At 39.1% G+C, this 144,179-nt stretch overlaps 4 protein-coding genes across 7 annotated transcripts; 3 read left to right on the forward strand and 1 right to left on the reverse strand.

Moving 5' to 3' along the window:
• The first annotated feature begins 521 nt into the window (after nt 1-521).
• On the forward strand, nt 522-23,953 carry STT3A (STT3 oligosaccharyltransferase complex catalytic subunit A). 2 transcript variants are annotated; one of them, XM_060160724.1, is made up of 18 exons: nt 522-598; nt 2,677-2,803; nt 3,576-3,636; nt 5,907-6,028; nt 6,408-6,553; nt 7,742-7,832; nt 9,135-9,241; nt 10,167-10,331; nt 11,589-11,769; nt 12,615-12,770; nt 13,720-13,811; nt 14,495-14,650; nt 14,910-15,098; nt 16,014-16,130; nt 16,248-16,350; nt 20,264-20,452; nt 21,470-21,585; nt 22,143-23,953. In XM_060160724.1, exons 2-18 carry the CDS (start codon nt 2,716-2,718, stop codon nt 22,179-22,181), a joined length of 2,118 nt encoding a protein of 705 aa, XP_060016707.1. In that variant the 5' UTR covers nt 522-598; nt 2,677-2,715; the 3' UTR covers nt 22,182-23,953. The 2 variants fall into 2 exon arrangements, with proteins under 2 accessions (XP_060016707.1, XP_060016706.1); XM_060160723.1 differs by lacking the exon at nt 522-598 and adding an exon at nt 1,274-1,292.
• Nucleotides 23,954-27,190: 3,237 nt separating this feature from the next.
• CHEK1 (checkpoint kinase 1) lies at nt 27,191-52,503 on the forward strand. Of its 3 annotated transcripts, none has more exons than XM_060158001.1 (13): nt 27,191-27,257; nt 28,021-28,105; nt 29,668-29,891; nt 31,083-31,147; nt 31,240-31,309; nt 35,116-35,304; nt 35,966-36,070; nt 38,689-38,784; nt 42,956-43,064; nt 43,250-43,427; nt 43,792-43,923; nt 50,327-50,428; nt 51,657-52,503. In XM_060158001.1, exons 2-13 carry the CDS (start codon nt 28,041-28,043, stop codon nt 51,750-51,752), a joined length of 1,431 nt encoding a protein of 476 aa, XP_060013984.1. In that variant the 5' UTR covers nt 27,191-27,257; nt 28,021-28,040; the 3' UTR covers nt 51,753-52,503. The 3 variants fall into 3 exon arrangements, with proteins under 3 accessions (XP_060013984.1, XP_060013986.1, XP_060013985.1); XM_060158002.1 differs by lacking the exon at nt 27,191-27,257 and adding an exon at nt 27,352-27,485; XM_060158003.1 differs by lacking the exon at nt 28,021-28,105 and having other exon boundaries at nt 27,214-27,257.
• A 41,587-nt stretch (nt 52,504-94,090) lies between these two features.
• ACRV1 (acrosomal vesicle protein 1) lies at nt 94,091-99,525 on the reverse strand. Its single transcript, XM_060158005.1, has 4 exons — nt 99,474-99,525; nt 96,976-97,311; nt 94,976-95,095; nt 94,091-94,215 (listed from the first exon to the last, which is right to left on the reverse strand). The coding sequence occupies exons 1-4, from the start codon at nt 99,523-99,525 to the stop codon at nt 94,091-94,093; spliced, it is 633 nt and encodes a 210-aa protein (XP_060013988.1).
• Nucleotides 99,526-108,243: 8,718 nt separating this feature from the next.
• LOC132526561 (protein PIP-1-like) lies at nt 108,244-110,203 on the forward strand. The gene is made up of 3 exons (XM_060160900.1): nt 108,244-108,553; nt 109,262-109,375; nt 110,079-110,203. The coding sequence occupies exons 1-3, from the start codon at nt 108,244-108,246 to the stop codon at nt 110,201-110,203; spliced, it is 549 nt and encodes a 182-aa protein (XP_060016883.1).
• The last annotated feature ends 33,976 nt before the right edge of the window (nt 110,204-144,179 follow it).

Below are 144,179 nucleotides of genomic sequence, written 5' to 3' on the forward strand. Positions count from 1 at the left end.
GGAAACGATTGAGGTTTCATTGAGAATAGGTAGAAAATTCTTCCCACCTCTCCTTTAACCTTATATTAGGCAACATCAATTTCTACCTATAAAGAAACGAAACTCTCAGAAACGGAGGCGAACGACCTCAGCCCGGCTTTTCGGGATTTGTAGTTTCTGCCCATTCCTTCGCGTAGTTTCCGCTTCTTGTCACGTGACTGTGCTAAACGCGCCACACCTTCCGCTCGCGACTCCTTCGCGGCCCGCAGACCGACACGTCACTGCTCGGCCCTCAACCAAACTGCTCCGAGTGTGTTCTTTCCGCGCTCTCGCTCTCATGAGCCGGCCTATCATGGCTCGGCGGTTGCACGAAGTCCCGCCTTCCGGCTACTAAATGATACCTGTATTGTCCAGTTAAAAAGTGGGAGCGTGGCTTCGTCCACGCCTCCGAGTCTGACAGACAGTTCCGTCATCCTATCGCTCTCTTCAAGTGTCGTATTGGCCCTGAGTCAACCAATGGGGAGAGGCCCGGGAGGCGGACCCGACGCTGCGAGGGTTGGGTGCGCCGCTGAACGGATGGCAGGGGGAGGCGAGCGGATTCCTTAGGAACTCGGGTCAGGTGAGAAAACCCTAGGATATAACTTGAGGGTTAGGGGCAAGTGCAGTCCTAGGCGCTGGTGGGGCTTTAACGGCGTCAGGCGTGGGCGTGGGCGCGGGCGCGGGCAGAGTCTGAGGCCTTGCAGAGAAGGGGGCGTGGGGCGTGTGGGGGACGACCTGGAATGGAAGGATGGCGGGGGTCTAGGATTGGGCGGGCGCTTAGGCTAGGAGGGCGTGGAAAAGATCTGACCCTGGGACTAGTCCTGGAGGGGTTGGCGCTCAGGATGCTGAGGCGGTGGGGTGCTGAGGCGGTGGGATGGCGCTGGGTGGTGTCCGGGGTGTTGCATTTCGTGAAGGTGGGAGACGGAGGGAGGAGGGACGCGCAGGAGTGAGCAGAAGTGGGGGAGGGTGGGGCTAGTGTGAGCCAGCAGGTGGGCAAGTTGCCGTCTTCGGAACTAGTGCCAGGGTGGGACAGGGGGCCACAGCTTGCCGGCACAGGCGAGGTGGAGGACAGATGCCAGGTACTTTAAGGAAAGTGACTTTGCCTTTATTTGCTTTAGCGGTGTGCGAACACGACCAGAGAGCACAGTATGGAAACTCCCTTAAGGTCCTGGCCTAAATTACCAGCTTCTTTACTCAGTTTTCAGGTAGAGGTTCTAGTACTCATTTCGTCCGCTTAGTCTTCTAGGCGTGTGGCTCATATCAGCTCAGCGGTGGTAAGTTTTCCTGTTTCAGGCTTGGGAGAAAACAAGTACAAACCTGAGGGATGTGGCTGGATTAGGGACTTCCTGGAGTTAGGTGTTTAGTTTTGATTTCAAGATAAGGTTTTCCTTTGGGATTAGGATTAAATGTAAAACCACTCCTCTGGGACAGTTATGGAAAAGATGCTTGATTTCCCACAGTTGGAGCTAGAAATATATGATTCTTCATGCCTTCCACCCTGTACAGTGTTATTTTTTCCGCTCCTTTCCTCTCGTAATAGTGGGAGAAAGATCAGGAAGGATCCAGGTTCCTTTTTTTCCCCTGCAGTCTTGTACAGTGTTGCATATTCTTTATTATCATATTCTTTGTCACTTAGTCCTTGACCAGTTTATGGTTTAAGAAGGCAGTGCTGTCTTAAACAGAAATAGCTAACCTCCTAATTAGAGCTGATAAATCTTGTCCGCCAAGTGATCACTCTTCTGAATGGTCTACAGCCTGCTTCCCTCAACATTTTATTTTAATATAGTACGCCCCCCCCACCCCAGCCCAACTTTTCTTTGCTTTAGTAGGAAAATTTTATTCTCTTTTCCTTCCATATTGTCATCTGGTTCCATGAGCTGTCTCTGGGATTAGTGGCTTAAATCAGCAGTGTCAATTCCAGGATGCTTTGAGACAGCTGATGGGAAGTGGGTGTAGATCTGAGCAGTAGTTATAGTGTGATGTAAGCGATTGAAAGTGCAGTGATCTATGTGTATCTTCCTCTCTTTCTGAGTGCATGACTGTACCTGCATTAGTGAGTGAGCAGTCATGCTCTCTAGTTGACCCTGCAACCCCACTGGGATTGGGAACAGAAAGTTTGCAGCCAGTCAGTTGAAGCTGAAATTTAGGACTGTAAACTGTGCTGATTCAGTCATGACTTCTATTTCTCAGCCTTCTGCTTTCACTTCTGTGCTCATTCCCTGCTTTCTTTCATACATTCCTGCCTTTTCTTGAATGCTCTGTTTCTCCATTTAATTATTCTTTTCTGTATTTCCAGTCTTTCCTGTTTTCTTTGCATGTCTTCCTCCAACCCCCTTTTTTCTGTGTTTCTTCTTTACTCCTGTTGTACCACACTGTTGCCAATTGTGCTTATGTGCTTGTTAGCTGCGAGGACTGGGAAGCAGAATTGTGGTGATAGAGTCTCATTCCTTTTCGTCCTTGACTCACAGACCTGACGTGCCTACTTACTTGCCAGTTGGTCATAATTCAGGCTTGACTTGGGTATTAGTATTAGCCCTGACCCTCTCTGGTGTGCGCATTACTCCTGTTTCTGTGTTTCTCTACCACCATAAAATATGAAACTGAATTAGGTAAATTGAAGGTGTTTAATATCTTATGGTCTTGACTTTTCCATTTTAGCTATTTGAGTGTCATCTGTTGCCACCCATTGATGTCAAGATGACCAAGCTGGGATTTTTACGGTTGTCCTATGAGAAGCAGGACACACTTCTGAAGCTTCTAATTCTGTCAATGGCTGCTGTGTTATGTGAGTGTGCACGTGGACCTCTCTTTCTTCAGATATGGAAAGGAGAAAATCTTGAAAAATCAACAATGGCTCTCTTAAATGCCTTGTTTTTTTCCAGCAGATTGCAATGTGTTCTTTTTACTGTTCTCAATCAGTAGAATTTTGCGAAAGCAAAATAAAAGAAACACAAGGATTATAAAAGTTGGGACTATTGATCGTCTGGGAAAGAATGAGAAGCACGCTGTACTAATTCTGTTTTCTCTTAGGACTGAAAGAGATACCGGGGGCTCTGAGATACTGAATTTTGTAAAAGATACTTGTCTTCTGTGGTTGCCTGCCTTAGTATTTCTGAAAATCTCTCCAGAACTTACTCTGTTTTCTTAGGTTTTTCTAGCTCTTCATGAGTCATAAGTAGTCTTGATTTCCTTACCTCTTAGTTTGCTTCAAACTAAGGTTTGGGGAGGTAAGGTTGTGGGGAGGGGAGGTCAACATATATACAAGACGACCATGTAAATTGGGTGCAATATTAGTAGGTGAATGTGTTGTCATAGGCCTTGACAATAAGTGGTTAAATGTGTCCTACTTAAGTGGAAATGTAGGTGTCATTGTCAGGGGAAGGCGAACTTCTCTGTTTCTTCTGTGTGGGAGGAATGGATAAATACTTTATTCAGCATCATTTTGTATTTCCTGTGACTTGCGTGCTGGATAATACTATTATCTCTATAATATTACTACCTACTATTGTTTTTCATGGTACATTACCATTAAAATAATAGTTCTCTGGTTTTTGCAGCATTCTCCACTCGTCTCTTTGCTGTCCTGAGATTTGAAAGTGTCATCCATGAATTTGATCCGTGAGTACCTTTGCTTGGTCTGGTATTTCCTTTGGGAAGCATTTAGGTTCATGGTTATCAGATTCACGTTCCAGTGAGCTCTCCGTAATGGAGATGGACTTTCTATACATTTTGGGGGGAAAACTCTCAAGTTTTCCAAAGGAGATAATTGTCTCCTTTTGAAACATTTCTGTTGGAATTTGAGCGAGTCTCTCAAACTCTTAAAAAATGAGACAGGCGTTGCTGGTGTGTCTATCCCTTAAGATCTGGCTAAGCTAAGAGAAGCCTGGCTTCTCAGCTTGGTAGACAGTTAATGGTGCAGACTGAGGGAAAGGGGCCTGGGCCTGGTGTGTGTTTGAGGTTCAAAAGAAAAATTATAGGTCATGAACTTGAGATCTGTGACTTTTTTCTGTTTAACAGTGAATATGTTAGAAATTGGGCCTATCAGTTAAGTTGTAAGACACTGAGGAAAATTTAAAGCCGTGAGTTGGATTGGAGATTTTATTAGATAAAAAGAGGCATAAGTGAAAAACATTTACTGAGCTTCATTTTGTTCCAAGAACTGTTTTACAGATTATCTATAAATCCTTACAATGACCCTACGAGAAGGAGGTAGTGGTGTCTCCTTTCCACAAATGTGGCTGAGGCTGGCAGAGACCATTCAAGGTTACACGCAGAGTAAATGGAGGAGCCAGGATGTGAATCTACGTTTGTCTGTTTCTAGACACTGGAGTAACTATGTTATATTACCTAACGTTAAGGCTTAATTAAAAATTTGGAGAACCAGAATCATAGGTTCTTGAAACATCATTGATATCTTAAAAATAGCATATTCAGTTTATGGAGCATGGATTCAAGTTTAATACCTGCATGTATTTACAGATTTGTCGTATTGTTTTGTGTAGATATTTGAAAGCACTTGGGAGGCATACAGATCTTTTCTTTGGGGCCTCCCAAATCAGTTTTTTCTGTTTTTTGTTTTCTCTCTCATGAATGAGGAAACTTATATCCTTTTGTTTCTTGATCACCAGTCTGTTAGGGCTTTTTCTCAGACCCTCTAGATGGGCAAACACTGAGATGAGATGGTCAGGGAAAGCAAGAGCATCTGCTCTGTAGTTGTAGAGATGAAAGGGACTGTACAGATCATGTGATTTGACACTTCTTTTTGCAGAGCAGGAAACTGAGGCCCAGGGTGTGAACCCAGGCCAGACCTTTTCCCACTAACTTGCACTTCCTCTGTGTGACTCTGCCTCTCCTACTGTTAGGTAAAGGACATGATTCTGACACACGTTGACTGCCTTCTACCCCCATCCCTTCTGTCTCCCTGACAGTTACCAAAATAACATTCATCAGCAACAACCAGAAGGATAGAGATTTCTGCCATCTGCTACTTTACTTACTTCAGCTGCTAAAACTTGACTGACCAACGAGGAAATGGGGTTAGAGGGGTGGGCAGGAAAGATGGTTAGTAATGATTATCTTTAGTGATTAAACAGCTCCCTTTATTTTATTTATTTGTTTATATTTTTATTATTTCCATATATATTTTTGTCTTTTTATTTCTTTTTAAATGAGAAACTTAAGAGAAGGGGTTACATAGCTTGGACCTAAAGAACTGTGTCCGTATATAACCGTAAGCATTTTATGTCAAGTATTTTTTATGTAGTCTGTATTTTTATGCTACCATGGAGGTGGCATTCAGAACTATTTTAGATAACAACATGAGTAGATCTAATTACAAGTTTAAACACTTATTAAGAAGTTTGTGTTATGGAGTGGACTAAAAAATGTTCATCCTGCGTATGGTGTTACACCCACATCTTTAGAGATGCTCATCACCTAAAGTTATCCTTGTCTCCTTGCCTGTGGTATGGAAATATTCTTATGTGTGTTCCTGTCACTTGAAAAGAGTCAAGTTTATTGGTGTCCACATCTCAGCTGTCCTGTCTTTGGAGTGCTTGAATTTTCTGACTGGGGCTAATGCCTACTACATGCCAGCCTGGTGAAGCATCCTTTTTGAGTGTTTTCTTATAAGGTTAGACAACGGTTGCATTTCCTTATGAGAGAAGCAGTGCTTTAACTGAGACAAGCATGGAGCTATAAATGAGGAGGCTTATGGTGATGTAAAATGATTTTCATGCTTGAAATACTTTTTGGTACCAAACTGACTGTTATTGGAGTAATGATAAGTTCCTCAGTGGTGTAACCTGAGGAGCAAAAGTCACTGCAAACTGAGGCAAGTGTTTGGGTATGGAGAGGAGGAGACACAATTCATTTCTTTCTCGTTATAGGTACTTTAATTATCGGACTACCCGGTTCCTGGCTGAGGAGGGATTTTATAAATTCCATAACTGGTTTGATGACCGGGCCTGGTACCCTTTGGGCCGAATCATTGGAGGAACAATTTACCCAGGTGAGGGGAACAGGATTTTTTTCCTTTGCAGCAGTAAGATATTTTTATATTATGGAACAGTGTCTTTTATTTCTAATATCTTCGTTTTGTGACACTTGTAATTTCATTCTGCTTGCAGATTCCTAAAAGTAGATCTTATATAGAAGGGAGAACATGTATGGGAGAGCGGGAATGGGTAGTTTTCCGTAAATTCTGGACTTCTGCTTGAATCCATAGGAGAGAAATTTATAGGCCTCCTGCAGTTGCTGTATTAGTGTTTCTGGTGGTTTGTCAAAACCGGTGTTACCACTTTATTGATACTTGGATTTTCCCTTTCTCTTTCCCTTAAGGTCTTTGTCTTACTAGGATAACCTATTGGCCCTTCTTCTTCTTGTTACAGGCTTAATGATCACCTCTGCTGCAATCTACCATGTCCTCCATTTTTTCCACATCACCATCGACATTCGGAATGTCTGTGTGTTCCTGGCCCCTCTCTTCTCTTCCTTCACCACCATCGTCACGTACCACCTTACCAAAGAGCTCAAGGTGAAGGATTTGGGGTGACAGGAGGCTTGGGAATGAATGTTGTTGAACCTCTCAAGTTGATGCTAAAGGGTGGGGGACTGAGAGCCTTAGAAGGGCAGGGAGCCAGAGGCTAAAGCCAGCTTTTGCTGAGCCGAATTCCTGAGTTCACCCCAGCCCCTCCCGAGAATATGTGGTTTCTTGTCATTAGCAACTGTTTATCCTTAGAAGAGAACATATGAAGGTCAAATATAAATTGCTACATATGGGAAAAAAATATTTAAAATGAGGTTTAGATTTTGAATTCCTCACAATCTAAGGGAGAGGAAAAATAACTACAAGAAACGTTCCGAAGTGGTTAGTTCTTCCTACTGGAAATGGACAGTTAGCAATTATTTGCTGATTTTTTTTTTCAAATGTTTATTTAAAAATTCTTAAACCACTTGGCTTTTGTAGTAGACTCCATAATACTGACTCTCTTCTTCTAGGTTTCTGCATTGCTGACCCTGGCTCCTTGCATGCTATTCTTAGTTTGTGGCTATGGTGTCAGGGAGATACCTGAGAGGTGATAAACTAGTAGGAGGGCTTGAGTTTAATTTGGAAACGTTTTCATCCTTCTCCTTGCTGCCCTTGTTCCAAATTTGACTCTTACGAACAGACAAGTCCTTCCTTTTTTGGAGTGTGGGTTATACTTTGTTGTTCTTCTCTCCTGAGTTCACAGATTACCTAGGAATATTCCAGCTTTATTATCTAAGATCCTGGCATCTTTAGTCCAGAGAGATTGTCACCTGTCTTCGCTGGCTTTTTAGCTCAAATACGTATGGTCTTCCTTTGGTTGTCCTTGGATAGCTTGTAGAGGGGTGACTGGTGTTCCTGTGGTGTGCAGATATTGTTAGGGGTAGGGACTCATAAGTCTGGGGATACTCCAGCCAAACAGCCCATTCTGGGGCAGCATCTGACAGCTTACATGATTTGTCTGTTCTTAGCATGTGTGTACTCAGTTTTAGACTTGCCATCATCGCGGGGAATTGGTTGTGAAGTATGTAGCTTTCTTGTGCTGCAAACATTTCTAGCATTTCTAGCATCACATCTACCGTGGAAAGTGTCAGACTGTTCCCTGGGCCCATTGTAAGCAGAATGGACTAGTGGATCCTCTCTTCTCTTTCATGGATGTATTGGTGTTAACTTCCTGTTACCCCTCTTGTCTTACAGGATGCAGGAGCTGGACTTCTTGCTGCAGCCATGATTGCTGTAGTTCCTGGCTATATCTCCCGATCTGTAGCTGGCTCCTATGATAATGAAGGTAAGACTTAAAGGGCTGAAGAGGATCTGTTCACCTCATTATCTAGTAGAGCTTCATGAAGTGCAGTAGAATCTGAGTTCAAATCTGTTGTTTAGTGATAGCAAAAATGGTGTCTGGGTGAGAAATGGGCAGGAAGGGACTTCCCTGGTGGTCCAGTGGTTGGGGCTTTGCCTTCCAGTGCAGGGGGTGTGGGTTTGATCCATGGTCGGGGAGCTAGGATCCCACATGCCTCTCGGCCAGGGGACCAAAACATAAAACAGAAGCAATACTGTAACAGATTCAATAGAGACTTTAAAAACAGTCCACATCCAAAAAAAAAAAAAAAAAAAAAAAAGGGCAGGAAGGGACCTCAGACAAGTTTATATTCTCTCTCTGTCATTTCCTCTAGAAAGGTAGCTGGTAATTTTCCTTATATAAGGCCTTTGGCTCATCTCTGTACTCCTAAAAGTAGAGTTAAGTTTTAGTGTTGGTTGGTACTGTTGTTTTAACATTGTAATCATTTGCTTTATTTTCCTAGATGAGAGGAATGGATATTCTTAAAACTATAGTGACTTTTATTGACTTATTTCCAATTCAGCCTGTATTTATTGAATGTTATTGGTAAAACAGTGTTAGGTATTATAAAGATAGTTAATGAATAGGAGTATTGGCTTATAATTTAGGAATTATAGGGATAGATAATGAATAAAATTATGTTAGCCCATAATCTATTAACACAGATTAATGCAGACTATAAAAATTAATAATAATGGGCAGATAGTATTACGTGCCATGAGAGAAGGGTGAGCAGAGTACTTTGGGAACGTGGTGAGAAGAGAGATTAATTCAGATTTGGGGATCACGGAAGGCTTTTTGGAAGTAGTTGTATTTGAACTGGGCCCTGAAGTTGGAACTTCGTTAGGCAGATATTAAGGAGAGAGGCAGTCAGGGCATATGGACCAGCTTGTGGTAAGATGTAGAGGCAGGCTGGTGCTTGATAGTACGGGATATCTTTAGGACTGAAACAGCAGGGAATTTAGTGCCTGGAAAGAATAGTAGTAATAATGACTAATAGTGCTTGCTGCATGCTAGGTACTGTTCTAAGTGCTTTACATGCAATAGTTAAATTTGTCTTCACAATAGCTTTATGAAGTAGATACTATTATGGACTCTTTTACAGGAAATTGAGACAAAGGGGGGTAGAGTAATTACACTGTTAATGGGTAGTAGGTCTGAGGTATGAATCCAGGTAGTTTGTTCCAGAACAGTATGAAATACTCTTCCAGCATGGCCTTTTACTGGATTTTTGTGTTCTTTCTGCAGGGATTGCCATCTTCTGCATGCTACTCACCTACTACATGTGGATCAAAGCAGTAAAGACTGGTTCCATCTATTGGGCAGCCAAGTGTGCCCTTGCTTATTTCTACATGGTAACTCTTCACTCCCTACTTTCAGGAGTCTCTCTATGTCTGAATACCTATTGGGATCAACTGATATAAATTGGAAGTAGCTCTTGGGCTTTGAGACCATGAACTAGAGGCTAAAAGTCTTTATATAGTCTGTTGTGTCCATACAAAGCCTAATCCAAGGCAGGCAGGCATATCCATTGTATAATAGCAAGATAGAGATAATTTTTTTAATTTTTAAAGGTTTCCAGATGCTGTATTTCCTATGGGTACATATTGGTTGGCCAACTCTCTTTTCTGGTGTGTTCCCCTTAAATTTTTCCTTTCCTGACGTATATTTTTTTCTGTTCAATCTTGTAAACACCGAGACTTCTTTCCTTAACTGCTTCCACTTGATCACGTTTCCCTTGAATCCCTAAATCCTCTGTGTGACCTTACCGTAGGGTGTATCCAGATTAATGCTGAGAGTTGGGGGCCTCTTGTTTTGTGATCGTGATGGCAGGAGCCATAGCAAACAGAGGATTGAGTTACAGTAATGGGTGTTAATGTGATTTTCCTACTTAAAGAAGTCAATTATTTAAACTCTTTAAACCACTTGGTGTAAATAAAGTTTTTGGTTACTGTAAAGAGATGTTCTTTAAAAAGGTCACAGGTAGGGCTTCCCTGGTGGCTCAGTGGTTGAGAGTCCGCCTGCCGATGCGGGGGACGCGGGTTCGTGCCCCGGTCCGGGAAGATCGCACGTGCCATGGAGTGGCTGGGCCCGTGACCCATGGCCGCTGAGCCTGCGCGTCCAGAGCCTGTGCTCCGCAACGGGAGAGGCCACAGCAGTGAGAGGCCCGCGTACTGCAAAAAAAGAAAAAAAAAAAGGTCACAGGTAACATCCTAAGGTACATGGTGGTGATCCAAGGAGGAGTGCTCAGACGAACTTTTCTTTTTTATCCTGTCCTAGGTCTCTTCATGGGGAGGTTATGTGTTCTTGATCAACTTGATCCCGCTTCATGTACTGGTGCTGATGCTCACAGGACGTTTCTCCCACCGGATCTATGTGGCCTACTGTACTGTTTACTGCCTGGGCACCATCCTTTCCATGCAGATCTCCTTTGTGGGTTTCCAGGTGAGCCCTAGACTGAGTGAGGTTTTTAGCTTCTTCCACTTTTTCTAAGCAGCTCCAACTAAATTGATTTATCTTGGATTCTGGTGAGGATAGTAAAACTTATTCACAGGTCTGACCTTGCTAACACTGCTTCTGTTAACTGAAGCAACAGAGTTATTGGTCATTAAAGTCTGCCTCCTGGAGTGTGTTAATATTTGTTCATGAAGTTTGAATTTAATGACTCCTAACTTGGCTTAGGTTTATGGGAGGAGGAGGGATATTTTGGTTGAGCTGAGTTAAGGTGAGTGATCACAGGTATCTTTTTCAGTCCTTTTTAATGCGAATGACTCCATTTAATAGTAATGACCCCTGAATTTCTTAATCGGGCCCAAGTGAAAGTTCTTTAGCAAGCAAAGCCTGAACCTTTTAACCACATTACCCCACAGGGTTAAGAGACAGCTATTGAGTCAGAGAATAATGTGGTATGTGTGATTTGTCATGTAAAATTCTTAGGAAAGTGGAACCCTTATTCAGGTCAGCAAGTTTTTCGTTACTGATCACCTGCTGTATGCAATTTGCTAATACCTGGGAAATGTTAAAAGTAAAAATGTGGTTCTGGTCCTTAAGGAAGTCACAGTCTTGTTGGGAAAGAAGCACATGCTTCTAGAACCACTAGTCTGTGGTCTAGTCGTTCTAGAAATGTAGTTCCTGGACCAGCAGTGTCAGCAGCATCTGGGAACTCATTAGAAATGCAAATTCTGGGGACCTGCCACAGATCTACTGAATCAGAAACTCTGGCGGTAGGGCTTAGCAGTCTGTCTAAACCCCCCCTCTTCCTGTCCCCTGCCATGATTATGCCTGGTGGAGTTTGAGACCATTGGTCTAAGTTATGGAAGAGATCTAAAGTGTGTGGAATATAGAGGAGAGTGATAGATTTCAGTTTGGTAGGTTAGGAGGAAATGGTATTTGCATTGGGCCTTGAATGATCAGAATTTCTGTGAATGCACATTTTGGGAAAGTGAGAATTGCAATCGAGGCTCAAGAAATAGCCTGAGCAAAGGCCAGAGATGTGATAATGATAGAGTGTGGTACACTTTGGAGGACTCTAAGTATTCTTTGAAAAATGAGGTAGGTGAATTAGACCCTCCTCTGGATTGGTCCTAATTCCTTGGTGGCCTTAGAACTCATTGGACCCTTTGGTCTGAACTTAGTCAGGATAATTCTTTTGTTCTTGCTGTTCTTTTCCTAACAATCTCATACATATGCTTTCACCTACAGCCCGTCCTTTCATCAGAGCACATGGCAGCCTTTGGGGTCTTTGGTCTCTGCCAGATCCATGCCTTTGTGGATTATCTACGCAGCAAGTTGAATCCACAGCAATTTGAAGTTCTTTTCCGAAGTGTCATCTCCCTGGTAGGCTTTGTCCTTCTCACCGTGGGAGCTCTCCTCATGCTGACAGGTAGGGAAGGCTTTTAGTATTAAGTGTAAATGGGTATGAACATAGAATAAACTCCAAAAATATGGGTTATTTCCTGGCCACAGAAAGATTCATTCTTTCCTCCTATTTCTCTTGATTTCAAGCATATAAAGTCCAACTTCTGCACATTCAATCCTATTGTCAGCCAGTGTCTGGATTCAGCATAGAAAGAAAATCATATTAGATCAGCTCTTAATCTCAGAAGACCTACACTTGGTGACAGGACTGTATTTTACCATGCTAATCTTTCTCCTCTCTCTGTGTGTGTGTGTGTGTGTGTGTGTGTGTGTGTGTGTCCGTCCTTTTCTTTCCTATTGGTAGGTGGGAGAAATCCTAACATTGCTTGCCCTATAGTGTGGCCTCATCTAATCCCATATGACAAAACCGTGACTGTTTAGTTTGGGTAGCATGCCACGTTTTCCTCCTCTCTTCATCTTCCTCACGTACACTTCTCAGAGTCTGATTTGATTTTGCCCAAGACTCTGTGTATTCAGAGCACCACTGGAGGGCTGAGTGACTTAGTTTATAGCATTGGCCTTCGTTTGACCAGATTGGTCCTAAAACCCTTCTAGGAAGTATCTCTGCCTCCCTTCTCTCTGAGTTTATATACAACCTGACTTTATTCTACTGACTGTGCTGACAGAAATACTCTCAAGTTTGAAAGAAAGGAAGGAGTGAAATTCTCAAAGTATTGGTGGCATTTAAACAAAAACCTAGTCCTCTGTCTCAGAGAAGCTTATTAAAATGGAAAGTTGTGATTAGTTAGGATCACATGTTATTTTGTTTCAGAAGTAATTGTGAAATATTTGTTGCCTCTTTGCTGCCAGGAAAAATATCTCCCTGGACAGGCCGTTTCTACTCACTGCTGGATCCTTCTTATGCCAAGAACAACATCCCCATCATCGCCTCTGTGTCTGAGCATCAGCCTACGACCTGGTCTTCATACTATTTCGACCTGCAGCTTCTCGTCTTCATGTTTCCAGGTCTGTTTGCCTTGTTCTGAAGTGGTCTTCTTTCTAAGAATCATCATTTGATTCAAAATAAGTAAAATACCCTCATCCTTGTGCTTTTGTTGTTGTTTTTGGTTTTTGCCTGTTTATCTATGCAGTACAGAGGATGGCTAAGCACATTTTTCTAATATTTGAAGCAGAGCAGAAGTTGAACAATTGCAGATACTGGCAAGTTCAGAGTCTCACAGTTTTCTGTTCATTTGTATCATAAGTTACAGTGCAGCCCTAGTTCAGGGTTTTTGAGTGCTTCTAGTATACCCCACCCCTCATCCCTGACTCCTCCCCATTTATCTTCTTGGCAGTATTGAATTTTGAGAATAGGCATAGCTGACTGTAAAACTTCTTCATCTAACTTATCTTCTGGCCAATTCAGATATATCTTAGAATTTACCAGTGGTAGGGACTTTGTTTTTTATTAAAGTAACTTTTTTTTTCTTATTATGAAAGTAAGTTGTCATTTGTAAAAATACAGACAAATATTTTAAAAAGTAAAATTTCAGGAGTTCTCACCACACACCTGTTGCTACTGTTAACACTTTGTTGTATATTCATCCATTTATTTATTGATTAGAAGTCAGATGATAGAGTTTTTCCTCTGACTTTTAAAATTTCATAATCACAATAATTTGTTATTTAGTATTACTTTAGAGAAATAATATATAAGATATATCATTTGTTAGTTTTTTAAGTACAGAGGTGTGTAAAGAGGAAGGCATATGGTCCATAAACTTCCACAGCAGTACTTTAATTGATGTATTTTATTCTATTTTATAAATATTCTGTAATTAACTACATCCTTAATGTTGGACATTTATGTGGTTTCAGATTTTTTGCTGTTTTAAAGAGTGCTGTAGTAACATCTTTGCATGTATCTATGATTGTTTTTTCAGCTTTTCACTTCTTTTTACTTTTACTTTTGTAGTTGGTCTTTATTACTGCTTTAGCAACCTGTCTGATGCCCGGATTTTCATCATCATGTATGGTGTGACCAGCATGTACTTTTCAGCTGTGATGGTGAGGAATGAATGCCTGCAGTCTTAGCGAACCTTTCCATCCCTAGCTCTGAGGGTTTTCTTCGTACCCCTGCATGGCAGGTTCAGTATTGATGCTGTGCAGGGGCTTCCCTCTGAGCGCTTGAGGGGCTGCGTGGTAAAGCTGCTCACTGTTGTTGATCCTTCCCAGGAATGTATGGGGCACTCATACATTCTGATTGTGGGGCCCACCTTCCTTGGATTCATAACCCTTGTGTTAGGGAGAGGCACTTTGTCACTTGTTGGAGAAATTGACCCTGGGCGGGTTCCTTCCCCTCTCTTTCTGGTGTCTTAAAATGGGAGATGATGTTTTTTTCTTAAAGGCCTGGGTTCTGAGTGCTAGGTTGTTAAAAGAGAGAAGAGAGTTTATATATTGCAGTTAAGTCAGTGCTTCTCACACTTTTTTGATCCCAAACCACAGTTAAGAAATACATTTTATATCATATCATTGCTCAGGGTATACATATATACATGTAGACCTGAAAAACAAACTTTAAAAATATATATATTCTACTATAGATGTATCAAGTATTTTCTATTTTGTTCCATTTCACTGACAAATCATGTTTGTTGAAAACCCCTAAATTGATGTCATCATCTACTAATAGGTTGAAATCTGTAATTTGTAAAACACTGATTGTGATCTTGCTTCCGTTTTTTTTTTAGGTGCGTCTGATGCTAGTGTTGGCGCCTGTTATGTGCATTCTTTCTGGCATTGGAGTCTCTCAGGTGCTGTCCACTTATATGAAGAATTTGGACATAAGTAGACCAGACAAGAAGAACAAGAAACAACAGGATTCTACCTACCCTATTAAGAATGAAGTGAGAATTAAGCAACGCAAAGAACTGGCTTGGGGAACTGTGTGTGTCTTTGTGTGTGTGTTTGCATTTGTATTTTGTTTGTTTGTTTGTTTGAGTGAGGGGGAGTAAAGTAGAGCACTGTCACAAGAGCTCGGAATGAACTCATAGCCTCTAATTTATTCTGAGTCATCTCATCTATATTACTGACTGTGTGTAAGAAGCTGTTCTGTGTTACATAAATTTAATTTGGTTTACAGCACAGTTGTTCTTCCTTGTCTAGGTGGCAAGTGGCATGATACTCGTCATGGCTTTCTTTCTCATCACCTATACCTTTCATTCAACCTGGGTGACCAGCGAGGCCTACTCTTCTCCGTCCATTGTGCTGTCTGCTCGTGGTGGGGATGGTAGTAGGATCATTTTTGATGACTTCCGAGAAGCGTACTATTGGCTTCGTCACAATACTCCAGAGGTGAAGATTTGGGAGGCGTGGGATTGTGCGGTAGGAGGAAGGGAGAGACATTTGATGTTAGAGTGAATCAGATAGCTTTTAGATGGGTGGAAAGCTTGGAGAAATTGGAGCTATCGAACCTGGTGTTGAATGAGCCTTAAAGGTCAACCTCCATTCAATTCAGGATTTTTTCTGTAAGCGACCTTTACTGGTAATTATCTGCACTCTGCTTGGACACTTGTATTGACAGCATGGTGATTTTATCATGAGGCGGGCCATTCCAATTATAAAAGAAGAAAAATAGTTAATAAATAATGCATGTTTATTGTAGAAAAATCCGAAAATAGAAGCAAAGAAAAGAAAAAGGAGACATAAATTTTCCATAAAGGATCACCTAATGATAACCACGTTTAACATTATGGTTTATACCATTTGAGAATCTGAAGTGATTTTCTTTCCAATAGCTGCTGGGAATGGCACTTCTGAGTTAGATTCTTATAAGAATTTCTTAATCCTTTTTTGTCCTATCCTGTGATTTGTTTCCCCTCCCCCACCCCCTTCTTTTTAGTAACTGATTATTGTGACTTTGTTTTTGGTCATTTATTTAATACGGTTATCTGATGACACCAGGCTGTTTATTTGGAAATACTGCACAGCCCATTACACCTCCTGCACCATTATGCTTGTCTGTATAAGATGATCTGGGATGAAAGTATTGGCAATGTTGGGTTGTATAATTTGCGTTGAGATTTCATGATTGTATGTAAATGTAGGACCAGGTACCAAGATGTATTTTCTTGTTGGGCATATGTTATTCTGTGAAGAAACATTAATTAGCAATATCTCACTTCCTGTCAGATGCCCTTCCACCCCTCTTGTATTTGATTTTGGAGGCAGTGAGAAGCTTGTTATTTCCATCTCCCATTCTTCTTTCAGGATGCGAAGGTCATGTCATGGTGGGATTATGGCTACCAGATTACAGCTATGGCGAATCGGACTATTTTAGTGGATAACAACACATGGAATAATACCCATATTTCTCGAGTAGGGCAGGTAAGGTGAAGGGGTCATTTGAGTGTTTGATGCACAGGGTTTAGTGGGAAATACTTCTCCACGAGGGGTCATATGGCCTGGAATTTTGCGCTGAGAAACGTGCGTGTGTTTTTCTAGGCAATGGCATCCACAGAAGAAAAAGCCTATGAGATCATGAGGGAGCTTGATGTTAGCTACGTGCTGGTCATTTTTGGAGGCCTTACTGGGTATTCCTCTGATGGTAATGTACTTGATTCTACTTCTAGCTACAAGGCATAGATTCTAAGAAAACTAGATGAATCTCTTTATTTTTCTATCCTTCTACCAATATCTTATCAACATATTTTCTTAGTTGGGGAAGTTTTTAAGTATTTGCAACTTGAGATTTGGTTATTTTTATTTATTTATTTATTTATTTTGCAACAGGTAGGAAGTAGATATAAAGAATTCTTCTCATGTAGATATGGCATGCTATAATTGTCTAAAGACTTAGGAGTAGTTCCACAACCAGTGAACAACAGAGAATATAAGGCTTCTGAAAATGAGCTTAAGAATTAACATTTTTAAGTGGGTTTAAGCCATAGAATCATCTGTCAACTTAAAATGTTTTATATATATATATTTATATGGCATATGTTAACCATGTTCCCTATGATTATTAGCAAAATCGTATGTTTAGAAGAATCATCCAAATATAGTTCTCTGCCTTAAAAAAATTAAAGCAATACCTGTTTATATTTTTAAATGTTAAATGCTTCTGAAGGTTTATAATAAAAATGGTAGGGCTTCCCTGGTGGCGCAGTGGTTGAGAGTCCGCTTGCCGATGCAGGGGGCATGGGTTCGTGCCCCGGTCCAGGAAGATCCCACATTCCGCGGAGCGGCTGGGCCCATGAGCCATGGCCGCTGAGCCTGCGCGTCCAGAGCCTGTGCTCTGCAACGGGAGAGGCCACAACAGTGAGAGGCCCACATACCGCAAAAAAAAAAAAAAAAAAAAGTCCTCTGCCCCTAAACTACTTTATAACGTCAGTTCCCAGGAAAATTATTCCTTCAGTTATTTCTTCTAGTACTTATGTACATATTTCTAAATAATATGTATATCCTGCTATTCATTGATCGATCATTTTAGATACGCTGTGTCAACTTCTTATTAAGGTAGATAAGGAGTTTAGTTCTTTGTATGATCCCCTCCCCCTTTCTGTCTTGCATCTTCTCAGTAGAGTTAATGATCAGTTTTTGGTTAAATCCAGATAAAGTGTTTTCATCATGACTAAGTAAATATTATTTACTGCTGAGTCAACCTGTACACCATGGTTACATTCTTACCTAGGATAACTTGTTCTCTGCAGTTAATAATTACCTCATATTTCTGTCTCAATTTTCTTTGAATATGTGGTTGCTTCTTAGAGATGTTCAGATTTTAGATTATGTCTGGCTTCTGATATAGACAGACTTAACAAATCCACCTGGATAGTATATGTAAAGTGTCAGTATAAAGTAATAAGACTAGTTTCTATGTGTGGTGTGTCTTGTACAAGCAGAGGAAGAATGATGATAGCAGGGATGTGGTCTCATGGATTTGAACTTTCACAAGCAATTGTTTCAGCACCATTTGGTTGTGTGTGATTATAGGTTTTTTTCTTGCTAATAATAATTTATCCAAATAGTACAGAAAAGTATTTGTGTATGTATGTATGTTTGTGTGCATATGTATTTTTATATATGCGAATGTACACACGTATGTGGTAGAAATGGATAGTTCCCTGAAATCTTTAGTATTCCATGATACATATATATATATATATACACACATATATATATATATATATATATCACATTTTCTTTATTTGTTCATCTGTCGATAGACTAAGGTTGTTTCCATGTCTTGGCTATTGTGAATAATGCTGCAGTGACTGCTGATATCTCTCTGGGATATTGATTTCATTTCTTTTGGATATATCCCCAGAAGTGGGATTGCAGGATCACATGGTAGTTCTATTTTGAATTTTTTGAGGAACCTCCCCACTGATCCTGTAGTGTCTGTACCAATTTACATTCCCACCAGCAGTGCACAAGTATTCCCTTTTCTTAGCATCCTTACCAGCATGTCTTTTGTCTTTTTGACGAGAGCCATTCTAGCAGGTATGAGGTGATGCCTCATTGTAGTTTTGTGTTTCCTTAATGATTAGTGATGTTGAGCACCTTTTCATTTATGTATCTGTTGGCCATTTGAATCTCTTCTTTGGAAAAATGTCTTTTCAGGTCTTTTGCCCATTTTTAATTGGATTATTTGGGGGTTTTTTGCTATTGAGTTGTATGAGTTCCTTATATATTTTGGATATTAACCCCTTATTTGATATATGGTTTACAGATATTTCATCCCATTCCATAGGTTGCCTTTTCATTTTGTTGATCATTTCTTTTGCTGTGCAGTCTTCCATTCTCAAAGCTTGTCAGCTTTTTGCTTCAAACATACCTGCCAGGGAGCTATAAAATCAGTACTCTAAGATAGTTGAGTTGATGCTCTGGGGTTTTATTTTTGGTCCTATTTCTGTCTGTGTGGTCTAGGCAAGTCGCTGTGCTTCAGGTTTTCCATTTGAAAGATGGAGGTACAATTGCAGACATTCCATGAGGATAATAATATTATTTCTTGAATACTTACTATGTGACAAACAATATGTAAGGTAACATGCTTTTACTTATAATGTTGTAGCAGCCCTATCGTTGCAGATACTCTTGTTTTTCTAATTCGACATATGAGGAAACTGAAGCACAGAGAGGTTCAGTAACTTGTTCAGGGTCACCCACCTAGAATTGGCAGTGTGGGAATTCAAACCCAGGCAGTTTATCCAGAGTCCAGATCCAGAGTCTGTGTTCTTCACCACTGTGATATTCCCTGGAACCCTTTTTAGTAGGGCAGTAGGAATCTTTTCTTACGGATCAATGATTCATCTTATACTAATCGTCTATTTCCCTAAAGCCTTTGGGGGAGATACAGGGAGTGACATATTCTAAGAGATAACCTGAGTTGATGGTGCTGTCAGTATTTATGGAGCCTGGTAGTGTGTTTGACATAGAAATGTTGACTTCTCATACATGTGCTTTAGAAGTTTGTAACTTTGCAACTGTAGGTCAAGAGGGAGCACATTCTCTCTTCTCTACCTTTTTGGTAAAGCTGCTACTCCCTAGGTCATTGCTGTCCAATGACATGTGGGATCCACGTATGTATTCTTAAAATTTTCTATTAGCGGGGCTTCTGTGGTGGCACAGTGGTTAAGAATCCGCCTGCCAATGCAGGGGACAGGGGTTCGAGCTGTAGTCCGGGAAGATCCCACATCCTGTGGAGTAACTAAGCCCGTGCACCACAACTACTGAGCCTGTGCTCTAGAGCCTGCGAGCCACAACTTCTGAGCCCATGTGCCACAACTACTGAAGCCCACATGCCTAGAGCCCGTGCTCCGCAACAAGAGAAGCCACCGCAACGAGAAGCCCATGCATCGCAAGGAAGAGTAGCCCCTGGTCTTCGCAACTAGAGAAAAGCCCACACGCAGCAACGAAGACCCAACACAGCCAAAGATAAATAAATAAAATAAATAAATTTATTAAAAAAATTTTTTTTCTATTAGCCATATCAAAATAAGTAAAGAGAAACAGGGAAAATGAATTAAATAATTTTATTAAACTGAATATATCTAAAACATTAATGTGTAACCAAAATATTTTACCCACTTTTTTTTGTTTTATTTTGGAGTAAGTCTTAGAAATCCATCATGTATTTTATACTTAACAGCACATCTTAATTTGGACTAGCCACATATCAAGTGTCAGCAGCTACATGTGGCTAATAGCTAATATATTGGACAGCTTAGCCCTAGCTAATACTTGGGACTAACTTCAGTTATGACCTAAGTCTGGGCCAATAGCATAGGATTTTAGGAGTCTACAGGAAAATCTATAGGAAAAGCTGTATATTTTGAGGAAAAAAGTTTCGACCAGACATTAGCTTTGTTATTTTTATAACTTAGAGTTAAATGGTACTATACCCCGTTAGAAAAGTATTTGGGGGAATTTCCTTAGACATAGTGACCTTTCATTAGGTGATTTAGCTCCAGCAACCTTTGTGATAACAGCAGTTTTTCTTTTTCTTTTTTTACTAGACATCAACAAATTTCTGTGGATGGTCCGGATTGGAGGGAGCACAGATACAGGCAAACATATCAAGGAACATGATTATTATACTCCAACTGGGGAATTCCGTGTGGACCGTGAGGGTTCTCCAGTGCTGCTCAATTGCCTCATGTACAAGATGTGTTACTACCGCTTTGGACAAGTCTACACAGAAGCCAGTGAGTGATTCCTGATAATAACAACAGTAACAACAGTAATAACTAACACATACAGTGTTTTTTTTTTGTTTTTTTTTTTGCGGTACGCAGGCCTCTCACTGCTGTGGCCTCTCCCGTTGCGGAGCACAGGCTCCGGACGCACAGGCTTAGCGGCCATGGGTCACGGGCCCAGCCGCTCCGCGGTATGTGGGATCTTCCCGGACCGGGGCACGAACCCATGTCCCCTGCATCGGCAGGCGGACTCTCAACCACTGTGCCACCAGGGAAGCCCCATACAGTGTTTTTTATATGCCAGGCAGTGCTTTAAGTGCTCCATATCTACTAATTCATTTAATCCTTATAACAATCCAAAAGGTTGATACTAATATTATTCCCATTTTATATATGAGGAAATTGAGGTACAAGTAGGTTCCTTAACTGCCCAAAGTCACATAACTAGTGCAGGGTCAGGTTAAACTCAGGCAGTCTGGCTCTAGCTTTTGTGCTTTTGCCCATTACTTTTTATTGCCTCTCAGTAAACGGTATTGTAGTGGAGAAAGGAATGTGAAAGGGGATAGAGCGAGATAAAGGACTTTACATTTCTTCAGATAAATTGAAAGTAATTTGATTAAGTCTTTCTTTCTGACTTCTTTCCTTTCTTAGTTCTGCAGTTGGGACTACTTTTGAATTAGATGCAGGCCTGTGACATCTGATAGGTTCAGAAGGGTTGCTAGTGTATCACAGAGGCCATGGGTGGTAATCCTCAGGAACAAAGGTGCTTGGAAGTCAGCCCTCTGTCTCTTAGAAGAGATAACCTCCATGCACTCTGCCAAGCATCACCTCGGAGAGGACGTGAGTTAGGGTAACACTTGATTTGCCCTTACTAACTGATGTCCTTTTCTGCAAGCCCTACTCTCTAAACAAACTGCATGCTAGGGAATAACATTCCAGTGGGATGATTAATCAAGTTGACTTAGTATTTCTGTAGGAAATAAGCACTGTAGAAAGATGTGTGTCTCCATTTTTGTCACTCTCTAGAGCGTCCACTAGGCTATGACCGTGTTCGGAATGCTGAGATTGGGAATAAAGACTTTGAGCTTGATGTCCTGGAGGAAGCATATACCACAGAACATTGGCTGGTTAGGATATACAAGGTGAGCAGATGTAACACTGAGAAAGCAGCTCTAGTGCTTAAAAACGGGGCCACATGTTTATAAAATAGGGATATTTCTAATGTCTAAAAAGTAGCTTGCGACTCACTTAAAATATTTTTATTTTAGATTGTTCTTAGAAAGTAGACACTCCAGTCTTCTGTCATCCTGGAAGTGGTTACAGTGATATTTTTCCAGTTGGAGCCAGACTTGATCTGTTTTAGTGATTGTCAGTCTTGGAGCGGTGGGGGGAGAGAGAAAGAGAGGGACAGAGGGAGAGAAGGAGAGTGTGTGTGTGTTTTCGAACTACATTTTCTTCTCTCCCACTGAAGAACTTACGGCATAGAGAGTCACATAGAAGTGTGTTATATCTCTTACGTAAGAAAAGGTTGAGAACTCTTGCTGTATTTGGAAGAGTAGCTAGTCCCACACCAGAGCCAAACCAGGCAGCATAATCCAACATAATCTGTCCCCATCTGGGTGAACCCAGCTCAGTAGGGAAGCTCTCCCATGGTGACCTGATGATTGTAAATATTAAACTGATACCTTTCTGTTGGCAGGTGAAGGACCTGGATAATCGTGGCTTGTCAAGGACATAAATGTTACGTCCGTTCGGCTCTGATCTGCTTCGCACTGAGTGTGTCACATTTAGGGCGCTGAAGATGGTTTAAAAATATGCAGTTTATAAGAACAGAGCGCGACGAGATTAGAATTGTCTGGAGGTTTTGTCCTGGGCAGTATGGGCTGAGCCAAATGGAATGATCTTTATAATTCTGAGCAGGTTACCAAATGAAATGTCATGGCTTTACTTTGGTCAATTAAAGGGGGGAATTTTTTTAAAAATGTGCCTTATTTGTTTTGACTTATGACTGATTTGAGGAAGCCTAAAGTTTATGCTGGGCTGATAGAAGGACAGAAAACAGACCTCATCTGTGCTCTGGGCTCCCTAAATGAGCCACATAGGGGCATTCTGTCTTTCTCTCTCAAATCAGGAGAACTATCAAGGACTAGCTCAGATCCTACATATACAAACAGTTTTGTCATTTCAAAAACTGCAGTACCTAGCACAATGCCTTGCACATAGTGGGTGCTCAGTAAGCTTTTACTGAATGAATAAAAGTTTGTGGGACCAGAGGAGTGCCGTTTCTGGGCAGGAAAGGTAGCTGCATTGCTATCATGTCTCTGTTCTCAACATCTCTTGTCCTTAGAGGCTCTTTGACTACAAGGGACAGAAGGTGGCTAGCCAGACCTGATCTCACCAGTTTCTTTGGGACTAGCTAGGTGTTTTTGTTTTTATGCAGGAGTAAATCCAGTGATACTAAATCAGTAGTTTTGAAGACTTAAGGCAAACAGTGAAATTATTCTCGATGGAGAGGACGAAACTCCTCCAACATCGTGTATAGAACTTGATGGTCAGTAGGTGTTTTTGAATTAGCTGATTTGTAACCATATGTATCTATCTGAAATCTAGCTTTTCAGTACTCTCACTTATCCTTTAGCGATTTCCTTTAGCTCATGCACTAAAACTGTTGTGAATATTTAAAGGTGAGCTGCTCTCTCCCTTAGTCTCAGCCTCTGTTATTATATATCACTAACAAGCTCCATGATCTGGTTCTGAAGCCCTTGCCAAATTAGCTACAAAAAGCACAGGAGTTCCATCTATATTTAATGTCAGGACAAACAGCCTTATGTTCAGTTACAATAGGGTATTTTATGTATTTTAAGACATATATCGGTGATGTGTATAAACCCTTAGTTATTAAAAAAAAAAATACAAGGTAACTCCTTACTGTTACCTGTTTAAGAAACAGGAGCAATGACGTGACTTTCAGATAAGTCAAAATGGTGCTCCTAAAGGTATGCTCAGGTCTACCTGTGTACCCAGGAAGCAGCCTTCCAAACCAGTTTTATGTACCACGTGCTTCAACTGTGGGTGAGATTTAGATCTGATGTAAGATTTGATTTACCTTATGTAAATACATGACTTGATTTATATACAGAATTCCTCCCTAGTGGAAGAGGTTATTCAGATGTGGGTTTTTTGTTTGTTTGTTTGTTTTTTTAACCAATATGAGTAATACCAGTTAGAGATCATTAGTGATTTACCTCTGTAGGAATGGGATAACCCTTTATCACTGTACTTGTTACTCTTATGATTTTAATTTTGTTACTTTCTAGGCTACATGAAGCTATATTTTTTAAAAATTTACTTCTAATTTCCATCGTTACAGTGCACTTAGTGTAAAAGAAAATCAAATAATTCTAAAAAGCAACAACACTGTTTTCCACACACCCCCCCCCCGAGGTACCCACTTTCAACTCAGCTGATTCTCATATTACTTACCTCCATATCATTAAATGGCTTGCTTTATTTTGCTATGTGTTGGTTTTTCAATTTTAGGTATCATCTGTTGACTTTCTGGTGTGGAAATTGAGGATTTGGTTCTTTTTCACCATCCTGCTCTTCCCATGGACACACATATTCTTACCATCTCAAGGCTCTATTATAGTTATGGTTTAGGTTAACTCAGTAGTTTTTACCTTAAGGCTTTTCACAACTAGGCCATGTGGTATATATAATGTTAGTACTTTTTTTTCCTGCGTAACATTTTTGAAGGGAGTTTTTTCACTTGTGTTTTGTACTCGTCGCTGATTTCTCCCCAGACTCACCTTCATTTGTGCCAGCTTCCTTTTAGCATGTTCAGCTCCTTAGGTATTCATCCTTAGAGATGTCGTCTGTTTTGGTATATTCCAGTTTGGATTGGTTTACTCTCTAGGTTTGCTACACACCTCTTCGGTTGGTGTATCCTTTCACTGTTATATTGTGTGTTATTCCCCTGACTTCTTTCTTGATTTATCATCACTACCTTCCTAAGAAAGTGTGTGGGAGATAAATTTCTTGAGGTCTTGAGTGTCTGTCATCACACGATTCACAGGTTGCCTAGGTATAGAGTTCCAGGTTGGGATTAACTTTTCCTTAGAATTATTTTTGAAGGCATTGGCCCATTGTTTTCTGTCTTCTAAATGCTGAGAAATGCAATGATATTCTGATTCTTATTTTTTTTTGTATGTGTCCATTCCCTCTCACTCCCTCCCCAGACCTCTTAGTATCTTCTCTTTGTACTATTTTGAAATTTTCCCAATGATGTGTTCAGAAGCTGGGTACTTTAACCTTGGAAAAGTAAAGTATGGAAAGTATGGGAAAAGTATGGAAGGTAAAGTTCTTTTGTCTGGGAAATTTTCTTGAGTCATTTGTGGATTCCCCCGACTCCCTTTCTTGTTGTGAAAAATAAGTTACTTGGATTTTGGACTTCCTAGATTAGTCTCCCAATATTCTTATATTTAATCCTCTGTTTCCCATCTTTATTCTTCCTTCTGGGGATTTCCTAAACTTTTTGTTCCTAACCTATCTATTTTGTTTACTTTTTTCTACTATCATGTATTTTTTTTAATATCCAAGAGCTTTTTGTTTGAATATTCCTTTGTTTGGACATCTTTCATATTAAAGGCCTTTTCAAAGTCTTGCTTGTTTGCTCTTATTAAAGAGTGGGACCCTAAAAAGATGACTGTAAGGTCTGTTTGGTTTGGGGTGGGGCTTATTGAATGTGGGCTTCATTCTCCTGTGATCTGGCTGCATTGTTAACATTATGAAATCCCTGATATTGGTATCTTTAGATCTTTTCTTCTATATAGGTAAGATTCCCTTGAGAAGGCTTTTATGTCCTCTGAAGGATACAAGCCAGGCTGCCAGATTTCTGGGAGTAAAGTGAGGAAAGAAGGCTCACAGGTTCAACTTTCAGTGCATAAACTTAATCCTTTTGGTTTCAGTTAGGTACCTAACCCTTAACTGCCTGATGCTATCCAGTTCAGATAACCATGTATTTACCCTCTCAAGTCTAGTACCAGCTTCGGGGAGGGGCAGTTCCTTGTATACACAGAGGAGGGAGAGGACCCAAAGGTCTATTCGCTTCATACATAGTCTTTCACCCTCTTTTAGCCCCACCTTCACCTCATTCAGTACCTGTTGTCACTAATTCAACTTGAGCCTTTAGGGAGTTCTATGATGTAAACCAAATTGCTTTTCTGCTTTCCCATTGCTGGCTTTAGGATTCATCTTTCTTTCATCTAAATTACCATTCATCTAAAGACTTTCCACTTTGCAAAAATTTTGTTTTTCATGTTCTGTGTTTGTGGGTTATTGCCTTTTAAACATTTACTATTTTAAAATAGTAAATTTAATATTTCATTATTAAGTTAATTTATTTTAATATTTACTCTTAAAATTTACTATTTTAGTAAGGTTTCAGAAGGGAACAGGTTTTTGTGAGCATCTGTTCTTTAACTGATACTCTGCCTGAGATGTGTATGCCTTATTTTTTTCAGGCTAAGATACCTTTATTCTATCTAGACACAAAGGAACCGTGCCGGTCTGGTCCTCCTCTTCCTTTCTTCATATTCTTTGTTTGCAGCATGCAGTGCAGAAACTAGAGAAAATGGAGTAAACGATCTGGAAAACTTACTTTATTACACGAAACCTAAACGGTGATGTCACGGTTAAAAACTTCTCACATAAGCATTTCGAAGTGTTCTGGTCTTGTTTTTTGCCTTTTAAACGTATGCATTTTTGTGTAACATTTTACACTTATTTTACCAGTATCACAATCAAGAGCTAGTTATGCTTATTGTATGTGGCCCAGTTTTAAGAATTGGAGAATAGATGATCTTGCCTGCGCCTTGAGTTCCCAGTCTAGTTTACTGTTGAGAGGGAGTATCTATTTCAGTTTTTCCACATTGTTTTCTCTAGCCAGTCCCTTTTTCAGAATTTACTTTCGCACCTAAACTGGTTATTCTGCTTTTAAAATTTGCATTGTAAAATGCAGCGTTTTTGCTTCTACCTGCCCGTTTCTTACACATTAAAGAGAGAGCAGGTAGAACTAAGCTACGCAGTTGCACTTCCTTCAGAAAGGTTGAGTGGAGGTATTGTTTTGGTGCCTGTTCGGACGAGACATGGTAAAACTGGTTATCCTGACATTACCTCCAGCTACAGAAGAGTAGCTTTCTTCATCCCGATGCCTTCCCACCCCCCATTACAGTGCAGCCAGTATTTGATGCTTCTCGCTCCTATCACAAAGTTCCTTTCATTCTAAACAGGATCAATGCTCAACAGCTGTCCCTGGCTTCTCGGCTCCAGTTTTATCTGGGCCGCGCTTTAAAGTTACAGAGACAGCACTTACGGAGTGTGATCCTCGCTACCCTGCCAGGCAGCGGGGCGAGATGCTCGGGGGTCCGGGGCGGCGGTAGCTAGCCCCGCAGTGCTGCTCTCCCCGGGAGCGCGAGGACGGGCGGCCAGCCGGCCGGCCGAGGTCACACGCCGGGTCCCACTTCGCGTTTGGGCCCGGAGGTCATTCACACCGATGCACTCGGCAGTTCTTAAACCTCTTCAGCCAGGATCTCCTCCTGGTTTGAAAGTAACCCGGCCCCGGCCAGCGTGAGCCTGCGGGGAATGCAGGCGCCAGGCCCTGGCCGGCCCAATCTGCAGAGCAGCCGGCCCAGGAACGCGCGCCTCCTTGCTTTCCGGCAAGGGAGCGCGCGTTTGCGACAATGTGACGCCAGCAAGTTTTGGCGGGAAAAGCCCCGCATTTGGATTCCTGTGGTGGCGGGCAAAGGACGGCCTGGTGAGGAAGAGCAGCCGGTAGAGGGGGAAAAGTTCCTGGAGCCGGAGTTCGGGGGCTACATGATTTAGCAGGGGCACAGCGAGAGAAAGTTCTCAGCGCCGAGCCTAGAGGATCGGAGAGACTCCTGCGGAGGGGCGGTTTCGGAGGGTGGAGGAGTGGGGTGCCAGGCGGACCCCGTTGTACGGGGACTGGAGAGAAGACTTCCTCTGCAGGCCGAGAGCACCCGAGGTTTGGGCCCCAGCCGTCCGCGTATCACCCAGCCCTTCCTTCCGCTTCTTGGGGCAGTTTGGCTCCGCCCCGAGCTCCTCCTGGCCTTGGGGACGGGGCGTGGGTGGGAACTGGGAGTGAGCGGGTCGGGAGGAGCGGCTGTGGTCCTCGTAGCGATTATTTCCTCCTCTGCTAGCCCACATCCCCTTACTCTAGCCCGACGCTTCACCTCTCACCCCCTTCCCCAGTCCCCCACCGTAAAGCACTGGTCCCCCAACTCCTCCGCGCCACGTACGTTTCCTCGGCCGCCTGGAAGGCGGCGTTTCAGCCTTCGCTTTGCGTGGGAACGGGGCTTGTGAGTTACCAACGGAATGCCAGAGTTTAGAATACTTGCTTGTGCTTTAAAGACTTGGGTAAAATATGGATGAGGTGTAAGGGGGAAACCAGGAGCTGTGATTCACCTTGAAGAATCACGGCAAGAGGCGGAGCTCAGCGGCTTTACAGATGATTGAAGCGTGTCCTCAGCCACCGTTTTTCTGGGTTCCTGCTTTTACAGCCGCGGGACTTAGTGGAGTCATGGCAGTGCCCTTTGTGGAAGACTGGGACTTGGTGCAAACCCTGGGAGAAGGTGCCTATGGAGAGTGAGTTTGAGTCCTTTTACCCCGACTTCAACTTGCTTTAGTTTTCTGTTGTCTCCTTTGAGTACAAGTTGGTTATTTTGGAGAACAGATCTTTGCATTTGAAATCTAAAACTTTGGGGAACTGAAGCTACACAATCTTTTGTAAGGTTTATTTTATTTTCTTCCTTTTAAAAACAAAACAAAAACATTTCTCTTCCTAAAGAGCTAGAGGAGACTTCTGAAGTCAGTTTCTCCTCCCACATACTCCTTCCTGGGGTTCAAGCATAGTGGTTAAATGAGCAAATGAACAGACTCTGGAGTCACGTTGCTGGTCATTGTTTTGTGTTCTTAGGCAGGCTTCTTAATGTCCTTGTGTGCCTCTGTAAAATGGCATATCCCACAAGTACTTAAACAGTTACTGTAGACACATATAGTATCGGATTAATAAATGCTAGGTAATGTTATTACAATTAAATGAACAGAGCAAGAATGAAATCTTGCCGTTTGGGACATCATGGATGGACCTAGAGGGTATTATGCTAAGTTTAAATAAGTCAGACAGAGAAAGACAAACACTGCATGATTTCACTTAATAGGGTGAATCTAAAAAACTAAACAAATGAACAAACGACAAAGAGAAACAGAGTTAGATACAGAGAACAAACAGGTAGTTGCCAGAGGGGAGGATGGTGCTGGGGAGGAGAGAAATACCTGTGGTACAAACTTCCAGTTGCAAAATAAATGAGTCTCCAGTATGAAATGTACAGTGTGGGGAGTATAGTCAAGAACTATGTAATACCTTTGTAAGGCGACATATCCTAACTAAACTTATCGTGGTCATTTTGAAATGTATAGAAATATCGAGTCACTATGTTGTAACAGGAACTAACATAGTGTTGTAGGTCAATTATGCTTCAAAAACAAACAAAGTCATAGAAAAAGAGATCAGATTTGTGGTTACCAGAAGCAGGGTGTAGGGGAGGGGGGGTTGGATGAAGGTGGTCCAAAGGTACAAACTTCCAGTTAAAAGATAAATAAGTACTAAGGATGTAATGTACAACATGATAAATATAATTATCACTGCTGTATGTTATATATGAAAGTTAAAAGAGTCAATACTAAGTTCTCATCACAAGGGAAAATATGTATTTTTTTGATTTTTAAAATTTTGTATCTATATGAAATGATGGTTGTTCACTAAACTTGTGATAATCGTTTCAGTGCTTTATGTCAACTATAGCTCAGTAAAAGTGGAAGAAAAACAAGTTAAATGAATAGAGCATGTGAATATGTGATGTGGCCTAGAATTGCTATTATCCCATTTTAGTTTATTAAGAATTTATTAAATGACTTGGATGTACAGCATAATGACTTCTTTGGAACACTAGCTATCATACTTCACATTTCAGAAAGGAGTAGTATCTGTTGAGAACATGGCATAAACCATTCCCATGGTTTCTCCCAGGTGGAGAAACTAATAAAGGTAAAATAGTTTTGGATGAGTTATGTTTAGCCTTTTGAAGTTTTAAAAGAAATATAATTCAAATGTCTGGAATATTATAACTCTTCCTTTTTCTTTTTAGAGTTCAACTTGCTGTGAATAGAAGAACTGAAGAAGCAGTTGCAGTGAAGATTGTGGACATGAAGCGTGCCATAGACTGTCCAGAAAATATTAAGAAAGAGATTTGTATCAATAAAATGTTAAATCATGAGAATGTAGTGAAATTCTATGGTCACAGGAGAGAAGGCAATATCCAGTATCTATTTCTGGAGTACTGTAGTGGGGGAGAACTTTTTGATAGAATAGGTATGGAAAAGATTGAAGATAATTCTTATGCTAAATAAGTTTTTAAATTTGTTTTTTAATCTTGGGACTGCTGCTTCTTCATTGTCCATTCAGACTTGCTTATGCAATAGTGAAATTGGAGTAAATTTTCTTGTTTTTGCAACTTATGTAAACACTGGATACATATGTAGAGTCATCAAAGAAACTTTTTTCCCAAGTTGTATAAGTGATTTGGGGTGGGATTGCTATTATGTAGAGTTTAAGAATGGTAAACTGTGGTCTCATGGTGAAGAATCATAAGTGTGATGTATGCATATGCAGAAAAAGTTTTTTTTCTTTGTAGACATTCTAGTCTCATGAAATCATTGCATACATTTACAAATCCAAAATAATAGCAAGTTGTTACATAAGTGAAATTGAGAATTTTCTACGATTGCTTTATATAAAGTAAAATCTGTGCTTGCTGCTTAAATTTTCTGTGTAGATTCAAAGTCTTGATATTAAAGAACAGTAAGAAGTACATAAAATATATTCTGTGGATCTAAATTTATTATTTAGAGCTATTGTATTAGCAGTTAAAAAGTGATTATTAGAATCTTCAGTATCTATCTCAGAAAAGTTGAGAATAAAAGAAATCAAAAGTTAATGAGGGAGATAAAAATATAAAAAGATAACTGACAATAGAACCTTTCTTAATAAAACTGTATTTCCTGAAGTAACTTCACAGGAATTCATGGTTTTGTAGTAGTGCGAGAAATTATATGAAGTTTAAATTTGTTGTTAAGTATTTAGTGAAATCAACTTAGATTTGTGTAGGCTTCCACTTCGGCAATTACATTTCAGGAGTGGAAAAAATATTGGCATAGCATTTAGAAGAAATTAGGGGAGAATTTGAAAGATACCAAATAAATCATGGTTAGTGTAAGTAGGGGCTTTCAAGGTATGGCTTGCATTCTTGATTTGGGTGATAGTTTGTTATTTCTCTGTACTTTTCCTGTGATGTTAATTTATTTTTGCCACTTAACACATGGGGAAATGTGAGTTATTAAGTACTATATGTACTAGTGGACTCCAGAATCTTTTCATTGTTAGCATTAGATTCTCTTTGCTAAAGTACAATCACAAATGTTTAACTTTCGAATTAGGAGACTGTGTGGTTGATGACTGATTATATTTACCTGGTGAACTAACTTTCGTAACTAATTCTTATAGAGCCAGACATAGGCATGCCTGAACAAGATGCTCAGAGGTTCTTCCATCAACTCATGGCAGGGGTGGTAGGTACAGTTGTCTCTAACTTTTACTTAAAATTAGTCTTAGTGAAGTAAGTTACCCTATTCTGGTATGCTTTCCTCTGCTTCTCTTTTAGGTTTATCTGCATGGTATTGGAATAACTCACAGGGATATTAAGCCAGAAAATCTCCTATTGGATGAAAGGGGTAAGTTTAACATTTTGTTGCTGCTACCTAATCATTTTAGTACAGCCATACAAAGGCAGGATCAAGGCTTTCCATTACCGAAATTTCAGGGCAAAAAATATGAAATTGAAATACCCTGGACCTTAGCCTTGACGTATTTGTTCTTTTTAATTTATGACTTGGATAAAGATGCAGGGCTTTTAGTTATATTTTATGGATGTCATAAAAACTGAGAGGGATGGATAGTGTTAGTGTTAGCTTATAGAATCAGGATCGAAAAAGGTGACGAATATCCACTGCATATGAGGCAGTGATTTTTGTCTGTTTTGTTTAATGTGTTAGAATAGTGCCTGGCAAATAGTAGGTTTTCAACAATGTTTATTAGATGAATGAATTTAGCAGACCAGAGAGGTGGGTCAGATTTAACACATACTGGATCGTTACTCAATTCAGTATTTGGATTGAAAAACACTAACGAAATAAGTACAGTTTAATGGCATGTCTTTGGCAGCAAAGAACGTTTAAAAAGACTTACTAGGCAGCAGACTTCATATTAGTCACCCATGTAATTTGATCATTGGAAAATTAAGGTGATAAGGTGAGAATGAGGAAGGCAGCAGTCCAGCACTTCTCTGGAAGGCCATGGCGGGAATAATAGGTGTTTGGGACAGTACTGTGAAAGGCATGTAGACTACCGAAGTACTTTTATAGGTGAGTGACCAGAATGCTGAAAGGGCTAGAAACTTTGTAAAATAAGGCATAATTGAGGAACTCAAGGGAAATTTGCTAATTGTTAAATACAGTTCTTCACAGTATGTGGGTGAAAACTATTTGGAGGCAATTTGGATTAGTACAAAGATGACCCTCATTAATGGATCTGCCCCAGAACTTAATAGGTTGCTTTGTTGTAGGTTTTTTTTTTTTTAATTTAATTAATTTATTTTTGGCTACGTTGGGTCTCCATTGCTGAGCATGGGCTTTCTCTGGTTGTGGCGAGCAGGGGCTACTCTTCGTTGTGGTGCACGGGCTTCTCATTGCGGTGGCTTCTCTTGTTGCAGAGCATGGGCTCTAGGCACGTGGGCTTCAGTAGTTGTGGCACGTGGGCTTCAGTAGTTGTGGCACATGGGCTCAGCAGTTGTGGCTCATAGGCTCTAGAGCTCAGGTTCAGTAATTGTGGCACACGGGCTTAGTTGCTCTGCAGCATGTGGGATCTTCCTGGACCAGGGATCAAACCCATGTCCTCTGCATTGGCGGGTGGATTCTTGATCACTGCGCCACCAGGGAAGTCCCTGTAGTAGGTTTTTAACAGGAGATTCAAACACTGGATTATTAATTATCAGGGATATTGTAAAGGGAATTTAAACATTGCTTGGCTGGTTGGACCAAAGTAATTTTCACATCTTGTCCAACCCTGAGGTTTAGTGTTTCTGGCATTATCGTGCCCCATCATAAGTACCAGTGTATGTTCTTATCAGCCTTCTTCTACCTCTTTCTGAACTCTATAATTGACCTTCATACCAGGGGATAAATTAAGCCAGCTTATATAAGTAATGGAGATGTGAGTATGTAATATCTGGAATGTGAAAACTTTGTTCCCAAACTAAAAATACTGTTTTTTTTCTCTTTATAAAGATAAAAGTAATTATGAAATAAGATCAAAAGTATAAAAAAGAAAGTAAAAAATCACCAGAAATTCACCAGTCAGTTATAACCAGTGTTAATATTTTGGTTAATATCTTTTAGGTATCTTTTTATTAACCCATCTACTAACCTAGCTACTTAAGACCCTTCTTTGGTTGTTTAGCCTTCTGCAAGTTGTTCCATAAAGTATGTAGCAAAATTTTAGATATTCAAAAAATTTGGTGTGTTGGGAAAAGGAACTGTAGAATGGTCTGTTGATGAATCCCAAGAAATGAGAGCACAAGCTGGGAGACTTCCCTCTGCTTCTATTTTTCATTCTATGTCCATTACTTTTTGAATACTAATAGCTTTGATGGTATTATAATCAATTCTTCCCATTCCTCATATACAAATTAAGTCCTTTTTTTATTAAATAGGTTTCAAGCTACATAAAATCTTCTAGAAAGGAAGGATTGCAGTTAGGAAAGGGAAGGATTTATAGGAGGTTTCAAAGAATATATAGCGTGTACTTAAACTAGGTGTTAGGTGAGTGGATGTTGATTATAATGATTTTTCATATCTTGCGTATTATATAATCTTTTGTTTCTATTCAATAATAATATTTTTTAAAAAAGAAATACATTATCAATATAGTTGAAGTCCTCCTCTGTATTCCTTCCAAATGTGTGCCCCTTTCTTTTTCTCAGAAGTAACCACACTCCTCAATTTAAAATTTATTATATACAGTTCTCTAAGTATTATGTCACAGACATAGTGAAACTACAGAATCTAAGGAATACTGTGGTCATCCATTAGTATTTTCAGTGATTATTGCTTATAGGTAACTTGGAACTCTTAATCGCAGTCATTTGTCAAGATTGTGTCATATATAGCTGTTAGAAGGATAATTACAGTAGCCACCTCCCAAGTCATAGAAGTAAACATCAGTGGCTTACATATTACATTGGGTGGATGTAATTGATTTTTAAAGAATCAGTCCCCTGCTTTGGAACATTTAAGTTATTTCTAGCTTTAAAAAAATATAAGGCAGTGATGACTATTCTATAAATTAATGCACAGGCCAATATAAAAATTAGGTCATGTCATAATGAAGATTTATTATGGCACTTGCCATTTTTTCCATTTATACCTGATTCCATGTCCGCACATATAGATATACTTTGTGCTTTTTGTTTGTTTTTTGTTACCTACATAATCTCATTGTACATGTGTACTATAAGATTTAATCATTTCTTTATTGATGGACATTTAGGTTATTTACAAACAGTATTGTTATGGTATGGATATCCTTATGTTTGTGAATTTGTGGAAGTATTTTTGTGGGTATGGTCCTAGAAGTGGGAATTCCTAGTTCAAAGAGCAGGAGTATTTCAAATTTTGGCATCTTTTGCCAGATTGCTTTCTAAAATAGTTTTACCAGTTGATACCTAAGAATAGGGGAGTCTCCCCTATCTCTGAAGACTAGGTTAGATTCCCTTTCTGTAAGATCTTGTAATGTTCTATATTTTCATAACCTCGACAGCAGTTGTTATTGTTAGTCTTCAGTAATTTATCTACCTACATGGCTAGCACAGTGTCACTCAGTTACAGTAGATATTCACTAAGTGTAGTTAAGGTGAAAGTTCTGCCGATAGCTTGTGTGTGCTGAAGATGGGAAGTTAGAGTGGAAATTTGCTCTTCTGGTTTGTTTTCTGTACAGAGTTCGTCCTCCTTTTCTAAACTTAGCCACCTTGACAAGAAGTTCTGGTGGTTTGTGGGTCTTTAGTTTCGGTCCAGCCAGCTGGGTTTGTCCACTGCTGGAAAAGTTGTGCCTAGTATGTTATTGATGTCTCCCTCCTTCCCTCTGCACAACCCGATGAGGGCATGGCTCTCTTTTCAGTGTTTAAGTCTGGAGTGCTCTTTTCTAGAAGGCCCTTTTGACTCCAGGATCTTTCTTTAATCTGGTCCATACTGTTTGTGTATTGACAATATTTGTCTTAAGTTAATAGAAGCCATGAGGCCTTTTTCTAGTTTTAACTATATGATAATGTCTTTAATTTCTTCTTTTTTAAAATTTCTTTTTGGTCATAACACCAGTGGTTTTCCAATACAACTCAACTCCTTTAAGTATATCTTTTTTTTTTTTTTAAGTATATCTATTTACAAAACATTTTTATCCAGCGCCATCCTCTTTTCCTTTGGTTTAGATAACCTCAAAATCTCTGACTTTGGTTTGGCAACAGTGTTTCGGCATAATAATCGAGAGCGTTTATTGAACAAGATGTGTGGTACTTTACCGTATGTTGCTCCAGAACTTCTAAAGAGAAAAGAATTTCATGCAGAACCAGTTGATGTTTGGTCCTGTGGAATAGTACTTACTGCAATGTTGGCTGGAGGTAAGAGCTTTTTATTTATTTATTTTTCTGCGTAATTTTTTTTTCATGTTTATTGGAGTATTATAATTGCTTTGCAATGTTGTGTATGTTTCTGCTGTACAACAAAGTGAATCAGCTATATGTAGCCATATATCCCCATATCCTCTCCCTCTTGAGCCTTTCTCCCACCCTCCCTATCCCACCGCTCTAGGTCGTCACAAAGCTGATCTCCCTGTGCTATGCAGCAGCTTTGAGTTTTTTAATCATGATAAAATTCCTGTCCTTAGGAAAGCCAGGTTTCTTATACCAAAATAAATGAAATGAATCAAGGGGATCCATATTTATGTGATAGTATTTTAATATTAACTTATTTATAACTAATTTGGAACTTTTAATCCCAAAGGTTTTTAAAAATGAAGTATGTATAGCTATTAAATGAAATATCACAGTAGCTCTCTCTTTTAAAATTCATGTGAATACTTTTGGAAGAGAGTAAGGCAGGAAGTGGACTATCTATCTTAGAAGTGCCTCTAAAATTTCTTAGAGTTGGCATTCTTAGTTTGGAAACCATATTGAATTAATTTGGAGGAAACTTTTACTGGATTTGTGTCATTGATTATTTTCCCTTAAAATTGTATAATTATTTGAACACTCAGAAAACTGGGACTTGTTTCTTTTTCAGAATTGCCGTGGGACCAGCCTAGTGATAGTTGTCAGGAATATTGTGATTGGAAAGAAAAAAAAACATACCTCAACCCTTGGAAAAAAATCGATTCTGCTCCTCTAGGTAACTGGGTTATTTTGATGTAAAGTACTGATTTCTTGGATAATGAAGCCTAGTGCTATTTGAATTTTTTTCTTACATTTTTTTTCATTTTAACTTTTAAATCATTATGTAAATAATCCATGATCTTTATAGATGAAGTAGAAGAATAATAAATTAAAAAATTGTAAAATCCAACCCTATAATCCCAGCACTCAGGAAGAGCTTCTTTATTATTTTTTTAACATCTTTATTGGAGTATAATTGCTTTACAATGGTGTGTTAGTTTCTGCTTTATAACAAAGTGAATCAGTCATACATATACATATGTTCCCATATCTCTTCCCTCTTGCATCTCCCTCCCTCCCACGGAATAGCTTCTTTTAATGTTTTGATATGTGCTTCTATATTTTGTAGTAAAAACTATGTGTTTGTTATATATATATATTATTTATAAGTATGTGTGTTTTCACAAAAAATGACATCCCACTATACATGTTATTTTGTAACCAGTATTTTTTTTTGTGTTAATGCTTTGTGAACATTTTTTCATGACTATAATTGTAGGTCTACATCACTGTTTTTAAAGACTGTGATGGTATTCTGCTATATGGACATGGCTTACTATACTTATCCAGTTCACCTTTTTAGAGATTCAGGATTTTTTCTAATTTTTCACTGCTGTGAAAGAGATATGATGATCATCCAAATAACTTAATCTTTGCACATACCTTTAAATTATTTAATTAAAGTAAAACCCCAGAAGTGGAATTGCAGGGTCAAAGATGTATACAGTTTTTAATTATTATTATTTACTTTGCCAAATTGTTTTCCGGAAAGTTTGTACCATTTCATCACAGTCTAACTAGTTTACATTTAAACTTTTTTTTTTTGGCCATGCTGTGCGGGATGAAGGATCTTAGTTCCCTGACCAGGGATGGAACCCATGCCCCCTGCAGTGGAAGAGTGCGGAGTCTTAACCACTGGACTGCCAAGGAAGTCCCTTAAACTTTTTTTTTTTGACTAATCTAATAGGCCTACATATAAGAACTGTATTCTGTTTTTTTTTTTTTTTTGCGGTACATGGGCCTCTCACTGTTGTGGCCTCTCCCGTTGTGGAGCACAGGCTCTGGACGCGCAGGCTCAGCAGCCATGGCTCACGGGCCCAGCCGCTCCGCGGCATGTGGGATCTTCCCAGACCGGGGCACGAACCTGTGTCCCCTGCATCGGCAGGCGGACTCTCAACCACTGCGCCACCAGGGAAGGCCCTCTGTTTTTTATTTTTATTTTAAATTTAGTACCAATGAAGTTGTATATTCATTGTATATTTATTAGCTTTTAGTCTGTTTTTGTGAACGTGTCTAGTTTGCTCATTTTTGGTAGGAGGTTTTCTTTTTACTTTATATGAGGTTTTTGAAAAACATATTAATGTCATTAGATCTTTGCATTCGTTACAAATATTTTTGACAATTTGTCATGTATTTTTATTTTGTTTATGCTATTTTGACATGCAGAAGTTTTATATATATTTTTTAAACTTAACTTTTTTTTTAAAAGTAGTTATTTATTTATTTACTTATTTAGGCTGCACTGGGTCTTAGTTGCGGCATGTGGGCTTCTTAGTTGCAGCATGTGAACTCTTAGTTGTGGCATGCATGCGGATCTCGTTCCCTGACCGGGGATCAAACCTGGGTTCCTTGTGTTGGAGCATGGAGTCTTACCCACGGGACCACGAGGGAAGTCCCCAGAAGTTTTATATTTTTATTTATTTGAATCTAGTACCTGTCCTTTGTGGTTTCTGACTATATCATCATGTTTCTACCCTCAGCATTAGAAAAAAGTTACCTATGTTTTCATTTATGTTTTTAAGGCTTTATTTTTTTCATTTAAATCTTCAGTCCATTAGAAAATTATTTTGGTGTTGGGAGATGAATGAATTCTTTATCAATACAATTAAGGTACCTTAGGATGATGGTTGCTTTTATTACTGTCTCTTAAAAAGTTATTGGAGGGACTTCCCTGGTGGTCCAGTGGCTAAGACTCTGTGCTTACAATGCAGGGGGCCTGGGTTCGATCGCTGGTCAGGGAACTAGATCCCACATGCATGCTGCAACTAAGAGTTCACATGCCGCAACTAAAGATCCCGCATGCAGCAGTGAAGATCCCGTGTGCAGCAGCAAAGATCCCATGTGTCGCAACTAAGACCCAGCACAGCCAAATAAATAAATATTTTTTAAAAAGTTATTGGAAAGTAAATTTCCCTTGTAAAATTGTGTGAACGAGGACTTAATATGACATATTGGAACAGTGAAGTTTGGTATTGAAAATGGATAAAAGGGGTTTTTTTTTTGCTATCGTTGTATAAATATCAAGTGAAGAGAAACATTTCCACCTAGCTCTTGTTCTATTTATTTGCAAACAACTGAGAGTCAGCTCTGGGAAGAATATTCAGAGATATAGACAGTAGCAAAGAATGCATGAAATTAAAGCAAAAATTCAGTAGCTTTATTCTTTCTCTTCCCCAGAAATAATATTTGGACATAAGGAAAGCAATAGAGGATGTGTGTTCTACACCACAAGCTGTAGGCTTTTCTAATCTATTTGAGTCTTTTATAAATGTTGTCTTAATGTTTTGTTTTCAGCTCTGCTGCATAAAATCCTAGTTGAGAATCCATCAGTAAGGATTACCATCCCAGACATCAAAAAAGATAGATGGTACAACAAACCACTCAAGAAAGGTAATATATCCTTAAAATACAAGTATTTTTTTTTCTGTGAAAAAAAGGTACTTGTAAAGTCAGTATAAGTCAACAACACAAAAGAGCTGTGGTCTCTGTCCTCATGAAGATTATAATGTCTAGTACAAAAACCAGAAATAGAAAAAATAATTTTAAGCTCATTAATAATTATAAAGTGGAAAGTCAGGGTACTACAGCTAAGAATTTGACCAAGTCTTAAGTGACAAAGAACACTTATCTTGCTGAGGAAATCACGTTAAATCTAAGATTTGAAGATTAAAGGGGAGCTAGACAGAAGAGTAGTAGCAAGATGAGTGGCAGATTCTGAACATGGAAGCAGCATCTGGGATGTCTTGGAGGTTAGAAAGTGGTGCATTTGAGGAACTGGAGAGAAGGCCAGTATGGCATGGACCATGTCTGGCTTGTTCATCATTGCATCACCTGTGCTTAGCATAGTGTGTGGTCCATCACAGGCATTCAGTAAATGTTTGCTGAGAAAGTAAGTGAATGGAGAAGGGGAGAGAGAGAGAGAGAGGTTTGAAATGAGGTTGGAAAAGTAGATAGCAACCAAACCGTGGAAGACCTTGTAAGCCACGTTAAAGATCTTGGGCTTTAACCGAAGGCTGTTGGGAAAACCTTTTGAGAGACTTTAAGCAAGGAAATGACATGCTTATGTGTTTGGTTTTGAAAGATCTTTCTAGCTACTTTTTTTCACTGTTTTTGATCCTAGATGTGAGAAGATGGTAGGCTGGACTAGGTTAGTGATAGTGAGATTGGAAAGAAGAAGTTGATTCCAGAGAAATTTAAGAACTAGAGTTGATAATACTGGTGATTGTTTATATGTGGAAAATGAAGGAGAGTGAGGAGTCAAAGTATGTCTCCTTTCTGGTTTGAACAGCTGTGTAAATGGTGAAACCATTTACTTGGATGTAACTCAAAAGGAAAAACAGATTTGCAGGGAAATTTTATTCGATTTTGGACATTTTATTTGAATTTGAGAAGTTAAGTAAAACTGTCTCATAGGAGTGTGTGTGTGTGTGCGTGTGCTTGTGTGCATGCATGTGTGTAACTCAGGAAACAGGGCTAAGCTGGAGATGTCGATTTAGGTGCTTTCTGTAAATAGATGGTGATTTAAACTGTGGTAGTAAATTAAATTGAGTATATGAAATTTTAAGGAATGCCAGTGTTTAAGTGATGGGCAGAGGCCAGAGAAAAGTAGCCAGAGAGATAGGACATCAGAAGAATGTGGAGTAAATCTGTCCTGCGGATTCCATGATACAGCAGTTATTCATGATCTTGGCAGGAACAGTTTTGGTGGAGAGTTAAGAATAAACTCTAGGGCTTCTCTGGTGGCGCAGTGGTTGAGAGTCCGCCTGCCAATGCAGGGGACACGGGTTCGTGCCCCGGTCTGGGAAGATGCCACGCGCGTCCAGAGCCTGTGCTCCGCAATGGGAGAGGCCACAACAGCGAGAGGCCCGCATACTGCAAAAAAAAAAAAAAAAAAAGAATAAACTCTATTGTACAGGGATTCTAGTGTAAAAGAGAGTTAAGCAGAGTGTAGACAGCTCAGTAAAGAAGTTTGGCTGAGAGAGAACAATAGCTAGAGATGAATGAGGAATTTTTAACTCTTCCCTGAATGTTTCTTTAACCTTTCACCTTATTCTAATTGAAATCCAGCTCTCCCCTGAGGACATTGCTTCTTCTCAGGTGGTAGGTGTTTTCTTTCCTGCACCCTCATACCCTTGATCTGGGAGTGGAGCAGGCATCCTCCTTGTTCTTTCTTCATATTCCTCTGCCCGTCATTTTGAATCCTATTATCAGACTCCACCACCCACTATTCCCTCGTAATAATCACCTTCTGAACCTCAAATTAAAATTCCTGCCACATTGTCACTCTCTCCAACACAGCTCTTAACGTAATTTTTGTCATGGTTCTTGGTAATTTAAATATTCATTTAGATGGTCCTTCCACTGTCATCACCTCACATTTCCTTGACTTTCTCTCCTCTAGCGATCTTGTCTTCAAGCATCCTGCTTGGACCACCAGTATATTTTTTTCTGGTTTCCCCTCTCTAGTACCCTGACTCCAGCAACACTTTGATCCCACCTGGACTTGCAGTCCATCAATTCTACTACCTTTTCACTATCTTTTATCTGCCCTCTTCTCGGTCCCAAGTTCCATCCTCACTATTTTAAATCCCAAGGTTAGTCACTGTAATGACTTCTTTACATTTATCTTCAACTTCCTTGCCCATTCTCACTTTAAAAAAAAAATTATTTATTATATTGACTTATTTTTGGCTGTGTTGGGTCTTTGTTTGCTGCGCACGGGCTTTCTCTAGTTGCAGCGAGTGGAGGCTACTCTTCATTGAGGTGTGCAGGCTTCTCATTGCGGTGGCTTCTCTTGTTGCGGAGCATGGGCTCTAGGCACATGGGCTTCAGGAGTTGTGGTACGTGGGCTCAGCAGTTGTGGCTCGCGGGCTCTAGAGCACAGGTTCAATAGTTGTGGCGCACGGGCTTAGTTGCTTTGCGGCATGTGGGATCTTCCCAAACCAGGGCTTGAACCCGTGTCCCCTGCATTGGCAGATGGATTCTTAACCACTGTGCCACCAGGGAAGTCCATTGCCCATTCTCTCTTCATCATACTTACTGAGAAAGTCTACTCATACTTACTGAGCAAGTCTACTTAACCTAAGTTTAATCCTGTTTTGTACCTACTCTACACTTATACCTCCACAGCTGATTGCAGCTGGAGAAAAATATGCAGCACTGTCTGCTTTAAATTCAAGATCACTGATCTCAAGTGGGCCCTTAATCCTTCCAGGCAATCATAATGCATTTCCCCACTTCTTTCACAACGCTACTCTCCTAAATCACATTTTTGTACCTTTCATTTTCTCTTCAACTTCTCCATCCTCACTCTCAGTTGGTGACAATGCTTCCTATTTCGCTGGGAAACAGAAGCAATAACAAAGGAATTCCCACAAACTCCTACCACCATCTCTACCCACCTGATTAACTGCCTCTGTGCTCGTATACTCTGCTTTCTCCCTTTGCTCTGGCTAAATTGCTCCAGATATAAACCAGCCCTTTCCCTTGAGCACTAGATGCAGTTCTCTTTTGCTTATTCAGTCTGCTTCATTATTAACTCTTCCCTCTTTACTGGATCTTTCTTATCAGCATAACAACATGCCATTTCTCCCATCTTACTGCCTGATAACATAGTAGGCTTAATAAAATATTTGAATGAATGGATTAATAAATAAAAAGGTTGGTTAAACTTAAGCGTGTTTAAATGGTTTGGGGGTAGATCCAGTTGAGAGGAAGAGGCTCAAAGTCTAAGAGAGAGGGAATAAAAGAGCATCAAGGTCCCTGAGGAGAAAGGAGGGTATGGGCTCAACTACAAGTAGAGGGATGGACATTTGATGGGAGGATGGAAGGGGAGAGGATGGGTAGGAATGCAAGTAAGTTAGCAGATTTGGTAGTGGCAAGTTGAGGGAGTTTCCAGTGACTATTTTCTTTGTGAAATGGGAGATGGTATCGTATGCTAAGTAATGAGGTCCTGGAGGGTGGTCTTGGTTAATCTGACAGGAGTATAGAAGTTTTGAAAGAATCATTGTGGAAAAGGAGAGGAAACTGACTAGAGAAACGTAGGACTAACTGTCCAGGTTGAGGATCCAGCTGAGGGTAGTAGCCATGAATTTATAGTAGCATCATATTCTATATAATGATTATTTTAGGTAAAGCTTTTCTAGAGGAGCAAAGAAGATTGGGTAGAGCAGATTCATAATGTTCATTGTCATCATCACAAATTATTTTTTATTTTAAAAATTTTTGATGCCTTAGCTGGGTCTCTCAGTCTTCATCGAACATTATTCTGTTACTATAAATGGTACCATTAAAATTATGGCCTGCACTTGGAACATACTTAGAGGTCAGGATTTATGAAATGTGTAGTTTATACAATTTGGCAAGTGAGTCCTACTAAGTTCCTAACGACCATGTTTCTCATAAAATCATGTAGGAAGAGCCACTATTTGTCGTATAAGTATTTTGTGTTAAATAAATGAATTTAGATACGGTTTTACTTCTTCAAGTTGTCAGCTGGGTTAATTAAAAAATATCTGCATAGAAAACTTGAAAGCGTTTGTATTTATGTTTTCTTTTTTAGGGGCAAAGAGGCCCCGAGTCACTTCAGGTGGTGTATCAGAGTCTCCTGGCGGATTCTCTAAGCATATTCAGTCGAATTTGGACTTCTCTCCAGTAAACAGTGCTTCTAGGTAAGACTGATTAATAAAAAATCAAGTAGTTGTTGGATATAATAGTCCCCATGAAAAATAATACAAGTATATATTGTTTTCTTATGATGAATATGTTTTTCAGTGTGAGAATGGTAATGTGATATAAGAAAGGCCTGATGAATTTTATTTAAAGATATACTTTTCTCCATATCTTAATGCTGCAGTGAAGAAAATGTGAAGTACTCCACTTCTCAGCCAGAACCACGGACAGGTCTTTCCTTATGGGACACCAGCCCTTCATACATTGATAAACTGGTACAAGGGATCAGTTTTTCCCAGCCCACATGTCCTGATCATATGCTTCTGAACAGTCAGTTGCTCGGCACCCCAGGATCCTCACAGGTAAAGTTTTTCAAATAAATAATGGCAGCCCTTTATTTTTTATTGTCTTAAAGTCTTTTTTTTTCTTTTAATATATAAATCTAAGAAATATAATATTAAAACTTGATACAGATTTTTTTGTTTGTTTTTTTGGCCACATCATGGCACATGGGATCTTAGTTCCCTGACCAGGGATAAAACCCATGCCCCCTGCAGTGGAAGCGCAGGGTCCTAACCACTGGACCAGCAGGGAATTCCTAGGGAAGACTCTGATGTATAAGAATCTTAAGTCAGAGAAAAAAATTTTCAGACCAAATAGCTATGATATGACTGCTTTTGTGATAAATCTGATGATTTATTCAGCTTTCCTCTGTTTGACATGTAGAACCCCTGGCAGCGCCTGGTCAAAAGAATGACACGATTTTTTACCAAATTGGATGCTGACAAATCTTACCAATGCCTGAAAGAGACTTGTGAGAAATTGGGCTATCAGTGGAAGAAAAGTTGTATGAATCAGGTATGTTTCATTGATTTTCGTTATATTTTTTTCCTGAAGAAAAATTTAAATATTTGAATAAAAAACTATCATTGTCAGTATATTTTAAAAATATAATTAGTTTAATTTGAAAAAGAAACAGTTAAAACTGAAGAAATTTAAGTAAAATGTTCTTTATCTTAAGAAATAATATTTCTTAAAAGACTTCTTTAAGGTTATTAAAGACACTAAGAGACTCAAGTCATTTTCTTTAAAACTATGTACTATACTTAAATTGTAACAGTTAACAATCAACTCCCTTCTATGAAAGATGGATCCATGAACAATCCCATATTTCCTCCATCTCCCTGCTCCCATCTACCAATTTTTGTTGTTTATGTTATTGTAGCATTTTTATAACATTGACATTCTAACCTGTCTTTAGGCTTTTCACAAATCTTAATATCATAAAAAACAAAAAGAGGAATATTTTGTGTTAAAGGAGACCAAAGAGGCCTGATAAATAATGCAATGCATGATATTTCACTAGATTGTGGATTTAAAGAAAAAAAGCTATAAAGGATGTTATTGGAACAGTTGGGGAAATTTGAATATGGGTTTTATATTAGATAATGTTTTTGAATCAGTGTCAAATTTTTGGTGTGATGATAATATTGTGGTTTGTAGGAGAATGTCTTTGCAGGAGGCACATAGTGAAGTGTGTGCCGTTGATAACTTAGTTTAAAAGCTAAAAAAAAAAGACAATCACATAAAAAAAGAAAAGTAAACATGTTATCTAGGTTGATAAGACCAATAAAGGGTTTGTGGTTATTTATTGCACAATTCTTCCAGTTTTTCTGTAGATTTGTAAGCTTTCAAAATTAAAAGTTAGGGAAAAATATGATTGTGCAGAAATCTGAGGCCAGCCTGATTTTCCTCTCATTTGTATAGATAATACACTCTTTTTTTTTTAGGTAGATTTATTGAGATAAAACTCATATGCTATAAAAATTATCACTTTAACCATTTTAAAGGGTACAATTTAGTAGTTTTAAGTATATTCACAAGATTATGCAACTATCACCATTTAAATCTAGAACCTTCCACTGCCCCCCAAATGAACTCCATACCAATTGGCAGTCATTCCTCATACCTTCCTCCCTGGCAACCACTAATATACTTTCTGTGAACTGCCTATTCTGGACATTTCATATAAATGGAATTGTATAGTATGTGACCCTTTGTGTTTGTCTTCTTTTACTTAACATAATATTTTCAAGGTTAATTCATGTTGTACCATTTATTAATACTTTATTCCTTTCAATGGGTGAATGATAGTCCATCGTGTGGATAGACTACATTTTGTTTATCCATTTATCCATTGATGGACATCTGGGATGTATCTACTTTTTGGCTAAACTTTTCTCCTTTGTTAATAAGGTATATTACATTAATTGATTTTTTGGGTTTTTTTGTTTTTTTTTTTTTGGTACGCGGGCCTCTCACTGTTGTGGGCTCTCCCACTGTGGAGCACAGGTCCTGGACGCACAGGCTCAGGGACCATGGCTCACGGGCCCAGCCGCTCCGCAGCATGTGGGATCTTCCTGGACTGGGGCACGAACCCGTGTCCCCTGCATCGGCAGGCGGACTCTCAACCACTGTGCCACCAGGGAAGCCCTGATTTTTGTATTTTGAGCCATCTTGCATTCCTGAGATAAATCCCACTTGATCGTGGTGCATAATTCTTTTAGTGTGTTCGATAGGTTCAGTTTGCTAGTATTTGTTGAAAATTTTTTTTGTGTTCATAAAGGATTTGATCTGTAGTTTTCTTGTGATGTCTGGCTTTGGTATCAGGGTAATAACTGACCTCATAGCACAAGTTAGGAAGTATTCCCTTCTCTTCTATTTTTTGAAGAGTTTAAGAAGGATTGATATTAATTCTTCAAAAGTTTGGTAGAATTCCCAGTGAAGCTATCTGGTCCTGGGCTTTCCTTTGTTGAAAATTTTTTGATTGCTGACTCAATGTCTTCACTTGTTATAGATCTATTTCCTCTTGAGTCATTTGTGGGAGTTTGTGTGTTTCTAGGAGTTTGTCCATTTCATCTTGGTTATCCAATTTGTTGGCATACCATTTTTTGTAGTATTATAGTCCTTTTAGATTCTGTAAAGTTTGTAGTAACATCCTTTTATTCCTGATTTTAGTAATTTGAATCTTTTTTTTTCTTTTTTTTTTGGTTAGTCTGCTAAAGGTTTGCCAATTTATCTCTCTCTTCTTACTGTTTATCATTTCCTTCTTTTGGATTTATCTTGCTCTTTTTTTTTTCCTAGTTTTTAAGGTGGAAGGCTAAGTTGTTGATTGGATATCATTCTTTTTTAGTGTAAGTTCTTATAGGTATAAATGTATGTCTGGGCACTGCTTTTGCTGCTTCCCATAACTTTTCATATTTTGAGTTTTCAGTTTTTTTCATATCAAAGTATTTTCTAATTTCCCTTGTGATTTCCTTTTTGATTATTTAGGTATGCTGTTTCATTTCCACATATTTGTGAATTTTTCAAAATCCTTTCTGTTGTTGGTTTCTGATTGCATTCCACTGTGGTCAGAGAAGATATTTAGTATTATTTTAATTATCTAAAATTTATTGAGACTTGTTTTGTTGCCTAACATATGGTCTATACTGGAGAATGTTCCAGGTGTGATTGAGAAGAATGTAGATTCTGTTGTTGGGTGAGGTGTTCTAGGCATATTTGTTAGGTCTAGTTGCATTATAGTGTTGTTCATGTCTTTTATTTCTTTGTTTTTCTTTTTTTTTTAATTTATTTTTTAAATTAATTTATTTTTGGCTGTGTTGGGTCTTCGTTGCTGTGCGCAGGCTTTCCCCAGCTGTGGCGAGTGGGGGCTACTCTTTGTTGAGGTGCACAGGATTCTCATTGTGGTGGCTTCTCTTTTGTGGAGCACGGGCTCTAGGCATGTGGGCTTCAGTAGTTGTGGCATGCGGGTTCAGTAGTTGTGGCTCACAGGCTCTAGAGCGCAGGTTCAGTAGTTGTGGCGCATGGGCTTAGTTGCTCCGTGGCATGTGGGATCTTCCCAGACCAGGGCTTGAACCCATGTCCCCTGCATTGGCAGGCAGATTCTTAACCACCGCACCACCAGGAAAGCCCTATTTCTTTGTTTATCTTTGTCTAATTTTTGTATCCATTATTGAGGGTGGAATGTTGTACTCTCCAGCTGTTATTGCTGAATTCTATTTCTTACTTTAACTCTGTTAGTTTTTGCCTCATAAATTTTGGAGTTTGGATTCTAGATAAATATATGATTATAATTGCTATATCTTCTTGATCATCTTAACATTATATAATGTCCTTATTTGTCTCTTGCAAAAATTTTTGTTAGTCTTTTGTTTGATGTTAGTATACCACTTTAGTTCTGTTTTGATTATAGTTTGCATTGTGTACCCAACAACATGGATTTATAATTATTGCTTTATGTGTCTGTCTTTTTAAATCAGGTAGGGAAAAAATAGATGTTACAAACAACAAAATTGATTATTATTGTCATTTGTATTTATCTATGTAAATTACCTTTACCAATATTTTTTATTTCTCCATGTGGATTTGAGTTGCTATCTAGCATTCTTTCATTTCAGCCTGAAGGACTTCCGTTACTCTTTCTTTTTTTTTTTTTTTTTTTGCGGTACGCGGGCCTCTCACTGTTGTGGCCTCTCCCATTGCGGAGCCCCGGCTCCTGACGCATAGCCTTAGCAGCCATGGCTCACAGGCCTAGCCGCTCCACAGCATGTGGGATCTTCCCAGACTGGGGCACGAACCCATGTCCCCTGCATCGGCAGGTGGACTCTCAACCACTGAGCCACCAGGGAAGCCCCTACCTACTCTTTCTTTTTTGGGCAGGTCTGGTAGTTTCAAACTCTATCAAATTTTAATTATGCATGTCTTCATTTCTTCATTTATGATGGATAGTTTTGCCAGATATGGACTTCTTGACAGTTTTTTCCTTTTAGCTCTTTGTGTCATTCCACTGCCTTCTGGCTTCCGTGGTTTCTGATGAGAAATCAGCTGTTAATATTATTGAGGGTCTCTGCGCATGATGTGTCACTTTCTCTTGCTGCTTTCAAGATTCTCTCGTCACTGTCTTTCAACAGTTTGAATATGATGTATCTTGGTGTGGATCTCTTTCATTTTATCCTAGTTGAAGTTCATTCAGCTTCCTGGATGGGATTGTTTTTCATCAAATTTGGGAAGTTTTTGGCCATTATTTTTTCAAATCTTCATTCTGCCCCATTCTCTCCTCTCTCTCTGGGACTCACATTGTGCATATTCTGATACACTTGATGATGTCCCACAGGTCTCTTAGACTCTGTTCATTTTTCTTCATTCTTCTTTCTGTTCTTTAGGAACATTCTCTACTGACTTCTTTTTTCCTGTGTGGGGGCCATATTTTCTCATTTTTCTGTATGCTTTATCCTTTTTTATTGAAAACTGGACATTTTGAATATTATAATGTGACAACCCTGGAAATAGATTTTCCCCTCTTCCCAGGGTTTGTTATCATTGACAATTGATGTAGTTTTTGATTGTTTAGTGACATTTCTGATCAAATATTATAGTGTCTGTTTTCTTTGTTGTGTGTGATCTCTAAAATATTTGTTCTGTTAGCTCAATGGTCAGGTAATGATTAAACATTAAATTCCTGGAACCAAAAGCTAGTTTTTGCAGAGGGGTTCTATGTGCGTATTGGGGCATGCCGTCAATACCCAGCCAGGCAGTTTACAGCTCTGCATTAGCCTTCACTTCCTGCTTGTGTGGTGCCTCATGGTCAGCCAGAGGCAGAGCTTAGAGCCTTCTCAGACCTTTCTTGAGCATGTACAGTGCCCTGGGCATAAGTATAGGCTTTACAGTCCCAGGAATATGTGAGAGATTTTCAGAACTCTTATCCCTCAAAAACATCTCACTCCTAAACCTTTCCTTTCAGGCTTTTTAGGTAATCTGTTTGTCCCAACTGTTCTGCATTACCCCAGTAAGCAAGGGTTAAAGCATTTGCCTGTAGTTACTTTTGACAGATGCTCCCCAGGTGGCAACTTTAACACAAGTCCTGTGTAGTTAGGCAGGCAAAATAAAGACAAGTGTGTTGAGCAGGTCTTCCAGGAAGGTAGAACAGCTTAAGACAGTTTATGAATGAGGTTTATTCTTGCATTTGTACCTGGACCTGGAATGTGGATGGTTATTTTCAAGGCTACTACTGAGCTGAGGAGTGGGAGTTGGGAATAAGGTGGTTACGTGAGAAAGCTCGTCTGTTTTGTATGAGTGCCCCTGTGTTGCTGCAAGCTTTTCGTTAGTTTTCAGTGTTCTGAAAAAGTTGATTCTGACAGTTTTTGCCAGATTTTTCATTGCTTTTGTGGAGTTAATGGGCTTTTGAATTTTCCTAATCTCCCATTTTTACCAACATTACTCCTCAATTAATTCTTTCTGCCTGAATCTTTGGAAAATTTTCTTTGTCTTTGAAGTTTAATAACCTACTTCAGATGTGCTTAGTGTCTTGTGTTTTCCCAGAACATAATGTTGTTCCAGTGTTGCACCGTTGTGGTACACCTGTGTTTCTTTAATAGTCATTTCTTGAGGTGAGAATTATTAAAAATGTTGTTGTAATTTGCACTGGGCTCAACTAGGCAAACCTGCTGATCTTGCTTGGGCTCATTCATCCAGCTGGAGTTGACGGCTTTTCTTTGGTCCAGGCCAGCCTCATCCACATTTGGGGTCTTGGTGCTGGCTGTTGGCCTGGCCTTTCTTTCCATGTCACTCTTCTAGCCTGAGCTTCTAAAACACTGAAAGTGGAAGTTGAAAGGCCTCTTAAGACCTTCACCATCTTCTGATTGCCACTATAGCTTTTTACCCACAAATCTGGCCTCTCTTTTTCTTTATGTTTTAATAATCTTGTTTTTCCTCTCAGTCTGCTTTTATTCTCTCTCTCTCTCTCTCTTTCTTTTTTTTTTCATTTTTTGGCCATGCTGCATGGCACATGGGATCTTAGTTCCCCGACCAGGGAACAAACCCACACCCCCTGCATTAGAAGCATGGAGTTTTAACCACTGGACCACCAGGGAAGTCCCTCGTTTTTATTCTCTTCAATTGTTTCCTCTTTTGGTTGTATCTTGGTAAAATACTAAATTTATTTTGTTGCTAAGAGTTCACATAGACTCAATCCCCGATAACGGAGCTGCGTCCTGTTTACAGGTCGGTCTGGTTGGACACACACATACCCATTGGGAGAGGAAAGTCCTAGAAGGAGTGGGATTTTCAGCTGGCACAGCTCCTGTTATAAAAGCGTCTCTCAAATTTTTATCCCAGTAGTATCACTGAACTAAGATTATAGTTTTTATTTAGAGTATTTTCTGCCCACACATCTGGTTTGACCTTATTTTCATTGTCTTAGGTTACTGTATCAACAACTGATAGAAGAAACAATAAACTCATTTTCAAAGTGAATTTGGTAGAAATGGATGAGAAGATCTTGGTCGACTTCCGGCTTTCTAAGGTATGTAGAATAGAACACTTTTTAAAAGAAAAAACTTTGTTTTGCTATTTTTAAATAAGTATTACATGTTCATTTTAGAAATTTTAAAAACACAAAAAAGTATAAAGAAGATAAGAATCAACTTTAATTTTGTCATCCAAAGAGAATACAGATTTATTTTTGATATTGTATTACAGTAACCTTACTATTACTTATAATATATCCTCTATGGAATTACTCTTATGTGTAGATTTTTTTTTAATGGCATTATATTTATAAATATATGGTAACTGGTTTTTTAAATTTAATATTATGAACATTTGTTCTTGTCATTAGCTATTCTAAAACAGTTTTTTCAAATGACTTTTTCCTTATTATAAAAGTTTTTGTTTTTTGTAGAATGTGTAAATAAATAACAAATAAAAAAATAAAAATAGTCCTAAATTATTTTTGTCCTTAAAATAATTACCCTTAATATTTTGTAGCATTCTAAGCTTTTTCTTATTGAATTTGTATTTAATATTTTTTCATAAAAATTATGATTTGTCCAAATGTTTGTACATTATAATTAATGAACGTTTATCTGTTTGTTACAAGCTACTCTATGATTAATACTCATATACATGGAGTTTTGTTCACATTTCTGATTCTTTCTTTAGAAATTATTGGTTCTGAGGTTACAGTTTTAAAGCCTTTGACATATAAGACCAAAAGAGCATATTCTCTGTTTACCGAAAGATTGTATGTGGCTCTAAATGAGGTTGGAGGAGTTGGTCACATTCTTTACGTTGGAGATTTGCTGCAGTGCTATTGTCCAGATGCTTGGTATGGAATTAAATTAAGATCCTAGTGTAGAGAAACCCTTCTCATAACTGAATCACTGGCTCTGTTGTGGCAGGACTTAAAGCATAGTTGTGTAGCTTATTTATTTAGTTTATAAACACCTATGAAAAACAATGACATAGGTACAGAGATACCAACCCTTGAAATGGACAGGATGCCATTGTTTCTGCTCTCTGGGCCCAGGGTGGTGGGAGCAGTGATGGGCCCAAAGTCAAGTCAGAATTATTTAGGTAGCCATTTCTTCTACCAAGATATTTTGTATTCATAAGAGGACCGGAAGATAACTGTATCTGGACATATCCATGGATGTTTGTCTCTACTTACCCCTAAAGAAAGTTTGATTTTATGGCATAGTCTCTTTTTCTTGTTTTTTTGACATTAGTTTTGGATATTATTCCTAATATAGGGTGATGGATTGGAATTCAAGAGACACTTCCTGAAGATTAAAGGGAAGCTGAGTGATGTTGTGAGCAGCCAGAAGGTTTGGCTTCCTGCTACATGATAGATCCACTGGCTCTGGGATTCCTGGTGAATATAGTGCTGCTATGTGGACATTATTCTTCCTAGAGAAGATTATCCTGTTCTGCAAACTGCAAACAGTAGTCCCTGAAGAGTTGTCTTCCCTCTAGCCAAACAGTTTCCAATTCTTTTTGTATGTTCTTCATACAAATAATACCTATATCTTAATTGTAAGTAAGACTTTGGGGAAGGGATAGATAGAATTCACTAGATATTTCTTCATCTGCATTTAGTGTCTGAATTTGAGACCCACCTGGTGGAAACCAAGCTCTGGGGATACATGAGCTTACCAGCTTTTATACCAACATAATGAAAAATGATACTCTTGTTCCATTTTTACCAAAACATTAGGTTTCATCCAAAAAGTACATATTTCCTCCACTTTGGCTTGATTACATGGATGAATTAGTAAAAACAACCTTGTGATTTTGGGACAGTAGATTTATCTGTCTGTGAAGTGAAGCCAGCTTCAAAAAATATATCCCCAAGATTTATATTATATTTTTAAAAGGGCCTGACCAGGTGTGTAAACCTGTTTTTGAATTATAATTATTAATTAAAATTGCAAGTAGGTATGTTTTTTCTGGTGTAGGTAATAATATATATGATTGGTCTTTCAAGTAGAAGTTGAGCATAACCTCTAGTGCTTAACTACCTTTACTCAAAATTACTGTTGCACGTTTTAAATATTTTTCTATATTATTTTCTACTTTCACAGCTATATTTTAATTCTTTATTACAGAAATAAATTCTATTTTGAAAATGAATAGCTAACTCTGTGAACTTATTGGTGACTAAGCTTCTAGGTGATAAGGCATGAAAGAAGGCGCAGGGGATGTAAGGAAGCTATAATGGACATAGATCTGATTCCTGGCTTTTTTTTACCTATTAGTTTTAGTAAGACCTTGTTCTTTCAATGAAATTTATATTAATTTTTGAATGTTAGATTGGGACCCAGTATTCTCTTTTCTTGGTAATTTATAAAACTTAATCAATTATCTTAGTCTGAAGCCAAGAACAGGGAATTCCCTGGTGGTCCAGTTGTTAGGACTCCACACTTCCACTGCAGGGGACACGGGTTTGATCCCTGGTCAGGGAACTAGGATCCCACATGCCGTGTGATGTGGCAAAAAAAAAAAAAAAAAAAAGGAAGCCAAGGACATGAAATTTTATAGAGTTTATCATATATAGTATATCCTGGTAAATGGTATTACTGCAGTATACCCATAGGAGGAATACGATTGAACTTATAGGTGGCTCCTAAGAATTGAGCCAGTACTTTCTCAAATATGAAAGAAATTTTGTTCCTGAGAATTGTCAGCCAGCCATTAGTAACTCAAAAACAAAGTTGTCTCTGACCTATCCCCTGAGCTCCAGACTTCTATAGCCACAGCCTACCTGAAATTTCCCCTTGACTAATAGTCATCTCATGAACAAAAACAACTTTTGATCCCTGTCCTCCAACCTATTCCTCCCTAGCTTCCCCCATCTCAGTAAACATTATATTCACTCCCTAGTTTTCTTAAGCCAAAACTCTAGAAATCATCCTTGACACGGTTTTCATATTTTGTATTCAATTCAGCAACTCCTATTTAATTCAGCAAATGTAATACCTCTAATAGTACCATTCTAATCAAAGCCATCGTTATCTCTCTTTTCATATTGCTTGTCCTTCAGTAGTTCAGAAATGCAGTCAGACTGGTCCTTCTAAAATGTGAATCAAGTATCCCTTCCTGCTCTCAACTCTCATAGCTTTTTGTCACACTTCAAATAAAATTCAAAATATTCTCTACGACCTACGTGGCTTTATGGGATATGTTCTCTTTGGCCTCATCTGCCACTTTTACTTGCTCATCCCACTCTAGCCACCTTGGCTTTGCTCTTCTGCTCACAACATAGGTACATTCTCACCTCAAGATCGTTGAGGTGATCGTTTCGTTTGCTCTTCCCTCTGCCAGGAGTACTTACCAAAGTATTTGTGTGGCCTGTGCTTCACTTTTAAGTCTTTGCTTAAGTGTCACCTCCTATGCAAAGTCTTTTTCCTGACTTACCTAATATATTACCCCACCTCTGCCACACTCCTTTATTTTTCATCATAGCATTTATTATCTGACATTATGGGGTATTTTTATTTATCTATTAAATGTCTATTTCTCCCATTGGAATATGTACTATATAAGCTCCTTGAGGTCAGGGACCCTATTTGTCTTATTCAGTTCTGAATCCCCAGCACCTAGAACAGTGCCTGTACATTATAGCATGCAATAAATACTTAACAAAGAAATAGACATTCAGTTTATTTGCTCTACCCTCAAAATATGTCTGGAAGCTCAACATTTCTCTCCATTTTTATTGCTACCCCTCTAGTTCAAGCTCCTTCATCTCCTCCCTGGGTTTCTTAATAAAAACGAATATCTTCCCACTTCCACTCTTGTCATTTCCCACCTGTACTCCCTCACCCCCTACCCCAACAGTCTTTGCTTTATATAGGTCCTACGTTATTTTTTTTTCTTTTAGAGGTAAATTGTTCTGTGACACTCCCTTAAAAGCTTCCAATGTCTTCCCACTGCATCAAGATGAAATCTAAGTTCCTTGCTCTGGCTGACCTGACCCTGCATGGTTCACTCTCTGTGTTCTTTGCTCACTGTACTGCAGGCAGAGCAGCCTTCTTTCTCTTCACTGAATATGCCAAGGCTCATTTCCCTTTCAGGACTTTGATATTTATAGCGTCCCCAGCCTGGAACCCCTTCCAGTAGTTTGCATAGCTGATTTAGCACTCAAATCTCAGCCCAAATGTTTCTGCTACCCCCTAATCACTATCACATTATTCTATTTTCTTCACAGAACTGATCACTATCTGAAATTTTTGTTTATTGTCTGCCTCCCCCACTAAAATATAAGCTTGGACTTTGTCATTCCTTTTCACCCCTGTATATCCTGTATATAGAGCAGTACCTGGAATATAGTAGATACTAAATAAATGTGTTGAATAAATGAATGAATGTTGAATAAATGAATGAAGTAGTTAAATATCAGATGAGGAAAATGCCACAGAATATTGTAAGGGGAAGGTGAATGAAGGGTTAGTAAACTATCAACTATTGGACTTTGTGTAGAATGGTGGGAAAAGTTCAGTTCAGATTGACTAACTCTGACATTTATAATTATGTGAACACTGGCAATTACCTCCGTAAAGAGGCTGATCATAGTTACCTTTTAGAGTTGTTTTTTATCTTAAATGTGTTAATGTATATGAAGAGTGTAGTATACTGTGTTGCATAAAAAGGTAATCAATAAACATTAGCTGCCATAATTTTTCAGCAGTGTTCATTATGCTATTGGGAGAAGGTACTTACTCCCATTATGAAAAGTAATAGCTGCTTATGAATGAAAATTTGCAGAGTGTGGAAATGTGGGGAGAAGAATTTATAACAGCTAAAACTTTGATGAAAAGATCCATTATGGGGTGTGTGTGTGTGTGTGTGTGTGTGAAGTTTGGTGTGTGCAGTGTGTGTGATTGTGGAGATAAATATAAATACATAAAATTTGTACAGCTTAACAAGCATTTGTAAAGTCAACCTTTGCTTAACCACAATTCAATTGAAGAAAGATCATTTCGAGACACTCAGCAGCCTTCTAATGTACCTCTTCCCAATCATAACCTACTCCTTCCCCCTGAAAGTAATCACAAAATTTATTTTTATAGTAATCCTTTTGACTTACTTTAGTTTTCTCAGGTATTTATGCATTTTTAAATGATACAGTTTAGTTTTTCCCTTTTTCCAACTTTTTTTTTTTTTTTTTTTTTTTTTTGCAGTACGCAGGCCTCTCACTGTTGTGGCCTTTCCCTTTGTAGAGCACAGGCTCCAGACGCGCAGGCTCAGCAGCCATGGCCCACAGGCCCAGCCGCTCTGTGGCATGTGGGATCCTCCCAGACCGGGGCATGAACCTGTGTCCCCTGCATCGGCAGGCGGACTCTCAACCACTGTGCCACCAGGGAAGCCCCTTTTCAACTTTATATAAATAAAATGGGGCTGTATGTATTTTTTGTCTGTTGCTTTTAGTTTATATTCATGCTATTGTATGTATCGAAGTGGAATTGTTGGGTTTTAGGATATGCATATTTTCCGCTTCAGTAGAATAATGGCAAACTGTTTTCTAAAGTGATTGTACCAACTTATATTGCCATAGGAAAAGAATTTGCCATTGCTAGTAAAACAGTTTGGAATGATGTACTAAAGCATAGGAATTTTCATGGTAGTATTCCAAATTTTCACCTACATTTGATGTTGTCAGTGGAATTTTCACAAAGTAGTTGGTGTATAATATCTCAGTGTGTTGTTGATTTGCTTGTTCTTAAGTTTAAATGAGGTTGAATAACTTACAATGTGCCTGTTCCAGTCTTTTGCTCATTTTTCTACTGCTTTTTCTTTTTCTTAATGATTTCAGTTCTTTGTATGTTTAGCATACTAGTTCTTTGTTCTGTGTTGCATGTATCCCATTCTGTGGCTTATTGTTTCACACTTCATTTAAGATTGTAGTCTTGTAGTCCAATTAAGACTTTCCTCTGGCAAGCAGCTTTTGTTTCCTATTTACACACTCATTCCCTACTTCAAGATCATGAAGATTTTCTTGTATGTTATCTTCCAAAAGCTTTATAGTTTTGGCTTTCACCTTTAGATCTACAATCTGCCTGAAAATGATTTTTGTGTATAATATTAGATAGAAATCCATTTTCATTTTTTCCCCCATATGCCTATCTAACTTAGCACTGGTTATTGAAAAGATTATCCTTTTCTCATTGCTCTTCATTGATATACATCTAGTGTTCAGATTTCCAATTCTTATTTTTTACATTATGTTTTGTAACAGAATCCAAATAAAGTCCATACTAGCAATTGACTGGTGTCTAAGTTGCTTTTGGTCTGTAAGTCCCCCTTTCATCCTCCCTCTCTCTGATTTTTTTTTTCCCCTTGCAGTTTATTGGTAGAAGAATCCAACTGGTTTACTGTATAAATTTTCTTTAGTCTGAATTTCTGATTGTATCACTGTGGTTCAGTTTCTACATGTTTTCATCTGTCCTGTGTGTTTTCTGTAAATACAGACATTCAGGATACTAGTCCTGTGTCAATTATATGTGTTGCATATAAGTATTTAAAATCATAAATGTCCTTCTAAGTATCACTTTATTTCATGCCACAAATTTTCATGTGTTGTATTTTTGTCATCTGGCTCAAATTTTTTTCTAATTTCTTTATGATTTACTTTTTGACTCACGGATTATTTAGAATTATGTTTCTGAGTTTCCAAAGCTTTGGGAATTGTTTTTATTTAAAAACATTTATTGAGATACAATTTATATACCATAACATTCACCTTTTAAAGCCTTAAGTAGCTTTAAGTGTATTTACAAAGTTGTGCAACTATCACCACTATCTAATTCCAGAACGTTTTCATCACTCCAGAAAGGAACCTTATATGCATTAATAGTCACTCCCCATTTTTATTTATTTATCTCTTTATTACTTACCTATTTTTTATACATATTACTGTATATATGTCAACCAATCTCCCAGTTCATCCCACCACCACCACCACCACCCCCGGCTTTCCCCCCTTGGTATTCATATGTTTTTTCTCTATATCTGTGTCTCTATTTCTGCCTTGCAAACCGGTTCATCTGTACCATTTTTCTAGATTCCACATATATGCGTTAATATACGATATTTGTTTTTCTCTTTCTGACTTACTTCATTCTGTATGACAGTCTATAGGTCCATCCATGTCTCTACAAATGACCCAATTTCATTCCTTTTTATGGCTGAGTAATATTCCGTTGTATATATGTACCACATTTTCTTTATCCATTCATCTGTCAATGGGCATTTAGGTTGCTTCCATGACCTGGCTGTTGTAAACAGTGCTGCAATGAACATTGGGGTGCATGTGTCTTTTTGAATTATGGTTTTCTCTGGGTATATGCCCAGTAGTGGGATTGCTGGGTCATATGGTAATTCTATTTTTAGTTTTTTAAGGAACCTCCATACGGTTTTCCATAGTGGCTGTATCAATTTACATTCCCACCAACAGTGCAAGACGGTTCCCTTTTCTCCACACCTTCTCCAGCATTTGCTGCTTGTAGATTTTCTGATGCCCATTTGAATGGGTGTGAGATGATACTTCATTGTAGTTTTGATTTGCATTTCTCTAATAATTAGTGATGTTGAGCAGCTTTTCATGTGCCTCTTGGCCATCTGTATGTCTTCTTTGGAGAAATGTCTATTTAGGTCTTCTGCCCCTTTTTTGATTGGGTTGTTTTTTATTTTAAATATTGAGCTGCATGAGCTGTTTATATATTTTGGAGATTAATCCTTTGTCCATTGATTCATTTGCAAGTATTTTCTACCATCCTGAGGGTTGTCTTTTAGTCTTATTTATGGTTTCCTATGCTGTGCAAAAGCTTTTGTTTCATTAGGTCCAATGTGTTTATTTTTGTTTATTTCCATTTCTCTAGGAGGTAGGTCAAATAGGATCTTGCTGTGATTTATGTCATAGTGTGTTCTGCCTATGTGTTCCTCTAAGAGTTATATAGTGTCTGGCCTTACATTTACCTCTTTAATCTGTTTTGAGTTTATTTTTCTGTATGGTGTTAGGAAGTATTCTAATTTCATTCTTTTACATGTAGCTGTCCAGTTTTCCCAGCACCACTTACTGAAGAGACTGTCTTTTCTCCATTGTATATCCTTGCCTCCTTTGTCATAGATTAGCTGACCATAGATGTGTGGGTTTATCTCTGGGCTTTCTATCCTGTTTCATTGATCTATATTTCTGTTTTTGTGCCACTACCATATAGTCTTGATTACTGTAGCTTTGTAGTATAGTCTGAAGTCAGGGAGTTTGATTCCTCCAACTCTTTTTTCCCTCAAGATTGCTTTGGTTATTAGGGGTCTTTTGTGTCTCCATACAAATTTTAAGATTTTTTGTTCTAGTTCTGTAAAAAATGCCATTGGTAATTTGACAGGAATTGCATTGAATCTGTAGATTGCTTTTAGTAGTATAGTAGTCATTTTCACATGGTATGGTAGTCATTTTCACAATATTGACTCTTCCAATCCAAGAACATGGTATATCTCTCCATCTGTTTGTGTCATCTTTGATTTCTTTCATCAGTCTTACAGTTTTCTGAATTCAGGTCTTTTACCTCCTCAGGTAGGTTTATTCCTAGGTATTTTATTCTTTTTGTTGCAATGGTGAATGGGATTGTTTCCTTAATTTCTCTTTCTGATCTTTCATTGTTAGTGTATAGAAATGCAAGAGATTTCTGTGCTTTAATTTTGTATCCTGCAACTTTACTAACTTCATTGATTGGCTCTCGTAGTTTTCTGGTGGCATCTTTAGATTTCTCTATGTATAGTATCATGTCATCTGCAAACAGTGACAGTTTTACTTCTTCTTTTCCAATTTGTATTCCTTTTATTTCCTTTTCTTCTCTGATTGCTGTGGCTAGGACTTACAAAACTATGTTGAATAATAGTGGTGAGAGTGGACATCCTTGTCTTGTTCCTGATCTTAGAGGAAATGCTTTCAGTTTTTCACCATTCAGAATGATGTTTGCTGTGGATTTGTCATATATGGCCTTTATTATGTTGAGGTAGGTTCCCTCTATGCCCACTTTCTGGAGAGTTTTTATCATAAATGTGTATTGAATTTTGTCAAAAGCTTTTTTCTGCATCTATTGAGATGATCATGTGGTTTTTATTCTTCAGTTTGTTAATGTGGTGTATCACATAGATTGATTTAAGTATATTGAAGAATCCTTGCATCCCTGGGATAAATCCCACTTGTTCATGGTGTATGATCCTTTTAATATGTTGTTGGATTCTGTTTGCTAGTATTTTGTTGAGGATTTTTGCATCTATATTCATGAGTGATATTGGTCTGTAATTTTCTTTTTTTGTAGTATCTTTGTCTGGTTTTGGTATCAGGGTGATGGTGGCCTCATAGAATGAGTTTGGGGGTGTTCCTTCCTCTACAATTTTTTGGAAGAGTGTGAGAAGGATGGGTGTTAGTTCTTCTCTAAATGTTTGATAGAGTCCATCTGTGAAGCCATCTGGTCCTGGACTTTTGTTTGTTGGGAGATATTTAATCACAGTTTCAATGTCATTACTTGTAATTGGTCTGTTCATATTTTCTATTTATTCCTGGTTCAGTCTTGGAAGGTTATATCTTTCTAAGAATTTGTCCATTTCTTCCAGGTTATCCATTTTATTGACATAGAGTTGCTTGTAGTAGTCTCTTATGATGCTTTATATTTCTGTGGTGTCCATTGTAACTTCTCCTTTTTCCTTTCTAATTTTATTGATTTGAGTCCTCTACCTCTTTTTCTTGATGACTCTGACTAAAGGTATATCAATTTCGTTTATCTTCTCAAAGAACCAGCTTTTAGTTTTATTGATCTTTGCTATTGTTTTTTCTTTTTTTTGAATTTTATATTATTTTAATTTTTTTATACAACAGGTTCTTATTAGTTATTTTATACATATTAGTGTATATGTGTCAATCTCAATCTCCCAATTCATCCTACTGCCACCAGCCCCCTCCCCCCCCCGCTTTCCCCACTTGCTGTCCATACGTTTGTTCTCTACATCTGTGTCTCTGTTTCTGCCTTGCAAACCAGTTCATCTGTACCATTTGTTTCTATTTCATTTATTTCCCCTCTGATCTTTTTGATTTCTTTCCTTCTTGTAACTTTGGGTTTTGTTTGTTCTTCTTTCCTAGTTCCTTTAGGTATAAGGTTAGATTGTTTACTTGAGATTTTTCTTGTTTCTTGAGGTAGGCTTGTATAGCTATAAACTTCCCTCTTAGAACTGCTTTTGCTGCATTCCATGGTTTTTGGATTGTTGTGTTTTCGTTGTCATTTTCTCTAGGTATTTTTTGATTTCATCTTTGATTTCTTAAGTGATCTCTTGGTTATTTAGTAATGTATTGTTTAGCCTCCATGTGTTTGTGTTTTTTGTTTTTTCCACCTGTAATTGATTTCTAATCTCATAGCATTGTGGTCGGAAAAGATGCTTGATATGATTTCAATTTTCTTAAATTACCATGGCTTGATTTGTCACCCAAGATGTGATCTATTCTAGAGAATGTTCCATGTGCACTTGAGAAGAAAGTGTAATCTGCTGTTTTCAGTTGGAATGTCCTATAAACATCAATTAAATCTATCTGTTCTATTGTGTCATTTAAAATTTTTGTGTCCTTATTAATTTTCTATCTGGATGATCTGTCCAATGGTGTAAGTGAGGTGTTAAAGTCCCCCAGTATAAATGTGTTACTGTTGATTTCCTCTTTTGTAGCTGTTAGCCGTTGCCTTATGTATTGAGGTGCTCCTATGTTGGGTGCCTATATATTTATAATTGTTATATCTTCTTCTTGGATTGATCCCTTGATCATTATGTAATGTCCTTCCTGTCCCTTGTAACATTCTTTATTTTAACGTCTATTTTATGTGATATGAGTATTGCTACTCCAGCTTTCTTTCGATTCCCATTTGCATGGAATATCTTTTTCCATCCTCTCACTTTCAGTCAGTATGTGTCCCTAGGTCTGAAGTGGTTCTCTTGTAGACAGCATATATATGGGTCTTGTTTTTGTATCCATTCAGCAAGCATGTGTCTTTTGGTTGGAGCATTTAATCCATTCACGTTTAAGTAATTATCGATATGTATGTTCCTATGACCATTTTCTTAATTGTTTTGTGTTTGTTTTTGTAGGTCCTTGTCTTCTCTTGTGTTTCCCACTTAGAGAAGTTCCTTTAGCATTTGTTGTAGAGCTGGTTTGGTGGTGCTGAATTCTCTTAGCTTTTGCTTGTCTGTAAAGCTTTTGATTTCTCCGTCAAATCTGAATGAGATCCTTGCCGAGTAGAGTAATCTTGATTTTAGGTTCTTACCTTTCATCACTTTAAATATTTCGTGCCACTCCCTTCTAGCTTGTAGAGTTTCTGCTGAGAAATCAGCTGTTTAACCTTATGGGGATTCCCTTGTATGTTATTTGTTGTTTTTCCCTTGTTGCTTTTAATAATTTTTCTTTGTCTTTAATTTTTGTCAATTTGATTACTATGTGTCTTGGTGTGTTTCATCTTGGGTTTATCCTGCCTGGGACTCTCTGTGCTTCCTGGACTTGGGTGGCTATTTCCTTTCCCATGTTAGGGAAGTTTTCGACTATAATCTCTTCAAATATATTCTCGTGTCCTTTCTCTCTCTCTTCTCCTTCTGGGACCTCTATAATGTGAATGTTGGTGTGTTTAATGTTGTCCCAGAGGTCTCAGGCTGTCTTCATTTCTTTTCATTCTTTTTCCTTTATTCTGTTCCACGGCAGTCATTTCCACCATTCTATCTTCCAGGTCACTTATCCGTTCTTCTGCTTCAGTTATTCTGCTAATGATTCCTTCTAGTGTATTTTTCATTTCAGTTATTGTATTGTTTATCTCTGTTTTTTTGTTCTTTAACTCTTCTAGGTCTTTGTTAAACACATTTTGCATCTTCTCAATCTTTGCCTCCATTTTTTTCCTGAGGTCCTGGATCGTCTTCACTATCATTATTCTGAATTCTTTTTCTGGAAGGTTGCCTATCTCCACTTCATTTAGTTTTTTTTCTGGGGTTTTATCTTGTTCCTTCATCTAGTACATAGTCCTCTGCCTTTTCATTTTGTCTGTCTTCCTGTGAATGTGGTTTTTGTTCCACAGACTGCAGGAATGTAGTTCTTATTGCTTCTGCTGTCTGCCCTCTGGTGGATGAGGCTATCTAAGATGCTGTGTCAGCCTCCTTAGTCACTCCCCATTTTTAATTCCCTCAGCCCTTGGGAAACACTAATCTACCTTCTGTATGACTGGATTTGCTTATTCTAGATTCTTAATAAATGGAATTGTATAATATGTGACTTTTTGTGTCTGGCCTCTTTTACTTAATGTTTTCAAAGTTCATCTATGTTGTAGCATGTATCAGTACTCCATTGTACATGTATACCACATTTTGTTTATTCATCAGTTGATGGACATTTGGGTTTCTTCTACTTTTTGTCTATATGAATAAGGCTGCTGTGAACATTATTGTACAAGTCTTTGTGTGATCATACATTTTCAATTCTCTTGGGTATATCCCTAATAGAGAATTCCTGTGTGGTAATAGTTTCATGAGCATTTTAAATTGATTTTTAGCTCAATAAAAAGCTAAAAGTGGTCATAAAGCGTACTTTGTATGGTTTCAGTATTTTGAAATTTGTTGAGTCTTGCTTGGTGGTTCAGAATATAGTTAATTTTTGTAAAAACTCCATCTGTGCTTAAAAAGAATATGGTATGTATAGTTGTTGGGGACAGACTTCTATATATATATATCTATGTAATCAGGTAATCATATTCAAATTTTCTATATCCTTATTGCTTATTCAATGAATTTCTGAAGAAGTAAGTTAAAATCCACTATGTGGACTTGTGTATTTATCTTTTTGATTCTATCAATTTTGCTTTATATATTTGGGGCTATGTGCTTAGGTTGCATACAGGTGCAAACTGGTCATATCTCAGTGAGTTAAATCATTTATTTATTTAGAAGTGACCCACTTTATAGATACAGTAATGTGTTTTGCCTGATATTAATACAGCTTCACAAGCTTTTTTTTTTAATGTTAATTCAAAAAAAGGTTTTTAAATAAATAACTAAATCCAGCATCACAAGCTTTCTTTTGGTTAATGTTTGCATGGCATATCTTTTTCATCCTTTTACTTTTAACTTTTCTAAATCGTGTGTAAAATATTCTTCTTTTGAAGTATACTTCTTTTGATTATTTTTAAATCCAATCTGACAATCTTTGTCTTTTAACTAGCACACTTATTTAATTTTCATCAGTGTGATTACTTGGATTTATAATTACTTGTAATTATTTGGATTTATTTCTACCATCTTACTTTTGTCCCACTGTATTTATATTATTTTCTCCCTTTTTTGTCTTGTTTTTGTCTTGCTTGGTATTTTCTTTAAAATCATTTATTTTTTCCTCCTTTCCTAGATTGAAACTATAACTCTTTTCTACTTTGGGGGTTGGGGGGTTACAGAATTATGTAAAGTCTGACATTAATTCCAAGTACTCTGGATAATCAAGAGACCTTACACTTTGTTGTTGTGTATTTTAGTATTATGTGTGTGTTTGTATGTAAATATGTCTATATAAACGTTTTTGAGAAAATTGTAGCTTCAGAATTGTAGTTGTAAGAAATAATACAGAAAGATATTGTTTATTCTTTACCCAGTTTCTCTCAATGGTAATATCTTGTAAAGCGATGTCATAACTAGAGTGTTAACGTTGATACAGTCATGAGAACATTTCCATCACCACAAGAATCCCTCAGGTATCCCTTTTGTAACCACACTCACTTCCCTCCCATCCTCTGGCAACCACTAATCTAGTCTCCATCTCTATAATTTTATTATTATAGCAATGTTATATAAATGGAATCATACAGTGTTGTAACTTTTGGGAATTGCTTTCTTCATTCAACATAACTCTGGAGATTCACCCAGGCTGTTATCCTATACCAGCTTAATTCCTTTTTATGGCTGTGTAGTATTTCATGGTATGGATGTACCACAGTTTATTTAACCATTCACCTGTTGAAAGACATCTAGGTTACTTCTACTTTTTTGGCTGTTATGAATAAAACAGGTATAAACACTGGTGTATCGATATTTGTGTGAATGTAGTTATTTCTCTAGAATAAATGTCCAGGAGTGCAACTGCAGATTCACATAGTAGTTCCATGTTTAGCTCTTGAAGAAACTTCCAAATTTTTCTATACCATTTTATATTTCCACCATCAATATATGAGCAGTCCAGTTTTTTCACATCCTCACCAGCATTTGGTATTTTCACTACTTTTTATTTTAGACATTCTGTTTGATAGGTGTGTCGTAATATCTCATTGTGATTTTAATTTGCATTTCCCTAGTGGCTAATGATGTTGAACATCTTTCCACGTACTTAGTTGCCATCTCTGTTTCTTTGGTGAAATATTTCTTTATGTCTTTCACTTATGTTCTAATTGGATTTTTTTAATATTGAGTAGTAGAAGTTCTTTATATATTCTAGATACTAGTTCTTTGTGGAATATGTGGTTTGTAAATATGTCCTCCATTCTATAGCTTGCATTTTCATCCTCTTAACAGGTCTGAAGACAGAAAAAGGTTTTAATTTTAATGAGGCCCAATTATTAATTTTTCCTTTTATGGATTTTTTTTTTTTGGTATTTATTAGACAGAGTCTAGACCTAGATCTTAAAGATTTTCTCCTCTGTTAAGTTTTATGGTTTTTCATTTTACACTTAAGACTGTTATACAATTTTTTTTTTTTTTGGTACGTGGGCCTCTCACTGTTGTGGCCCCTCCCATTGCGGAGCACAGGCTCCGGACGCGCAGGCTCAGTGGCCATGGCTCACGGGCCTAGCCGCTTCGTGACATGTGGGATCTTCCCAGACCGGGGCACAAACCCGTGTCCCCTGCGTCGGCAGGCGGGCTTTCAACCACTGTGCCACCAGGGAAGCCCAAGACTGTTATACATTTTGAGTTAATTTTTGTATAATTCAAAAATTAGGCTCAATTGTGAGCCTTAGGTCAAGTGTAAGTTTTTTGCCTCTGAATATCTAGTTGTTCCACTGCCATTTATTGAAAAGGTTATCTTTCCTCTATTGAATTGCTTTTGCACCTTTATAAAAAATCATTTGGGTATATTTGTAGTTCTGTTTCTGTGTTCTTTGTTCTGTTCCATTGATGTATATGTCTGTCTATCCAATAATACCTCACAGTCTTGATTACTATACCTATATAATATGAATTTTTTATAAATTTTAATTTAATTTTTATTTTATGTTGGAGTATAGTTAATTTACAATGTTGTGTTAGTTTCAGATGTACAGTAAAGTGATTCAGTTATACATATACATATATCCATCTTTTTCAGATTCTTTTCCCATATAGGTTATTACAGAGTATTGAGTAGAGTTCCCTGTGATATACAGTAGGTCCTTGTTGATCATCTATTTTATATATAGTAGTGTGTATATGTTAATACCAATTTGGGTAGACTGATTCCTTCCATTTTGCTTTTTCAAAATTATTTTATCTCTTCTGGTCCTTTGCCTTTTCATATAAATTTCAGAATAATCTTTTCTGGGTTTTATTTTTATCTTGCTGGGTTTTACTTTTAGTTGTAGTAAAATACATAGAGCATAAAATTTATAATTTTCACCATTTTTTAGTGTCCAGTTCAGTGGCATTCAGTACCTTCCCATTGTAGAGTCATCACCATCATAAATTTCCAGAACCATCTTCCCATAATGAAACTCTATACCTATTAGAAAATAACTCATTTCCCCTTCCCCCTTATCCCCTGGCATGCACCACTCCTCTTTCTGTTTCTGTGAATGTGAGTGCTTCTAATCCCTCACATAAGGAGAATCATACAATATTTTTCCTTTTGTGTCTGGTTTTCGCTTCACTCAGCATTTATTTTCAAGCTTTGTTCATATTGTATCATGTAACAGATTTCATTCCTTTTTAAGGCTGCGTAATATTCCATTATTTTATATACCATGTTTTGTTTATCCATTTATCCTTTGATGGGCAATTGGATTGTTTCTACCTGTTCACTTTTGTGAGTAATGCTGCTGTGAACAAGGGTATACAAATATCTATTTGAGTCTCTGCTTTTAATTCTTTTGGGTATATACCTAGAAGTAGAATTGCTGGGTCATGTGGTAATTCTATTTTTAATATTTTGAGGAAGCACCATATTGTTTGCCATAGTGGCTGCACCATTTTACATTCCTACCACCCACTCATAATTTCTTGCCTAGGCATCTCTTAGTCTGCAGTCCCTCTGCAGCTTTCACCAGCAGTGCTTACTGCTTCCCATGTTTTTTTACAGCCTGAGATCTGAGCTATTCTGCTTTTTCCTACCTGAGCTCTGGAGTTGATTGAAACAGAGCAGTCCCTCAGGCAGCCCCCATACAGGTTAGAAGCTTGCCGATAAGGGCTGCTCTGCTCACTCACATTGGAGGGCGTGTATTGGCTGTGGGCTGTTGCTTCCTCCTGACTATACCATTTGGAAAAGGGGATGGGGCAGGGATAAGTGAAAAATGCCATGAAATTTCCTATCATTTTTAATGTGGGTTTTTCTTGGTTGGATGTTCACTTGTTTGCTATAGACCTTTGACTGTTTTCCAGAGCTCCTATAAAGGTATTTTAGCAAGTCTCTAATTGCTTTTTTAAAATGTTTCCATGGGGGAATGAGGGCCTGGAGTTACCTAGTTCGTCATCTTGCTAATGTCATTCCTTATTGCTGAGTTTTGAATAAGAATTCTGTTAAACCTGGCTATCAATTTAGGGAGAATTGAAATCTTTACTGTGGTGAGTCTTCCAATTCATGAGCATAGTATGTCTCTCCATTTAAACAAAGATCTTTGATTTCTTTCATCAGCATTGTGTAGTTTTCAACCTACATAGCCTATACGTATTTTGTTAGATTTATATCTAAATATTTCACTTTGTTTGAGCCACTGGAAAAAATACTGTAGTTTTAGTTTTGATGTTTAAGTGGTCATTGCTAGTATATAGAAGTACAATGGATTTTTGTACATTGAGAGTGTGTTCTGTGATCTTGTTGAACTTACTGATTAGTGCTAGGAGTGTTTTTGTAGATCCTTCAAATTTTTTACATGGTGCATCATGTCATCTGCAAATAGGGACAGTTTTATTTCTTCCTTTCTGGTCTTTATGACTCTTATTTTCTCTTATTGTACAGACTGGAACTTCCAGCACTATGTTGAATAAGAGTGGTGAGAGTAAACATCTTTTCCTTGTCCCAGTGTTGGGGGAAAATCAGTCTTTCATCATTAAGGAAATTGTTACCTGTAGTTTCTTTGTTTAAGCTGAGGAAATTCTCCTGTTTCTGTTTTTCTGAGAGTTTTATCATGAATGATGCATTTTGGTAATTTTTTTTCTGTATGAATTGATATGATAATGTTATTTTTCTTCTTTAGCCTGTTAATAAGATGTGTTACATTGATTAATTTTCAAATATTGAGTTGGCTTTGCATCCACAGAATAAATCCCATGATTATGGTGTTTAACGGTTTAATTCTTTTTACGTGTTACTGAATTCTGTTGAATAATAACTTCGTTCAGGATTTTTTGGTCTATATTCATGAGAAATATTGGTCTGCAGTTTCTCTCTCTCTCTCTCTCTCTCTCAGCACTGTCTTTGTCTGGTTTTGGTATTAGGGTAACAACATTGGTTTCTTAAAATGTTGGGAAGTGTTCCTTCCACTTCTGTTTTCTGAAAGAGATTGTATAGAATTAGTGAATTTTTCTCTAAACATTTTGTAGAATTCTCCAGTGAAACCATCAAGGACTGAGATTCTTTTGGGAGAAGTTTTTAGATTATAGGTTCAATATTCTTAATAGTTATAAAGTTATTTAAGTTATTAATTTCATAATGAGCAAGTAGTGGTGCTTTATGTTTTTTGAAGAATTGGTTCATTTTATCTAAGTTGTTCATAGTAGTCCTTATCTTTTTGATGTCTTCAGAGTCTGTAGTAATATCCCCTGTTTCATTTAGATATCGGCAATTTGTATCTTCTCTTTATTGTCTTCGTTAGTCTTGCTAGAGCTGTGTCAGTTTTAATAGATCTTTCCAAGGAACCTGCTCTTTGTTTTATTGATTTTCTCTATTTTTCTGGTTTTGGTTTTATTGATTTCTGCTTTTATCATTACTTCCTTCCTTCTGCTTAGTTTTGGTTTATTTTGGTTTTCATTTTCTAAGTTCTTGAGGATGGGAACTTAGGAAAATGATTTGAGCCTTTCCCTATTTTCTAAAGTGTGCATTTATTGCTACGAATTTCCTTCTCAGCACTGCTTTAGCTTTGTGCCACAAATTTTGGCATGTTGTATTTTCCTTTTCATTCAGTTCAATGTTTTTTTTTTTTTTTAATTTTTGCGGTACGCGGGCCTCTCACTGTTGTGGCCGCCCCCGCCGCAGAGCACAGGCTCTGGACGCGCAGGCCCAGCGGCCATGGCTCACGGGCCCAGCCGCTCCGCGGCATGTGGGATCCTCCCGGACCGGGGCACGAACCCGCGTCCCCTGCATCGGCAGGTGGACTCTCAACCACTGCGCCACCAGGGAAGCCCCAATGTATTTTTTATTTCCCTTGATACTTTGACCTATGGAATACTTAGAAATATTTTCTTTAATTTCCATGTGTTGTTTGGATATTTTGCACTTATCTTTCGTTTTTTTTAACATCTTTATTGGAGTATAATTGCTTTACAATGTTGTGTTAGTTTCTGCTGTATAACAAAGTGAACCAGCTATATGCATATGTATATCCCCATATCCCTTCCTTGTTGCATCTCCCTCCCACCCTCCCTATCCCACCCCTCTAGGTGATCACAACACACAGAGCTGACCTACCTGTACTATGCAGCTGCTTCCCACTAGCTATCTATTTTACATTTGGTAGTGTATATATGTTAATGCTACTCTCTTACCTCGTCCCAGCTTACCCTTCCCCCTCCCTGTGTCCTCAAGTCCATTCTCTACATCTGCCTCTATTCCTGTCCTGCCCCTAGGTTCATCAGAACCTTTTTTTTTTTTAGATTCCATTTATATGTGTCAGCATATGGTATTTGTTTTTTTCTTTCTGACTTCACTTTGTATGACAGACTCTAAGTCCATCCACCTCACTACAAATAATTCAATTTCGTTTCTTTTTATGGCTGAGTAATATTCCATTGTATGTATGTGCCACATCTTTATCCATTCATCTGTCGATGGACACTTAGGTTGCTTCCATGTCCTGGCTATTGTAAATAGTGCTGCAGTAAACATTGTGGTACATGACTCTTTGAATTATGGTTTTCTCAGGGTATATACCCAGTAGTGGGATTACTGGGTCATATGGTAGTTCTATTTTTAGTTTTTAAGGAACCTCCATACTGTTCTCCATAGTGGTGGTATCAATTTACATTCCCACCAACAGTACATGAGGGTTCCCTTTTCTCCACACCCTCTCCAGCATTTATTTGTAGATTTTTTGATGATGGCTTTCTAACCCATGTGAGGTGATACCTCACTGTAGTTTTGATTTGCATTTCTCTAATGATTAGTGATGTTGAGCATGCTTTCATGTGTTTGTTGGCAACCTGTATATCTTCTTTGGAGAAATGTCTATTTAGGTCTTCTGCCCATTTTTGGATTGGGTTGTTTTTTTGATATTGAGCTGCATGAGCTGCTTGTATATTTTGGAGATTAATCCTTTGTCTGTTGCTTTGTTTGCAAATATTTTCTTCCACTCTGAGGGCTGTCTTTTCTTCTTGTTTATGGTTTCCTTTGCTGTGCAAAAGCTGTTAAGTTTCATTGAGTCCCATTTGTTTATTTTTGTTTTTATTTCCATTACTCTAGGAGGTGGGTCAAAAAGATCTTGCTGTGATTTATGTCATAGTGTATTCTGCCCATGTTTTCCTCTAAGAGTTTTACAGTGTCTGGCCTTACATTTAGGTCTTTAATCCAGTTTGAGTTTATTTTTGTGTATGGTGTTATGAAGTGTTCTAATTTCATTCTTTTACATGTAACTGTCCAGTTTTCCCAGCACCACTTATTGAAGAGGCTGCCTTTTCTCCATTGTATACTCTTGCCTCCTTTATCAAAGATAAGGTGACCATATGTGCATGGGTTTATCTCTAGGCTTTCTGTCCTGTTCCATTGATCTATATTTCTGTGTTGGTGCCAGTACCATACTGTCTTGAATACTGTACTTTGTAGTATAGTCTGAAGTCAGGGAGCCTGATTCCTCCAGCTCCATTTTTCGTTCTCAAGATTGCTTTGGCTATTCGGGGTCTTTTGTGTTTCCATACAAATTGTGAAATTTTTTGTTCTAGTTTTGTGAAAAATGCCATTGGTAGTTTGATAGGGATTGCATTGAATTTGTAGATTGCTTTGTGTAGTATAGTCATTTTCACAATGTCGATTCTTCCAATCCAAGAACATGGTATATCTCTCCATCTGTTTGTATCAATTTACCATTGTTATATCTTTTTCTTGGATTGATCCCTTGATCATTATGTAGTGCCCCTCTTTGTCTGTTGTAATAGTCTTTATTTTAAAGTCTATTTTGTCTGATATGAGAATTGTTACTTCAGCTTTCTTTTGATTTCCATTTGCATGGAATATCTTTTTCCATCACCTCACTTTCAGTCTGTATGTGTCACTAGGTCTGAAGTGGGTCTCTTATAGACAGCATATATACCTGTCTTGTTTTTGTATCCATTCAGCCAATCTATGTCTTTTGGTTGGAGCAATTAGTCCTTACGCGTTTAAGGTAATTATTGATATGTATGTTCCTATTACCATTTTCTTAATTGTTTTGGGTTTGGTTTTGTAGGTCTTTTCCTTCTCTTGTGTTTCCTGCCTAGAGAAGTTCCTTAGCATTTGTTGTAAAGCTGGTTTGGTGGTACTGAATTCTCTTAGCTTTTGCTTGTCTGTTAAGGTCTTAATTTCTCCATCGAATCTGAATGAGAGCCTTGCTGGGTAGAGTAATCTTGATTGTTGGGTTTTCCCTTTCATCACTTTAAATATGTCCTGCCACTCCTGGCTTGCAGAGTTTCTGCTGAAAGATCAGCTGTTAACCTTATGGGGATTCCCTTGTATGTTATTTGTTGCTTTTCCCTTGCTGCTTTTAATACTTTGTATTTAATTTTTGATAGTTTGATTAATGTATCTTGGCCTGTTTCTCTTTGGGTTTATCCTGTATGGGACTCTGTGCTTCCTGGACTTGATTGAATATTTCCTTTCCCAGGTTAGGGAAGTCTTCACCTATAATCTCTTCAGATATTTTCTCAGACCCTTTCTTTTTCTCTTCTTCTTCTGGGACCCCTATAATTCCAATGTTGGTGCGTTTAGTGTTGTCCCAGAGGTCTCTGAGACTGTCCTCAGTTCTTTTCATTCTTTTTTCTTTATTCTTCTCCCTGGCAGTTATTTCCACCATTTTACCTTCCAGCTCACTTATCCGTTCTTCTGCCTCAGTTATTCTGCTATTGATTCCTTCTAGAGTATTTTTAGTTTCAGTTATTGTGTTGTTCATCACTGTTTGTTTGCTCTTTAGTTCTTCTGGATCCTTGTTAAATGTTTCTTGTATTTTCTCCATTCTGTTTCCCAGATTTTGGATCATCTTTACTGTCATTACTCTGAATTATTTTTCAGGTAGGTTGCCTATTTCGTCTTCGTTTATTTGGTCTTGTAGGTTTTTACCTTGCTCCTTCGTCTGAAACATATTTTTTTGTTGTTTCTTTTTTTTTTTTTTTTTTTTTTGATGGGTGGGGCTGTATTCCTGTCTTACTGGTTGTTTGGACTGAGGCCTCCAGCACTGGAGTTTGCAGGCAGTTGGATAGAGCTGGGTCTTGGTGTTGAGATGAGGTCCTCTGGGAGGCCTCTCTCCAATTGATATTCCCTGGGGTCTGAGGTTCTCTGCTAGTCTAGCAGTTTGGTCTTGGAGTTCCCACCAAAGGAGCTTAGGCCCAACCTCCGGCCTGGGAACCAAGATCCTGCAAGCCAGTCGCTGGGGGTTCCTCCCGTCCCCTTAGGTGTCCGTGGTCCCCTACTGGTGCCTGGTAGGTGCCTTGTTGTCTGCTCTTATCTTTCTGTTACTGATTTCTAGTTTGATTCCATTTGTTTGGTGAACACAGTCTACATGATTTCAATTCTTTTGTAGTTGAAGTATGTTTTGTAGCCCATGATATGGTCCATCTTGCTGTGTTTTTCATGGGAACTTGCAAAGGATGTTAACTGTTGTTGCTGTGTGGGTGTGTATAAATGTTGATTAGATCCCTTTGGTTTTATAGTCTTTTGAGTTTTATATCTTCACTGATTTTCTGTCTGGCTATTTGTATTTGCTGTTTGTTGCTGGTGTAACAAATTACCACAAACCAAATGGCTTAAAACAACACAAAATTATTATGTTACACTTCCATAAGTCAGAAGTCTGACATGTCTCAGTGGCTTGAGATCCAAGTATTGGCCACAGCCTGTGGTCCTTTCTGGAGGCATTTCCTTGCCTTTTCCAGCTTCTATGCATCACCCACATTCCTTGGCTCATTATCCCCTTTCTCTAACTTCAAAGCCAGCAACACTGGGCTTCCCTGGTGGTGCAGTGGTTAAGAATCTGCCTGCCAATGCAGGGCACACAGGTTCGGGAAGATACCATATGCCACAGAGCAACTAAGCCAGTGCACCACAACTACTGAGCCTGAGCTCTAGAGCCCGTGAGCCACAACTACTGAGACTGCGTGCCACAACTAGAGAAAGCCCGCACACAGCATTGAAGACCCAACACAGCCAAAAATAAATAAATGAATTAAAAAAAAAAAGCCAGCAACAGACGATCTAGTCCTTATATGGCATTGCTCTGACCTTTTCTTCTGCCTCCCTCTTCTACTTATATAGACCCTGGTGTTTACCCTGGGCCCATACAGAATAATCCAGAATAATCTCCCCATCTTAAAGCCAGCTAGTTAGCAACCTAAATTCCATCACAAGTTTAATTTTCCTATTCCATGTAAGGTGACATATTTGCTTGTTTTGAGGGTAGGATATGCACCTTTTTCCTGCTTACCACAGTAAAGTTCCAAGATTCATTCTTTTATCATTTCCTTTCTGTTTAGAATACCTCCTTCAGGCATTCTTTTTTTTTTTTTTTAAATCATTTATTTATTTATATTTTTGGCTGTGTAGGGTCTTCGTTTCTGTGCGAGGGCTTTCTCTAGTTGCGGCGAGCGGGGGCCACTCTTCATCACCGTGCACAGGCCTCTCACTGTCGTGGCCTCTCTTGTTGCGGAGCACAGGCTCCAGACACACAGGCTCAGTAGTTGTGGCTCACGAGCCCAGTCGCTCCGTGGCATGTGGGATCTTCCCAGACCAGGGCTCGAACCCGTGTCCCCTGCATTGACAGGCAGATTCTCAACCACTGCGCCACCAGGGAAGCCCCAGGCATTCTTTTAGGGTAATTCCACTGGTGAAAAATTCCCTTAGTTTTCCTTAATATGAGACTCTTGATTTCTCCTTATCCTGAAGGATATTTTGCTGGGTATAGGTCTCTTTTTTGACATTTCTTTTCTTCCAGCACATGGAAAATGTTGTGCCACTTGCTTCTGATGAGAAATCTACTATAATTCTAATTGTTTTCTTCCTATACATAAGGTGTCATTTTTTTCTGGCTGTTTTAAAGATTTTTTTTTCTTTGTCTTTAGTTTTTAGAAGTTTAAATATAATGGTTCTTGGTGTAGATTTCTTTAGATTTTTACTGTTTGGTGTTTTCTCAGCTTCTTGAATGTAGTTTAGGTCTCTTCCCAAATTTGGGTAGTTTTCAGCCATAATTTCTTTGAATGCTTTTTCAGTCCTGCTTTCTTTCTTCTCTTTTGGGACACCAATGACATGAATGTTTGATCTTTTGTTAAAATTTCATGGATACCTCAGTCTCTATTCTTTGCATTTTTTTTTGTTTGTTTATCTCTATTATTTTTTTCTGATTCAGTAATTTCTATTGTTCTATCTTCTGGCTCTCTTGTTCTTTCCTCTCACCCATCCATCCTGCTCGTGAGTCCAATCCACTGAACTTTTTATGATGGTTATTATATTTTTCAGTTCTAAAATTTCCATTTGGTATTTCATCACCTGAGGCTTTCTGTTCACTTGTTTTAAGGATGTTTGTAATTCCTCATGGAAACATGTTTATGGCTGCTAAAATCTTTTTCAGCTAATTATAACATCTCCGTCATCTAAGCTTTGGCATTGATTGATTGTCTTTTTTCATTTAGTTTGGGATTTTCCTGGTTCTTGATATGATGAATGATTTTTCAAATGAAATTTGGATTTTCAAAACTTATGTTCTGTACTCTGAATCTTATTTTGAACTTTTGCTTTTGTTGGCCTTTTGTGATACTGCTCCAGCAATGAGAAGGGATATTAACTTGTTATTGTTAGGTAGAACTAGATGTCCAGGTTCACCATTTGGCCTCTGTTGACACCCAGGTTGGGGAGCTCTTCATTACTGCTGTGCAGGGGTGTGAGTTTCAGCTCCACATGTGGTCTTTACTGATACTGCAATGAGGATTGCCTTGTTAGTACCAGGTGGTGGTGAATGTCCTGACTCCCACTAGACTTCCTCTGATCTAGCTCCAGTGAGTGTGGGAAGCTACTACCCTTTATTACTGACTGGAGGCACAAGTCCTGGCTTCCCCCATGGCCTCCACTGACACTCTTTGGCAAGGGTCCTGTTACTGACCCGTGGGATGAAATTGCTGGCTCCCTACTTTACCTTCTCTGACACAACCCCAGGAGGGGTGCTGGGCACCTAATTGTAGCCTCATTAGGGTGGAAGTGCAGCCTCCTCACTTGGCTTTGCTTGCACAGGTGGGGGTGAGGCCATAGTTTTTTCTATGGCATTTAGCTCTAATGGAGTGGTTATCATCTAAAAGTTTTCTGTTTTGACAAATTGCCTCTTAATTGATTCATTTTTTAGAGATAGGCTTTCCTTGGCATTTTTGTCTTTGCCCATTGGCATTTCTGGGTTGCTGGATTCTTCAGCTCTCTATCTGGTATATAAGAAGTTACAAAAATCCCAGAGAACTCAACCCTGCATTGTTCCTTCTGTCCTGAGGTCTCTACATTTTTGTTTCCTTTTCAAAGGATTCTTTTTATGTTTTATAAATAATGTCCAGGGGTTGTACTCAGAGGGAGGAATAAGGAAAAGTATGCTTACTCCATCTCCCAGAAGCAGTTTAGATGTACATAAGTTTTTTGAAAGATAGATTTTATTCATTAAAAAAAAATTTTTGTTTATTTATTTTTGACTGCGTTGGGTCTTTGTTGCTGAAGACGGGCTTTCTCTAGTTGTGGTGAGTGGGGGCTACTCTTCCTTGCAGTGCCTGGGCTTCTCATTGTGGTGGCTTCTTTTGTTGAGGAGCACGGGCTCTAGGTTCATGGACTTCAGTAGCTGTGGCATGCAGGCTCAGTAGTTGTGGCTCACGGGCTCTAGAGCGCAGGCTCAGTAGTCGTGTTGCATGGGCTTAGTTGCTCCACGGCATGTGGGTCTTCCCGGACCAGGGATCAAACCCGTGTTCCCTGCATTGGCAGGCAGATTCTTAACCACTGCGCCACCAGGGAAGCCCTTAGGTGTAAATAAGTTTTAAATGTAAATGTGTGATTTTTTTAATCCTTTAAGTCATTATTGTTATTTTATCCATATAGTGTAGATTCAGCCATATGTTTTTCTTCTAATTATTTTTTCCTATTCATTCCTTCTTAGGGTCTTCTACCTGGGATCATTTTCCTTTCCTTTATCTTTTTAAATTTCCTTGTAGCGAGGATCTGCAGGCGCTTAGATTTTGCTTGTCTGAAAATGCCCTATTTGACCTTAATTCTTTTTTTTTAATTAGTTTTGTTTATTTATTTAGTTAGTTTTGTCTGTGTTGGGTCTTTGTTGCTGTGTGCCGGCTTCCTCTAGTTGTGGCGAGTGGGGACTACTCTTTCTTGCAGTGGGCAGGCTTCTCATTGCGGTGGCTTCTCTTGTTGTGGAGCATGGGCTCTAGGCACGGGGGCTTCAGTAGTTTTGGCACGTGGGCTCAGTAGTTGTGGCTCGTGGGCTCTAGAGCACAGGCTCAGTAGTTGTGGTTCATGGGCTTAGTTGCTCCGCGGCATGTGGGATCTTCCTGGACCAGGGATTGAACCCGTGTCCCCTGCATTGGCAGGTGGATTCTTAACCATTGCACCACCAGGGAAGTCCTGACCTTAATTCTTAAAGAATATGCTTTGTCTTATAGAGAGTTCTGTGCTGATAGTTATTTCAGTGATACTACCATTCCATCATTGTTGAGAAGTCAGCTGTAAGTTTAACCATTGTTCCTTTCTAGGGACTCTGTTTTTTCTCTCTGGTTGATGTGTTAGATTTTCTTTTTGTCTGAGGTAACTACAATTTCACTGTACTAAATGTAGATGTAGATTTATTTTTATTTATCTTGCTTGGATTCATTGGACATATTCAGTCTGTGAATTTTTGCCTTTAATTTATTCTGGAAAACTCTCAGTCATTATTTTATCAGATATTGCCTTTGGCCCATTTTTTGGTCTCTTCTTTTCCTTAAAATCCAGTTAAACTTGTTTAGATCTTCTGTCTTTCCTGTCTCTTGATCTCTCACTTATTTTTGTTTCTGTGCTACATTCTAGTTAATTTCTTCTTCTTTTCTGGTTCTTGCATACAGTTTTGTGTGTTTGAAATTCCAACCTGAAGTCTTTGTGGATCTGTTTCTGTGTGTCGTTTCTACTGTTACTTGTGATTATTTCTTTGTCTGCTAGGTTATCTTTTACAATGTGCTGCTCATTATCCTTAAATAATTATTCCTAGGAGTAAATTGAACATGAAATGAAGAAAACGTCATCCAGAAAAGATGTGCATTTGCTTCTACTGGGCACTAACACTTTGGAACCACTTTAAATAAAGTTCAATACTTGAGGTTTATTGTACTCTCCAGGAAATGGGAATTTGAACTTCAGTTCTGAGAGGGCTGGTTTACTTCTGGTTCACCTCCACACTGGGGTATAGGCAGTAGAGGGTCTCTACCTTCTTTGTGTGCTGTGGGTTTAAATTTCCTTCCCTTTGACCATCAAAATAAAAGTTCTAGTTTAATAAAATTGTCAAATGCTCACAGGAAAAAAGTGGCTTCAGTTGTTCACTTACTCTCTGGATTCTGTTTTCTGTTTAACTCTGCTGTGCTGGGAATTCCCTGGCGGTCCAGTGATTAGGACTCTGTGCTCTCACTCACAAGGGCCTGGGTTCAATCCCTTTTCAGGGAACTAACATCCTACAGGCCATTCATCATGCCCCACCATGCCCACCACCCAAAAATACCTCAAACCAAACCAAAACAAAACAAACTCTGGTGTGTCAATTCCATACTATCTTGTTAGCCCTTCGGGTCTTTTAGGATATTTAAAATATTTTCCAGTATTTTACTTATTTTTTTCAATGTGATTATTAGTCCAAATAATCTTTTCCACCATTAAGTCTCAGTTGGTGTTATTTTTTCCTTTGACTAATTTAATATATATTTCCTAAAGATAAGGATTTTCTCATAGAAAACCTAGTTTAGTTTACAGAAATCAGGAAATTTAACATTGTTCTAATACTAACATAGAGTTTATGGAGTATATTCAGATTTTGTCAATTGTCCCAATAATATTCTATATAAAAATTTTCCCCCTTGAGTTATGTTTAAGTCAGGATCATCTATGGTTTTCATATCTCCTTATTCTCCTTTAATTTGGAACAATTCTCTGTTCTTCTGTTTCTTAACCTTGACATTTTAAAAGATTATAGGCCAGTTATCTCATATAATTTGCCTAATTTCCTTTCTTAGGCATTTTATTTTATTAAAATAAATTTTTATTCCTTAATTTCCCTTTCAGATTTTTCATCATTAGTGTATGGGAATGCAAGAGATTTCTGTGCATTAATTTTGTATCCTGCAACTTTACCAAATTCATTGACTAGCTCTACTAGTTTTCTCGTGGCATCTTTGGGATTCTCTATGTATAGTATCATGTCATCTGCAAACAGTGACAGTTTTACTTCTTCTTTTCTAATTTGTATTCCTTTTATTTCTTTTTCTTCCCTGATTGCCATGGCTGGGACTTCCAAAACTATGTTGAATAATAGTGGTGAGAGTGGATATCCTTGTCTTGTTCCTGATCTTAGAGGACATGCTTTCAGTTTTTCATCATTGAGAATGATGTTTGCCGTGGGCTTGTCATATATGGCCTTTATTATGTTGAAGTAGGTTCCCTCTATGCCCACTTTCTGGAGATTTTCTATCATAAATGGGTGTTGAATTTTGTCAAAGGCTTTTTCTGCATCTACTGAGATGATCATGTGGTTTTCATTCTTCAGTTTGTTAATATGGTGTATCACATTGATTGATTTGTGTATATTGAAGATTCCTTGCATCCCTGGGATAAACCCCACTTGATCATGGTGTATGATCCTTTTAATGTGTTGTTGGATTCTGTTTGCTAGTATTTTGTTGAGGATTTTTGCATTTATATTCATCAGTATTATTGGTTTGTAATTTTCTTTTTTTGTAGTATCTTTGTCTGGTTTTGGTATCAGGGTGATGGTGGCCTCATAGAATGAGTGTGGCAGTGTTCCTTCCTCTGCAATTGTTTGGAAGAGTGAGAAGGATGGGTGTTAGCTCTTCTCTAAATGTTTGATAGAATTCACCTGTGAAGCCTTCTGGTCCTGGACTTTTGTTTGTTGGAAGACTTTTAATCACAGTTACAATTTCATTACTTGTGCTTGGTCTGTTTATATTTTCTGTTTCTTCCTGGTTCAGTCTTGGAAGGTTATACCTTTCTAAGAATTTGTCCATTTCTTCCAGGTTGTCCATTTTTTTGGCATAGAGTTGCTTGTAGTAGTCTCTGAGGGTGCTTTGTATTTCTGCGGTGTCATAACTTCTCCTTTTTCATTTCTAATTTTATTGATTTGAGTCCTCTCCCTCTTTTTCTTGATGAGTCTGGCTAATGGTTTATCAATTTTGTATATCTTCTCAAAGAACCAGCTTTTAGTTTTATTGATCTTTGCTATTGTTTTCTTTGTTTCTATTTCATTTGTTTCTGCTCTGATCTTTATGATTTCTTCCCTTCTGCTAACTTTGGGTTTTGTTTGTTCTTCTTTCTCTAGTTCCTCTAGGTGTAAGGTTAGATTGTTTATATGAGATTTTTCTTGTTTCTTGAGGTAGGCTTGTATAGCTATAAACTTCCCTCTTAGAACTGCTTTTGCTGCATCCCATAGGTTTTGAATCATTGTGTTTTCATTGTCATTTGTTTCTAGGTATTTTTTGATTTCCTCTTTGATTTCTTCAGTGATCTCTTGGTAATTTAGTAATGTATTGTTTAGCCTCCATGTGTTTGTGCTTTTTATGTTTTTTTCCCTGTAATTGATTTCTAATCTCATAGCGTTGTAGTCAGAAAAGATGCTTGATAAGATTTCAATCTTCTTAAATTTACTGAGGCTTGATTTGTGACCCAAGATGTGATCTATCCTGGAGAATGTTCCATGTGCACTTGAAAATAAAGTGTAATCTGCTGTTTTTGGATGGAATGTCCTATAAATATCAATTAAAACTATCTGGTCTACTGTGTCATTTAAAGCTTGTGTTTCCTTATTAATTTTCTGTTTGGATGATCTGTCCATTGGTGTATTTGAGGTGTTAAAGTCCCCCACTATTATTGTGTTACTGTTGATTTCCTCTTTTATAGCTGTTAGCAGTTGCCTTATGTATTGAGCTGCTCCTATGTTGGGTGCATATATATTTATAATTGTTACATCTTCTTCTTGGATTGATCCCTTGATCATTATGTATTTCCCTTCCTTTTCTCTTGTAACATTCTTTATATTAAAGTCTATTTTGGGCTTCCCTGGTGGTGCAGTGGTTGAGAGTCCGCCTGCCGATGCAGGGGACACGGGTTCGTGCCCCGGTCCGGGAAGATCCCACATGCCGCGGAGCAGCTGGGCCTGTGAGCCATGGCCACTGAGCCTGCGCACCTGGAGCCTGTGCTCCGCAGCGGGAGAGGCCACAACAGTGAGAGGCCCGCGTACCGCAAAAAAAAACCATATATATATATATATATATATATATATATATATATAAGTCTTATTTTATCTGCTATGAGTATTGCTACTCCGGCTTTCTTTTGAATTCCATTTGCATGGAATATCTTTTTCCATCTCCTCACTTTCAGTCTGTATGTGTTCCTAGGTCCGAAGTGGGTCTCTTGTAGACAGCATATATATGGGTCTTGTTTTTGTATCCATTCAGAAAGCCTGTGTCTTCTGGTTGGAGCAATTAGTCCTTACACGTTTAAGGTAATTATTGATATGTACGTTCCTATGACCATTTTCTTTTTTTTTTTTTTTAAACATCTTTATTGGAAACAACCTAAGTGTCCATCATCGGAGGAATGGATAAAGAAGATGTGGCACATATATACAATGGAATATTACTCAGCCATAAAAAGAGACGAAATTGAGCTATTTGTAATGAGGTGGATAGACCTAGAGTCTGTCATACAGAGTGAAGTAAGTCAGAAAGAGAGAGACAAATACCCTATGACCATTTTCTTAATTGTTTTGCGTTTGTTTGTGTAGGTCCTTTTCTTCTCTTGTGTTTCCCACTTAGAGAAGTTCCATTAGCATTTGTTGCAGAGCTGATTTCGTGGTGCTGAATTCTCTTAGCTTTTGCTTGTCTGCAAAGTTTTTGATTTCTCCATCGAATCTGAATGAGATCCTTGCTGGGTAGAGTAATCTTGGTTGTAGGTTCTTCCCTTTCATCACTATAAGTATATCATGCCACTCCCTTCTGGCTTGTCGAGATCCTGCTGTGAAATCAGCTGTTAACCTTATGGGAGTTCCCTTGTATGTTTTTTGTCATTTTTCCCTTGCTGCTTTCAATTATTTTTCTTTGTCTTTAATTAACTTTTGCCAGTTTGATTACTATGTGCCTCGGCATGTTTCTCCTTGGGTTTATCCTGTATGGGACTCTCTGCCTTTCCTGGAGTTGGGTGGCTATTTCCTTTCCCATGTTAGGGAAGTTTTCAATTATAATCTCTTCAAATATATTCTCGTGTTCCTTCTCTCTTTCTTCTCCTTCTGGGACCCGTATAATGCGAACGTTGTTGCGTTTCATGTTGTCCCAGAGGTCTCTTAGGCTGTCTTCATTTCTTTTCATTCTTTTTTCTTCATTCTGTTCCGCAGCAGTGAATTCCACTATTCTGTCTTCCAGGTCACTTCCAGGTTCTTCTGCCTCAGTTATTCTGCTATTGATTCCGTCTAGTGTAGTTTTCATTTCAGTTATTGTATTGTTCATCTCTGTTTGTTTGTACTGTAATTCTTCTAGATCTTTGTTAAACATTTCTTACATCTTCTCAGTCTTTGCCTCCATTCTTTTTTCGAGGTCCTGGATCATCTTTACTGTCATTATTCTGAATTCTTTTTCTGGTAGATTGCCTATCTCCATTTCATTTAGTTGTTTTTGTGGGGTTTTATCTTGTTCCTTCATCTGGTACATAGCCTTTTCATCTTGTCTATTTTTCTGTGAATGTGGTTCTTGTACCACAGGCTGCAGGACTGTAGTTCTTCTTGCTTCTGCTGTCTGCCCTCTGGTGGATGAGCCTATCTAAGAGACTTGTGGAAGTTTCCTGATGGGAGGGACTGGTGGTGTACAGAGCTTACTGTTGCTCTGCCTGGCAGAGCTCAGTAAAACTTTAATCCCCTTGTCTGCTGATGGGTGGGACTGGGGTCCCTTCTTGTTGGTTGTTTGGCCTGAGGCGACCCAACACTGGAGCCTACCTGGGCTCTTTGGTGGGGCTAATGACAGACTCTGGGAGGACTCACGCCAAGGAGTACTTCCCAGAACTTCTGCTGCCAGTGTCCTTGTCCCTTGGTGAGCCACAGCTGCCCCCCGCCTCTGCAGGAGACCCTCCAACACTAGCATGTAAATCTGGTTCAGTCTCCTATGTGGTCACTGCTCCTTCCCCTGGGTCCCGATGCACACTCTACTTTGTGTGTGCCCTCCAAGAGTGGAGTCTCTGTTTCCCCCAGTCCTGCCGAAGTCCTGCAATGAAATCCCTCTAGCCTTCAAAGTCTGATATTCTAGGAATTCCTCCTCCCATTGCCAGACCCCCAGGTTGGGAAGCCTGGCGTGTGGCTCAGAACCTTCACTCCAGTGGGTGGACCTCTGTGGTATAAGTGTTCTCCAGTGTGTGAGTCACGCACCCAGCATTTATGGGATTTGATTTTATTGTAATAGCACCCCTCCTACCATCTCACTGTGGCTTCTCCTTGCATGTGGGGCATCTTTTTTGGTGAGTTCCAGTGCCTTTCTGTCGATGATTGTTCAGCAGTTAGTCGTGATTCCGGTGTTCTCAAAAGAGGGAGTCTAATTTTTTTTATTGAAGTATAGTTGCTTTACAATATTGTGTAAGTTTTAGGTGCACAGCACAGTGATCCAGTTATACATACCTAATTTCCTTTTGATAGGAAGACCACTGTAGTTATGATGTGTCCTTCTCGATTATTGATGTTTGGATTTTTATTTACAATTCGATACTTCTTTGTCTACCATTTTTCAATTTGGCCCAACCAATTGTTGTTCTTTTTTTCTTCCTTTTCTGCCTTTATCTGAGTTAATCAAATATCTTAAATATTCCATTTTAATTTTCTATTGGCTTTTTAGCTGTACCTTTCTATATTTTAAAAATGATTTTTCTCTAAGGATTACTGTATTTTATCACAGTTGAATTAACATTAATATTTACTACTTCACTTAAAAATAAGAACTTTTGAAAAGCATTGTTCCAGTTACTCCCTCTGTTCTTTGTGCTGCTATTGTCAAATATATTAGATCTATTTACATTAAAAATAATTTTAGCTTTACTCAAGCATGTCTTTTAAAATTGGGGAAAGAAATAGTATGTATGTCTTAAATTTTCCTACATATTTACTATGTCTTGTCTTAAATTTTCCTACATATTTACTATGTCTAGTTCTCTACATTTCTTCTTGTAGATCAAAGTTTCATCTGGTATCATTATCCTTTAGACTGAGGAAATTCCTGTAACTTTTCTTGTGCAGGTCTGTTGGTTGTAAATTCTCTTAGTTTTTGGTTATATGAAAGTGTCTTTGTTACCTTCATTTTTGAAGGAAAATTGTCTTATTTATTATATTCTGCCTGAAAGTTTTTTTTTTTAATATATTATTTATATTTGGCTGTGTTGGGTCTTCATTGCTGTGCACGGGCTTTCTCCAGTTGTGGCGAGCAGGGGCTACTCTTCATTGCAGTACACGGCCTTCTCATTGAGGTGGCTTCTCTGGTTGCGGAGCACAGGCTCTAGGTGTGCGGGCTTCAGCAGTTGTGGCTCGCGGGCTCTAGAGTGCAGGCTCAGTAGTTGTGGTGCACGGGTTTAGTTGCTCTGCGGCATGTGAGATCTTCCCAGACCAGTGCTTGAACCTGTGTCCCCTGCATTGGCAGGTGGATTCTTAACCACTGCACCACCAGGGAAGTCCCATGACAGGTATTTTTTAATTAAAAAATTTAAAAATTGCTTTGAACATGTAATTCTCTTGTTTTCTGCTCTCCATTATTTCTGAGAAGAAGTCAGCCAACATCTGTATCAGTGTTCTCCTATTTACCTATTACAATGTTTCTCTTATTTGGACCAGTTTTGAGTTTTTCTTATTTATCTTTGAATTTTAGTAATTTGATTATTTTATGCCTGTTCTTCTTTATATTTATTCTACCTTCAGTTCACTGAGCTTCTTAGATGTAAGTTTATGTTTTTCACCCAGTTTGGGAAAATTTTGGCCATTATTTCTTTAAATGCTTTTTCTGTCTCATTATTTGTCTCCTGTTCTGGGACTCTAGTTACTTATGTCTTATATTGATTGATATTGTCTCATATGTCATTGAGGTTTTGTTAATTTTCCTAGTATGTTTTTCTCTGTTTTGGATTGGATAATTTCTATTGCTCTCTCTTCAAATTTGCTGGCTTTATGTGGTCTCCAATATGCTGTTAAAGACATGTGGTGATTTTATTTTTCAGTTCTAAAATTTCCATTTGGTTCTTTAGAATAGATTCAGTTTCTATGTTGAGATTCCCTATCTGTTTATTTGTATGACTCTACTTTCCTTTAGGTTCTTCCCCCCCTTTAATTAATTTATTTTAAGAAATTTAATTAATTTATCTTTAAGTATAATTGACTTGCTGTATTCTATTAGTTTCAGGTGTACAACATAGTGATTTGATATATTTATACATTACAGAATGATCACCACAATAAGTCTAGTTAATATCCATCACCATACAAAGTTATTACAGTATTATTTACTATATTTCCTATGCTGTACATTACATCCTCATGACTTCTTTGTCACTGGAAGTTTGTACCTCTTAATTCTCTCCTTTAGGTTCTTGAACATATCTCAAATAGTTGTTTATTGCTTTCGTTCACTAATTTCAGTGTCTGATTCATCTTCGGGCCAATATCTTTTTTTTTTTTTTAATTTTCTTGGCTGTGGGTTACATTTTCCTGTTTTTTTCTATGTCTAATAATTTTTATTATATAATAGGTATAGTGAATGATGCATTTCAGAGATTCTGGACTGTGTATGTTCCTCTGAAGAATATTGACTTTTGTTCTAGTAGGTAGTTAACTTGGGTTGACTTGAACTCCAAGCTCGGTCTTCCTTGAGGTAGACAACAGCTAAAATCTCTGCTCAGTTCTTTCTGCTTCCATGTGCTATTGCTGTTGAGCTTCTGGAGTCAGTGTCAGCCAAGAATTTGGTCACAGTTTATGCTCAAGGTTTGGAGTTTATCCCCTCTGTGGTTCCCTTCTTTCCAGGATTTCCCCCTAATTTTAAAGCTGCTCAGCCGCCACCTATGTTCTTTGAACCCTCGAACCAGTAAACTGTGGATTTTTGCCACCCTATGATATGTGAATTAAGAAGTCCCCTGAGGCATAAAGCCACGGAACCGTCAATCTCACCCAGTGCTGTCCTGGTCTTTTTAGGGGTGACTTCTCTCCAGTTCCTTTTGAGGAACTTTCCAATAGTTTTTAAATTTTTTATCCAGAGTTTATCATTGTTATCTGAAGGAAGGTTAGTTCAACCAAACAAATCCACCATTATTGGAAGCCAGAACTTCCCTACCCTTAAATTGTAACAACATACGTGAATTTATTTCCTCAACATATATAGCTGATAGATTTAGCTGTATTTAATATATTTAGCTAATATTTATCCCCCTCCCTCAAAAAAAGTGTCTACAATGTTAGTAGGATTTTGTTTTTCTTCTTTTGTTTCTGGCACCCAGGGATCCCCAACGTGCACTGATGTTGCTACCTTTTTAACATACAATCTGTCAATTCAGGTGTGTTGTACATGACGTTTGCAGCCACGGCTGACATGAAGCTGTTCTGGGAGGTTTGCTTATCAACTAATTTGACTTTGTGATCAAACTGTGCAGTGCTTTGTCTATTCTGGATTTTAAAATCTTTTAATTATGCATTATATCAAATTTACTGCTGTATGAGTGGAAATTAAGATGTGATGTAGCTTTTATATGTCATAATATTTCTTCAAATAAATCTCTCCTATAAATCATAAAAAAAAACCTTGATAAAAACCAGAGCAAAAACACTGACAAATTGGATTTTGTCAAAATTAAAGACTTTTTCTCTGCAAAAGGCACCGTTAAGACTACCCAGTTGATTTCAAGGGATTTTATCTATTTATTTCCTTCAGGGGCTTTTAAACAGAAGTGTGAAGAGCAACAGCTGATAGGAAATGGGCTTGTGTAGGACAGAGGTTTGATTTTGATCTTGAAAGGACTGTTTTGACTAATATTCATCGTGTGGTGGAAACAGCTCAGATTGAGATCATGCAGATTTTTGTTTTGTTTTGTTTTGTTTTTTTGTTTTGCGGTACACAGGCCTCTCACTGTTGTGGCCTCTCCAGTTGCAGAGCAACAGGCTCCGGATGCGCAGGCCCAGCGGCCATGGCTCACGGGAGCAGCCGCTCTGCGGCATGTGGGATCTTCCCGGACCGGGGCACGAACCCGTGTCCCCTGCATTGACAGGCGGACTCTCAACCACTGCACCACCAGGAAAGCCCTTGTTTTGTTTTTTTGAAGACAAATTATGATGACACTTTATAACACACAGAAGAATCTTCCTTTAAAATGTAAGATTTGCACAAACCCTTTAGAAAATCCATTGAAAAGGTCAACTTTTTGTAATCCAGTGATTTTCAGCTAGAAAAGTGACAAATTGGTTGTGTTGTAATCAGTCATAGGGATGTGTTATAGGTAACTTGTTACAAACAATATTTAAGATACCACAGTTTGAGAATGATTCATTTTTTATGAATTACAGTCTGGTCAAGGTTATCCCCATAAATAACATCACTCTCCCTTAACATCTCAGACACCATCTAGAGAAGGACTATGTCTTTCATGGGTATTTTATTCTTCATATGTGACATTGGGAAGGAATGTTAACGACAGAATTTTAGCACTGTTTAAAGATAAAAGATGTTAGGGAAGTAAGGAATCTAGTTTAAATGTTTTACTTTTTAAAAGTTAAAAGGGAGCAGAAATGTGCCACTTTGTCCTGTGAATTATTTTGAGCTAAAGGCATTCACAATCAAGCAGACTCAGGAAAAGTTTTCTATCTCCTCCTTAACTGCTGAAAAGAATTTAGAAAGGGGGTATGTATCAGGAAGAGAACTATTACCAGAAGTATTTTTCTGTATCTAAAAGACTTAGCAGATTTTTTTAAATAGCTTTTATTTTATTTTATTTATCTTATTTTTGGCTGCGTTGGGTCTTCGTTGCTGCTTACGGGCTTTCCTCTGGTTGCAGTGAGTGAGGACTACTCTTCGCTGTGGTGTGCAGGCTTCTCATTGCAGTGACTTCTTTTGGTGGAGTACAGGGTATAGGCGTGTGGGCTTCAGTAGTTGTGGCACACAGGCTCAGTAGTTGTGGCTCACGGGCTCTTGAGCACAGCCTCAGTAGTTGTGGTGCACTGGCTTAGTTGCTCTGCGGCATGTGGGATCTTCCCAGAGAAGGGCTTAAACCCATGTCCCCTGCATTGGCAGGCAGATTCTTAACCACTGTGCCACCAGGGAAGCCCCTGGATTTGGTTTTGAAATCTGGCCCTTGCTCACTGTTGTTCTGTAAACATCGCAAGTTTGGAACAACATGGAGTATGAATAAATAAAACATTTCTATGTCAGACTTTCTTACTTATAAATTAAGGATGATATTATCTTTCCTGACTACCTTTCTGGGCTCTTTTCTGAGGATGAGATCTGAAAACACTTTGAAGAACATAGCACTAATACAAAGTAAGAGGGATTATTATACTATTTCCACCTGCCCCTCTATGCTGAGATGAACCAATAACACTGTGTGTGAGAAAAAGAATTAAGATAATTATGACCTACTCTGTTTATGTAGCAAATAAATTAAAAGGAGTCATTTTATTGTTATAATTATGTTAAGAGTGGAAGTTTCACTGAAAACTCTCAAGAGCCAAAGAAGGGGTGAGTTCTGAACACCGTGATAAGTAGAAGTGGGTATGGTATCTACAGGGATGGAAAGGTTGGGGTCAGAGAGAAGGATCTGCAATACTGTTTTAAGCTCCTAAAAGGTTAACACCTACTTTGCATTCCTCTTCATGGTCCCTGTCCTGGGGAACCCCTTAACTTTGAGGAATATGGAATTGTTTAAAAATGCATCCACTTGATAGCCTCATCCACCAGAGGGCAGAAGCAGAAGCAAGAGCTATAATCCTGTAGCCTGTGTAACAAAAACCACATTCACAAAAAGATAGACAAGATGAAAAGGCAGAGGGCTATGTACCAGATGAAGGAACATGTTAAAACCCCAGAAAAAAAACTAAACGAAGTGGAGATAGGCAACCTTCCAGAAAAAGAATTCAGAATCATGATAGTGAAGATGATCCAGGACCTCAGAAAAAGAATGGAGGCATACATCGAGAAGATGCAAGAAATGTCAAACAAAGACCTACAAGAATTAAAGAACAAACAAACAGAGATGAACAATACAATAACTGAAATGAAAACTACACTAGAAGGAACCAATAGCAGAACAACTGAGGCAGAAGAACGGATAAGTAACCTGGAAGACAGAATAGTGGAATTCACTGCTGCAGAACAGAATAAAGAAAAAACAAAAGAAAGGAAGACAGCCTAAGAGACCCCTGGGACAACATGAAACACAACAACATTCGCATTTTGGGGTCCCAGAAGGAGAAGAAAGAGAGAAAGGACACGAGAAAATATTTGAAGAGATTATAGTCGCAAACTTTTCTAACATGGGAAAGGAAATAACCACCCAAGTCCAGGAAGCACAGAGAATCCCATACAGGATAAAACCAAGAAGAAACACGCCAAGACACATAGTAATCAAATTGGCAAAAATTAAAGACAAAGAAAATTATTGAAAGCAGCAAGGGAAAAATGACAAAAAACATACAAGGGAACTCCCATAAGGTTAACAGCTGATTTCTCAGCAGAAACTCGACAAGCCAGAAGGGAGTGGCATGATATACTTAAAGTGATGAAAGGGAAGAATCTACAACCAAGATTACACTACCCAGCAAGGATCTCATTCAGATTTAATGGAGATATCAAAAACTTTGCAGACAAGCAAAAGCTAAGAGAATTCAGCACTACGAAATCAACTCTACAACAAATGCTAATGGAACTTCTCTAAGTGGGAAACACAAGAGAAGAAAAGAACCTACACAAACAAACCCAAAACAATTAAGAAAATAATAATAGGAACATACATATCAATAATTACCTTAAACGTGAAAGGACTAATTGCTCCAACCAAAAGACACAGGCTCGCTGAATGGATACGAAAACAAGACCCATATATATGCTGTCTACAAGAGACCCACTTCAGACCTAGGGACACATACAGACTGAAAGTGAGGGGATGGAAAAAGATATTCCATGCAAATGGAAATCGAAAGAAAGCTGGAGTAGCAATACCCATATCACATAAACTAGACTTTAAAATAAAGAATGTTACAAGAGACAAGGAAGGACACTACATAATGATCAAGGAATCAATCCAAGAAGATATAACAATTATAAATATATATGCACCCAACATAGGAACACCTCAATACATAAGGCAATACTAACAGCTGTAAAAGAGGAAATTGACAGTAACACAGTAATAGTGGGGGACTTTTACACCTCACTTACACCAATGAACAGATCATCCAAAATGGAAATTAATAAGGAAACACAAGCTTTAAATGACACAATAGACCAGATAGTTTTAATTGATATTTATAGGACATTCCCTCCAAAAACAGCAGATTACACTTTCTTCTCAAGTGTGCATGGAACATTCTCCAGAATAGATCACATCTTGGGTCACAAATCAAGCCTCAGTAAATTTAAGAAGATTGAAATAATATCAAGCATCTTTTTTTTTTTCCTTGCGGTACGAGGACCTCTCACTGTTGTGGCCTCTCCCAATGCGGAGCACAGGCTCTGGACGCGCAGGCTCAGTGGCCATGGCTCACGGGCTAGCCTCTCCGCGGCATGTGGGATCTTCCCAGAGCGGGGCACGAACCCGTGTCCCCTGCATTGGCAGGCGGAGTCTCAACCACTGCACCACCAGGGAAGCCCCAATATCAAGCATCTTTTCTGACCACAGCGCTATGAGATTAGAAATCAATTACAGGGAAAAAACCGTAAAAAACACAAACACATGGGGGCTAAAAAATACGTTACTAAATTTCCAAGAGATTACTGAAGAAGTCAAAGAGGAAATCAAAAAATACCTAGAGACAAATGACAATGAAAACACGATGATTCAAAACCTATGAAATGCAGCAAAAGCAGTTCTAAGAGGGAAGTTTATACTTATACAAGCCTACCTCAAGAAACAAGAAAAATCTCATATAAACAATCTAACGTTACACCTAAAGGAATAAGAGAAAGAAGAACAAACAAAACCCAAAGTTAGCAAAAGGAAAGAAATCATAAAGATCAGAGCAGAAATAAAAGAAATAGAAACAAAGAAAACAATAGCAAAGATCAATAAAACTAAAAGCTGGTTCTTTGAGAAGATAAACAAAATTGATAACCGTTAGCCAGACTCATCAAGAAAAAGAGGGAAAAAAAAAAAAAAGAGGGAGAGGTCTCAAATCAATAAAATTAAAAATGAAAAAGGAGAAGTTACAACAGACATCGCAGAAATACAAAGCATCCTCAGAGACTACTATAAGCAACTCTATGCCAATAAAATGGACAACCTGGAAGAAATGGACAAATTCTTAGAAAGGTATAACTTTCCAAGATTGAACCAGGAAGAAATAGAAAATATGAACAGACCAATCTCAAGTAATGAAATTGAAACTGTGATTAAAAATCTTCCAACAAGGGCTTCACTGGTGGCACAGTGGTTGAGAGTCTGCCTGCCAATGCAGGGGACACGGGTTCGTGCCCCGGTCCAGGAAGAGCCCACATGCCGTGGAGCGGCTAGGCCTGTGAGCCATGACCACTGAACCTGTGTGTCCGGAGCCTGTGCTCCGCAATGGGAGAGGCCACAACAGTGAGAGGCCGCGTACCGAAAAAAAATATCTTCCAACAAAAAAAAATCCTGGTCCAGATGTCTTCACAGGTGAATTCTATCAAATATTTAGAGAAGAGCTAACACCCATCCTTCTCAAACTCCTCCAAAAAATTGTGGAGGAAGGAACACTCCCAAACTCATTCTACGAGGCCACCATCACCCTGATACCAAAACCAGACAAAGATACTACAAAAAAAGAAAATTACAAACCAATATCACTGATGAATATAGGTGCAAAAATCCTCAACAAAATACTAGCAAACAGAATCCAACAACACATTAAAAGGATTATACACCATGATCAAGTGGGATTTATCCCGGGGTTGCAAGGATTCTTCAATATACACAAATCAATCAATGTGATACACCATATTAACAAATTGAAGGAGAAAAACCATATGATCATCTCAATAGATGCAGAGAAAGCTTTTGACAAAATTCAACACCCATTTATGATAAAAACTCTCCAGAAAGTGGGCGTAGAGGGAACCTACCTCAACATAATAAAGGCCATATGTGACAAACCCAAAGCAAACATCATTCTCAATGGTGAAAAACTGAAAGTATTTCCTCTAAGATCAGGAAAAAGACAAGGATGTCCACTCTCGCCACTATTATTCAACATAGTTTTGGAAGTCCTAGCCACAGCAATCAGAGAAGAAAAAGTAATGAAAGGAATACAAATTGGAAAAGAAGTAAAACTGTCACTGTTTGCAGATGACATGATACTATACGTAAAGAAATTTAAAGATGCCACCAGAAAACTACTAGAGCCAGTCAATGAATTTGGTAAAGTTGCAGGATACAAAATTAATGCACAGAAATCTCTTGCATTCCTATACACTAATGCTGTAAATTCTGAAAGAGAAATTAAGGAAACACTCCCATTTACCATTGCAACAAAAAGAATAAAATACCTAGGAATAAACCTACCTAAGGAGAAAAAAGACCGGTATGCAGAAAACTATAAGACACTGATGAAAGAAATTAAAGAGGATACCAACAGATGGAGAGATATACCATGTTCTTGGATTGGAAGAATCAATATTGTGAAAATGACTATACTAACCAAAGCAATTTACAGATTCAATGCAATCCCTATCAAATTACCAATGGCATTTGTTATGGAACTAGAACAAAAAAATCTTAAAATTTGTATGGAGACACAAAACACCCCAAATAGCCAATGCAGTCTTGAGGGGAAAAAATGGAGCTGGAGGAATCAGACTCCCTGACTTCAGACTATACTACAAAGTTACAGTAATCAAGACAATATGGTACTGGCACAAAAACAGAAACATAGATCAATGGAAGAAGTTAGAAAGCCCAGAGATAAACCCACGCACCTATAGTCAACTAATCTATGACAAAGGAGGCAAGGATATACAATGGAGAAAACACAGTCTCTTCAATAAGTGGTGCTGGGATAACTGGACAGCTACATGTAAAAGAATGAAATTAGAACTCTCCATAACACCATACACAAAAATAAACTCAAAATGGATTAGAGACCTAAATGTAAGACCGGACACTATAAAACTCTTAGAGGAAAACATAGGAAGAACACTCTTTGACATGTCTCAGCAAGATCTTTTTTGATCCACCTTCTAGAGTAATGGAAATAAAAACAAAAATAAACAAATGGGACCTAATGAAACTTCAAAGCTTTTGCACAGCAAAGGAAACCATAAACAAGATGAAAAGACAACCATCAGAATGGGAGAAAATATTTGCAAATGAATCAATGGACAAAATATATAAACAGCTCATGCAGCTCAATATTAAAAAAACAAGCAACCCAATCCAAAAGTGGGCAGAAGAATAAATAGACATTTCTCCAAAGAAGACTTACAGATGACCAAGAAGCACATGAAAAGCTGCTCAATGTCACTAATTATTAGAGAAATGCAAATCAAAACTACAATGAGGTATCACCTCACACCTGTTAGAATGGGCATCATCAGAAAATCTACAAACAGCAAATGCTGGAGAGGGTGTGGAGAAAAGGGAACCCTCTTGCACTGTTGGTGGGAATGTAAATTGATACAGCCACTATGGAGAACAGTATGGAGGTTCCTTAAAAAACTAAAAATAGAATTACCTTATGATCCAGCAGTCCCACTACTGGGCATATACACAGAGAAAACCATAATTCAAAAAGACACATGCACCCCAATGTTCATTGCAACACTGTTTACAATAGCCAGTTCATGGAAGCAACCTAAATACTCATTGACAGATCAATGGATAAAGAAGATGTGGTGTATATATACAATGCAATATTACTCAGCCATAAAAAGGAACGAAATTGGGTCATTTGTTGAGATGTGGCTGGATCTAGAGACTGTCATACAGAGTGAGTAAGTCAGAAATAGAACAAATAGCGTATATTAACGCATATATGTGGAACCTAAAAAATGGTACAGATGAACCAGTTTGCAGGGCAGAAATTGAGACACAGATGTAGAGAACAAACATGGACACCAAAGGGGGAAAGAGGCAGGGTGGTGGTGGTGTGATGAATTGGAGATTGGGATTGACCTATATACACTGATGTGTATAAAATGGATGACTAATAAGAACCTGCTGTATAAAAAAATAAATAAAATAAAATTCAAAAAAAAAAGGAAATATAAAGAAATAAAATGGATCTACTTTATTGTGTGGAGCAGAAGGAAGCTCAGAGTGACCCTGCTCCTGGTTGATGGGAAAAGACTCTGTCTGGAGTCTATATTCTTTAATCATGTGGAATTTATTGAAAAAGAAAAGAATGTTGAGAGATGGGGTAAGGGGATAGGGAAGTTGGAAGCCAGAGAAGAATGTGTAACAGGGCATGGATAGGAGAGGAAAGATATTTGAGCTTCCTGTCTGATAGTCAGGCAGAGGAAGATGTGATCAGTTTTTTACTGGGGAAGAAACTAAATATAAATTGAGTCCAGTAGGGTGATGGAGGACTTTTGCTGCCTGACTCAGAGCAGGAAGCAAGGGCACAGGCTTCTAGACCTTGTTGCAGAAAGATTGATTCCGACAGCATATAACTTGCATCCTGGTTCCATGGGATAATTGGTTCATGGATGGGCACATGCTTTCACAGCCCTGGACAATGAATTGAAGTTTTTCACCTGAAAGAAGCAGAGGCAGACTGTAATGAGCAGAAAGCTTCCTCCTCCAATCTTAGCTTTCATCCATGGTTCCCAGTGTCCCTATGTAGGCACGACCAAGTCCTCCAACTTGTATATTCTTTCCTTCCTCCCTTCCATCTGCTTCTTCTGGGCCCTTCCCCTGATCGGTTGCCCACTCTTTCTAGTGAGGGACCAGACAAACCACAAGGGAAGTCAGGCAGTCAAGGGAAGTTCATGGGATGGAAGTAACCAAGATCCCTTCCTTATTTTGAGGATGAGGACTGAGCGTAAGGGTAGAGAGGTGTAGGAAGACACATATACAGGTCTGCCAACCTGTGAACACAGACTGGTGGACAACTGTTTATTACTTAACTCATGTATTCAATTTTACTAAATGCCTACCATGGGCTGGACATTGTGCTAAGTGCTAGGAATATATAGCCATGAACAAGATAGACACATTCCTGAGCTTACTGTCAATGTCTCAAGGGGCAACCCACATATTTCTTTAATAGGAAGAGACAGCCAATCTCCCTGCCTCTTTTTAAGACATCGTAAGCCTGCTGGGAAGGGCCTCTCCCTCAATAGCTGGAATTCTGCTCTTGATTCTTGAAAGGATAAGGTTCTCCTGGATCTCCAAGTTTCTGTGGAATCACAGCTGTTCCCTCCTTGGCCCCTGCCACCCTATCTCCTCCCCATCAGTACTCAAGCTGGTTGATGTGTTCTCTGGCAAAGACTGGCTCATGAAGTCCCCACATACCTTCAAAGATCTTCTTTAACATGCACTGCTGGGAATTCTGAGTGGAACAGATTCCCTCTCCTTGAAGACATATTCCTTGGTCATTCATATAAGAGCATGTGTGGCAATTTAATACTGGGCCTGAAAATTTAAGATCAGCCTGATGAAATAACCTTAGGATCCAGGTTGTATAGCCTTGAGTCACTCATCTGGGGAGGGATGATGGGCAACAAGTAGGTGGATACAACACATTTCATTTCCTGGCTCTTGTTAGGGATGTGAGGGCTCTGTGTCTGAAAGAGCATATTTTCTCTTCTGTGCCAAAGGAAATGCCTTCATTCTTATTGCTTCATTTATGATTTTCATTACTGATGAATCCCACATTTCTCTCTAGTACTGACTTTTATTCTAATTCATCACCCAGTGGCTTCCCGGACATTTATCATTAGATGCCCTTCTGCCGTGTCTAACTCAATAGGAGCAATAGAACTCCTCATGTGACTGGCTCCCTTTCCTACTCCCCATCATACTCTCACTTATCACAAGGCACAAACACTTGCAGTGAAATCTGACTGATTAATAAGCTGTGTTAGAATGCTGTAATGTTGCAAACATTACATCAATTCTCTATTCTCAAAGTGACCTTCAGTCAGGTCAGTTTGTCACAAAGCACAGTCTCTTTGAAGCGATTCCATATTGCCTCTCTACCTCCACTGCCAATTCCCTAATTAAGGAAGCATAAAGTGGAAAAAATATGGGCTTTGGAGTCAGACTTAAGTTTGAATCCAAGGTTTGCTACTTTCTAGCCGGATGATGTAACTTCTCTTGTCTGAAAATTTGGAATACTGCTACTTATGTAATGGGGTGAAATATAAAGTGTCTATGTCTGGTAATACCTTGAGACATTAAAACTTGGATCTTGCTTTCCTTCCTTGAAGAACCCCTTTTGAGTAAGAGCCAAAGAATTGCAGTTGTCCTGGGAACTTATTTCTGGATCTAACAGACAAAAGTGTCAGCATGCTTTACTTTCCATTGATGAAAGAAATGTTCACATATTGAGTGAGGTATGGAGAAGTTATTCTGGCTTATACATTAGTTAACTTGAATTTTATGCTAACTAAAACAGCCTCTTTGTGGCCTATTGAACAACTGTTTTAATTATTAAAGAAAAGGTCACATTAACCAGAAGTAAAAAATGTCCATGTTAAAAATAAAGATTAAATACCCCTCTTCATGGGATGCCAGTTCCAGTACTCCATTGATGATAAAACTCCCTTCCCAGGTGCCAAGGCCATACTGTACATGTATGTGCTGGTCTTTTTGTTTGTTTGTTTGTTTGTTTGTTTTTAACCTTGAAGAAATGTATCCCTGACTTGTTTAATGTTCTTTGTTCTGACAAGATATAGAACTGTGCTGAAAACTCTGCTCCTCCAGAGCAGTTTCTCAGAGTAATCTGGGAAGCTGGCTTCTGGGCTATAGTCCTCACTTAGGCTCAAATAAAACTCTTTTCTATTATTATTATTGATTGTTTATTATTTCCATTGACACCGTGTTCAAACATGAAAACCAAGATCTACCAGCTCCACTGCTGGACATCTCTTTAGAGGGTTTGCAAAGCATTTTGACATAGTTTGTTAAGAGGCAGATTTAGCATGAAGCTCACCAAAGTTTTCTTCCATGAGCCCCTTCCAGGGGAGCTGTGGGCATCTGTATTCACAATTTCTTACATAGAGTGAAGTTGGAGAGACTGCTGGTACTTTTATATTTGTTTTGTTTTTCTTAAAGAGGGCCCTCTGAACAGTTTAACCTCCAAAGGGCCCCACAAAACCTGGATCTTGCCACCTGGGATTATTGTAAAGAAATGTAAAGAGATGTAAAATGTAAACAGCTCTCTTTGGGAGAGCTGTTTGTGAAGTGTATGAACTATTCTTTCTTCTAAACTCCTTAAAATTGGTTTTCTGTATGTGTTACCTACTTCCCACCTGAAGTCAAGGATGGGCACCCATCCAAATGTGGCTCACCTGAAATTGTGCTTGAAGGCGGGATGCCTGAAGGCTGTTCACCTGCAGGCCGTTCACCAGAAGTCTTTTCACCCGAAGGCTGTTCACCAGAAGGTTGTTCACTGGAAGCGTGTTCACCTGCAGCATGCCCACCTGCAGCATGCTCACTTGAAGCGTGTTCAACCGCAGTGTGCTCACTTGAACCATGCTCACTCAAAGTGTTCTCGCCTGAAGAAGTCTCATATAAAGCCTCACCATCTGAAGGGTTTTCAAGTGAAAAGTAGTCACCTGAAGGTTGCTGAACTGAAGCTTGATGGTCCAGAGAGCCAGGAAGCTCATCAGATTGACCTGATGCTCCTGGGATGGAGAAATAACAGAAGAGAGATGGTAAAGGTGAGAGAGGACGTCTGGATAAAGAGTTCTTTCCTATGGAGCAAGGCTAATGTTGTGGGGTTCCTAGGTTTCTGGGGGCCTAGGTCAAGCTCTGAAGATACTGCAGATGTTGGATGCAGTCAACCAATTACCTGGGAGACCATGAAGGACAGGGGTGTTAAGGAAACACAGAGACCACCTCTGTGATTGAAGGGAAGAATTTTAAGATCCACAACATTTGTGTGGATCTGTGTACCCTGAGTGGGCACATGGGGGCCTCCTCACCCAGCACCAGAAGCACTGTGCCTCCCTGGCAGAGCCAACATCAGGAAATCAATGTCCCATCATTCATGTAATCAGAAGTCCACCACTAGCCTCCCTCCAGTTCCTCTGTGGGTGAAAGGTAAGCATGGAGATACAAGGGGGAGAGAAAGCAAATTGTTTCAGTAGCTGGGTAATTCTAGCTGAAACTGAGGGTGGAAGATTTTAAACTTTGGACAAGATAAATTTTAAGCTAGAGATGACAAATATCTAATGAACCCACAAAAATTACCAGAAGGCACTAAGACACCTTTACTTGGCAAGTTCATGTTCTTTCACACACTCAACCCCAATCCATGTGAGTTGGGGACACAAAGCCAAGTTGCTGTTAATTATTAAGATAAAAACAATCTTTGCTTCTATATCCCTGAATTGAGATTCCTTGTGACATATCATTTACACCTACTTTACGGAGTTGTCATGAGTATTCAATAAGAGAAACTGTGAAGTGCCTAGTCCGTTGCTCAAGTGCTCAGCTAATTTTAGTTTTCCCTCCTCCTGACCTTGCATTTGGAATTACAAAACTCTTAGCTGGTCGTTCTGTTCTGACCACTCTCTTCTACATTTAATCCAGCTTATTAGTGGCTGTCAGACAAATATCCTTAAGTACAACTTTCATTTAATTAAGTGTAGCACCAAGCAGACAATTTGATTATTACTTTTTTTAAAAATTATTACTCTTTGACTGAGTAACTGATTTAGACTGAGTAACCTAGAGAAGGGCGGTGAGTAGACTATAATGACTAAATTATTAATCCTAGCCAAAAGCTGAATTACAGGATCTTTGAGGCCTAAGTCCCCAAAATACTCTAGCTTTGTAAGAATCCTGCAAATATATATATTTGTGTGTGTGTGTGTGTATGTATGTATGTATTCTGAGTGATTTGAAGACCTTACAATCAATAACTTTCAAAAGGCTAGCATTAGAATACGTTGATAAAGGAAAGGTAAGATTTACTAAGGCTTTAAGGAATTTTTAATTTTAAAAAGTTGTTACAGAAATATCATCTTCTTGACTGATCCTTCAAAAGTTAACAGAAGTTTTAATAAAGAAATTTCTGATACGGAAGGGAGGCTTGAAAAACACACTAATTTCTTTGTCATGCTTATAGTTTATGACTCACTGCCTCACAAAGTGGCTAGGACATACTACCATCTGGTAGCTATGTAGCTACGTTTCTCAGTCAACTTTTGAAAGTCTAAGAAAGCAAAAGACAAAATCTCTGAGAACTGACGTTACAGAAAACACTTTGTCATTTAATAGACAGCTCAGAGCTCATGGCCTCTCACTTCTCCTGTAGGAGGAAGGAGGGAACAGAGCCCACCCTGAATGGGGGTCCTGAAAGAGGAAATACCACTGGATGGATAGACCAATGAAAGAGTGGCTTGTAAGGTCTCTGGCCCAGAGCCATGCTGTGTTCTCGGATGACTTTCCAGGCATACCACACTCCCATCTCCTCATGTCTCTCCTCCTACATTAACTACACAAGGATCCCCTACACTCAGTTCACGGGGGCAAACCTTCACTGGACCTCCGCAGAACCCCTAGACCAATCTTCTCATTTCACAGAGCATCAGATACAATGTCAAGTGGCTAAAAGTATTAGGAACGAGACTGTGCTAAGCCAGTCTCTGATGGTGAAGCCATAACTAGGAGGAACCCACCACTGGTTCAGTAGCTCTCAGAGTTGAACTTGTTCAGCTACTCCTAATTCTGAGTTAGATTGGTTTGGGTAACTAAGATACTGGCCTTCCTTCTTCAAGGGCTGAAATGCCTTAAAGGTGCCTCTTACGTGTCCACCCAGAGCCAAGACAAGAGGACTTACCTCTGTCGGATCCAAGCAGATACAGACTCACTAGTAGAAGACATTTCTTCATCTGGATTTTGGGAGAGAGGGTACCCTGGTGTGGGGCACCCAAGAGCCGTGAAAAAGACTGTGAGCAGAAGCTCCCAGTGCTGGGCCACAGAGTCTGGGATTCTAGAACCTCAGAAACAATCCATGATTCATCACAATGTGTTGTGCTCTGAGGTTCTCATGTCACCCGATCAGGCAGGTTGGACTTCTGGCAACCCACGGCAAATTGTAGTGTGAAGGCTCATGCACCATGGTATATTGGGGCTCTCTGCCCTACCTTAAAAACTCATATTACCAAAATAACATATACTCTATGTAATAAATTTTAAAATCTATCTACTCTCTTTTTAAAGTGTTCTTGACAGTGAGGTGTGATTAGCTGGTTATTTTTTGTTTGACTCTCTAAATCAGCCTTTTTTCCTTTTGGTCCTGGACCCCAGAAGGATGACCTCTCTTGAGTTGATCACCTGAGTGCTGGTTGGGGTTGGCTTTAGATTGTGTTTAGCCGATGGAAGATTGGAGAAGAGAACACACACACACACACACACACACACACACACACACACACACACGGATTGAGATGGAAGTATTTATCCCTCCTATTACCTTCCTGCCACAGTTCTTGATGTGTCTTGATGTGACAGTTTTTGAAGGGTGTCCTCTCTTCCATGGCTTCAGCTCTCCACCAGGCTATGGTTACATGTTTTCCTTCCCCTGCTCCCTCAGGCCTAGGAATGATGATGATTTCTTGCAGTTGCTAAATCTGGATGCCCCAACTTTATTATATTTTTTCCTTAACCCTGCTCACTTCTGCTAATAGTATTTTCATAATGACCTATATCAATCATGGTTTGGGCAGGAAACAGATGGCAAACTCAAATGGGTAACAGGAGAATTTACATGATATGGACATTGAAAAGGGATCTACAAGACATATTTGAAAGCTGTGCCTTGAGCTGTAAGTGCTGAGAAGATGGATGCAGTGAAGCATCCACCTGGTATTAAGCTAGAACTTTTGGGGTATTGGGTGGCAGAGCTACCATAGCCCCCATCTCCTCCCTCTTCCCTGCCCACTTCTCTTGGACCACTTTGTTACATGTACCACTGAATGCTGGATCTAGAATAGATGTATTTGTCACTCTTATAATTATTTAATGCTTGTCTCCCCCATTAGACTTTTTTTAATACACGTAGCAGGCAAGTGTGATGACTTTCTTTTTTTAAATATTTATTTATTTTATGTATTTATTTTCCTTATTTTTTTTGGGGGGGGCTGCATCAGGTCTTAGTTGCAGCACACAGGATCTTTGTTGAGGCATGTGGGATCTTTTCGTTACAGCCCACCGTCTGCTTGGGTTTCTCTCTAGTTGCGGTGTACAGGCTTCTCTCTAGTTGTGGCATATGGGCTCCAGGGCATGTGGGCTCTGTAGTTTGTAGCACATGGGCTCTCTCATTGAGGCGTGCGAGCTCAGTAATTGTGGTGCGCGGGCTTAGTTGCCCTACAGCATGTGGGATCTTAGTTCCCCAACCAGGGATCGAACCCGTGTTCCCTGCATTGGAAGGTGGATTCTTTACCACTGGACCACCAGGGAAGTCCCTTCCCCATTAGACTTTAAGCTCCTTGAAAATGGTGTTCCAGTCTGTCTTGATCACTGTTGTATCCTCACTACCTAACAGCATGCTTGACACATAACAGGTGCATTTTTCCTGCATGAAGGAATAAATGAATTATCTTTTCTGGACCTCACTCTACTTCATGGCGGAAGATGTATAGACAGCCCCTAGAGTGGGCTGGCTGAAGATTCTGGGTCAGTGGGAGAAAGCAGGACCTCAGGGATCAGAAGTTGCAGAGGCCGACCCTACTTGGCTTGAGTGGGAGGACAAAACTAGGATTTCCAGGTCTGCAGCTCAACTCCTCTGGAGGAGAGAAAGGCATGACACAGAATGCCATCAATAGTTCCTTTTTTTGATGTGGAGTGAGTTAGGAGCTGAGATCACATTCAGTCAGACTTCTATTGATAGAAGCAGTGGAAATTAGTGGAAAGGAAGAGGTGCTATCTATACCACCTACCAGTTTAGAGTATGCCAGCAGTTCTCTTTGTAATTATCAGAACTTTCTGGGACATCCCTGCCTCACGCCTCCCCAGGAGTGACAATATTAACAGATAAGACCTTAAAGCCTGAATGTTCTCTCCTTAAACCTCATCCTCCAACTTCTTCCTCCCTCTTCTTAAGGTTGGCTTTACAGAACTATACCCCAACCCCACCCAGGCTGACTTTCACTGGGCTCCACTTTGGGAATCTTCTCCCTGTGTCCAGTAGTCTGGCACTTTAAAGTCCAACCTGTGAGTATCTGAGCTCATCATAGAGCTCATCATAGAGCTCCATCACCCATGTGGTGATGGAGAATTCACTATGGAACTTGAACAGTTCTGGAGCTAAGACATCCAGAGGTATTCCGGGTCCTGCCCAGATGAGTTAATGCTCCAACTTCTAATGCCCCAAATGAACCAAAGAACTAGCCAACTCAGCCCCTGTAATGTTTGTGACCTGGTTAAAAAAGATGAACTGAGTCAGAGTCTTCTCCTAGAAATATGCAGTTGAAACACAGAGAGACAGAGAAAATTAGCTATGGGGAGCTGAGTTGAAAGGTCATTTAGACTCATGTGCTGAGACCACTATTTGGGGCCAAACGGGGGATAAGTAAGCTGAGAAGTCCGGGAGAAAGTAACAGAGAGAAAAGAGTACAGAGGAGATGAGAGATACCAGGCCTCATTCGGTTTACCTTAACCTTAACCTTAAACAATGGGGAATTAGACATATACATGTCAGAATACACACCACTCAGACTGGGCCTCATGGAGACCTGAACATAGTCTGTGACCTGAAATATTTCTGGATACACAGCAGTTCTAGTAATAGCTATCTGGTAGACCTTTTTTTCTTCTAGTCTTCCTGCCTACGTTCTTACTGCTCTTGTTCTAAACTGACTTTCCTCTACTCTCTATGCTGTGACTTTCACTTACTTATAACTCCTACTGATTAATAACATTTTTCTTTTTTGAAGTATAGTTGATTTACAATGTTGTGTTAATTTGTGGTATACAGCAAAGTGATTCAGTTATATACATGCATACACATATATATTCTTTTTCATATTCTTTTCCATTAGGTTTATTACAAGATATTGAATATAGTTCCCTGTGCTATACAGTAGGACCTTGTTCTTTATTTCATATATAGTAGTTTGTACCTGTTAATCCAAAACTCCTAATTTATCCCTCCATCTCCCCACCCCCATTTCCCCTTCGATAACCATTAAGTTTGTTTTCTATGTCTATGAGTCTGTTTCTGTTTTGTAAATAAGTTCATTTGTATCATATTTTAGATTCCACATATAAGGGATATCATGTAATATTTGTCTTTCTCTGTCTGACATTTCATTTAGTATGATATTCTCTAGGTCCATCCATGTTGCTGCAAATTGAAATATTTCATTATTTTTATGACTGAGTAGCATTCCATTTATATATATATATATATATATATATATATATATATATATGTAAAACATCTTTATTTGTTTATCTGTCAATGGACACTTAGGTTGTTTCCATGTCTTGGCTATTGTGAATACTGCTGCTATGAGCATTGGGGTGCATGTGTCTTTTTGGATTAGAGTTTTCTCTGGATATAAGCCCAGGAGTGGGATTGCTGGATCATATGGTAACTCTATTTTTAGTTTTTTAAGGAACCTCGATACTATTCTCCATAGTGGCTGCACCAATTTACATTCCCACCAACAGCGTAGGAGGGTTCCCTTTTCTCCACACTCTCTCCATTTATTAATTTTAGACTTTTTAATGATGGCCATTCTGACCAGTGTGAGGTGATACCTCATTGTCGTTTTGATTTGCATTTCTCTAATAATTAGCGATGTTGAGCATCTTTTCATGTGTCTATTGGCCATCTGTATGATTCATAACTTTTGCTCACTCAGAGTTTCTGAATGTTCATTACTTCTGCTTACTCATGACTTCTGCTTATTCACGGCTTATGCTGACCCCTGACTTCCCTGACATGTGCCTTTGTCTATTCTTTGGTCCTAATAGGCATTCTTGACTCTGACATTCAGTTTTCAAGAGAGAAAATCTCAATGGCTTAACCTCTCATTCTCATCCCTTTTGCACAAAATTCTAATGCCAGGCTACCACACAGGTCCTTCATGCAATTCACAGTGGCCAGGATGGAGGTCTATGTGATACCTAGCATAGTGATCTATGTTAAGAAACCTAGAAAGGAGTCAGAGCTGTGGTAACCATTCTGAAGTTTCCTGAAAGTCAGAGGGGGCACAGTAAAATGGAAGGCATGTTTCTTCACCTGTGCACTGCTACTGCCAGGGGAAGGCATCAAGACCTTGCACAATCTGTCCCCACATGTACTTTCTCTGTCTTGTGTTTCCGCTCCTCCCCTTCCCTTTCTCTACCTTCATCCCAAGCTCCATCACAGGCCACATCCATACACAACTTCTAAGTATTCTCTGAATATGCAATGCCCTCTGCATTTTCATGGTTCTCCTCCCCCCCTTCCTGAAACTGTACTTCTCCATCTAGTCTTCCTGATAAGAATTCATTCTTAACCCTTCACACACTCCCTGGGAAGTCTTAATCCATGTCAATCACCACCTACCAATTGAAGACTCCCCAAATCCACCAATCTGGCCCATAGACTCCTCTCTTTCCAGTTCAGACCCATATATCCAACTACCAGCTGGACATTTGTATCTGGATATCCCAGAACATTTGAAACTCAACATTTGTGATACTGAATTCATCATTTGTACTCCAGCTCTGTTCCTGGGACTTTTAGCTTGATACGGACATACCTTGTTTTACTGTGCTTTACTTTATTGTGCTTCTCAGATACTGCCTTTTATACAAATTGAAGGTTTGTGGCAACCCTGCATCAAGCAAGTCTATCAGTGCCATTTTTCCAACCACGTCTGCTCACTTCATGCCTCTATGTCACATTTCGGCAATTCTTGTCTTATTTCAAACTTTTGCATTATTATTAACTTTGTTATGGTAACCTGTGATCAGCGATTTTTGTTACTCTTGCAAAAAATTACGACTCACTGAAGGCTCAGATGATGGTTAGCACTTTTTAATCAAAGTATTTTTAAATTAAGAAATGTACATTATTTTTTAGACATTATGCTATTGCATGCCTGCTAGACTACAGTATAGCACAAACATAACGTTTTTATGCACGGGGAAACCAAAAAAATGCATGTGACTCACTTTATTGCAATGTTTTCTTTGTTGTGGTAATCCAGAACCCAACCTCCAAGGTATACCTGGGCAAGTCACATGATGAAAGTTATGTTTATACAGCAGAAACTAACACAACCTTGTAAATCAGCTATACTCCAATAAAAATTAATTTAAAAAAATCTTTCTCAATTAAAAAGAAATTATGTTTATACTATACTGTAGTCTATTAAGCATGCAATAGCATTATGTCTAAAAAATGTATATACCTTTATTTAAAAATACTTTATTGACAAAAAATGCCAACCATCATCTGAGCCTTCAGTGAGTCATAATCTTTTTGCTGGTGGAGGCTTTGAAATACTGTGAGAATTAGCAAAATGTGACCAAAAATATGAAGTGAGAAAATGCTGTTGGAAAAAGTGGCACTGATAGACTTGCTCAATGCAGGGTTGCTGCCAACCTTCAATTTGTAAAAAGCAAAGTATCTGCGAAGCGCAATAAAGGGTGGGAGTGTGGCACAATAAAACGAGGTGTGCCTGTAACTGACTTCCCCCTTGCCCTCACCTCCATATTATGTCAGTTTCACCTCTAACTAGTTTATCAGCTCCTCTTTATTCCCACCAGCATAACCCAAGTTCAGGCTCTCATCTCCTTTTCCCTGGACCACTGAAACAGCTTCCTCTCGGCCTCTGTTGTCCTCATCAGAACTTTCTTTTTTTCTGTTGCCAAAACTGACTTCTAAAACTAAAATCCTGAGTAATAAAGTTCTGCAGAAACTCCAAATAAGGGTCTCTCAGATCAGAGCTTCTCTAGCTTCAGCTGCCATAGCCTTACATCCCCACAGGAGCTCAGCCTGCAAACAGATGGTTAGACACTTCTGCACCATCCTTTCAAGACAACACCTTCTCCATCGTCAGGTTGCATGAACCCAAAAGCAGCAGCCTGTTCAAAAGGGGGGAAATCTTCTGTTTGGCTGGCCATATAATATTTGTCCCTTCTGTAACAAATCAAGTCAGGGATGGGAGGAAGGATATTATCACTGGGAATTGTGTGAGTAAAAGGATACAGCAATTTCTACCTTTCCCTTCACTGGCTTTTCATAATTGTGACTCAACCAGTGGTGTGCTGAGAGCTGGCTTCAACTGGCTTATGAGAGCTGATGGTTAGAGTTTCAGGAATTTTACAAATTGGTGGTTGAACACAGGTATTAATAAAAATTAACATATAAACTGACAAACTATATTAGAAACAAAGATAAATACTCAAAACCTCATCACTCCTTATTTATTTTACTACATTTTACTATTAATCTGCACTGTTAAGGTTATTTAATTCTGTTGTATCTCTGTGTTAGAAATACTGTAAAATGATGTGCACATCTCTTAACTTAATTCAGTGACGTCAGGATGGTAGCTTGAAATTGCCATTGACACCATGTAAATCTACAAATTCTACAAATCAGGACTCTCCCCACCTCCTTCACCCCACAAGCCAGTTGTTAAACATTTACCAGCACACCAGTGGACTAAACCCACGTACTTATAACCTAGGAAAGTTGATGATCGACTTCTCTTCAGAACACAGAAATCTTGCAAACTTATTTAGCATAGGAACTCATCTATGACAGGGCAACTGCTAAAAGCTTTTAAAACTAACAGACTGGAATTCTGCTGTGACTGAAGCCAGAAGGGGAACGATAATTGAAACTAATGGTGGAGACCAACGTCTACAGTCTTTTGTGTTTCTTTTGTAAGAAACAGAGAAGTGTTTCTTAATCTTAAAAAAAAAAAATGCATACCATTTTGGGTAAACATATAAAATCTTACTCTACCCTAAGGAGGCCCCCTTTAAACCTCCTTGATGGTGGCTGAGAAAGGGGTTGACTGCTTTCTGATACCTCTATGGGCTAAGATGATTTTGTCAAGCTTTGTACAGTGTACACTAAGAAAGCAATTAGGTTTTACTTTCTTTTATAGAGTGTATTATATTAACTGTATTCATATATTTATTAAATGACACGTCCTCCCACCCTAAGGTTCAGACATTGTCTGTCCCCACCCCTAACTCATGCACCATACATAATGTGGGGTCCCTCAGCACTCCTCAGGCTAAAATGGGTCTTCTCTATCTTTTCCACAGCAGGAAGGACTGTGAACAGAAGCTGGGGTAGTCCCTGGCCTCGGTGAGGGGCTGGGACAGCTGGACTCTCTGGAAGGAGAGTCAGGGAGAAGCTTCAGGGAGTGGAGAGAAGAGAATCCCTGGGGACTGGGCTAGGCATCGGGGCCCACCCTCCTCCCCTTAGAATCCCAGAGCATTCTAGGACTAGGGCTAACTGGGAGTCCCAGAAAAAAAACCACTAACTAAAAACCTTATTCTTAGCAGATTACAAAAAATTATTTCTGAGGAAACACATCCATTCTTGTTCATGATGTGGCGCTGGTGCTGGGGACCTTCCGAGTCTAAAGGAGCCGTGTCTGGCGGCAGGAATACAGTCCTCAGACACTAATTTGGTGGCTCTTGGGACCGAGAAGACTTGCCAGGTTTCCCTGGCAAAGTCACAGGGTCAATGGAGTCTGCAGATCCGGGTTTGAATCTGCCAGTTATCCTCTTTGTCACCTGGGACTAACTGCTTCCTTTTAGTTTTCTCATCGATAAAATGGAGATAGGCTGTTGTGTGAGAATCAAATCGAATAACATTGTTCAAATATTTAGCACTGTGTCTGGTACATAGCAAGCTCTGTCAGTCATGCTCTTTTGGGCTGAAGCAGGTGACACAACCTCCTCAGACTTCAGAGCTGGGCTGGGGAATAATTATACCCCTATGGAATAAGCCCTCCGTTTTAGTGGGTTTCCTGTTCTTAAGCTGGGATTGAAGGTTAAAGCCAAGGGGCGGGGGTATATGTTCATTCTTGAAGTCTGATGTTTGGGTAAGGGGGGACCCAGGATCTGGGGTGGGCCTAGGGCTGCAAGGGAGCCTGAAGCCAAAGGTACAAATCTTTTCCCTCCAGATCAGTGTTTTTAAATTACATTCGTCAAGCAGTGTAAACAAAAATCTCTAGTCTGTAGTGCAGCCTGTCTGAAAGATAAACCCAAATCTGCTACTTTGTGTTTAGTGCTTTACTGAGCAACAGTCTAGGCAAGTATCCACTTCTTCTAATTTTTATTTTTGTCATTTTATTTCATTTTTTGGCCGCGCTGCGCGTCATGCAGGATCTTAGTTCCCCGACCAGGGATCAAACCCGTGCCTGCTGCAGTGGAAGCGCGGACCGCCAGGGAAGTCCCCTAATTTCTCTGAAATCAAAAGATTTCAGTATCTCGTCTTAAACCTTATTCAAGGAAATAGTCTCCGAAGTACGGAAGATCACGGTGTGTGCCCCATCCCTCCAGGGTTCTTAGCTCACCTGGATCTCATAAATCCTTTGGCCGAGTAAGGCAGACATGATTCTCCCATTTAAAAGCTAGTTAAAATGGGAGCGGAAGAAGCCTTGAAAGGACGTGGCTCCCTCAGCAGGACAGGTGGAGGTGAGCAGAGCCTGTGTACCAGGAGCGCGGCGCTCCCATCAGGCCCTTGGCTCACTCCGCATCCTGGGGAAGCCCAGCCCTTCGCCTCGGCTCCCATTGGCTGCCGTGCCTGCCGGAGTAATAAAGCCAGATCCTCAGGGTCCGGGCGCCTGCAGCTGCCCTACCTCCTGCTACTGCCTTGTCTTCGATCGGAGATGCGGACGCGCCTCCTGCTGCTGCTGCTGGGCCTCTCCTCGCTGCTGGGCCTCCTGCAAGGTGAGCCCCTGCCGGGCATCTGGGAGGACCGTGGGGACTGGGTCTAGATGAGGCAGACCCACGGGGGCTGTGGATTGATGGGCATGGGGGAGTGGGGAGAAAGGCACAAGGACCTAACCTGAGCCTTGGAGGTGACCACAGCCTCACCCCACCCCTCTCTTTCCTCCTCCACCCCCCTCTCTCCTTTGCGTCTTCCACTTTGGGCCCCACTCTGCTCCTCTTCCCTTTCTTCTTCCTACTCACTCCCCCATTTTACTTCAGCCTCTGCCTCCCTCCCACCTCAGTTCTAATCCCTGATACTCCCCCATGCCTCAAGCTTTCTTATTGAGAGCCCTACATTTGAATTGAGAGGGGACAAAGAAGGTTCTTTGTGGTTGGTGCATGTGGGCTGTTCCCAGAAGGAGGAGAGATCACGAGCCCTAGAAGTGGGGTCAGTGAAGAGCTTGACCTCATTCCTCCAGCAGCACAGCCCATCCCTGGGGGGACAGGCAGAGCCCTCTGTGCTCAGGTGCAGACCTTGTGCCTAGAGGCGCGCACGCCTCCTCCCAGGTGTAAGGCAAGCGCGGAGAAATGACCTGCTTTCAGCACATTCCTCAGGCGCTGGGAGCTGGTCAGTGTCCATGCGCACCTGGGTCACAGGTGTGCTCCCTCGTGAGCAGCCGGGATGCTGGGCCGGAAGAGCCTTATTATGCTGCTTTGACTTTCCAGCTCTAGAATGTTTCCAGTGTCACCGAGTCAACGCCAGCGGGGTTTGCGAGAACAGGGAAAGCTTCTGCCACGCTCAAGGCAGCCAGCAGTGCTTCCTGAGGAAGGTCTACGAAGGTAGGTGGGGCCTGAGAAGTCTCCTGGGTGACCTTCAGCCTGATCTTGAGGGAGTTGGCTCTCTCAGGAGCCCTGGGGGCGAAAGCGGAGAGTGTGGGAGAGTTTGTTTGTTTGTTTTCCTAAAAAGTTAGAAAAGAGTGCTCTGGATCTGGTGCTGGAATGCCACTGGCCCTTGACTGTACCGGTAGACCTATCAGGAGAAAAAGTGCTTGCTGAGGGGGTCCCTGGATCCTTGGGTAGTCCCCGTAAATACTCAGGGAGGACAACGATTGGACTCTAGATATTCCCCTGGAGCTTGTGTGTGGTAGCAGTTTTGGGAACGGGAGGCCTTGGTGCCAAGAGGATGAGAGGTTGGGAGAGGATGGCCCACTGGTGGCCCATGTCAATCAGCATGGCTTTGATGTCCTTTCCTACCTGGCTGCCTGACTCTTCAGGACAATGTGCTCTTTCTCCTCATTAGTTGAGGCGCTCATTCTTTTTTTTTTTTTTGGCCGCACTGTGACATGTGGGAACTTAATTCCCCGACCAGGGATCGAACCCGTGCCTCCTGCATTGGGAGTGTGGAATCTTAATCACTGGACTGCCAGGGAAGTCCCGAAGGACTCATTCTTTCAACAAAGATTTATTGTTTACCTCTTATGTGGCAAACACTTGAACTTGGAGGCCACAAACCAGAGATCCTCTTGTCTTTCTTCCTCTCCAGGTGACAGGTTCGTGTATGGATACCAGGGCTGTGGGGACCTGTGCCTCCCCATGTCTTTCTTCAGACAAAATGCTCGAGTGGATTTTGTGTGCTGCAGTGACTCATCTTTCTGTAACAAGCTTTAGAGACTTGGCCCTTCTTTGCCCTGTTCCATTGTTCATTCAGCCCTTTCCTAGACTTCTGCTGCCTCAAAAGACTGGGCCATCTTTCCCCAGCACTGTCCCAGCCCTGACACCTACTCAGCTACAGGTGTTGATGTTTCAACACCTTAACCCACCAGATAGATGCCTTCTCCTTCCCACCACCCTTGGTGCTCTTTCTTTCTCAGATTCCTATCTCCTCCCCCCCCCCCTTTTTTTTTTTTTTTTGCGGTACGTGGGCCTCTCCCTGTTGTGGCCTCTCCCGTTGCGGAGCACAGGCTCCGGACACGCAGGCTCAGCAGGCTCAGCAGCCATGGCTCACGGGCCCAGCCGCTCCGTGGCATGTGGGATCTTCCCGGACTGGGGCACGAACCCGTGTCCCCTGCATTGGCAGGCGGACTCTCAACCACTGCGCCACCAGGGAAGCCCTCTAGCTCCTTCCCTTTGTCTCGGCTTTCTCTTTCCTCCCCCCAACACCCCCATCATTGGCTGGCATATAGCAAGCTCTGCCTTCCTGTCTTCAACAAGTATTTCCTGATTGCTAAACTCTCTAATTAGGTGCTGATGATATAACAGTGAATAAGGTAGACCTGACCCCTGCCCTCCATATGTCTTCAGTTTAGTGGTTCTTTTACTGCCAGTCTGACCAGGGTCACGAGAGCTGCAGCATCTTGCCTCCCTTTTATTCATGGAACTTAGAGTTGGGAGGGATTCCTTCACCACCAACCTCATTTTACACACACACACACACCACACACGTGAGTGCTCTTTCTCAGTCTTTCTCCCTTTCCACTGTTCAGCTTTTTTCCTAATAAATCACATATGTTTTTAGGTTGGTCTTCTTTGGAATTTTTGTTTTCGCCTTTTAATTACATGAGTAAAAGCCATATTTAACTTAGAATAAGTGTAAAATACTGGCAAAAGTAGACATTACTGGCAATCCCATCCTATCACGCAGAGATGTTATCTTGTTTACATTTTCAGGTATGTCTTTCCCGGCTTTTAAAAGCAGAAGTAGGTCATGATATGTGTGTGTGTTTAGATATAAATATATATACATTTATATATATTAAAAATTATAACCTGCTTTTTATATAAATTATGGATATCTTTCCAATGATACTTTTATGTTACCATCTTTTATTGATTACATATTAGTGCACCATATACCTACAACATTTATTTAACAAGTTCTGTACTGTTGTTTTGATTACTTTCAACTTCTTAAAAGTCAGATTTATTAAGTTATCATTGACATGCAGTACATTCATGCTTTTTAGGTGTGCAGTTCCCTCAGATATGATCAATTATATGTGGGTGTATGGTATTTTATTTTTGCATATGAATGTCCAATTGATATAGCACCATGTGTTGAAAAAATTACCCTTTCTCCTTTAAAAATTTTTAATTGAAGTATAGTGTGATAGATAATCTATTAAAATATCCTTTTTTCTTTTAGTTACCTTAGCACATTTATCTAAGATCTATTGACCGTATTGGTGTAAGTCCACTTCAGGACTCTTCCTTTTTTTCCATTGACCTATATGTCTCTCCTTAGGCCAATACTACGTTGCCTTGATTACAATCGGTTTATTGTGAATCTTGATATTAGGTAGTGTGATTCTTCCAACTTGTTCTTCCTCAAAGTTATTTAGAATATTCTAGGTTCTTTGCAGTCCCATGAAGATTTTCAAATCATCTTAATGATTTCTTTAAAAAAAATTTTTCATTGGAGTATAGTTGATTTACAAAATTATATTTGTTTCGGGTGTACAGCATAGTGATTTAGTATTTTTGAAGATTATACTCTATTATAGGTTATTGCAAGATAATGGCTGTAATTCCCTGAGCTATACATTATATCTTTGTTGCTTATCTATTTTATACATAGTAGTTTGTGCTTGTTAATCCCATACCCCTAATTTGTCCTTCCCCACTCCCCTCTCCCTGCTGGTATCCACTAGTTTGTTTTCTGTATCTGTGAGTCTGTTTCTGTTTTACATATACGTTTATTTTTTTAAATTCCATGTATAAGTGATATACAGTATGTATTTGTCTGACTTATTTCACTAAGCATAACATTCCTCTAGGTCCATCCACATTGGGGGAAATGGCAAATTTTCATTCTTTTCTATGGCTGAGTAATATTCCATTGAGTGTGTGTGTGTGTGTGTGTGTGTATGTATATATGTGTGTGTGTATGTATGTATGTATAAAATACCACATCTTCTTAATCCAGTCATCTTTTGATGGGCACTTGGGTTGCTTCCATGTCTTGACTATTGTAAGTAGTGCTGCTATGAACATTGGGGTGCATGTATCTTTTTGAGTTAGTGTTTGTTTTTTCCAGATATATACCCAGGAGTGGAATTTCTGGGTCATATGATAGTTCTATTTTTAGTTTTTTGAGGAATCTCCATACAGTTTTCCTTAAGGGCTGTACCAATTTACATCCCCACCAACAGTGTACAAGCGTTCCCTTTCTCCACATCCTCTCTAACATTTGTTATTTGTAGACTTTTTGATGATAGCCATTCTGACAGATGTGAGGTGATATGTCATCGTGGTTTTGATTTACATTTCTCTAATAATTAGTGATGTTGAGCCTCTTTTCATGTGCCTGTTAACCGTCTATATGTCTTCTCTGGGAAAATGTCTACTTAGGTCTTCCACACTTTTTGATTGGGTTGTTTGTTTCTTTGATATTGGAGTTTTATGAGCTGTTTGTATATTTTGGAAATTAAGCCCTTGTTGGTCACATCATTTGCAAATATTTTCCCCCAGTCCATAAGTTGTCTTTTCATTTTGTTTATGGTTTCCTTTGCTGTACAAAAGCTTATAAGTTTGATTAGATCACACTTGTTTATTTCTGTTTTTATTTCTATTGCCTTGGGAGAGTGACCTAAGAAAACATTGGTATGATTTATGTCAGGGAAGGTTTTGCCTATATTCTATTCTAAGAGTTTTATGGTGTCATGTCTTATATTTAAGTCTTTAAGCCCTTTTGAGTTTATTTTTGTGTATGGTGTAAGAGTGTGTTCTAACTTCATTGATTTACGTCCAGCTTTCTGAATATGACTTGCTGAAGAGACTGTCTTTTCTCTATTGTATATTCTTGCCTCCTTTGTCAAAGATTAACTGACAATAGGTGTGTGGGTTTATTTCTGGGCTCTCTATTCTCTTCCATTGATCCATATATCTGTTTTGTGCCAGTGCCACACTTTTATTTTGTTGTTGTTTTTTTAACATCTTTATTGGAGTATAATTGCTTTACAATGGTGTGTTAGTTTCTGCTTTACAACAAAATGAATCAGTTATATATATACATATGTTCCCATATCTCTTCCCTCTTGCGTCTCCCTCCCTCTCACCCCTCCAGGCGCTCACAAAGCACCGAGCTGATCTCCCTGTGCTATGCGACTGCTTCCCACTAGCTATCTACCTTACCTTTGGTAGTGTATATATGTCCATGCCTCTCTCTCGCTTTGTCACAGCTTACCCTTCACCCTCCCCATATCCTCAAGTCCATTCTCTAGTAGGTCTGTGTCTTTATTCCTGTCTTACCCCTAGGTTCTTCATGACATTTTTTTTCTTAAATTCCATATATATGTGTTAGCATATGGTATTTCTTTTTCTCTTTCTGACTTACTTCACTCTGTATGACAGACTCTAGGTCTATCCACCTCATTACAAATAGCTCAATTTCGTTTCTTTTTATGGCTCAGTAATATTCCATTGTATATATGTGCCACACCTTCTTTATCCATTCATCCGATGATGGACACTTAGGTTGTTTCCATCTCCTGGCTATTGTAAATAGAGCTGCAATGAACATTTTGGTACATGACTCTTTTGAATTATGGTTTTCTCAGGGTATATGCCCAGTAGTGGGATTGCTGGGTCATATGGTAGTTCTATTTGTAGTTTTTTAAGGAAACTCCATACTGTTCTCCATAGTGGCTGTATCAATTTACATTCCCACCAACAGTGCAAGAGGGCTCCCTTTGCTCCACACCCTCTCCAGCATTTATTGTTTCTAGATTTTTTGATGATGGCCATTCTGACTGGTGTGAGATGATATCTCATTGTAGTTTTGATTTGCATTTCTCTAATGATTAGTGATGTTGAGCATTCTTTCATGTGTTTGTTGGCAGTCTGTATATCTTCTTTGGAGAAATGTCTATTTAGGTCTTCTGCCCATTTTTGGATTGGGTTGTTTGTTTTTTTGTTATTAAGCTGCATGAGCTGCTTATAAATTTTGGAAATTAATCCTTTCTCAGTTGCTTCATTTGCAAATATTTTCTCCCATTCTGAGGGTTGTCTTTTGGTCTTGTTTATGGTTTCCTTTGCTGTGCAAAAGCTTTTAAGTTTCATTAGGTGCCATTTCTTTATTTTTGTTTTTATTTCCATTTCTCTAGGAGGTGGGTCAAAAAGGATATTGCTGTGATTTATGCCACAGAGTGTGCTGCCTATGTTTTCCTCTAAGAGTTTGATAGTTTCTGGCCTTATATTTAGGTCTTTAATCCATTTTGAGCTTATTTTTGTGTATGGTGTTAAGGAGTGATCTAATCTCATACTTTTACATGTAGCTGTCCAGTTTTCCCAGCACCACTTATTGAAGAGGCTGTCCTTTCTCCACTGTACATTCCTGCCTCCTTTATCAAAGATAAGTTGACCATATGTGCATGGGTTTATCTCTGGGCTTTCTATCCTGTTCCATTGATCTATCTTTCTGTTTTTGTGCCAGTACCATACTGTCTTGATTACTGTAGCTTTGTAGTATAGTCTGAAGTCAGGGAGCCTGATTCCTCCAGCTCCATTTTTCGTTTTCATGATTGCTTTGGCTATTCAGGGTCTTTTGTGTTTCCATACAAATTGTGAAATTTTTTGTTCTACTTCTGTGAAAAATGCCAGTGGTAGTTTGATAGGGATTGCATTGAATCTGTAGATTGCTTTGGGTCATATAGTCATTTTCACAATGTTGATTCTTCCAATCCAAGAACATGGTATATCTCTCCATCTATTTGTATCATCTTTAATTTCTTTCATCAGTGTCTTATAATTTTCTGCATACAGGTATTTTGTCTCCTTAGGTAGGTTTATTCCTAGGTATTTTATTCTTTTTGTTGCAATGGTAAATGGGAGTGTTTTCTTGATTTCACTTTCAGATTTTTCATCATTAGTGTATAGGAATGCCAGAGATTTCTGTGCATTAATTTTGTATCCTGCTACTTTACCAAATTCATTGATTAGCTCTAGTAGTTTTCTGGTAGCATCGTTAGGATTCTCTGTGTATAGTATCATGTCATCTGCAAGCAGTGACAGCTTTACTTCTTTTCCGATTTGGATTCCTTTTATTTCCTTTTCTTCTCTGATTGCTGTAGCTAAAACGTCCAAAACTATGTTGAATAAGAGTGGTGAGAGTGGGCAACCTTGTCTTGTTCCTGATCTTAGTGGAAATACTTTCAGTTTTTCACCATTGAGGACGATGTTGGCTGTGCGTTTGTCATATATGGCCTTTATTATGTTGAGGAAAGTTCCCTCTATGCCTACTTTCTGCAGGGTTTTTATCATAAATGGGTGTTGAATTTTGTTGAAAGCTTTCTCTGCATCTATTTAGATGATCATATGGTTTTTCTCCTTCAATTTGTTAATATGGTGTATCACGTTGATTGATTTGCATATATTGAAGAATCCTTGCATTCCTGGAATAACCCCCACTTGATCATGGTGTATGATCTGTTTAATATGTTGTTGGATTCTGTTTGCTAGTAGTTTGTTGAGGATTTTTGCATCTATGTTCATCAGTGATTTGGCCTGTAGTTTTCTTTCTTTGTGACATCATTGTCTGGTTTTGGTATCAGGGTGATGGTGACCTCGTAGAAGGAATTTGGGAGTGTTCCTCCCTCTGCTATATTTTGGAAGAGTTTGAGAAGGATAGGTGTTAGCTCTTCTCTAAATGTTTGTTAGGATTCGCCTGTGAAGCCATCTGGTCCTGGGCTTTTGTTTGTTGGAAGATTTTTAATCACAGTTTCAATTTCAGTGCTTGTGATTGGTCTGTTCATCTTTTCTATTTCTTCCTGATTCATTCTTGGCAGGTTGTGCATTTCTAAGAATCTGTCCATTTTTTGGCATAGAGTTGCTTGTAGTAATCTCTCATGATCTTTTGTATTTCTGCAGTGTCAGTTGTTACTTCTCCTTTTTCATTTCTAATTCTATTGATTTGAGTCTTCTCCCTTTTTTTCTTGATGAGTCTGGCTAATGGTTTATCAATTTAGTTTATCTTCTCAAAGAACTAGCTTTTAGTTTTATTGATCTTTGCTATCATTTCCTTCATTTCTTTTTCATTTATTTCTGATCTGATTTTTATGATTCCCTTCCTTCTGCTAACTTTGGGTTTTTTTTGTTCTTCTTTCTCTAACTGCTTTAGGTGCAAGGTTAGGTTGTTTATTCGAGATGTTTCCTGTTTCTTAAGGTAGGATTGTATTGCTATAAACTTCCCTCTTAGAACTGCTTTTGCTGCATCCCATAGATTTTGGGTTGTCGTGTCTCCATTGTCATTTGTTTCGAGGTATTTTTTTATTTCCTCTTTGATTTCTTCAATGATCACTTCGTTATTAAGTAGTGTATTGTTTAGCCTCTATGTGTTTGTATTTTTTACAGATCTTTTCCTGTAATTGATACCTAGTGTCGTAGCATCGTGGTCAGAAAAGATACTTGATAAAATTTCAATTTTTTTCAATTTACCAAGGCTTGATTTGTGACCCAAGATATGATCTATCCTGGAGAATGTTCCATGAGCACTAGAGAAAAATGTGTATTCTGTTGTTTTTGGATGGAGTGTCCTATAAATATCAATTAAGTCCATCTTGTTTAAGGTATCATTTAAAGCTTGTGTTTCCTTATTTATTTTCATTTTGGATGATCTGTCCATTGGTGAAAGTGGGGTGTTAAAGTCCCCTACTATGAATGTGTTACTGTCGATTTCCCCTTTTATGGCTGATAGTATTTGCCCTATGTATTGAGGTGCTCCTATGTTGGGTGCATAAATATTTACAACTGTTATATCTTCTTCTTGGATCAATCCCTTGATCATTATGTAGTGTTCTTCTTTGTCTCTTCTAATAGTCTTTATTTTAAAGTCTAATTTGAATGATATGAGAATTGCTACTCCAGCTTTCTTTTGGTTTCCATTTGCATGAAATATCTTTTTACATCCCCTTACTTTCAGTCTGTATGTGTCTCTAGGTCTGAAGTGGGTCTCTTGTAGACAGCAAATATATGGGTCTTATTTTTGTATCCATTCAGCCAATCTGTGTCTTTTGGTGGGAGCATTGAGTCCATTTACATTTAAGGTAATTATCGATATGTATGTTCCTATTCCCATTTTCTTAATTGTTTTGGGTTTGTTAATGTAGGTCTTTTCCTCCTCTTGTGTTTCTTGCCTAGAGAAGTTCCTTTAGCAGTTGTTGTAGAGCTGGTTTGGTGGTGCTGAACTCTCTCAGCTTTTGCTTGTCTGTAAAGGTTTTAATTTCTCAATCAAATCTGAATGAGATCCTTGCTGGGTAGAGTAATCTTGGTTGCAGGTTTTTCTCCTTCATCACTTTCAGTATGTCCTGCCAGTCCCTTCTGGCTTGCAGAGTTTCTGCTTAAAGATCAGATGTTAACCTTATGGGGATTCCTTTGTGTGTTATTTGTTGTTTTTCCCTTGCTGCTTTTAATATGTTTTCTTTGTATTTAATTTTTGACAGTTTGATTAATATGTGTCTTGGCATATTTCTCTTTGGATGTATCTTGTATGGGACTCTCTGTGCTTCCTGGACTTGATTAACTATTTCCTTTCCCATATTAGGGAAGTTTTCAACTATAATCTCTTCAAGTATTTTCTCAGTCCCTTTCTTTTTCTCTTCTTCTTCTGGAACCCCTATAATTCGAATGTTGGTGCGTTTAATGTTGTCCCAGAGGTCTCTGAGACTATCCTCAGTTCTTTTCATTCTTTTTTCTTTATTCTGCTCTGCAGTAGTTATTTCCACTGTTTTATCTTCCAGGTCACTTATCCGTTCTTCTGCCTCAGTTATTCTGCTATTGATCCCATCTAGAGTATTTTTCATTTCATTTATTGTGTTGTTCATCGTTGTTTGTTTCATCTTTAGTTCTTCTAGGTCCTTATTAAATGTTTCTTCCATTTTGTCTATTCTATTTCCAAGATTTTGGATCATCTTTACTATCATTATTCTGAATTCTTTTTTTCAGGTAGACTGCCTATTTCCTCTTCATTTGTTGGGTCTTGTGGATTTTTATCTTGCTCCTTCATCTGCTGTGTGTTTTTCTGTCTTCTCATTTTGCTTATCTTACTGTGTTTGGGGTCTCCTTTTTGCAGGCTGCAGGTTCATAGTTCCTGTTGTTTTTGGTGTCTGTCCCAGTGGCTAAGGTTGGTTAAGTGGGTTGTGTAGGCTTCCTGGTGGAGGGGACCAGTGCCTGTGTTCTGGTGGATGAGGCTGGATTTTGTCTTTCTGGTGGGCAGGTCCGTGTCTGGTGGTGCGTTTTGGGGTGTCTGTGGACTTACTATGATTTTAGACAGCCTCTCTGCTAATGGGTGGGGTTGTGTTCCTGTCTTGCTAGTTGTTTGGCATAGGATGTTCAGCACTATAGCTTGCTGGTCGTTGAGTGAAGCTGGGTGCTGGTGTTGAGATGGAGATCTCTGGGAGATTTTCGCTATTTGATATTATGTGGAGCTGGGAGGTCTCTTGTGAACCAGTGTCCTGACGTTGGCTCTCCCACCTCAGATGCATAGTACTGACTCCTGGCTGCAGCACCAAGAGCCTTTCATCCACACAGCTCAGAAAAAAAGGGAGAAAAAGTAGAAAGAAAGAATTAGTAGAAGTAGAAAGAAAGAAAGAAAGAAAGAAAGGAGGGAGAGAAGTAGGGAGGGAGGAAGGAAGGAAGGAGGGAAGGAAGAAGTAGGGAGGGAGGAAGGAAGGAAGGAGGGAAGGAAGAAAAAAAGAAATAAGGAAGATAAAGTAAAATAAAATAAAGTAAGATAAAATATAATAGTTATTAAAATAAAAAAAATGAGGGAAAAAAAAAAAAGGACAGATAGAGCCCTAGGACAAATGGTGGAAGCAAAGCTATACAGACAGAATCTCACATAGAAGCATACACATACACACTCACAAAAAGAGGAAAAGGGGAAAAAATCATAAATCTTGCTCTGAAAGTCCACCTCCTCAATTTGTGATGATTCGTTGTCTAAAGGAGGGAAGGAAGGAAAGAACGAAGATAAAGTAAAATATAATAAAATTAATAAAGTAAAAAGTAATTATTAAGAAAAAAATTAAAAAACAAACAAAAAATGGATGGATATGGGCTTCCCTGGTGGCGCAGTGGTTGAGAGTCTGCCTGCCGATGCAGGGGACGCGGATTCGTGCCCCAGTCTGGGAAGATCCCACATGCCGTGGAGCGGCTGTGCCCTTGAGCCATGGCTGCTGAGCCTGCGTGTCCGGAGCCTGTGCTCCGCAACAGGAGCGAACACAACAGTGAGAGGCCCGTGTACCGCAAAAAAAAAAAAAAAAAAAAAATTGGACGGATAGAACCCTTGGACAAATGGTGGAAGCAAAGCTATACAGACAAAATCTCACACAGAAGCATACACATACACACTCACAAAAAAAGGAAAAGGGGAAAAAATCCTAAATCTTGCTCTCAAAGTCCACCTCCTTAATTTGGGATGATTCGTTGTCTATTCATGTATTCCACAGATGCAGGGTACATCAAGTTGATTGTGGAGCTTTAATCTGCTGCTTCTGAGGCTGCTGGGAGAGATTTCCCTTTCTCTTCTTTGTTCTCACAGCTCCCAGGAGCTCAGCTTTGGATTTGGCCCCGCCTCTGCGTGTAGGTCGCGGGAGGGCATCTGTTCTTCGCTCAGACAGGATGGGGTTAAAGGAGCAGCTGATTCGGGGGCTCTGGCTCACTCAGGCCGGGGGGTAGGGAGGGGCATGGAGTGCGGGGTGAGCCTGTGGCAGCAGAGGCCGGCGTGACGTTGCACCAGCCTGAGGCGCATCGTGTGTTCTCCCGGGGGAGTTGTCCCTGGATCCCGGGACCCTGGCAGTGGCGGGCTGCACAGGCTCTCCGGAAGGGGGGTGTGGATAGTGACCTGTGCTTGCACACAGGCTTCTTGGTGGCGGCAGAAGCAGCCTTAGCGTCTCATGCCTGTCTCTGGGGTCTGTGCTTTTAGCTGCGGCTCGCGCCTGTCTCTGGTGCTCCTTTAAACAGCATTCTTAATCCCCTCTCCTCGTGCACCAGGAAACAAAGAGGGAAGAAAAAGTCTCTTGCCTCTTTGGCAGGTCCAGACTTTTCCCCGGATTCCCTCCCGGCCAGCCGTGGTGCACTAACCCCCTGCAGGCTGTGTTCACGCCGCCAACCCCGTCCTCTCCCTGTGCTCCGACCAAAGCCCGAGCCTCAGCTCCCAGCCCCGCCTGCCCCGGCGGGGGAGCAGACAAGCCTCTCGGGCTGGTGAGTGCCGGTCGGCACTGATCCTCTGTGCGGGAATGTCTCCTCTTTGCCCCCACCGCACCCCTGTTGCTGTGCTCTCCGCAGAAGCTTCCCCCTCCGCCACCCGCAGTCTCCGCCCGCGAAGGGGCTTTTAGTGTGTGGAAACCTTTCCTCCTTCACAGCTCCCTCCCACTGGTGCAGGTCCCGTTCCTATCCTTTTGTCTCTGTTTATTCTTTTTTCTTTTGCCCTACCCAGGTACATGGGGGAGGGGGTTTCTTTCCTTTTGGGAGGTCTGAGGTCTTCTGCCAGCATTCAGTAGGTGTTCTGTAGGAGTTGTTCCACGTGTAGATGTCGCCACACTGTTTTGATGATTGTAGCTTTGTAGTATTGTCTGAAGTCTGGGAGTGTATTGCCTCCTGCTTTGTTCTTTTTCCTCAGGAATGCTTTGGCAATTCTGGGTCTTTTGTGGTTCCATGTCAATTTTAGGATTATTTGTTCTAGTTCTGTGAAGAATGTCATGGGTAATTTGATAGGGATCACATTAAATCTGTATATTGCTTTGGGTAGTATGGCCATTTAAAAAATATTAATTCCTCCAATCCAAGAGCATGGGATATCTGTCCATTTCTTTGAATCATCTTCAGTTTCCTTTATTAATGTTTTATAGTTCTCAGCATATAAGTCTTTCACCTCCTTGGTCAGATTTATTCCTAAGTATTTTATTTTATTTTTTGGATGTGATGTTAAAAGGGATTTTTTTTTTAGATTCCCTTTCCAATATTTCATTGTTATTGTAAAGAAATGCAACTAATTTCTGTATGTTAATCTTGTATCCTGCTACCTTGCTGAATTAGTTTATCAGTTCTAATAGTTTTTGTGTAGAGTTTTTAGGGTTTTCTATATATAGTAACATCTTACTGAAAACCTGAATGAATATTTTTGCCAACCCAATATCATGTCATCTGCATCTAATGACAATTTTACCTCTTCCCTTACAATTTAGATACCTTTTATTTCTTTTTCTTCTCTGATTGCTGTGGCTAGGACTTCCAATACTATGTTGAATAGAAGTGGTGAGAGTGGGCATCCTTGTCTTGTTCCAGATTTTAGTGGGAAGGCTTTCTGCTTTCCACTGTTGTGTATTATATTGGCTGTGGGTTTGTCATAAAAGGTTTTTATTATGTTGAGATATGTTCCCTCTATACCTACTTTGGTAATAGTTTTTATTATGAATGGATGTTGAATTTTATCAAATGCTTTTTCTGCATCTGTTGAGATGATCATGTGGTTTTTGTCTTTTCTTTTGTTGATGTGGTGTATCACACTGATTTGCAAGTGTTGAACCATACTTGTGACCCTGGGATGAATCCAACTTGATTGTGGTGTATGATCTTTTTAATGTATTGTTGGATTCGGTTTGCTAATATTTTGTTGAGAATTTTTGCGTCTATATTCATTCAAGATATTGGCCTGTAATTTTCTTTTTTTGGTAGTGTCTTTCTCTGGTTTTGGTATCAGGGTGATGCTGGCTTCATACTATGTCTTTGGGAGTGTTACCTCCTCTTCAATCTTTTGGAAGTGTTTGAGAAGGATCAGTATAATTTCTTCTTTATATGTTTGGTAGAATTTGCCTGTGAAACCATCTGGTCCTGGACTTTTGTTTCTAGGGAGGTTTTAAAATTAAAGCTTCTATTTCAGTTCCAGTAATTGGTCTGTTCAAATTATCTGTTTCTTCTTGATTCAGTTTGGCGGGCTATGTTTCTTGAAAGTTGTCCATTTCTTCTAGGCTGTCGATTTTTTTGGCATATAATTGTTCATAGTATTCTCTTATTATTTATTTATTTATTTTGTATTTCTGTGGTATCAGTTGTAATTTCTCTTTGTTCATTTCTTCTTTCATTTTGGTCCTCTGTTTTCTTGGTGAGTCTGTCCAGAGTCTTGTCAATTTTGTTTAAGCTTTCAAAGATCCAACTCTTGGTTTTATTGATTTTTTCCTATTTTTTAAATCTCTATTTGTTTATTTCCTCTCTGATCTTTATTATTTCCTTCCTTCTGCTGACTTCTGGTTTTGTTTGCTCTTCTTTTACTAATTATTTTAGGTGATAATTTAGGTTGTTTGAGATTTTCTTTTCTTTTTTTCTTCTTTCTTTTCTTTCTTTCTTTCTTTTTTTTTTTTTTTTTTTGTGGTACACGGGCCTCTCACTGTTGTGGCCTCTCCCATTGCAGAGCACAGGTTCCAGATGCGCAGGCTCAGGGGCCATGGCTCACGTCTTTTTTTTTTTTTAATGAAGGCCTGTATCTCTATTAACTTCCCTCTAGTAACTTCTTTTGTTACGTCTCATAGATATTGTATGATTGTGTTTATTTTTATTTATTTATTTTTAAAATTATTGATTAATTTGACTGCGTTGGGTCTTTGTTGCTGTGTATGGGCTTCTCATTGCAGTGGCTTTTCTTTTTGCGGAACATGGGCTCTAGGTGTGTGGGCTTCAGTAGTTGTGGCTCTTGGGCTCTAGAGCACAGGCTCAGTAGTTGTGGCACATGGGCTTAGTTGCTCTGTGGCATGTGGAATCTTCCTGGACCAGGGCTCGAATCTGTGTCCCCGGCATTAGCAGGCAGACTGTTAACGACTATGCCACCAGGGAAGTCCCTGATTGTGTTTATATTGTCATTTGTGTCAAGGTATTTTTAAATTTCCTCTTCGATTTCATCATTGGCCATTGGTTTTTTTAGTAGCATGTTGCTGAGTCTCCATGTAATTTTGTTCTTTCTCATTTCTCTTTCTGCAGTTGATTTCTAGTTTCATGCCATTGTGGTGAGAAAATATGCTTGAAATAGGGCTTCCCTGGTGGCGCAGTGGTTGAGAGTTTGCCTGCTGATGCAGGGGACACAGGTGTGTGCCCTGGTCTGGGAAGATCCCACATGCCGCAGAGCTGCTGGGCCCGTGAGTCATGGCCACTGAGCCTGCGCATCCAGAAAACAAACAAACAAACAAACAAAATATACTTGAAATAATTTCTATACCCTTAAAGTTATTGATGCTTTTATTCTTCCCTAGTATGTGGTCAGTCCTAGAGAATGCTCCATGTGCACTTCAAAAGAACGTGTATTCTGGTTTTTTTGGATGTAATGTCCTGAAAATATCAATTAATTTTAAGTGTTCTACTGTATCATTTAGGACTTCTGTTGCCTTATTGATTTTCTGTCTGGAAGGTCTGTGCATTGGTGTGAATGGAGTGTTAAAGTCTTCTACTATTATTGTATATCTGTCAATTTCTCCCTTTAATTTTGTTAATATTTCTTTTATGTATTTGGCTGCTCCTATATTGGGTACATATATGTTGACAAGTGTAAATCCTCTTCTTGTATTGATCCTCTTATCATTATATAGTGTCCTTCTTTTTCTTTCTTTATGGTCTTTGTTTTAAAGTCTATTTTGTCTGATATGGGTATAGTGACCCCCACTTTCTTGTCATTTCTGTTTGCATGAAATATCTTTTTCCATCACCTCACTTTCAATCTGTGTGTGTCCTTTGCCCTAAAGTGGATCTCCTGTAGACAGCATATTGTAGGCTCTTGTTTTTTATTTATCCAATCTGTCAATCTATGTCTTTTGATTGGAGCATTTGGTCCATTGACATTTAAGGTAATTATTGATAGATATGTATTTATTGCCACTTTAAACCTTGTTTTCCAGTTGATTTGTATTTCTTATTTGTTCCTTTTTGTTTTTCCTTTTGTGGTTTGATGATTTTCTTTTGTATTATGCTTATGTTCTCTTCCTTTGTTTTTCATGAATCTATTGTTTGTTTTTGATTTGTGGCTACTGTTTTTCAAGTATGTTATTTAACCCATTACTATATCTATTTGCTTTAGACTGAGTCATATAGGCTCAAACATATTAAAAAAAAATCCTACATTTTCTTACTCTCCTCCCCCACATTTTATGATTTTGATACCCTCTTTTACATCTTCATGTTTATATTTTTGCATTTTGGTTATCATCACTTTCACAAAATATTTTTGATTTTTTTAATCTGTATACTAGCTTATTTAAGTGATTTACTTTCCAAATGTGATTTTCCCTTTTCTATAGATTCTTGCTTCTTTTCCATTTAGAGAAGACATTTCAATATTTCTTTTAGGACATGTTTAGTATTGCTGTATTCTTTTAGGTTTTCCTTATCTGAGAAATTTTTTATCTCTCCTTCTATTCTAAATGATAATCTTGCTTGGTAGAGTATCCTAGGTTACAGATTTTTCCCTTTTAGGACTTTGAATATATCTTGCCACTCCCTTCTGGCCTCCAATGTTTCTGTAGAGAGATCAGCTGATACCCTTATGGGGATTCCCTTGTAACTAACTCGTTGTTTTTCCCTTGCTGCCTTTAGAATCCTCTTTTTTAAAATTTTGCCATTTTAATTATGATAAGTCTTGGTGTAGGTCTGTTTGGGTTCACCTTGTTTAGGACCCTCTGTGCTTCCTCTACCTGGATATCTATTTCCTTCTTTTGGTTTCACAAGTTTTCAGCCATAATTTCTTCAAATACATTTTCAATCCCCTTTTCTCTTTCTTCTCCTTCTGGAATCCCTATTACGCATAGATTGGCACAATTTATATTATCCCATAGGTCTCTTATATTGTTTTAATTTTTCTATCTGCTGTTCTGATTGGGTGATTCCCATTATTCTACCTTCCAGATCACTTATTCATTCTTCTGCATTATTTAATCTGCTATTTATTGGCACTAGCTCAGCTTTCGTCTCAGCAATTGCGTTGTCTAATTTTTCTTGGCTCCTCTTTATAGTTTTTAGTTCCTTTTTACAGTAATCTTCATTTCTGTTGATAGCCTTTCTTAATTCCTTTAGTATTTTCATTATCTCCTTTTTGAACTCAGTGTTTATTAGACTGAAGCAGTTTGTTTCATTGTTCTTTCAGGGGAATTCTCTTGATCTATTAATTGGAAGTGGTTCCTCTTCTTCTTCATTTTACTTATATTTCTCTTACTGTATCAGTTTAGGAGAAACAATTATTTACTGTGGTCTTGGAGGGCTATTTTTATGTGGGAGTGTCCCTGTGTATCTTATGTGGGTTTAATATTTTTGGCTTGAGGGCTGTTTTTAGTAAAGATGCCTGCCACATCTTTCCTCAATGTGTGATGGCCATTATCCCCTTGACAGGGGATTGTGACTGGTGTTGTGGTGTCCAGAGCTTGCACTGGATGTTGAGCAGGGCCTCCTCTTTGCTTTATGGTTGTCACAGCCCTTTAAGAGGGCAGAGTCTGCTCCCTAGTTGTTGGAGTAGGAGCCCCCAGATCTGCTTCTTTTTTTTTACTTTTTTTTTTTCTGGCCACGACTTGTGGCATGCAGGATCTTAGTTCCCTGATCAGGGATTGAATCCATGCCCCATGCAGTGGAAGCACAGAGTCCTAACCACTGGACCACCAGGGAATCCCCACCACCCACCCCCGCCGCCCCCACGATCTATTTCTGAGCTGTGGTGTGAGGTAGGTGGGATTGGAGCACTCCCACTGGGAGAAGAGACACTGAGTATTCCCTGCCAGAGCTGCCCATCAGGGAGTGCACTCTGTGATGTCATCTGAAACCCATTGTGTGGGCTCACAAAGTACACTGATGTTAGGACTGTCCGTGGCCCCTCGTCAGCCATAGAAATGCAGTCAGTAGGCCTTGGTGTCCTTCAGGTGCTCTGTTTACAAATCCACCAGCACAGATCTGCCAGCACGGATCCACTGAAGTCAGGTACCAGGAACGCAGTAGTCATGCACTTGGACCCACCTTGGGAGCTATGGAAGCAGCCCAGACCTGGCCCTGCCTACACGTGTGCACACCCTCTAAGCCCAAAGCTGCTAAAGCCAGACCCATCCCAGCTGCAGAAGCACCCATTGTCCACTTGGATGTCCTGCAGGTGCTGAGTTTACAAAGCTGGCAGTGATGGTATAAATCTGCAGATTGCACAACCCTGGGGATCAGCTCTGATTTCAGTCCTGGCTCTGATTGCGGGCAACCCGCTTGTGCTTGCACCCTCCCAGAGCTTGTAAAGGTGACACTGAGCCAGTTGAGAGCAGGTGGAGAAAGAGGCTGATATGGTGGGCCCCACCCCTCCCTTCATGTGCCCCTTAACCTTGGTGCTTCACTTCTATGGTGGGCCTGGACTTTTTCTGCATACACCCCCGGTTGCCACCATACCACATTCCAGCCCCTTCAGGCTGTCTCCATGCAGGATGAGTTTCAGGCTCTCCCTGGGTTTCTCCTCTAAAGCCTGAGTTTTAGCACCCAGCCCCCAAATGTAGCAGCAGATACGTGTCTCAGGCTGGGGAGTGCAGGGCAGAGGAATGGACTGTCTGTGCAGGTCTCTTTCTGTTCTGCCTTCTGCAAACCAGCTGCTGTGCTCTCCTCCAACCCTCTGAAGCTCCCTTTCTGTCCCAGTGATCTTCCCACCAGTGAGGGGGTTTCCCAGGGTGTAGGAACCTTTCCTCTTTCAGAGCTTCCTCCCAGAGGTGCAGGTCTCATCCTTCTTACTTTTTTTTTTTCCTTTCATCCTACCCCATTACATGGAGATCTTTCTTGCACTTTTAGGTTCTGAGATCATCTGCCCTTGTTCAGTAGGGGTTCTGTGAGAATAGTTTCACACATAGATGTATTTTTGGGAGGAGGTGAGCTCCATGTCCTTCTATTCTACCATCATGATTGGAGCCCCTTGAATTATCTATTTTGATTGGGTCTTTTTTTTTTTTTTTTTTTGCCATACGCGGGTCTCTCACTGTTGTGGCCTCTCCCGTTGCAAAGCACAGGCTCCGGACGTGCAGGCTCAGTGGCCATGGCTCACGGGCCCAGCCGCTCCGCGGCATGTGGGATCTTCCCGGACCGGGGCACGAACCTGTGTCCCCTGCATCGGCAGGCGGACTCAACCACTGCGCCACCAGGGAAGCCCATTGATTGGGTCTTTTTTATATTTTCTATTTCCTTGTTAAAATGATCTGTGTTTAGATCACTTATCTTTCCTAATTCAGTTAGAATATTTATTACCAATGTTTTGAATTCTTTATCTGGAAAATTGTTTATTTGTTTCATTATTTTTTTTAGGGTATTTCTCTTGCTCTTTCAATTGAGAGTAGTTCTGCCTTTTCATTTTACTTAACTTTCTCTGTCTCTGTGAATTTAGGTGAAATGGTTATCTAATGCGGTCTGGAAGGGTGTTCTTATGTGGGCGAGTCCCTATGTAGACTGCATATGCCCAATGCCTCTGGTGGGGGGGTGCTGGATTTGATGTGGACACCAGTCACATCTTTCCTCAGGGTGTGCTGGCTGCTATTACCTTGGTAGGGCATGTGGCTGGAGATGGAAGAGCTAGAGCCTGCATAGGGTGTGAGGCAGGACTTCCTCTCTGCTCAGTGGCCAGCACTGCCCTGTCAGGGCTGGAGTTAGTTCCTATGTTGCTGGAGCAGAAGCCCTGAGGTTTGGGCTTGAGCTGTTCTGTTCCCTCCAAGAGTATGTTTGTTTTTTCTCTCCTTGCACTGGGAACTTTGCCCCAAAGGTGGGTAGTGCTGAAGCAAGTGTGGCTTGTGTGCTTACAGAAACACAGACCTCTGCCTGTGCAGGTATCTGTGGCTCTGCTCAGATGGAGCCCATGGTTGTGTCTTTTCCCTGGTTGTGATAGCCCCAGGTCTAGTGCTGCCTTGTGCCATGGAGTGAGCTGGCCAGGATGGTTTGCTTGGCTTGGGCTGGGGTACACAGCAAGGTGGCTGCAGGAGTTCTAGCAGCTGCACTGCCATCAGAAATCTGGACTGCTTCTGCGGCACTGCTTGAGTAAGTGCCATCAATGGCCACCGCTGCCTCACCTGGGCTCTACCCCAGGCCCCTGGGTCACCTCTGTGTCCCTAGGTCAAATCTTTTCCCTAGTCCCGGCCACCCTAGATCAGAGAGGGGAGTATGGCAAGGTGGCATCTGATAGGGCAGGACTCACTCTGCCCGGCCTGGTGGCAAGTCAGCACTTGTGTGCTCCTCATGAGTGGAGTCTTGGCTTCTCCAGCCTATCTGTCCTAGTTGTTCTCCAAACAGCCAAGGGGGCTTGTCTCCTATTCATGGGACCCCTGGACTGGGATGCTGTCTGTAGCTCAGCTTGCTCACTCCCCAGGGTGAGTGTCCATCTGTGTGATTTTCCTTTCCCTCTGAGTCCCCTCCCTGGGGCACAGGGCCTGACTCAATCACTTTTCTTTCTGTCCTACCCAATTACATGTGTATTTTTTGACAGCCTTTGTTCCATAGGAGTCCTTCTGCCAATTTCCAGTTCGTTTTGCATAAGAATTGTTCCACATGTAGGTGTATTTTTGATGTATTTGGAGGGAAAGGTGAACTCCATGTCCTCTTACTTGGACATCTTGATTTCCTTCCCTGCTTATGATATATAAAAAGTGATTTCTTAAAAGAAATGATATTTCAATTAGGATTAATGTTGTAAATGTCCTCTAAGCATTGCTTTAGCTGTGTCCTACAAATTTTGATATATTGTGTTTTCATTTTCATTGAAATATTTTCTATTTTTAACCTTTGGCTTCCTCCTTTTGTTTAGAACAGTTTTAGAACTGTTGTTTAATTTCCAAAATTTGAACTTTTTCAGTTACCTTTCTGTTACTATTACTATTTTAATTTTATTATAGTCAGGAAACATACTTTGTATGATTTATTTTAAAATTTGTCAAGGTTTTATGGTCCTGAGTATGGTCTATCTTTGTGAATGTTCCATGTGCACATGACAGCAATATTATTCTACTACTGTCGTGTTGATAAATTCTACACGTCAGTTAGGACTAATTTGTTAATTGTATATTCAGATAATCCATGTAGTGATTTTGTGTCAACTTGTTCTGTCAATTACTGAGAGACGAGTTTCAAAATCTGTAACTATTAATGTACTATTACTCAGCTATCAAAAAGAATGAAATAGGGCTTCCGTGGTGGCGCAGTGGTTGGGAGTCCGCCTGCTGATGCAGGGGACACGGGTTCGTGCCCCGGTCCGGGAAGATCCCACATGCCGTGGAGCGGCTAGGCCTGTGAGCCATGGCCGCTGAGCCTGCACGTCCAGAGCCTGTGCTCTGCAATGGGAGAGGCCACAACAGTGAGAGGCCCGTGTACCGCAAAAAAAAAAGAATGCAATAATGCCATTTGTAGGAACATGAATGGACCTAGAGATGATCATACTAAGTGAAATAAGTCAGACAGAGAAAAACAAATACCATATGATGTCACTCATATTTGAAATCTAAAAAAAATGATACAAATGAACTTATTTACAAAGCAGAAACAGACTCACAGACTTAGAAAACAAACTATGGTTACCAAACAGGAAAAGTGGTGGGGAGGGATAAATTAGGAGTTGGGAATTAACATATACACACTACTATGTATAAAGTAATCAACAAGGACCTACTGTATAGCACAGGGAACTCATCTCAATATACTGTAATAACCTAAATGGGAAAAGAATCTGAAAAATAAAGATAAATGTATTGATATTTGTATAATTGAACCACTTTGCTGTACATCTGAAACTAACACAACATTGTAAATTAACTATAATCCATTATAAAATAAAAATTAAAAACGGACTTCCCTGGCAGTCCAGTAGTTAAGACTGTGTGCTTCCAATGCAGGGGGCACAGGTTTAATCCCTGGTTGGGGAACTAAAATCTCACATGCTGCATGGAATTGCCAAAAAAATAAGAAAACAAAATCTGTAACTATTTCTTTTTGAATTTTATTTTTTTATACAGCAGGTTCTTATTAGTTATCTATTTTATACATATTAGTGTATATATGTCAATCCGAATCTCCCAATTCATCACACCACCACCACCACGACCACCACTACCCCCTGCCACTTACCCCCCTTGGTGTCCATACGTTTGTTCTCTACTCCTGTGTCTCTATTTCTGCCCTGCAAACTGGTTCATCTGTACTAACTTTCTAGGTTCCACATATATACGTTAATATAGTGTATTTGTTTTTCTCTTTCTGACTTACTTCACTCTGTATGACAGTCTCTAGATGCATCCACGTCTCTACAAATGATCCAATTTCATTCCTTTTTATGGCTAATATTCCGTTGTATATATGTACCACTTCTTCTTTATCCATTCTACTGTTGATGAGCATTTAGGTTGCTTCCATGACCTGGCAATTGTAAATAGTGCTGCAATGAAAATTAGGGGTGCATGTGTCTTTCTGAATTATGATTTTCTCTGGGTATATGCCCAGTAGTGAGACTGCTGGGTCATATGGTAATTCTATTTTTATTTTTTAAGGAACCTCCATACTGTTCTCCATAGTGGCTGTATCAATTTACATTCCCACCGACAGAGCAAGAGGGTTCCCTTTTCTCTACACCCTCTCCAGAATTTATTTCTTGTAGATTTTTTGATGATGGCCATTCTGACCTGGGTGAGGTGATAGATACCTCATTGTAGTTTTGATTTGAATTTCTCTAATGATTGGTGATGTTGAGCATCCTTTCATGTGTTTGTTGGCAATCTGTATATCTTCTTTGGAGAAATGTCTATTTAGGTCTTCTGCCCATTTTTGGATTAGGTTGTTTGTTTTTTTGATATTGAGCTCCATGAGCTGCTTGTATATTTTGGAGATTAATCCTGTGTCAATTACTTTGTTTGCAAATATTTTCTTCCACTCTGAGGGCTGACTTTTCGTCTTTATAGTTTCCTTTGTTGTGCAAAAGCCTTTAAGTTTCATTAGGTCCCATTTGTTTGTTTTTTTTTTTTTATTTCCATTACTTTAGGAGGTGGGTCAAAAAAGATCTTGCAGTGATTTATGTCAAAGAGTGTTTTCCTATGTCTTCCTCCAAGAGTTTTATAGTGTCTGGTCTTACATTTAAGTCTCTAACCCATTTTGAGTTTATTTCTGTGTATGGTGTTAGGAAGTGTTTTAATGTCATTCTTTTACAAGTGGCTGTCCAATTTTCCCAGCACCACTTATTGAAGAGGCTGTCTTTTCTCCATTGTATATCCTTGCCTCCTTTGTCATAGATTAGTTGACCATAGGCGTGTGGGTTTATCTCTGGGCTTTCTATCCTATTCCATTGATTTATACTTCTGTTTTTGTGCCAGTACCATATTGTCTTGATTACTGTAGCTTTGTAGTATAGTCCAAAGTCAGGGAGTCTGATTTTTCCAGCTACATTTTTTTCCCTCAAGATTGCTTTGGCTATTCAGGGTCTTTTGTGTCTCTATACAAATTTTAAGGGTTTTTGTTCTAGTTCTGTAAAAAAATGCCATTGGTAATTTGATAGGGATTGCATTGAATCTGTAGATTGCTTTGGATAGTATAGTCATTTCTACAGTATTGATTATTCCAACCCAAGAACATGGTATATCTTTCCATCTGTGTCATCTTTAATTTCTTTCATCAGCGTCTTATAGTTTTCTGAATACAGGTCTTTTACCTCCTTAGGTAGATTTATTCCTAGGTATTTTGTTTTTCTTGTTGCAATGGTGAATGAGATTTCCTTAATTTCTCTTTCTGATCTTTCATTGTTAGTGTTTAGGAATGTAAGAGATTTCTGTGCATTAATTTTGTATCCTGCAAATTTACCAAATTCATTGATTAGCTCTGATTAGTTTTCTGGTGGCATCTTTAGGATTCTCTATGTATAGTATTATGTCATCTGCTAAGTGACAGTTTTACTTCTTCTTTTCCAGTTTGTATTCCTTTTATTTCTTTTTCTTCTCTGGTTGCCATTGCTATGACTTCCAAAACTATGTTGAATAATAGAGGCGAGAATGGACGTCCTTGTCTTTCTCGTGATCTTAGAGGAAATGCTTTTAGTTTTTCACTATTGATCGTGATGTTTGTTGTGGGTTTGTCATATATGGCCTTTATTATGTTGAGGTAGGTTCCCTCTGTGCCCACTTTCTGGAGAGTTTTTATAATAAATGGGTGTTGAATTTTGTCAAAAGCTTTTTTCTGCATCTATTGAGATGATCATATGGTTTTTCTTCTTCAATTTGTTAATATGGTGTATCACATTGATTTGTGTATATTGAAGAATCCTTGCATCCCTGGAATAAATCTCACTCAATCATGGTGTATGATCCTTTTAATGTGTTGTTGGATTCTGTTTGCTAATATTTTGTTGAGGACTTTTGCATCTATATTCATCAGTGATATTGTTCTGTAATTTTCTTTTTTTGTGATACCTTTGTCTGGTTTTGGTATCAGGTTGATGGTGGCCTTGTAGAATGAGTTTGGGAGTGTTCCTTCCTCCTAAATTTTTTGGAAGAGTTTGAGATGGATGGGTGTTAACTCTTCTCTAATGTTTGATAGAGTTCACCTGTGAAGCCATCTAGTCCTGGACTTTTGTTTGTTAGAAGATTTTTAATTACAGTTTTTATTTCATTAGTTGTGATTGGTCTGTTCATATTTTCTATTTCTTCCTGGTTCAGTCTTGGAAGGTTATACCTTTCTAAAATTTGTCCATTTCTTCCAGGTTGTCCATTTATTGGCATAGAGTCTCTTATGATGTTTTCTATTTCTGTGGTATCCATTGTAACTTCTCCTTTTTCATTTCTAATTTTATTGATTTGAGTCCTCTCCCTCTTTTTCTTGATGAGTCTGACTAAAGGTTTATCAATTTTATCTTCTCAAAGAACTAGCTTTTAGTTTTATTGATCTTTGCTATTGTTTTCTTTGTTTGTATTTCATTTATTTCTGCTCTGATCTTGATGATTTCTTTCCTTCTACTAACTTTGGGTTTTGTTTGTTCTTCTTTCTCTAGTTCCTTTAGGTGTAAGTTCTGATTGTTTATTTGAGATGTTTCTTGTTTCTTGAGGTAGGATTGTATTGTTATAAACTTCTCTCTTAGAAATGATTTTGCTGCATCCCATAAGTTTTGGATTGTCATGTTTTCACTGTCATTTGTCTCTAGGTATTTTTTGATTTCCTCAGTGATCTTGGTTATTTAGTAGCATATTGTTTAGCCTCCATGTGTTTGTGAATCTGTAACTATTATTATGAATCTATTTCTCTTTTCAATTTTATTGGGTTTTGCTTTGTACATTTTGAAATTCTGTTGTTAGTGCAGAAAACATTTAGGATTTTAAAGTCTTGTTGGTGGATTGACCTGTTGAATAATTAACCTATTTTTCCATGGTAGTATTCATTATCCTGAAATCTATTTTATCTGACAATAATACAGCCACTGCAGCTTTCTTTGGATTAATGATTGCATATATGTCTTCTCCCATCCCTTTACTTTTAATCTATTTATATCTTTGTGTGTTTTTTGAGTACAGCACATATTTGGTGTTGGTTTGTAACATAATTTGACTATCTCTGCTTTTAATTGAAGGGTGTTATTCTATTTATATTTAATGTAATTATTAATATGATTAGATTAAAATTTATCATACTGTTTGTTTTTTGCTATTTTCCCATAGAAGCATACAGGCATTTTTGTGCCTTACTTTGGATTATGTATTTTTTATGGTAAGGTTTTATTTCCATTATTGGCTTATTAGTTATGCCCCTTTTCTGGAATATTTGTAGTGGTTGTTCTTGATCTTTTGGTATAAATCTTTAATTTATCACAGCTTACCTTAAAATAAGTAAGAATTAAAATACTTGAAAAGTTTCTTTTTCTCTTGATGTCAAGATTTTCTCTTTATTTTTGGTTTTAAGCAGTTAGTTTAAGATGATGAACATAGTGGTGTTTTTGGTATTCATTCTGTTTGAGATTCTTTCAGCTTCTTGGATCTGTGTTTTGTTTTTTTTTTTAACATCTTTATTGGGGTATAATTGCTTTACAATGGTGTGTTAGTTTCTGCTTTATAACAAAGTGAATCAGTTATACATATACATATGTTCCCATATGTCTTCCCTCTTGCGTCTCCCTCCCTCCCATCCTCCCTATCCCACCCCTCCAGGCTGTCACAAAGCACCGAGCCGATATCCCTGTGACATGCGGCTGCTTCCCACTAGCTATCTACCTTGGATCTGTATTGATTTTTTTTTATTATGTTGGGAAAATCTTTGCTATTATGTCTTTTAAAAAATTAATTAATTAATTAATTTTTGGCTGCATTGGGTCTTCATTGTTACGCACAGGCTTTCTCTAGTTGCAGAGAGTGGGGCCTACTCTGCTGCGGTGCACGTGCTTCTCATTATGGTGGTTTCTCTTTGTTGCGGAGCAGGGGCTCTAGGCATGTGGGCATCTGTATGTGTGGCACATGGGCTCAGTAGTTGTGGCTTGCAGGCTCTAGAGTGCGGGCTCAGTAGTTGTGATGCATGGGCTTAGTTGCTCTGCAGCATGTGGGATCTTCCTGGACCAGGGCTCGAACCCATGTCCCCTGCTTTGGCAGGCAGATTCTTAACCACTGCATCACCAGGGAAGTGCTGGCTATTATGTCTTTGAGTACATATTCTGTCTCATTTTCTCTTTCTTCTCTTTTTGGGTGCCAACTACAAATTGGAACCTGACATCTACCTCTACACAGATTAAATTATGAGTTGCTGCAGCTGCTGACCTTCAATAACTCCTGAAAGGATTTCAGGGTGGCAAGCAGGAATGAGGCACTCTGTGCTCTGGGAAAAACTGGCAGAACAGGTCTTTAGATAGATATTTTCGTGAGAAGATTTTATGAGCCCAATTCCTGTGTCTCCTCATATCTAGAAAAGCAGTAAAATCCTTCATGGTGACATCTGCTCCTCATGACTAGCGGCGACCTTATGCAAAAAAATATGCACTTGATTGCATATACTCCCCCTTCACCAAAATCACATATATGCTGACCTCTTCCCTACTTCTTTGGAGCAGTTTCTCAGAGTTATCTGAAATGCTGTCTCCTGGGCTATAGTCCTCATTTTGTCCCAAATAAAACTAACACAAATAAAACTTAACTACTACTACTTCTCCTTCTCCTCCTCCTTCTTAAGATGGTGATGATGAAAATGATGTCTCTTCATGCATCAATCTGAATAATTTCTCTTTCTCAATCTTCAAGTTTACTGATTTTCCTCAGCTGTATTGAGTCTATTTATGAGCCCATCACAGTAATTAAAAAAAAATTTACTTATTTATTTATTTAATTTACATTTTTGGCTGCATCAGGTCTTAGTTGCAGCATGCGGGCTCTTCGTTGTGGCATGCAGGCTTCTCTAGTTGTGTCATGTGGGTTCTGTACTTGTGGCATGTGGGCTCTCTAGTTGTGGCATGCGGGCTTAATTGCCCCACGGCATGTGGGATCTTAGTTCCCCAACCAGGGATTGAACCCACGTACCCTGCATTGGAAGGCAGATTCTTAACCACTGGACCACCAGTGAAGTACTTGAGCACATCACAGTAATTCTTTACCTCTGATATTGTGTAATTTTATTTCTAGCATCTCCATTTGACTTAGATTTTATTTCTCCTTTCAAATTCTTCATCTATTCATGCGTGTTGTCTAACTTTTCCACTCACTCATTTAACCTATTAACTATAATTATTTTAATGTCCCTGGTTAATGTTTTCTGTATCTAAGCCATCGTTAATCAGTAAATGATTATTTTATTTCTTCACAGTGGGTTGTTTTCCTTTTTTGTTTTTGTAACTCTTTATCAAATGCTTGACATTTTAGTGTTAGTAGAGAATGAGATAAATAGTACTGAAACCTGGAAATGGACTTGCTTCTTCTTTTGAGTCCGTCTAGTCAGGAATTGTGACAGGTTACTTTTTCTTGTTGCTACCATTACTTTCTATGTGCCACAGGCTTCAAATTCCTCCAGTGATGGGTTGTTGTATTCTCATGCTTAGGCGGGTGTCAGGGTTGCTGGAGTGTTCTTCTTTGTGTTCATGCTCCCCACTCAGCGTTTACACTTCCTTGCATTCCTGCACAATAGATGAGGTCCCTCTCCAAGCTTATACTCCTGTGGGGAGGAAAAATAATTTTCCTTTTACCTTCTAGGTTCTTGGCTAAGACCCTCCTGTAATAAAAGACACATTAACAGGAGAAAAGCAAACAGAAGTTTAATAGCATGCATACCTCCTATATACATGAGAGATACCCAGGAAAACTGAGTAATTCCCCAAAGTGACTCAAGTCACCACCATCTCCATGTAAATACCATCCCCAGCTAAAGACAAAAGAATATTTGGGGGTGGGGGAAAATGAGTTACGGAATGTTACCAGGAAAAAGCACAGTAAACAAGGGTAAGGTTGTTATGCAGATTTAAGTCATTGCCTTCTCCATTGACAAGAGTTGTTAGAGATTTAGTCACCCTCTTATTCCTGGTACAGGGAGGGAGATGCCCTTACAAATGGAGGTTTCCCTTATAAATGTAAATGTCTCTTACAAAAGTGTAACTTTAATTCAGTTTTCTGAGCTTCTCCTTTGCCTGCTGTTTCTTAAAAATAACCATCCTAAAATAATCCTTATGCTAAAAAGGCATATTTTGGGGTGGTATATTCTACTCCCCATCACTCCTCTCTCAGCATTATAATGCTGCTGCTTGTTATTTGGTGCTAAGCTTGTGCTTACAACCTAAGAATTCTCTGTTACCCTGGTTCAGCTGCAATCTTAGGCTATCTTCTTATGCCTGGGCCTCAGAGGCAGGGCTTTTTTAGTATATTCCTGACCCTGCTTTGTGCCTTGTTCTGTGGTTAGTCTTCGGTGATAGTTTTTGACCATCTCAAAGATGTAAAGGTTTTTCGTTTTTTCCTGTTCTTATTCCAGCCACCATATGAATTCCTCTGTGCCCTTAAATCAATAGGATTTTCTGTCCCTCCTTCAGTAATTTAAGACATTTGCTTCAGAGCAAAAAGTGTCCAAGGAAAATAAGTGAGGCTTACTGCTTTCAGAAGCTGCTGATGAGGTTTTGCAAGTCTACAAGGCTGTGGGGTGGAGGGTGAGGCTCCATGCTCTCTCTTGCTCTGCCCCCAATCTTTCTCATTAGCACTGGCTAGACATCTCTGGAATAGAGGTTGCAACTGTCAAAAATAACAACAACAAATGCAGAAGGCTGCAAATAAGAAAAGAATTTATCTGGGGTCTTAAGAATTGCAATTCAGGAGACATAGATTCAGGTAAAACTGAAAGTGTTCCAGGGAAGAGAAAGACTCAGGGGCTTACAAAGGCAAAAGCCACGAGGCTATGCTCTGACAGAGGAAGGAAATATTTGTCCTTGAGGGACGGCTGTCACAAGTCGTTTCAGATGAAGTGTCCATAAGTATACTGATGTTCTGGATGCCTTTGTCAGAACAATAAATGGTCAAAGAGTCAGATTCCACCCAGGCTGAGACGTGCAAATGTCACACTTCCTCAGTGCCCTCCAGGCTCCATTTTGGAAAGCCCTCCTAGCAATAACAATTCCATTTTGATTTTCCTTGCACACAACTAAGTGCAAAATATACTTGGGTCTGAGGCCCTCATTCATTTCAAAGTGACACTCAAGTCTCACTTGTTTTTTTAATACTTGTTAAAAGCTTAGCTAATCCACTCTTATAATTTTATGCTTTAATCTGCTTTTATGGAGGCTACCTCTTTTCTTTGTGCTCTGCCATACATGAGCTAGGCTGTATGTCTACTCATACCTACCACTACCACCCATTTAATCAACCTGTCCTTAAGTTGGAATTGGACCTTTAAAAACATGTTTTGGCCTTTTTAGAGGCCTATTTGGAGCCATATCCTGGCCTTCATAAACAAACTAAGAAGAAATGATTTTCTTTTACTCAGATGATTCTTCTATTCTCCAATTGTGTGGTTCCTGAGGAGCTCATGTAGAAGGAGGGGGGTGGGCCCTGCCGATTACCTCAGCCCTGAGGGATTCAGTCCCTTGGAGATTCTTCCTGTTTCTCTCTACAAAGAATCCAGAACAGAGGACCCTCCCAGCTCCCAGTTCATAGTGTTTACCAACCCCCACTTCCCCCCTCCCCAGCCCCCCAGATTTTGAGGGATTGCGGGCTGAACATCAAAGTCTGATTATTTGGGAAAAGAAAATAAACATTGACTGCTGTCATAACAGACTACAGAAGGTAAAACATGGCAAAACCATGGCCATGGCATGCAGGGAAAGACCATCACAGATTCTCACTGGGTAAGAGAGGTCTGTGAAAGGGAGCAGAATACAACACCCCAAAATGTGGCACTCTGGCATACAGATTATTTTGAACTGAAGACAATCAAAGCCCAAAAGACTTAGGAAGAGCTTTTAAACTCCCCCTTAACCACCTAAAAGAATTTAGATAGAGGGCCTGGCTCAGGAAGGCAGCTATCACCAGAGATAACGACAAAGAGCCTTATGGGGAGGTGGTGGGCTGGGGTGAGTTTGGCAGGGCCTATTCGTTCAGATGCCTCTCTGTGTGCTGTTGTTCCTGACTGTCATAAAAAACATTTGTCTACCAAACATGTTCTTCTCCTCTTCCTGAGAATTGTCTTCCTTCCCTTTGAAGCTCCAGATTGCTATCCCTTCTCTTTAGCTCCTGACAGCATTTAGGCCTCAATTGCCTGGGAGTATTGGAACTTCTTATGTCTATGTGAGGCTCTGTACATATAAAATCAAATTTGTTTTTCTCTTGTTAATCTGTCTTATGTTTATTTAATTAATAGATCAGCCAAAAGAAGTTAGAAGGGTAGAGGAACTCCTCCCCTCCCCCCATATATTTAGTGACCTTGAAGGGATTAACTTCACTGGCTGGACACTGCTCCCTTTGAGGCTGCTGCAGCTGAGAGATCCTGGGACCTCTGACAAAAAAATCAGCACAAGGAATAAATTCTTACCATGTCAGTCTCCCAGATCTCTGCCTGAAAGGTCCAGTGGGAGCAAGGGTGGTGAGAGTCCTTTTTCTTACTTCCCTTTCCTAAATTTAGATTAACAGGAGAAAATATTTGTGGAAATAGTTCCTTGGGTATAGTGAGTTTGGTAAAAATTTGTTACTCTTGGGTTTTATTGATCTGTTTCCTCCCAGAGATAAACTGTTTTTCTTTGTCTCTGTTGTATCATTTGTCATAAGGAGGAAAACCATAGGCTAGAACGCAGGCATAGACCCTATAAGACTGCTGTTTGAGCAGGCCGTGCAGACTGCTGAGTTCACGGTTCTCACCAGATTGGCATCTGTCTAGACAAACTTTGCTGTGGGTTAATGTGGTTGAGGCAAAGGCTGTTAATAAGGGACATCTTGGAAGCTACAAAATTGGTGAGCATGGGTTGAGCATTTAAAAGCACTTTAAAGTGCTCACTTCCTAGCTCAAAGACTCCCATATTAGAAAAAGTGGGTCATAGAATGGGTTAGATTGACACTAGATTACCCACCAACCTCAAGAAAATTTTCAAGCAGTGAGGTACTCTGTAAAGCATCACATAAGCCTCAACTCAGTGGCACATCCCTTTCAGGAATTGCTTTGACTCCAAGAGACCCAAGGCTTACCTAAACCTGTTCATGTGCATATATATATTAAACAAACAAAAAAAAAGAATGAGGATTTTCTTTCATCCTTTTATCTTAAAATTTTTTTTAATTTATTTTTTATTGAAGTATAGTTGTACAATATTATATGTTACAGATGTACAATATACTGGTTCACAATTTTTAAAGGTTATACTCCATTTATAGTTATTATAAAATATTGGCTATATTCCCCATGTTGTACAGTATATCCTTGTAGCTTATTTTATATATAATAGTTTGTACTTCTTAACCCCCTATATTGCTCCTGCCCCCTTCCCTCTCCCCACTGGTGACCACTAGTTCCTTCTCTATATCTGTGAGTCTCTTCTGTTTTATTCACTAGTTCATTGTATTCTTTAGATTCCACATATAAGTGATGTCATACAGTATTTGTCTTTCTCCAACTTATTTTACTAAGCATAATACCCTCCAAGTCTGTCCATGTTGCTGCAAATGGAAAATTTTTATTCTATTCTATCACTGAGTAGTATTCCATTGTATACTTATACCATATCTTCTTTACCCATTCATCTGCTGATGTACCCTTAGGTTGCTTCCATATCTTGGCAATTGTAAATAATGAAGCTATGAACATTGCGGTGCATGTATCTTTTAGAATTAGTGTTTTATTTTTCTTCAGATATATGTATGTATATATATCCAGGAGTGGAATAGCTGGGTCTTACGGTAGTTCTATTTTTAGCTTTTTGAGGAAACTCCATACTGTTTTCCACAGGGGCTGCACCAATTTGTATTCCCATCAACAGTGTATCAGAGTTCCCTTTTCCCCATATCCTCACCAACATTTGTTATTTGTATTCTTTTCTTTTTTTTTAGGTTTTTTTTGAATTTTAGAATTTTATTTATTTTTTATAAAGCAGGTTCTTATTAGTTATCTATTTTATACATATTAGCGTAGACATGTCAATCCCAATCTCCCAATTCAACCCACCACCACCACCCTTGCCACTTTCCCCCTTGGTGTCCATACGTTTGTTCTCTACATCTGTGTCTCTATTTCTGTCCTGCAAACCAGTTCATCTGTACCATTTTTCTAGGTTCCACATATATACGTTAATATACTATATTTGTTGTTCTCTTTCTGATTTACTTCACTTTGTATGACAGTCTCTAAGTCCATCCATGTCTCTACAAATGACCCAATTTCGTTCCTTTCTATGGCTGAGTAATATTCCATTGTATATATGTACCACTTCTTCTTTATCCATTTGTCTGTTGATGGGCATTTAGGTGGCTTCCATGACATGGCTATTGTAAATAGTGTTGCAATGACCATGTGGTACATGACTCTTTTTGAATTATGGTTTTCTCAGGGTATATGCGCAGTAGTGGGATTGCTGAGTCATATGGTAGTTCTATTTTTAGTTTTTTAAGGAACCTCCATACTGTTCTCCATAGTGGCTGTATCAATTTACATTCCCACCAACAGTGCAGGAGGGTTCCCTTTTCTCCACACCCTCTCCATCATTTACTGTTTGTAGATTTTCTGATGATGCCCATTCCAACTGATGTGAGGTGATACCTCATTGTACTTTTGATTTGCATTTCTCTAATAATTAGTGATGTTGAGCAACTTTTCATGTGCTTCTTGGCCATCTGTATGTCTTCCTTGGAGAAATGTCTATTTAGGTCTTCTGCCCATTTTTGGATTGGGTTGTTTGTTTCTTTAATATTGAGCTGCATGAACTGTTTATATGTTTTGGAGATTAATCCTTTGTCCGTTACTTTGTTTGCAAATAATTTCTTCCACTCTGAGGGCTGACTTTTCGTCTTCTTTATAGTATCCTTTGTTGTGCAAAAGCCTTTAAGTTTCATTAGGTCCCATTTGTTTGTTTCTGTTTTTATTTCCATTACTCTAGGAGGTGGGTCAAAAAAGATCTTGCAGTGATTTATGTCAGAGTGTTCTTCCTATGTTTTCCTCTAAGAGTTTTATATTGTCTGGTCATGCATGTAATTCTCTAACCCATTTTGAGTTTATTTCTGTGTATGGTGTTAGGAAGTGTTTTAATGTCATTCTTTTATATGTAGCTGTCCAATTTTCCTAGCAACACTTATTGAGGAGGCTGTCTTTTCTCCATTGTGTATCCTTGCCTCCTTTGTCAGATTAGTTGACCATAGGTGTGTGGGTTTATCTCTGGGCTTTCTATCCTGTTCCATTGATTTATACTTCTGATTTTGTGCCAGTACCATATTGTCTTGATTACTGTAGCTTTGTAGTAAGGAGTCTGATTCTTCCAGCTACATTTTTTTCCCTCAAGATTACTTTGGCTATTCAGAGTCTTTGTGTCTCCATACAAATTTTAAGATTTTTTTGTTCTAGTTCTGTAAAAAAAATGCCATTGGTAATTTGATAGGGGTTGCATTGAATCTGTAGATTGCTTTGGGTAGTATAGTCATTTTCACAATATTGATTCTTCCAATCCAAGTACATGGTATATCTATCCATCTGTTTGTATCATCTTTAATTTCTTTCATCAGTTTCTTATAGTTTTCTGCATACAGGTCTTTTGTCTCCCTAGGTAGGCTTATTCCTAGGTATTTTATTCTTTTTGTTGTAATGGTAAATGGGAGTATTTCCTTACTTTCTCTTTCAGATTTTTCATCATTAGTGTATAGGAATGCAAGAGATTTCTGTGCATTAACTTTGTATCCTGCAACTTTACCAAATTCATTGACTGGCTCTAGTTGTTTTCTGGTGGCATCTTTAGGATTCTCTATGTATAGTATCATGTCATCTGCAAACAGTGACAGTTTTACTTCTTCTTTTCCAATTTGTATTGCTTTTATTTCTTTTTCTTCTCTGATTGCCATGGATAGGACTTCCAAAACTATGTTGAATAATAATGGTGAGAGTGGACATCCTTATCTTGTTCCTGATCTTAGAGGAAATGATTTCAGTTTTTCACCATTGAGAATGATGTTTGCTGTGGGACTGTCGTATATGGCCTTTATTATGTTGAGGTAGGTTCCCTCTATGCCCACTTTCTCGAGAGTTTTTATCATAAATCGGTGTTGAATTTTGTCAAGAGCTTTTTCTGCATCTATTGAGATCATATGGTTTTTATTATTCAATTTGCTAGTATGGTGTATCACATTGATTGATTTGCATATACTGAAGAATCCTTGCATCCCTTGGATAGATCCCACTTGATCATAGTGTATGATCCTTTTAATGTATTGTTGGATTTTGTTTGCTAGTATTTTGTTGTGGATTTTTGCATCCATATTCATCAGTGATGTTGGTCTGTAATTTTCTTATTTTGTAGTATCTTTGTCTGGTTTTGGTATTAGGGTGATGTGGCCTCATAGAATGAGTTTGGGAGTGTTCCTTCCTTTGCAATTGTTTGAGAAGGATGGGTGTTAGCTCTTCTCTAAATGTTTGATAGAATTTGCCTGTGTGGCCATCTGGTCCTGGGATTTGGTTTGTTGGAAGATTTTTTAATCACATTTTCAATTTCAGTGCTTGTGATTGGTCTGTTCATATTTTGTATTTCTTCCTGGTTCAGTCTTGGAAGGTTATTCGTTTCTAAGAATTTGTCCATTTCTTCCCATTGTCCATTTTATTGAAATAGAGTTGCTTGTAGTAGTCTCTTATGATGTTTTGTATTTCTGCAGTGTCTGTTGTAACTTCTCCTTTTCATTTCTAATTTTATTGATTTGAGTCCTCTCCCTCTTTTTCTTGATGAGTCTGTCTAATTGTTTATCAATTTTGTTTATCTTCTCAAAGAACTAGCTTTTAGTTTTATTGATATTTGCTATTGTTTTCTTTGTTTCTATTTCATTTATTTCTGCTCTGATCTTGCTGATTTCTTTCCTTCTACTAACTTTGGATTTTGTTTGTTCTTCTTTCTCTAGTTCCTTTAGGTGTAAGTTTAGATTGTTTATTTGAGATTCTTGAGGTAGGATTGTATTCCTATAAACTTCCATTTTAGAACTGCTTTTGCTGCATCACATAGTTTTTGGATCATTGTGTTTTCATTGTCATTTGTCTCTAG

This window comes from Lagenorhynchus albirostris, chromosome 9 (genome assembly GCF_949774975.1).
Source record: "Lagenorhynchus albirostris chromosome 9, mLagAlb1.1, whole genome shotgun sequence".
Lineage (NCBI taxonomy): Eukaryota > Metazoa > Chordata > Mammalia > Artiodactyla > Delphinidae > Lagenorhynchus > Lagenorhynchus albirostris.

Bases quoted from the DNA above. Each gene is read 5' to 3' on its own strand.
- STT3A (XM_060160724.1), top strand. From the start codon at position 2,716: ATGACCAAGCTGGGATTTTTACGGTTGTCCTATGAGAAGCAGGACACA. The intron at 2,804-3,575 runs GTGAGTGTGCAC...TGGTTTTTGCAG, and splicing joins GTCAATGGCTGCTGTGTTAT to CATTCTCCACTCGTCTCTTT. The intron at 3,637-5,906 runs GTGAGTACCTTT...TTCTCGTTATAG, and splicing joins GTCATCCATGAATTTGATCC to GTACTTTAATTATCGGACTA.
- CHEK1 (XM_060158001.1), top strand. From the start codon at position 28,041: ATGGCAGTGCCCTTTGTGGAAGACTGGGACTTGGTGCAAACCCTGGGA. The intron at 31,148-31,239 runs GTAGGTACAGTT...CTTCTCTTTTAG, and splicing joins ATCAACTCATGGCAGGGGTG to GTTTATCTGCATGGTATTGG. The intron at 43,065-43,249 runs GTAAGACTGATT...TTAATGCTGCAG, and splicing joins CCAGTAAACAGTGCTTCTAG to TGAAGAAAATGTGAAGTACT.
- ACRV1 (XM_060158005.1), bottom strand. From the start codon at position 99,525: ATGAAGAAATGTCTTCTACTAGTGAGTCTGTATCTGCTTGGATCCGAC. The intron at 97,312-99,473 runs GTAAGTCCTCTT...TCTCCATCCCAG, and splicing joins TCTGCTTGGATCCGACAGAG to GAGCATCAGGTCAATCTGAT. The intron at 94,216-94,975 runs GTATGTGGGGAC...TGCTTCTTTCAG, and splicing joins GTTAAAGAAGATCTTTGAAG to GTGAAAAACTTCAATTCATT.
- LOC132526561 (XM_060160900.1), top strand. From the start codon at position 108,244: ATGGGAGCGGAAGAAGCCTTGAAAGGACGTGGCTCCCTCAGCAGGACA. The intron at 108,554-109,261 runs GTGAGCCCCTGC...TTGACTTTCCAG, and splicing joins GCTGCTGGGCCTCCTGCAAG to CTCTAGAATGTTTCCAGTGT. The intron at 109,376-110,078 runs GTAGGTGGGGCC...CTTCCTCTCCAG, and splicing joins CCTGAGGAAGGTCTACGAAG to GTGACAGGTTCGTGTATGGA.